Source organism: Lampris incognitus, chromosome 1, assembly GCF_029633865.1.
Source record: "Lampris incognitus isolate fLamInc1 chromosome 1, fLamInc1.hap2, whole genome shotgun sequence".
Taxonomy (NCBI): Eukaryota; Metazoa; Chordata; class Actinopteri; order Lampriformes; family Lampridae; genus Lampris; species Lampris incognitus.
Window position 1 is genome coordinate 119,335,053 of NC_079211.1, and position 144,179 is coordinate 119,479,231.

Below are 144,179 nucleotides of genomic sequence, written 5' to 3' on the forward strand. Positions count from 1 at the left end.
TACATATGATTAATCTTCTTTTAATTTTTGGTGAATATTATATCCATACCAGCAAATCTCTGCCCGTAAACCCAACTTCTTTATCTTCAAAGCCATTTTTAACCGATATTTAGATACTCTCAAATTTAGCAAACACCGTAAAGCCATCAAAACTAAAAAAAATTGTGAAACTATTTTGTCTCCCTGAAAATACAGTACTGAGCCCCCCAGTTTATACCATTTCATTTTACACAACCTTTGCTTTTTTTTGTTGTTGTTGATTTTTTTCCTTTTCGAGTATGCTTTGTTTTCTTTGTATCCTGCTGTTCATTTGTATATACATACATTGTACTATTTGAATTGTACTGATTTTTGATTAATAAAAAGTGGAAAAAAAATGTCTCCCTGCATTTCTGGCATTTCCTGGTCTGACTGACAGGAAGTGATGTGCTGACTAACAGGAAGTGAAAGCATTAGAAAGCAGTAATTAACATTACAAAATAACAACATGTCTTGTAGACATCACACCATTATTGATCTACCCACCTATATCACAGGCAGCAATGTTCACTAAAATACCTGGTGTCATGGTTTAGAGTGTGTAAGTTGATGCTTTTCATTGTGGTTTTCAACGGGACACCTTCCTTCATGTATTAGCTAAGTTACGCACAGAACATGCATGAAAAACTGTTCATAGCACAGAAAGAGAGAAATGACTTCACCTTCTCTAGTGTTTCTCAGTTCTCAGACAGCTCTCCTTGTCAGTTTTCCAACCTATATGGCGATTTGGACGATTTAGGATTTATTTTCATTAAGCTTCAGAGAGCTTTGTGACATACCACATTTGACATACTGCATTTGGCGAGGCTGCAAGGTATTCAGCAGCCAACATGAGGGATAGAAAGCCGTGGCAGGACAGAGGGCGCCCGGACTTGACGATATTGACAACTTGACAGTATTAATTAAGCATACAATGATATCAAATCCTGTTTATTCTCTAATAAATGAGTTTGATGATTAGTAAAAGTCATCACATCAATAAGAAATATAAAAAAGTTTTGTGTGTGTGGGTGGTGTGTGTGTGTGTGTGTGTGTGTGTGTGTGTGTGTGTGTGTGTGTGTGTGTGTGTGTGTGTGTGTATGTGTGTGTGAATTAGTGGATGGTGTAGTATTGATTGCCCCAATTTAGACAAAGTGGCACCATCTACTATTAACAGCAAATAATATCAGGGATAAAAAGATGAGATGGTGCAGTGTAATGGTAAAGCAAGGCTTAAAGCTACTTGACATTATATCACTGCTATAAGATTAACTTTTGATTGTAAAAGCTCTCAAAACACTTTCAATCAACTCGAGTTTCTAGGATATTGGCTTTCAGAACTACTTGCATTATTGGACACAAAGCGGCTAAACCTGAATTTTGTGTGTGTGTGTGTGTGTGTGTGTGTGTGTGTGTGTGTGTGTGTGTGTGTGTGTATGTACATGTTTAGCTATCCTTGTGCGGACATTTGGTCCGCACAGGATAGCAAAACCTGACAGGACATACCTTGTGCGGACCTCTGAAAGGTCCGCACAAGGAAAAGGGTCTATTTTAGGGTTAGGAGTTGGTTTTAGGGTTACGGTTAGAATTAGGGTTAGGTTAAGATTAGGGTAAGGGTTAGGGTTAGGCATGTAGTTTGCGTGGGTAATGTTAGGGTTAAGGGCTACGAAATGAATGTAATCAATGAGGGGTCTGCACAAGGATAGTGAGACAAGACAGTGTGTGTGTGTGTGTGTGTGTGTGTGTGTGTGTGTGTGTGTGTGTGTGTTTGACAGAATAATTGCACCCTGATAAATAAATGTAATTCAATTTAAATCTTCACAGCCCCCCTCCCCAACACACATGCAAACATTTATAACCACAATCTGAATGAGAATCTGTTTTAATTGGCCAATAAATCCACCCATACAAGGAATTTAAGAATAACTAAACCCTCCACCATTTTAGAGAGTTTGCTGACATATACAGGTTAAAAACTATGTATGTAAGGTTACAAACAAGACAGGCTGGTTTTGGTACTCTTCGGTGTAAGCATAGCAGGATAAACACAGCCGCAGATAATAACATTAATAATGGATCTGTTTGATTTAGGAGTACAAAGATCAGCCTGGCATGTTTGTAACCTTTACATGGTTCTTAACCTGTAGATGTCAGTTTCTACTACTTTTGGCGGCTCCCGTTAAGGGTTGCCACAGCGGCTCATTGGTTTCCATTTCTTCCTGTCCTCTGCATCTTCCTATCACACCAGCCACCTGCATATCCTCCCTCACCACATCCATAAAGGTTAATGCTAGATCCAATGGGGTGTAAGTACGGAAGTAGACATGATTGGTTGTTGCGTCAGCAAATAGCACGGAACCTCGAAGCGCACTGACTGTCAGACCGACAGACAGAGCAATAGTTGGGGCGAATTAACTTAACGTTAGTTAGTTAGTTAGCTAGTTTAGTTTAGGAACAGCGGGAAACAGTAGATTGACGTTAGACGCAACTCGGGCTTTCTGCCCTTGCACACGTTCACTCGTCCAGAACCCCCCCCCAAAGGGGGTCCTGAGCCTGTAGCCTCGCTCCTTAGGCGCAGCTCAGGCCTTCGGCCCTCGCACCTTTACTAACCAACTCTATGTCAACATGGATTGTAAATAACGCACAGCTAAATAACTATAAAGCTAGCGATAAACAATGCTAGCTAGCAACATAATCCATGATGCCATATGTAGTCGAAGGACCCCGAGTCAATGTTTCAGTGCGCATCATTTGTTTCAAATCAGTGCACTTCGAGGTTCCGCGCTGTCTATTGGATGACGCAACAGCCAATCACGGCCACTTCCGTGTCTACACTGGTTGGATCTAGCATCAACCATCCATAAACCTCCTCTTTGGCCTTCCTCTTTTCCTCTTCCCTGCCAGATCCATATTCAGCATCCTTCTCCCAATATACCCAGCATCTCTCCTCCACACTTGTCCAAGCCATCTCAATCTTTTTTCATTTTTTTCTTTTTTGGACCCCCCCCCCCTTTTCTCCCCCTCAGAATTGTACTTGGCCAATTACCCCACTTTCCAAGCCGTCCCAGTCACTGCTCCACTCCCTCTGCCGATCCGGGGAGGGCTGCAGATTACCATGCCTCCTCCAATATATGTAGAGTCACCAGCCGCTTCTTTTCACCTGACAGTGAGGAGTTTCGCCAGGGGGACTTAGTGCGTGGGAGGATCACGTTATTCCCCCTGGTGCCCCCGCCCCGAACAGGCACCCGACCAACCAGAGGAGGCGCCAGTGAAGTGACCAGGACACATTCCCATATCCAGCTCCCCACCCGCTGACACAGCCAAATGTGTCTGTAGGTACGCCCAACCAAGCCGGAGGTAACATGGGGATTCGAACCGGCGATCCCCGTGTTGGTAGGCAACAGAATAGACTGCTACGCTACCCAGATGCCAAAGCCATCTTAATATTGCCTCTCTTGCTTTGTCTCCAAACCATCCAACCTGAGCTGTCCCGCAAATATGATCGGATCCTGTCCTTCTTCATCACTCCCAATGAAAATCTTAGCATCTTCAACTCTGCCACCTCCAGCTCTGCCTCCTGTCTTTTCATCAGTGCCACTGTCTCCAAACCAGCTGGTCTCACAACCATTTTGTAAACCTTCCCTTTAACTCTTGCTGGTACCCTTCGGTCGCAAATCACTCCTGACACTCTTCTCCACCCACGCCACCCTGCCTGCACTCTCTTCTTCACCTCTCCATTACTTTGGACAGTTGGCCCCAAGTACTTAAACTCATACGCCTGTGTCACCTCTACTCCTTGCATCCTCACCATTCCACTGTCCTCCCACTCATTCATGCATATGTATTCCATCTTGCTCCTAATGACTTTCATTCCTCTTCTCTTCAGAGCATACCTCCACCTCTCCAGGCTCTCTTCAGCCTGCACCCTACTCTCGCTACAGATCATAATGTCATCCACAAACATCATAGTCCACGGAGACTCTTGCCTGATCTCGTCCGCCAACCTGTCCATCACCATTGCAAACAAGAAAGGGCTCAGAGCTGATCATTGATGTAATCCCACCTCCACCTTGAACCCATCTGTCATTCCAACCGCACACCTCACCAATGTCACACTTCCCTCATACATATCCTGCACCACTCCTACATATGCAACTCTCAACTTCCTCATACAATACCACACCTCCTCTCTCAGCACCCTGTCATATGCCTTCTCTAAATCCACAACTCATTAAACTCATTAAAACGACCTGGGTTTGAGTTGCTCTTTAATTTGTTGGATTGCTCAAATCCAAGACAAGACAACACAGCATCATAAAAAGACAGTGTGCTGTATCTAAGTAGGCAAGAGAAATAAAGAAGGTAGACGAGAGCGTCTCTTCAATGAAGTACACATCGTATATAAAGTGTGTGCAAAAAAATGAAGATTATATTAAAAAGACAGAAGAGATGTTATCTCCCAAGTGTACAAATGTTCTCACACTTGAGAATATTTTACTGGTAAGAAATTTATCAACAGAAATACAGATTAGAGGTTGTCCGAGTGGCATGGCGGCCCATTCCATTGTTTACCAACACAGGGATCCCGGTTCGAATCCCTGTGTTACCTCCAGCTTGGTCGGGCGTCCCTACAGACACAATTGGCTGTGTCTGCGGGTAGGAAGCCAGATGTGGGTATGTGTCCTGGTCGCCGCACTAGCACATCCTCTAGTCTGTCGGAACACCTATCGGGGCGGGGGGGGGGGACTGGGGGGAATAGCGTGATCCTCTCACGTAGTACTACTTGTCCCTGGTGAAACTCCTCGCTGTTAGGTGAAAAGAAGTGGCTGGTGACTCCACATGTATCGGAGGAGGCATGTGGTAGTCTGCAGCCCTCCCCGGATGGGTAGAGGGAGTGGAGCAGCAACCGGGGCGGCACAGAAAAGTGGGGCAATTGGCCAGATACATTTGGGGAGAAAATAAAGGGGAGGTAATAAAGATAATAATAAAAAAGAAATACAGCTAAGAATATTTTCCGGAGTAAATATTAAGAATAAATTTATAATTTGTACCACCAAATTGTGACTATGAGTAGTTACCCAAGTAATACTGGAAACAGATTCGTGCTATCAGCAGTAGAGTGCTGATTTCTGTTAATGAGCTTGGTGGTGTTGCAGGGCAGAAAGACAAGAGTTATGGGGTTTAGCAGAGGGATCTTCAGAGCTGCGTTAATTGGCGTAGAGGCAACAGAGCAGAGGAATGAGGACGTACCCGTGAGAAGCACCCGACACTGCGCTCTGAGTTTTGCTAGCTCAGCCTCATATGTTTTCCCATCTGTCAGGAAGAAAGTGATGCGTCAGCTAGAAAAGCTTGGTCTATGGCAGTCTGGTATGATGATGTTGAATGTAAAGCTGAATTTCATCAACTGTATTCCTGTCTATCCGCAGGCTGTCCACATGTCAAAGAAAGTAATGCAGGCCCAAGTTGACCACACCCTCCACAGATCTGCTGGCTCTGCAGGCAAACTGCAGTGGACACAGCTTTGGATCTTGGCCTCACCACTTACAACATAAAGGAAATATACTCAGCAATATGGTTAATCAACCATGACAAAGCTGTGTGTTCATTTTTATTCAAGAACACTTAGCTGACTTGCTAAAGCACATGATGGCAGCACCTTGCAACAGGTGCTGCCCCAAGGCCTGGGAGGCATTACCCAGCTGGCTGACAATAGTTACCATATGGTTTTAATTATAAGAAACCATCTATACACTGCTTCTGCAAACCACTTCAACTGCTTTTTTTTCAGTTTCAGTACATGCACTTAAGTATTATAATAATTCAAACATCAACAACACCAATATAAACCTCAATGAACATTTGAGGTGTTTTGCTGAAGCAGTAGTTTATGCCTGTTTAAAATAAATTGGAGGAGTGGCACCCCTGACAACGTAAGAAGAAATAAGTCAAATTATTTAGTGCGTTATTAATGGTTTTAGTCATTGAAACCATTGCATAGCATTTATGTTCTTTACATACATTTTTTACATACATACTTAACTTATAAACCAACCTAAAACATCTTGTAAAAGATATTTCCCTGTACAAAGATTACAAACTACGGATGCTTATCTTTATAAAGGACAGAAGGTCGTCATCAAAGCCCAATCAAACATTTTAGTAAAATCAAACATTTTAGTAAAAGGTACTTAGGTTTATTTCTTTACACTGTAGTAATCTAATGACATTCACTGAGAGTTATGTCCTACAAAGACACCCATGCTGCTCTCTAGTTCTCAGTGTGGCTGCCATTTGACATCAATGTCTGTCTCCAGTTTCCTTTCTAATTTGTGGTCATACTGTAAAAACAGAGTATAAACTCGGGGTGCCTGGGTAGTGTAGCAGTCTATTCTGTTGCCTACCAACACGGGGATTGCCAGTTCGAATCCATGTGTTACCTCCGGTTTGGTCGGGCATCTCTACAGACACATGTGGCTGTGTCTGCAGGTGGGAAGCCAGATGTGGGTATGTGTCCTGGTCGCTGCACTAGCGACTCCTCTGGTCGGCCGGGGCATCTGTTCAGGGGGGAGGGGGAACTGGGGGGGGGGCAGCGTGATTCTCCCACGTGCTACGTCCCCCTGGCAAAACTCCTCACTGTCAGGTGAAAAGAAGCGGCTGGTGACTCCACATGTATCGGAGGAGGCATGTAGAAGTCTGCAGTCCTCCCAGGATCAGCAGAGGGGCTGGAGCAGTGACCGGGACAGCTCAGAAGAGTGGGGTATTGGCCAAGTACATCCATCCATCCATTATCCAAGCTGCTCATCCCACCTAGGGTCGCGGGGATGCTGGAGCTCATCTCAGCAGCCACCAGGCAGCAGGCGGGGAGACACCCCGGACAGGCTCCCAGTCCATCACAGGGCTGGCCAAGTATGACTGGGTCATAACTGTGTATCAATCAATCAATCAATCAATCAAGTTGCATTTTATATAGCGCTTTTCTATCTACAACAGCCACTCAAAGGTGCTTTACAATTAATTAATTCACACACACACACACACACACACACACACACACACACACACACACACACACATACACACACACACACACACACACACACATCACACACACACACGAGTCCCTTGCACTTTTTCGTAGAACTTGTATCTAGCAAATATATTTTTCTTTGGCATAACGTATGCTTCATATAATAAGATGTATAATAAGAACTTAGCAGTGTATAATATATAAAATGTACCTCAGTGCACAAATAAGAATTGAAAAAACACGCAATTAATCGAGAAATATGGCTTGAAATGGTGTTTTAAAAAAGACAACTATTTTTGTGCCCGCATGGTTGGTTATGCCAAAATCAAATGCCACAAGTGTCCACACAGGCTGGCTGAATAGATGAGTTGTACTCTAACTTACAGTGATGCATCGTCAATCTGACCTATTTTCAAAACACAACAGAGTCATGTCAGTGTTGCATAACAATCAGTTCACGCCTGATTTGAAAGCTGAAGTCAATACTCCTGGCTCAACATGAATGGGATATTGAGGGACAAACATGAACCCTTTTAAAAGGCGAGACAGGCACACTGCTGCACACATTCACAAGCACACACACAAACACATTATACAATCTGACATTAATTTCAGCAGAACATGGGGAAATGTTGCACTGGCTACAATTATGACTACAACTCCATGTACTTCTAAGCTACTGGCTAAACCGAATGACAGTCTAAGATGGGCAAGGATGAAGGTCAAACCAAGTAAAAGTTAGGGGAGAGTAGCGCAGGAGAGTTTTCACACCAATGAGGAGATAATTCCCTCTGTAGATGGTACGGCTCTTCTTTAAGTTACAGGAAGTAAGGCTGCAAGTTGAGAAAGGTCATTGTGCAAGGCATTAGAAGCACTGAGGGGTCATTAGCACCTGGCAAATTGGAATTGTAGCGCTTGCAATTTGGATTGTTTACATGCATAATGTGGCTGTTGACAGAATAAGAGATTGCTGTCACCGAGGTGGAGAAATGAGAGAAGATGGCTAGGAAATGGTTAGGAGTGCTACTGTTTCTAAGTAGTGTAGCTTTTATATGGTAAGTGAATTTTGGAGCTACTGTTGACTAGTTTTGACAGAGGAATTCAAGTATGACTGAAGATGACTCTGACTGGCTTTAGAGATTTGCAAGTTGAGGCTGCAGCACCACAGGGGGAAATAATGAGGGCATGGAGCCCAAGGGAGGCAGTCCAATGGGCCAAGGGGGAACTTGAACAGTGAAATTAAAGGGCAAGTTCAAAGGGGAAGAGCGATTTGGATCCCATGAAGCATGGAAATCTTGGAGTAAGGCTACAGGAATGGAGAGAAAGTACATGGTTGCTGCTCAGATTTGGCAGCAGGAGGAAGCTGATCAGCATGCAAGGGCAGCTTCACAGGCAAAACAAGGTCATTGGATGAGTTGGAATAATGAGAGGCGGCAGGTAGTCTGGCAAATATAGTTTAATGACTAAATCACTGGACATTATAGCATCAACACAGGCGATGCACGATTCCATATGAAACTTTGATTCCATATATGATTCCATATGAAACTTTACCGAAAGTTACTCGGTCTCTTTCTGCCAATGTAAATCGATGGACATAGCCAGGAAACACCCCTCTCTTGTCCCTAAAAGTACTTTTCTATAAATGAGTGATGTTCATCATATGTGGATTTGCATTGGTGGTTTGCATCACTAACCTACAGTTGGTGTGAGTCTTGAACTGCACCCAAAACCATCAGACAGACTTGGAACTGCATCTCTCCAGCTGACAACAAATTACCATATGACAATCAGGTTCTCACTTTGATGACCTGTCGATGTTATCTCTACCCAAGGACCAATTGCCCACAAGGCGCGTGCTGGACACACTGCCTTTGTGAATGGCCAATTCCAAACCTCAGCATCCACCTCATTGTTGCCCTTCTCTTTTCAGCCGTCAATTGGTTTCACAAGCCCGAACTCAAGTTCATGTTGATTTAGTCATCATTGCCAGAAGTCAACCAACCTTCTAAAAACCCTCTTCTTCCACGTGGCACCAAGCACTCTCAGATCCACTCCTGACATCAGTCGACAGCCCTGTCGCTTCATCCGTGGACTAGTAAAGCCATCTCTGCTAGATCTGACTGGCACTGTATTAGGTAGTCCAGGAATAAGATTATCATGTTCTTCCCTGTTGTCTCGCCTGCCTTCTGTTTCTCCATAATAACAGCTTAAACGCTGCCTATACCAACTACTAGAGATTAATTAATCTTGTGGGTCATATTGATGGGCTACTTTTAGTCTCATATTCAAATACTGTCTGCTCATGCATAAATTTATCCGCAAATTTCATTCATTTCCCAAATTCATTTGCTGTATTCATACATTCATTTTCCCTGTTTATTTTCTCCAGTTAATTTTCTTATTTGATTTCTTTCCATTTACTTTCCATTTACTTATTATAGATTTGTAATTTAGATACAGTCACAGATACAGTTCCACTTCTGGTGTGGAAAGATGGTGGCATGAATTCATGTTTGCAGCAGCCTCACCCAATACCGGTGTGGGAAAGATGGCAGCGCAAACTTACGTTTGCGGCGGCCCCACCCAGTACCATCCACGCAGTGTCTTTGTCCATGTCTGCATCTAAGTTTGTGTCTTCGTTTGATGGCTGGGAGAGCTGATGCTGAACTGGCTGGGAGAGCTTGGGTCTGCTGCGTCCTGTGGGCCCAGGAACCACGGCCCTGCCCAGAGTTGCATCTGAAGAGGAAACATCGTGGGCTATCTGACAGGACGCGGAAGTGGGGCAGGCTAATGTAACTGCTAGCTCATGCAGACCGGCAGTTCCGATAACACCGAGGGAATCTGGCCTCACCTAGCGTTGACTATGTTTTTAGTGTCGTCATGTGGAGTGCGGGGAGGTGTGTCTAAGGTATCTGGCTGGGAGAGTTAGTGCTGGATCGGGTGAGGGAGCCTGGTCTGCTGCGTCCAGTGGGCCCAGGGACCACAGCTCTGCCCGGTGCTGCGGGCACAGTTTGTAGTTTTGGGGTATGTGTTTTTGTCTTTGTGTTGCATTGCCGTGGGCTGGGAGAAATAATTTGTTTCAAATAAACGAGTGAACAAACAAAGACATAAAGTGTTCATGATTCATGTGAGACATGATTTAGAATTTAGGAGATCGAGGCTTAGAGAACTCACAAACCTCAGATTATGTGATTCATCATACAGGCCCGAGTGAGAAATCGTCACTACGGGCAACTCGGTGCCCCATATCAATTAACTCTAAATTCTAATCGATTAATTGACTTCCAAATTCAGGTGTTCACTGAGATTATGATATCAAAACACTACACAGATTTATGGAGATTTATGCCAGCTCTGTCTGAATGCAAGGAACACGTTCCAAAGTTGGTTAAATGAGGTTTTTCCATCATGGATTGTTGGATAGTTGTTTTTTTTGGGGGGGGGGGGGTTTGTAGCCCTCTAAATATCAGCACAAGGGATTTACCATGAGATCGATCCTGTGTATAATTGAACCACACATCATGCAGTGAATAGTATGTTTGATGAGTGCTATATAAATAAAGGCTATTATCATATTTACATATACTTTTAGTATCAGAGACAAAAGGTCCACCAAAGATGGTGTATGATGCCACACAATGCCCTATTTGCAACAGAGCCTCCACAGGCTTTTGGTGAGACAAAGTAGATTATTTAGTTCTCTGAGGTTGAAAATAAAACCCCTCACCAAGTAAAGATAAATGTATTTGATGGGATGCTGCATTTTCACGTCACTCTTTTGGGGATAGAAAAAGCTGGTACAATACTACCACTTAGTGGTGAAAAAAAAAGATTGGTTAGAAACATCAGAATCACTTAACGCAGCAGCTTCACAAGGTGATTCACTTTAGATATCCAAGTGACTTATGTATTTCAAAGCCTTGCTACTATAATACTGAATTACAGTCACCTGATCTGTCAAGATACAGTTAGTGTTTGTTTTCTTTTTTGACGGTAAAAGGGTAAAAATGCAGCAGAGTACACCAACAGTTATGTTGATCAATCTGATAATTATTGTCTTATAATTCAGAAAGCTTAACTGATATCTCAGGAGAAAAAAAATCATTTTTAATCCTGTGATAATCAAACACCAGTGGAACACCAATGAGCTGTTAAAAGAAGTTGAATTCAAAGCAGTTTGAAAAAGCCAAGATGAACCAACAGACAAGGTTTTAAACTTTTTTTATTCCAAATAATTTTAATTCATGAACAGTCTTTTTTTTTTGACATTGAGAATACAGTGTTACCTTTTTGTACTTAACAAAACATTCTCACAAGAACAGAAAAAGAGAGACTGCAAAAGATTTCATGAAATGTGAACAAGGTGGAGCATTCTCAGAATGTCCCTTTGAGAAGTGATGCAGGAAGCCTCGGCCTGGTCACTACACTAAGCTTTGAGGCATGCAACTACACAACCCATAGGTTATTGTTCTACGTTTGTTGGTCTGAGAAGAAGCTACAACACAACCCAACTCAAAGGCTGAGGTATACTGTACAGTGCATCCTGTCAAATTACAGTAAACCGTTGTCACACGAACCCTGCTTTAAACACTTTGCTGATTACGGCGTCGACATAAACTATGGATCAGCCGATGCTGAGGATTTCATGTGAGCAGCATCCGAGGGATCGAGATGAAGACATTACGTGGATGCTTTGAGAAGAATCTGTGCTGATTTGTGTAGGAAGGACGAAAAGTTCAATGCAGTCGAAATCTTAACACCTCAAAATTAGCATCTTTTAAAGAACCAACATAGTAGATTAAAAGTCTAATTACTGACAAACAAAAATATAACACAAAGAATAACAAAAAAAGAGAGACAAGAGTACAGCAAACAAAACTAGAAAAAAAACAGAAAATCTGGTACTCAAATCAGCCCAACAGCCTCTATGAAATGTTCATCTATACCAACTGCTGTAGGACGTTCCTGATGCAAGTCTGTTCTTCAAGCAATCAAACAGACTGACAGTAGAAAAAAAGGTAAAAACAGAGCAACCTGTGGAAAAGCATGTCCCTCATAGGGTTTCTCAAAGGGTTTCCCTCTTTTAGTACAATATTAACTTTATATTCTTCTTTCATAGAGCACTTGTGCTTTTGGTAATTGTCTTTTGTATTTTGGTGAACTTTGGTCATTTTAGCTGCAGCCATTCGTTGAATATTTTCTTCCCCAGGGTAATTCATTCAGTTGTTGAAGGTGTTACAAAAGTCCTTGCAATTGATATGTTGACAAGGTATGAGTTGGTTTGACAACTGATTCAGGCTCTGCACATTCCAAACACTATATTTCCACTGTCTCTTAACAGTTATTTGACTGATAACATTTCAGTATTCGATTTGTACACCCTTCACTGCCAAGGTCATTTAAGTATTTTTATTTTTTTTTTTAACTGGTCCTGGTAGGTCAGCTTCAAGATGACAAATTCGTTGGCAAAGACGTCCGCTCATGTTGGACCGTTGTCTGCTCGGCACAAGGTTCAGTTGGAGCAGGTGTTGATGTTTTTACCGTCAGCAGCATCCTCCACTAATGCCAGGTGATAGTCAGTGGAGAGTGTGAAGTGCGACACACAGCCAACCAAGCCGCCCATGTACTGTCTGTTTGTGTGCAGAGCTATCTCCTTCATGCCACCTTCCAAGGGAAGAGATAGAGACAATAGACATTACCACTAATTTATCAATTATTTATAGACACATATAGCGTCATCAGTTGTGAGCTCCACCTACCAACATAGAGTGGGCCGTTGATATTGAGTTGTCTCATCTTGCCAGGTGACTTGCCTGTCTTCGCTCCATAGTCGTCCGCTGTTAGCTTCCCTGACTGGCCATCCCTGGGAAGATGAGATAGCAAAGGCTTTAAAGGAAACCATCCATCCATCCATCCATTATCCAAACCGCTTATCCTGCTCTCAGGGTCACAGTGATGCTGGAGTCTATCCCAGCAGTCATTGGGCAGCAGGCGGGGAGACACCCTGGACAGGCCGCCAGTCCATCACAGGGCCCACGCCCACACACACACACACACACACACCTAGGGACAATTTAGTATGGCCAATTCACCTCACCTACATGTCTTTGGACAGTGGGAGGAAACCGGGCACCTGGAGGAAATCCATGCAGACACGGGGAGAACATGCAAACTCCACACAGAGGATGATCCAGGACAACCCCCCAAGGTTGGACAACCCCGGGGCTCGAACCCAGGACCTACTTACTGTGAGGTGACTGCACTAACCACTGTGCCACCCTAAAGTAAACCAGTCATAACCTTATGCATTGGATGCACAGATATGTTTTACAATTCCTGGAACTGTAGGTGCATTTAAAAAAAAAAATTTAAGACAGTGCCCTAAAAACTGCTGCAGAGAAACAACCAAGTTATGCCTATAACACTGTAGTGTCAGTCCAAACATCCGCCAAACTCCTATCAACATACAAGAATGGATGAATTATCATATTGCGGTGAGAGTCAAAATAATCAAAAGAGGCCACTAAGTTGTTGTACCGGCTGCCTTTTAAGTCCTAGCGTTGTTGCTTGATAGTGACCTCTCTCGCGGTTTTCGATTTTAATCACCTGTGACAGCAATCTCATGGGACATGAGGATATTTATCTAAACTCACTGATATGAGGGTCATGGTCATAGACAAACAATACCACCATTATCAAATTTAGCTCATTTGGTCATGTTGTACACCAGTGAATCTACCCAAGTACAATGAGCCACATTAAAGCTTTGTGAAATGGATTTTTTTTTACATGTTCCTTAATTTTCAACCGAGTAGTAAGTGGCAGACAGCTTATTATGTGGCAGGAGATGGACCCTACATTATGGCTGCAAATGGGAGTTGCAATATCAAATGAAAGCAAGGCACAATTATGTCACTTTTTTTTTTTTTGTGTTTTTTCCCCTCGTTTTCTCCCCAATTGTACATGGCCAATTACCCTATTTTCCGAGCCAGCCCGGTCACTGCTCCACCTCTCTACCAATCTGGGGACGGCTACAGACTACCACATGCCTCCTCCGATATACGTATGTAGCATCGCCAACCGCTTCTTTTCACCTGAGAGTAAGGAGTTTCGTCAGGGGGACGTAGCACATGGGAGGATCACGCTATTCCCCCCAGTTCCCCTTCCCCCTCGAACAGGCGCCCTGACTGACCAGAGGAGGGGCTAGTGCAGTGACTAGACACATACCCACAACCAGCTTCCCACCCGCAAATACAGCCAATTGTGTCTGTAGGGATGCCCGACCAAGCCAGAGGTAACATGGGGATTTGAACCGGCGATCCCCATGTTGGTAAGCAACAAAATAGACTGCTATGCTACCTGGATGCCCACTATGTCACATTTTACTGAAAAAAGTGAAGGTGTTATTCAATTTAGTTCAATTCAATTCAATTTATTGTCATTAAACACAATATGGGAAGCACATGTTAAAAATGAAATAAGGGCTGTGGCTTCGCCAAACAGTGCAAGACAGACATAGACAAATACAGCAAACACAGGATAAGATATACACAGATGAAGACCAAAAGCTAAAAATAAGTTAAAAAAGAGCATGAGTACAAAAATATTTAAAAATATCGACAGACATTCAGTGGGGTAGCCAGGTTCAGGTGAGCAACAGCTTGGGGAAAGAAGCTGTTTTTGAGCCTGGTAGTGCAGGCTCTGAGGCTCCTGTAGCGCCTCCCAGAGTGCAGGGGGGAGAACATTCCATGGTTGGGGTCGATGGGCTCTCTGCTGATGCTGAGACCCCTTCGAAGGCAGCGTTTGTGATAAATGTCTTTTATGGCTGGGAGCTGGGTACCAGTGATATGCTGGACTGGCGTAACGACCCGCTGCAGAGCTTTCTGGTCTACTGAGGTGCAGTTGCCATACCACACTGAGATGCAGCTGATCAGGATGCCCTCTATGGTGCAGTGGTAGAAGTTGGTGAGAATTTTGGGAGATAGACAGGCACTCCTCAACCTACTCAGGAAATGCAGGCTTGTTGGGCCTTTTTCACAAGGGCCTGGGTGTTTGATGTCCAGGAGAGTTCCTCGTTGATGTGGACTCCAAGGAATTTAAAGCTGGAGACACGTTCCACTTCCACCCTATTGATGTGTATGGGGGAATGACTGCAGCTTCTAGACATGCTGAAGTCCACAATCAGCTCCTTTATCTTCTGCACATTGAGAATCAGATTGCTGGTAGTGCACCATGATGTCAGGTGCTGAATCTTGTCCCTGTAGGCCGTCTCATCATTGTTGGAGATACGGCCAATGACTGTGGTATCATCCACAAACTTAACTATTATATTTGAAGGATGAGTTGGCAGGCAGTCATGGGTAAAGAGGGAAAAAAGGAGGGGGCTCAGAACACAGCCTTGAGGGGCACCTGTGTTGAGGATCAGGGTGGAAGAGGTGCGGTCCCCTAACTTAACAGACTGAGGTCTGTTGGTCAGGAAGTCCAGGGTTCAGTTACAGAGGGAGGGGTTGAAGCCAAGGGAGAGGAGTTTGGGGGTTAGTTTGCTGGGGTTAGTTTGGTGTTATTGTTTACCTGACAGCTTTGACTCTGTGCCACCGCCCATCACTAAAGGATCCGTTGACTGTGATGTTAGCCATGCCACTCCCCAGATTATAGCTGGAAATTTAAACACGGTAAACATATGTAATTGTTTCAAACTAAGTTCAATGTTAAGTCCATAACTTCACACAGTAAGTTTGCATTTACAAGAAAACTGACTTATTGTGATGCTTTGATGTTGCATAAAATGTTGCACTGCACATCCACAGACATTTCCTGGTGCTGATGCAAAAGACTCCAATAAAAGTTGCATCTCTATGGTGCAAGGCCTTGGTCTGTTCCTTCACACTGCACTCTGCTACAAGTGCTTAGCTTAGCTCCCTGCAACAATCTGCTGTTTGCACCCCAGTCAAAACAGCAGTTACTGCCTATCCTGACTAAAACTGATACAATAAAATCACCTCCATCTTTGCCACATGAGTAACAATGATCTCGTCTTCCCCTTCTATTTGCTCTAAAAATACTTACTTCATTTAAAAAAAACTCATTCGTTTCTCATCTCTCCTTATTTCTTTAAATTGTACTTCTTATTTGCCTGGCAAAGTCTTCAGATACTTCAAACATTACATACTTTAAATGACTATCCATGAGTAAAAACTGAGAACACACAAGATTACATGAGCCCCCCTTTATTTGTAGTCACTAAGGTATCCAAACACACACACCTGAAGATTAGTGCCCCATCCTGAAGCCCCATAGAGAGGAAGTCACTGTTTGGTCTCATTGGGCTGTCTCCTCGCCACAGCAGCAACCCATCCTTGGCAGTGCTTTTAAAACGCATAAAGAGACTGGTCCTGGCCCCAGACACCCTGAGGAAAGAAAAAGAAAAAAGAAAAAAAAAAGCCAGCCACGCTTAATGAACAGTAGTGAACAGAAATACATTAGTTACATTAGACACCATCCAATCCCTCTTATAACAACCATCATCCATCCTTCTCCGTCTTGCAACTTGGTCACACAGAGGCCAGTGTACAAAGACGAAGATGCAGGCACACACCAAAAAGCAAATAAAAACAAAAACAAAAACAAATATGTCACTGATTGAGACCTGCATATAGATACCAAGAGAAATGTTGATATGGTGATAATGTTTAACCCTCCTTCATCCCTATCAGCTCAACTCAAAACTTTATTGCAGACTCCGGGTCCATAACAGACAAAGACAAGTTAAAAAAAAAAACAAAGCCACAAAAGATAATAACCATTGGTAAAAGATAAATCCATGACAATACATCAAGTAAACACAATAAAAAACATACAAGGAACAAATCAATGTCTGACAAGAAGGCAGCTATACCAATGAACCCACTGTCAGTATTGGTAGCATGTGGCACTGAATCTTATATTAGTTAAACCCATGATGATTACATTATCAGAGTCATTTAGCCGGCAAATAAATTTATACATGAGATTTCTTAGAAGAGCCTGAAAAGTATTGACTCCTGCAGCCACAAACATTTCACTTGCACTACACTATCTAGGTCTTTTTAGTAGTATTCTCATTGCATCATTATAAGCTACTCGAAGCCTCTGTAAGCTTGCTTTTTTGTAGTTCGACCACAGGTGTGCAGTATAAAGTGGTGTACAATATGCTCTGAACAGAGACATCTTCGCACTAACTAAATACATACCAAACTTGCGTGAGAGAGTGTTTGCTTGTGCATACATCATGCGGCATTGCTTATAAATATCACATTGTCTGTCATTTGTTCAGTAATATAGTGCCCAATATATTTCACCTTATTACATACCCCAAGATTATTATCAGACAATTTAAAATCAGGAAATGTTAGAGAATTGTCCTCTGGTTTTGCAGATCATGACAACACTCTTACTGGCATTGTATTTGATATCATGCTCCACATCATACACAGAACATATATCAAGGAGCTGCTGGAGACCAGCGCTACAGGGACTAAGGATGACAAGGTCATCTGCATATATAATATGGTTCACCAAGGTATTACCAATCATGCACCCAGTGTTACAGGCTTTCAACTGCTTGGATAAATCATCAATATATAGATTGTAGAGAACAGAATTCTCCCTTCTCTGACACTAACCCCAAATGGGGCTGAAACACTATTACCCCATTTCACTTGCATAGTCTGGTGGGCATACCAATAAACCAGAATTCTCACAATGTCTTTAGATACGGCTCTTTGACTCAGCATGTTTACAGGCTTACCTTTTCAAGATATCTCTGTTGTCATAGGTCAGGTAGCTTCGGCCGATGAACTGTGGTATTTCGATGGCCTCGGTCACAGCTGGATGGAGGAAAAAAATGAACTTACGTTCTTACACCACTAGATGGCAAAATAAGCATGTATTGCCTTACTCAGGCAAACCAATAAAATGGAAAATCAACTTAGAGCTGGACCACATATAGATTAGAGGGCTACTGAAACCGATTATTAAATTTCAAGATTAGTGTCCAATTTTATTTGTATTGATGTATTGAATTCAGTGGTTTGCATGATATGTATTTGAAAAGACGTGTTCACTTGCTCTTCTCAATAGTGGAACAAAACTTACTATTCAGGCAGTAATTCCCACATTCTGCTCAGCGAAAGCATTAAAAAAGAAAAAGAAATAGGATTAGAAGGGATTAATTTGTTCAATACATTACATTACAGGGCAAAAATGCAGTTTAATTCCAGAGAGTACACAAAAACAGTATATAGGCGGTAAATCTCTTGTGCCATGATAAAAAAAAAGATTATTCCACACATCTATTCATTTAATGCATTTGTCTAATACATTTTTGGGCAAATGGCAAACATACAACATTCTCAGTTATTGTAATTCTGCTCCCATTACACATGTTGCATTTACTGCTTGCTGGCATCACAAGTCTCCCTGCCTGTCATATTTAGTGTTGTGCAGTTCTATTTTCACTCTATCGACAACAGACAGACATGCCAGAATCAAATTCTCAAGAGCTCATATAAACCCAGTACCAAAGGCCACATCACATTTCTTTTCACACAGCTCCAAATAAGCCTAGCTCTGTTTACTGCGGCATCGCCTGATATCAGTCATCCCTGAAAACTCTCCAAACATAATCCACCATGCTGTGATATCGCAGTCTTTTTTCTAACGTGTTTCTTCACACTTTCCCTGCAATGCATCTGCAACTACTCCCCTGTGCTGGTAGACATGACCTGACACAGTTCAGCCCCCCACCTCCAATACTGCCTACTCGTGGATGATTCATAGGATTTTACCAATTCATGAGAATCTCCAGCATGTTTGCTCCCTTATGAAGCAGAAATGCAAAATAAATCTTCAGATTACCAGTGGAGTGCTGAATGAACTAGTCTGGATACATACAAGGCTCCAGACTACCTGATGAGATGTTGAAATTCTTAGAGAATGGGCCCTTTTTTATGAGTTGAATGGATTTTGGACACAAAAGATGACTTTGAGGAACAAGAACAAGCTGTCACCTTTTCAGAGGGGGGTCTTTATTGCCCCTCAGCAGCAAAAAGTGTGGAAGAAAATGTCACCTGCAAACAAATCATCCAAATTCACCGCTCTAACACTGTAGCTAACGTAGTATGCATGGATGGAACAAAACACGATTTACAGTGAATGTGTACTGACCTTTCTGACAGTGTCTGCCATCATACCCAAGAGGGCAATCACATTCGTATCCATCCCACTTTGGCCTGCAGGTCCCTCCGTTGGCACAGGGACCGTCCACACATGGGTGTGCTGCATTTGCTACATTAACCCCACCAGCGGAGCCTGTTGTTATCAGGATGGTACGGTCATTGAGTGCCAGCTGGTGGAGACGGAGAGACACAGGGATTAGATGTGGAGAAGAGAGAGGGAGAAGAAGGGAGGATGTATAAAGAGATGTAAAGTTTCTGATGGGAACTTGTCATACTATACTGTATCTACACCAAGTCTACCGGTGTAAATTTAATTTTAAAGCAATTTAAAGTATCTTCCTGTCTTTCCTGTTACCTCCACTGAAGAAGTCATAATTTTTGCCCTAGTTTTTGTGAGTTTGTCTGTCTAATGTTAACATATCTCAAACACAGATAGATGGATTCTCATTAAATTCTGTCGCCAGATGGGTCTTATGAAGAGGAATAATTAATTAGATGTTGATGGTGATTTTTGGTATGCATTTAAAGATTTTTGTGAAAAATTAATAGCATAATGTTAGAAATCTATCTGAGTCGAGAGGACTGTTCACAGTTCAAGCTAATGATATTATGATACCAATTTAAATGTCTGTAACCACCTCACCAACACTTTAAGCTAGCTCATGTATTTTCTTGAATGTGAATGAGATGTAAAGTGAATGTAAATGAAAATGAATATGAGATGTAATGAAGGGAACCATTCAGCCTTGGCCCAAGCTTGCACTTTGCAAGTGCTATTGTTTTAACTCATGTTGAGCTCTTACAATATTGTCAGTCAAACAAACAAAACAATCCACATCCACCTCATGTTCTCTTCCCCACGTCTGAATCCATCCCCAAGCACGAGTATTAATAAAAAGAGAAGTTAGCCTTTTTCACTTGCCAAATGCCTCATTTTTATTTATTTATTTATTTTTGGGGATCCCCTCCCCCTTTTTCTCCCCAATTGCACCTGGCAAATCACCCTGCTCTCTGAGCCGCCCCGGTCACTCTCCGAGCCATCCCGGTCGCTGCTCCACCCCCTCTACCAATCCGGGGAGGGTTGCAGACTACCACATGTCTCCTCTGATACATGTGGAGTCGCCAGCCACTTCTTTTTACCTGACAGTGAGGAGTTTCACCAAGGGGATGTAGCGCATGGGAGGATCGCACTATTCCCCCCAGATCCCCCTCCCCCCGAACAGGTGCCCTGACTGACCAGAGGAGGCGCTAGTTAGTACAGCGACCAGAACACATATCCACATCCGGCTTTCCACCCACAGACACGGCCAATTGTCTGTAAGGCCGCTCGACCAAGCTGGAGATAACACGAGGATTCAAACCGGCGATCCCCGTGTTGGTAGGCAACAGAATAGACCACAACACTACCCGGATGCCCCAAATGCCTCAGTTTAATAATCTTGTTTTGAATCTGTCACAGTCTGTGAAGATTTCAAAATGAGATTATCAAAACAGAGCAGAAGAACAGAGTCTCTAACCTTTACTGGTCTCCGTGTTAAACATATGTTAGAATATTATCAGATGAAAACATAAACTCTTACTTTTATGACATGCATGTTTTTGAGAGTGTAATAACCCTAGTCATACCTTCTGGACTGCTCCAGTGAACGGCCGCCTCACCCCTGCAGTACTCTTGGTTTTATCATATGCTGGTACTCCACCAATATAGAGAGGTGAACTGCATTTAATCTGAGTGAACGCTCCCTTCAGGAAAAAGTATGGGAGAGGTAAACAGTCTGAGATGGAGCAAGAAGAAATCCATATCAAATCAAAGTAAAAGAAGTTCAGTGAAAAGAGCCCAAACCTGTTTATACAAACTTTTTAAGACTTTTAACGTCCTGCAACAACTTGTACAAGCATGTGACTTCACATGCAGTGCTTATTTCAACATAATGTCATCTTTTTAACTGATTCACAACACTAACTTTGCCCCTGTGTAGCAAATACTGGTGGAACATGAATGAAAAACAGCTGAATCCATCATGAAAGCAGAATTTTTTTTGTTGGTGGATTATATCTGTGCCGGTGAATGGCACCATATCACAATCATGAATTAGTTGTCAAAGAAAAACATATCTGCAGAAATAAATGCAGTTAATCAGGTTTAAAATACCTCAGAAATTCCTTCAACGGGCCTCTGGTTGTCCACCTGTAAGATGCCACTCTTCGCTGTCCGAGTCACTCTCAGCTCATGCCATGCACCCATACTGACTGACTCATCACTCCTAGAAGAAAAAAAAAACATTGCATAGATAAAGGGTATCTTTGAAGAGGTTACATCAGCAATAAAAAAAAATACAGAATAGAATATTTCGCTGCAATAAATGGGGGGGGAAAAAGAGAGGACGTTTGAACATCTGTTCACTAGTCCAAAATTAAATCAATGTCTTAATTTTTCTTAAAACACATTCAGTCTTCATTTTTCCTAAATGAGACACATTAAGATAAGGACCCAACTATTTGATACCTCATTGAAGCCCCTCCAGAACCACAGTCAAATCTGAACTCTACGTATCCATCCACCAGATTGATGGCTAGGAAGTCTCCGCTGAATGCATCCTCGCTGTACAGCAGCGTCCCGTCAGGCATGGACGGTCGGAACGTCAGCTCGAATTCGATGAAGGACAGATAACTCTGAGAGGACTGGGGCCACGGGACGATGGCGTAAGAAAACACAGTCTCATTGAAGAGGGGAAGGGAGAGGGAGAAACCTGAGGGGAGGGAGAGAGAAGGGAGTTGACAAGGAAGGGAGGGAAAAATGGGTGAAGTAAGGAGAGAAAGAAGAGGAGGAACTTGGAACAAGATAAGGAGGGAAGTGGAGAAAATGGAAGAAGCAGTTGGGGAGGAAAAGGGTTAGAGCGAGAGGAGTCCGTACGGATGAGCAGTGAAAAGGCATGGGGAGAAGGGGAAAGGGAAATCCAGAGAAGAAAGACATGAGAGACCGAATGTGCATGTTATAAAAGGGGAAGACAGGTGATACTTAAAAACGGTTCTTTTTCTGATTGTTGACCTACTCTCTTTCCTTCTACAACCTGTAGGTGCAGCAAGGTGCACTTGTGCATGCGTGTCTCATGGTGTAAGATGAAAGGACAAAGATTTTCTACATTTCACCCCTGCAGACTTACACGGGTATACATGTTAAAGTGCATGGGAGAAAAAGAGAGAGAGGGAAAAAAAAGATAACTCACTCTCTTCACAGAGAAGCCCTCTGAAGCCCAGTGGGCATAGACAGATGTAGCCGTCAGCGCGGTTGGCAAAGCAGACCCCTCCATTGGCACAGGTGACCAGGTCACACACACTGTCGCTGCACTCACCTGAAACAGAGAGGAAAGGGCACAGAAACAGTTAAGGACATCCCAATATGAAGAGATGGATCCACATATATGCACATGGTGACAACTTCATTTCAAAGCGGTGCACAGGCAAGAGTATGCTGTGAACACACCAAAAAAAAAAAAAAAACTATTTTGTGCATTGAAGTTACAGCTCACCTTAAATTCATCTTTCATTTTCAGACACACTATTTTTAGGAGCATGTGCTAGTCAAACTAAAGAGCATTTGAAGGACAGATATAGGTGCAAGCATACACAGTGACTCCACTCACCCCATTACTACTACTACTACTACTTTCGGCTGCTCCCATTAGGGGTTGCCACAGTGGATCATCCATTTCCATTTCTTCATGTCCTCTGCATCTTCCTCTGTCACACCAGCATGTCCTCCCTCACCACATCCATAAACCTCCTCATTGGCCTTCCTCTTTTCCTCTTCCCTGGCAGCTCTATATTCAGCATCCTTCTCCCAATATATCTAGCATCTCTCCTCCACACGTCCATCCACTCACCCCACTAATCTCGCATAATAGAGGAAGAGCAAAGATTGAGATGCCAACAATTTACACTTCTGGAGTAACAAACACTACCACATTACCAGGATTACAAGTCTTACTCACTAGAGAACAACTGCCACCTTATTTGTCTTTATAAACATGTGTAAACTCTATGTGGAACTTAATCTGTGGGCCTGCCTGAGGAAGGCCAACATTACATAACCATAAAGGATAAAATAGAGGGCAAGACAGCTACCAGAGAACTGAATTTTGATCACTGTAAAGTCAAATAACAGCTTCAAAATTGATTTTGTTGTCTGGCGTAGTCTCATCCAACATTTTTCTCTATGCTTAAGGGTATTCTCCTATGAACAAATAGTATTTTATACAGGCTCTTTAATTACAAGAGCTTGGGAATGCTTTGGCAGCATAATACAGCAGGTACAGAGAGAGACCACAAGTGTTCAATCAAAATGCATTATTTATCTAACAAAACAATTCTGGGATTCTGTTTAATTTCCATTCAACTACAACTTTGGGTCCTGACCATTTGTTTAAACAACTCAAGAGATTTATTAAGAAACCAAAAACTGTAGTCATACCAGTCAAAAAAAGAGATGATGACTGATTGTTGTTGATTTTTTTTTTTTGTTTGACATCAATGATGCTGATGACTGTGCCACTTTACACAAGATAACTGGAATTGTTTCTTTCAACATATATCGCTATCCACATTTGTAGCCCCACCGGGGCCCTGCTGTCAGAACAGTTGTCTGCCCATATTCAGACACAGTATAATCGATTCTGACTAAAGATGGCCTAACTGTGCTGTGTCTACTGAACTGGAGGGTGGCGATAAATCCATTAATCAATCGGTCAGATTGATAATCCACTGGCCTGGACAGTGTGCCAAAGTATACCGAAGACACCTCCACTAGAGCTGGAGTCTATTTTCTATTGCAAAGGTTGGTTTTCTTCCAAAATCCTTATTTTTCCACAAGAGGGCTCTATGTCAGACATTTTAAATAATATGGGAGAATTAATGTAGTCAAATTACCAAACCACGTTTTACCAACGAAACTGCATTTTCATTTTAAATGCCCCAAATAAACAGCAGCACTAGGCTAAACAGTAAATGAACCCAGCACCAATCCCATTCATACAAAAGTCTAATCTCTACATACTGTAATGATCATGATCAGAACCAGTTTTGTTGGCCATGTTATTATGTACATACGAGGAAACTGACTTAGTGGGTTGCTCAATCACAAAATTATATAAAATGTCATATCAGCATTCACCAAAAGACATTCAGTCATCACTCAGATGCTATGCCTTAAAATTCACAACATTAAGTGTGCATTACAATGAAAGGAACACAATGAATGTGCCATCTACTGCTTTCTCACAGGAAACGCCTAACGAAATGAAATCCTATATTCAATTTGATGAAGAGAGAAAATGATAATGATCAAAAACTACATGGGAACATTCCACAAATAAGGATTAATCTTATTCCTAGACAACAAAATTGAAGAGAGCTTTGTTAAGCTGCCACTCTTTCATTCTGTGCAAATGTTCCCTTCAAAGAAACAATCACCTAAACCAAATAAAGGTGGTATAAATAGGGAGGTCATTGATGACAAAAACACTAATGAGGTCGTGAAAAAAGAAGCACCAAAATGATAGAAACGTTTAATTTCTGAACAGCGCAAACAAGCGACTTCATTAGTCGTTCACTCTCTGAACCATTGGCAGAGACCTAAACAAGCTCCTGGCTTGCACAGCTGTTTCATATCAACTATAATGAAGTGCAACAACAGGGATGCCGCTTTATTATAGGCAACAAAACCACAATAAAAAAGTAACAACCATAAGACACAGTAAAAAAACGAACATTTTCACACAAACTCTTCACAGTGAAGAACTCACCTACATCGGCCCCGCTAAGAGCTTTGCCCAGGGGCCAAGGTCTGATGTCCATTGCCTTGTTATTGATGGTCAGACTCTGAAGGCACCCCATGAAGCCACGATTGGTTCCTGTTGCTCTGACCAGCCAGTACGCATTAGGTGATCCCCCCACATACAGTGGCGACCGAAAGGTGATCTTGGTGTACTGGCCCTGCAAAATAAATCGCCGGAAAGGAAGAAATAACCTTATTTCAATGAGCAATGACATATCCAATTTGAACAACCTCCAGGTCTTCCAAAATCTGGAGAGCTACCAGCGTGGTGACATTTGCATAGCATCTCTGCTGTTTGTGGATGACGTTGTCTTTTTGGCTTCATCAGGCTGTGATACCGAAGGGTAACGAAGTTGGGATGAAGGTGGGAAAGTTGGGGGAGTGGGGAAGTTAAATCTCGGGGTCTTACTCATAAACGAGGAAAAAATTGATTATAATGCTGACATTTAAATTGGTGCAGTGGTTAAAGCAATGCTGGCATTGTACCAGCTGTGGCAGTAAAGTGGGTGCTGAGCCATAAAGCACAACACAGTTTCTCCAGTCAGTCTTTGTTCTAACTTTCAGCAATCGCCATAGCTTCTGTGTATTGAGTGAAAGAATGATATGCAAGCAGTAGATATTAGGTCTCTCTGCAGAGTGGCAGGAACATGGGCATTATGAGGCACTTTGTTCAGTAGCTACGGTATAGGTTGCTCTTACCTGTGAACGTCCGGAAATGGGGTTGTCATTGTCCATGCGGAGCCAGCCGCTCATGCCATCTCTGAAGATGGTGACTGTATGCCACTGACCGAGGACGACACGACTCTCGCTAACTATCTGAGCTGCTCCTGTGCCACAGTTAAACCTGGGGGACAAGAGAGAAAAGGTAGCTTCATATGTTGCATTTGAATAACTGTCAGAGAACTACTGCTAAAATAGCGCAAATTTTAATGTCAAAGATTATATTCATCAAGATGGCACCGAAGACGGTAGCCTCAGTTGTACGCTGTCTGTGAATGTTCTCATTCATCCAGGTCATGGTTATCCAAAGGAATTGAATCAAGTGCAACTGGACTTTATATATATATCCGTGAAGACGTTTCGCCTCTCATCCAAGAGGCTTCATCAGTTCATGCCTTTCTGACTAGACCAACCTAGTCTGACTGGCTGGTGATGAAACTCAGATATTTATCCTCTTTGGAGTCGTTATAAGAGCTAACGATGTCCATGGCTCTTTGTGAGCCGATGTTAAGCAGCGACGGTCATTGGGGGTGTTAGTTTCGACTTCGTTAGTGCTCCATTCAGTGATCATGAGTCGTTGGAGCCGTTAGTGACCGACTGTTATTCTTGGAGGCTAAGCTTCTTGAGTCTCCTGGGTAGAGATGAACAGACAGCATTGTAAGTGGGAGATAGGTGGTGTCGCAGACCTCCTCCTCTGTTGAGGGATGGTTTTTCCAGTTTCGCATAGATGGCTTCCTACACCCCTCTTTCAAACCATCTATCTTCCCTGTCAAAAATGTGTACGTTGCTGTCCTCGAAGGAGTGTGTCTAATCCTTTAGGTGTAGATAAACTGCTGAGTCTTGTCCTGAGGAGTTTGGCCTTCTGTGTTGGGCCATCAGTTTGTGTAGTGGTCGTTTGGTTTCTCCTATGTATAGGTCAGTGCAATCCTTATTGCATTGTACAGCATACACCAGATTGCTTTTTTGGGTGTGTGGTACACGGTCTTTGGGATGAACCAGTCTTTGTCGGAGTGTGTTGCTGGGTTTGAAGTATACCGGGATGTGGTGTTTGTTAAAAATTCTCCTGAGTTTCTCGGAGACCCCAGAAACATACGGGATGACTATGTTATTCCTTCTGTTCCTTTTCTCCTCATCGCTCACCCGGTTGGTCTTTTAGGAGAAACCAAACAACCACTACACAAACGGATGGCCCAACACAGAAGGCCAAACTCCTCAGGACAAGACTCAGCAGTTTATCTACACCTAAAGGAGAAGACACACTCCTTCGAGGACAGCAACGTACACATTTTGGACAGGGAAGATAGATGGTTTGAAAGAGGGGTGTAGGAAGCCATCTATGCGAAACTGGAAAAGCCATCCCTCAACAGAGGAGGACGTCTGCGGCACCACCTATCTCCCACTTACAATGCTGTCCTTTCATCTCTACCCAGGAGACTCAAGAAGCTTAGCCTCCAAGAACAACAGTCGGTCACTGACGGCTCCAACGACTCATGACCACTGAATGGAGCACTAACGAAGTCGAAACTAACACCCCCAATGACCATCGCTGCTTAACATCGGATCACAAAGAGCCACGCATATCACTACCTCTGATAACGATGGGCGTTCCTAAACATCGGAACACAAAGAGCCAAGGACATCTATAGCTCTGATAACAGCTCCAAAGAGGATAAATATCTGAGTTTCATCACCAGCCAGTCAGACTAGCTTGGTCTAGTCAGAAAGGCACGAACTGATAAAGCCTTTTGGATGAGAGGCGAAACGTCTTCACAGATATATACCAAGTCCAGTTGCACTTGATTCAATTCCTTTGGCTCAGTTGTACGCTCTCTTGTAGTTTTTCTGTTTTCATTTATTTGTTTAGTTTCCAGCGCCCACTCACTGATCACATACAGCAGGGAAGAACTTTTAAGCCTCCAACTATCCACTGGACAAACTGAACAGACTTTTTTACCGACTTTAACTGAACACTTTAACAAAGGTCCTGCCGAGATCTTGATTTGTACAGCCCTGTGCGGACTACGACGAAGACGCCGAAGGGGAAAGCGAGCCGGAGCGCTCATTAAACTGCGACAGTGGGGATTTAGAACTGCACTCCCATCAATCCACCTGGCAAATGTCCGCTCTCTGGCCAACAAGATGGATGAACACTAAAGTATACTTCATCTGCCGCAGTTCCAACTCCTCTGGGTGGACCACGAAACGGAGCTATCGGGGAAAAAACGGGGTGGCAGCATATGCTTCTACATAAACGAACGTTGGTGTACGGATGTCACAGTTTTGAAGAAATCCTGCAGCCCTCACTTAGAGACCTTTTTCATTGACTGTAAACCATTCTATTCACTGCGGGAATTGTCATCATTTATTCTGGTTGCTGGCTATATCCCAACCCAGGCCTGTGTTAAAGAGGCGTTAAAACACTTGGGCTGATCACATTACAAACTACTGCTGCTACTACTTTCGGCTGCTCCCGTTAGGGGTCACCACAGCGGATCAACCGTTTCCATTTCTTCCTGTCTTCTGCATCTTCCTCTGTCACACCAGCCACCTGCATGTCCTCCCTCATCAAATCCATAAACCTACTCTTTGGCCTTCCTCTTTTCCTCTTCCCTGGCAGCTCCATATTCAGCATCCTTCTCCCAATATACCCAGCATCTCTCCGCCACACATGTCCAAGCCATCTCAATCTTGTCTCTCCTGCTTTGTCTCCAAACTATCCAGTTACATCAAGTTACAAACATGGAGTGCAAATATCCAGCTCCCTACTCATTATCCTTGGGGATTTTAACAGCCTCAGCCACGAACTGCCAAAATACAGACAGCATGTTAAATGTCTCACCAGAGACAAAAAACACTGGATCATTGCTACACAATATTAAAGAATGCCTATCACTCTGTCCCCCGTTCAGCCCTGGGCCTCTCTGGTCACTGTCTGATTCATCTTATCCCAACCTGTGTTGAAAACTGTGAAGAAATTGACCAGTTGAGTCAAAACTGGAGCTCCAGGCCTGCCTTGACTACACTGATTAGAGTGTTTTTGAGGCTGCACCTAGAGACCTGGATGAACTTACGGACACTGTGACATCTTACATCAGTTTTTGTGAGGATGTGTGCATGTCCACCAAAACCTTCTGTACCTTTAACAACAATAAGCCCTGGTTCTCAGCTAAACTCAGGCAGCTTCATCAGGCCAAAGAGGAAGCCTATAGGAGTGGAGATAGGATCCGGTATAACAAAGCCAGAAATACACTCACAAAGGAGATCAGAGTGTCAAAAAGGTGCTATTCTGAAAAGTTGAAAAACAGGTTTTCTGCCAACAACGCAGCATCACTCTGGAGCAGTCTGAAAGACATTACCAGCTACAGGGGACCATCCCCCCACACTGCAGGGAACCATCAAGTGGCCGATTATCCAAATGGGTTTTTACTGCAAGTTTGAAAAGCAAACTTTTACCCCCCTCCCCCTCTCCCGCCACAATACACAACCAACTGCACTCCCTGCCAGCCAGACTTCTGAGGATCTGCACGCTTCCAGACACTTCCGGGTCCCACCGCTGCCACCTATAGAGGGTTTTCACATTACGTCACCAATCCGGAAGTCGGCCATATTTGAGGCACTCAATGTAAACAACTCAAGTGGACCAAATTTTTCTTTACTTCTTGCTTTTTTACGTTACTTTTCTTGCTCAAAATGGTTAATTATTGTCATGTCTTTGGCTGCACAAATCGCTCGGACCGGGAAAAGCATCTGGAGCATTCCAGATTGCCAAAAGTCATTCTAAACCAGGGAGTGCAAAAAAAACAGTTGGAGGAAAGGAGACGTTTGTGGCTAGCAAAGCTGAACCAGGACTTCAAACTGTGCTATATTTCTCATTATTGTATTCCAGGTAAAAAGTCTGACCTGTACAAGAAGGATGACCCAGATTGGGTGTCATCTGTTGATATGACAGGAAAGCAAGATCCACAATCACCTAAAGAGAGAGTAACATCACGCTACAAGCGTCGTATGGCTAGAACCCAATAGAAACTGAAGGCTGATGCTGCCAATTCCTTGCTTCTTGTGGACAAACCAGTTGCTGATGATTCCACCACAAGTGATTATGTCAGTGATAATCTGTGCAGTATTGGGACTCAAACTGAAATGACTGGTGATGTTATTGATTATATGACCAGTGAACTGCAAAATCTGAGAACAGAAAACATTCAGGTGCATTCTGATGTGGAACATTTGTCCTCTACCTATGACGAAAGTGCATTTGTGGGTAAAGATGAAAAGGTTTCATTTTTCACTGGTCTACCTACGTTCCAGATTTTGTTAGCTCTCTTTACATACCTGAGTTCCCGCCTCCCTATGAAAAAGTCACTTCATCCATTCAAGGTGCTGATGCTGACATTGATGCAACTAAGGCTTAATGTTTCTATAACCTTCCTGTCTTATGCATTCAAAGTGTCAATATCCATTGCTTCTAGGGTATTCACTGATGTCATTGATGTCATGTTCATTCGCATGAAACCGCTTGTTATATGGCCAGAAAGAGAACAGTTGCAAAAAAACAAAAAAAAAACATGCCAATGCAATTCAGAAAACATTTTGGAGGAAAATGTGTTGTTATTCTCAACTGCTTTGAAGTGTTTATCGATCATCCATCTAATCTTATGGCCAGAGCAGAAACATGGTCTTACTACAAGCACCATAATACAGTTAAATTTTTGATTGTTATTACACCACAGGGCACAGTCTCATACATATCAAACGCATGGGGAGGAAGAGCTAGTGATAAGTTAATAACTGAAAACTGTGGCATTTTAGACACCATTCCTGGTGATTTAGTTCTTGCTGACTGTGGCTTTGATATTCAGGATACTGTAGGTTGCATGATGGCTCAAGTCAAAATCCCAGCCTTCACTTGTGGGAAGTCGCAGTTAGCTCCAGTTGATTTAGAAACCACAAGGAAAATTGCTCATGTTAGAATTCATTTTGAGCGTGTGACCGGTAGTGTGCGCCAGAAATATTGTATTTTGGGGGGGCCATAGCCAATTGATTTCTTGATGTGTAAGGATAATGACAGTTTTAGTACCGTGGACAAGATTGGCCTTGTCTGTTGTGCTCTGGTGAACCTTTGCCTATCAGTTGTTGATTTCAACTGAAGTGTCTGGGCTGGGCAGTATGTCAACATAATATTGATCATGTGATATGAGACTATCGTAATATGGCATAGGCCAAGTGTTGTCTTATCCTGGTTTTAAAGGCTGCCTTACAACAAAGATGTACTTTTCTGAACTTACCATTGTTCCATTATTTGGCTTTACCCACTTAGTCATTATATCCACATTACTGATGATTGTTTATCAAAAATCTAGGCCCAATGTGTAAATACTTTGTGCAAGCTCCAATAGCTAGGGAAGGAAATCATCAGAACAACACAAATGTATTAAGAGAATACAAACTTTATTAGTCATTGCATCTTCAAAAAATACGAGTACGGAAATAAAATAAAATATTTAAATACATCTTTCAGCTTTATCCAAACAAAGCGACTGAAGTGCTTAAGAACAAGTTTCTAGACTGGCTGCAATTAGCCTGTACATCACAGATGTACATTTAGAAATGTCACATCTCAATAAGAATGTATGAAGCTTCACAATGGTTTACTAAAAAAGAAAAAACTGAGGTGTTTAATCAATACCTTTCTTGGTCCTTTTTGGCAGAAACTGAGGTAGCCTGCGGCAGTTGGGACAATACAATTTTCCTTTTGGCGCAACTTCAACATTAACACATGAATAGTGAAACCACTGACATGACATTTTGCATTGTCACACAAAATCATCTGACCAAACTCAACCTGGTCACAGGAACACCAGGTTTTTTCTTGCTCACTGGCACTTGTGACATTAGAACCATCTGAAACAGCAGGTACAGAGACGCCAGGTTGTGGGGACACACTTGCCATGGTGTAGAACTTGCCAACTAGCTCTGGCATAATGGCAGTGTCAAAAATGTGCTTGCTTTGCTGACATATCATGCCCCAGAACTCTTCTTCAAATAAAATGTGCTCAACATGCAGATCTTTCTCTCTCCAAACAGCAAAATAGGCAGATTCCAGTTTGCACACACCAAGCTGAGTTTGCACCTGGTAGAAATACTGGTGGTTTCTATTTAGCTTCAGTTTTCCTTCACCATCCTTCTCCATGTAAAATCCTGAAACACTAGCCTTCTCCACATAAAACCCTGAAACACTATCCAACTTCTCACTTTTATCACAGAATGGACATTTAATTTCAAGTTCACTGACACCACAACAATCACAAGAAACTAGGCCATCTGGGGAAGCACCCAAGAATGGCACACTTGGATTTATAAAGAAACCTGTGTTGTGCACTATCACATTTTCATGAGATTTCTTATGTTCGTCTGTAAACATATCACGAGCAAATTTCTCATGAGTACAACCCCAGGTAGTGGCTTTTGATGTACATTTGTACGATTCGGGATAGCATACACTTTTTATAAAGCTCTGAACTGGTTTACTTGGATCAGTGTAACATGCAGTTTTCATTTTAGACACTAATTCGACCAGCACGAAATTGAAACCACAGTTTAGAAGAAGCTTGATCCCGTATAGTTTCCTCAACTGCCTTTGCTTGCTCCTCTTGATACTGAAATTTCAACATTATTACAAACAGAAAATACATCACTATAGTCCACCATGTGAACTGCTTCCTCGTTTCGCAATTCACTCAACACCAGAGGAAAGTTTTCACCAATCGGTTTGGGAACAAAACAATCTGAATAAGGCTCAAACAGGGACAAAATAGCAGACTTTGAGCCAGTTGTGCTAAGAGCATTGAATAATGATGCCAATTCGTCACTGGATGGAGGTGGTGTTTTGCTTACTTCAGGGGTAGACGTAGCGCTTTCTTTTTCAAGTGACTGTACATGACCAGCATAGTCACTCTTAGCAGCTATTTTACTTTATATGCCTTTGGTGCAGTGAAGTCGATCTTTCGACATTCCTTGTACTCCACCTTTAACATTGCAGTAGGTAACAGCCAATACGCCTTTCCCTGCATCACCGTCTTTGAGTCCCACAACTTCACTGTTGCTTCAATCAGGAACAACAAGGCAGCAACATGAGTGCACATCTCCCCCAGGCCAGCCATACAGGTACAGTGGGCTCCACGGATCCTACCCGAACGCTCAGCAATTATCCAGGGTTCCAGGGGTTTTTCTCGTATTCGTTGGGAGTGGAGTACCTAAATAAGTAAATAAGGCTATTAGACTCGAAATCCTAAAAAAATATTAGATATTTAAATTCCCAGAATATAAATAACCAGTTGATCTAGGTCACGTTAGTAAGTTAATGTTAGCATCACTTACCTTGGCTTTCACAACACACGTCATTGATGAGCTGATACTGTGCTTCTCTCACCCATCCACACTCTATCTGGTTGTAGGCTTCCAAACCTTTAAAAGCTTTAAGGTCTTCAGCTGTGTATGGGCTTGGGGAGAAAACTAGGTAGCTGACTATATCAGGATAGGAAACAAAGGGGTCATCGTTGATCCAAGAAGGATCCAGTTGATATAGATCTTCACCCCCGATTAACCTTGTCAGAATATCGTGCTCTTTCTTGCTGACTGGGTCCTTCAATGTAAGTTTGAGCAGCTTCCACTCGTTTTGCTGTCGTTTTCCTTGATTTAGACAAACTAAAATCGGCGTAAATTTGCAGTCCATTCTGTTGCTGCGGCTTGTTTACATTGAGTGCCTCCAATATGGCCGCGCATCCGGGTTTCCGCGTAAATCGTGACGTCGGCGCAAACGCTCTATGTAACCAATTTATTTCCTCGCCCGCTGCGAGATTCGATCCATAGTTGTACTGCACCACAAGGCAACATCGCTAATCGCTCGACTAAAAAGACGGCTGACCCCCTGGCAAGCGGCCAGTGAGTCTTTTTGCAGGTTACGTATGTAAAGTGCTAAGTGGCACCTCTTTCCGAAGCTTTTCTTGCGTTCCACTGTTACATCCTGATATTACGGCCGCGCCGTCATAACTGCCTGATACTTGCATTGAGATCAATGTTTAATTGACAGAGTATTTTTGATACTGTTCAGTAGGGAGTCTGCATCCAATCCGTCAGCCGGGGTAAAATGTAATTCCTCGTGCGTAACCTTTGTTCAAATAACGTACCACGACAGAGATTTGCTTTTTCTTACTCACGTCTTTACTCTCATTTACCATGAATGCAAAATACTCTGCCTCCCTCACTTCATTACTGATTTCTTTTCTCAAAATCTCATTTTGAATATCATGGTTTGTGTATTTGGCGTTTAATGGGTTGTTGGCGATCTTTTTGGCTACCGTACGGTCAAACATACCGATTACATGCAGCAGTTCAGTGAAATTCCCCCTGTTGAATGACTGCTCACCTTCATCGTGACCTGAGCGATGCCTTGGCATGCTGTGTAGCGCAAACTCTCCACCACGGCCTTCGTGTACTGCCGATTTTCCTTGACAAGAGCCGAATGTCCCTTATCAAGTGTAACGGGGGCAGTCCTATGCTGTTCTATGCTGGTCAGCCTGCTGCACGCCCGTCACTCTCATCATTAGCTCTGCGTTGTGTTCTAGTTGGGTGGGGCCCCAGGTGTTGTGGGGGGCCCTCAGTCTCTCATCATCATCATCATCATGATCAAGGAAGGAGGGGGGACACACAGGACTCTATTTGGCCCACCTTGCCATTTATTTTGGTTTCAAACCCTTCGACAACCGTCCAGTCCTCCAGCGGGAGCGGTGTTTCTTACGGACGTGGGGGTCGAAGTTCAACCACTGCCCGGACTCCACTCGTGTGCGTTAGAAGTAGAAACCGTCCACGGGACTCCGATGTAAGAAAGGATAAACAAGTATTTTATCCTACAGCTTGCAGTATCTTCTTACAGGGATACTCAAGGTTACGTTCTCCTCAACCAGCAAAACTGTCCCACGGTAAGAAACACGTGTGTCTCGGCTCGATTGCTGCTTGAGACTCCTCCCACAAAACAAAAATGGCCTCTCCCGCGTTCCGTCTTCCGTGTACCCATAAGACTTCTCTCTTAAAGCGACAGTACACGTATATGACGGTCGTTGTAAAACACATAAAAGTAAATAATGACATAAAATAAAATGTAGTAAACACAAATAACAGCACACAGACAGGATTTGGTGATATTTCATACTCAAACAAAATAAAATAAAAACATTAATTTTAACCTGGTTACATTCACCCCTCCTGAAATTCACCAACATCCTGACAGCAGGATAAAAAGAGAAAGAGGAAAGGAAAAGCCCATCACTGACTACTGGCACAAGTGAAAAGAAGGACCTAGTCCTCCAGTCAACTTAGGAGCTACCTCGGTTACGAGGTCCAGAAAATAATGAGGTTGATCAAGTCTCAGAATTCCCTTAGATCAATGTGACGCCTGATACGCCACACCATGCACTTGGCCCAAAACAACCCTGTCTGATAGACACCTAATAACTCACATTAAACTAGTTTGAATGACTCCAACCTCCATCAAAGTTCAAACCCTCACACTCCATAGAAATGGCATCTGAGCCATAGATTCTATTAACCTGTTCACTGACCTCACCACCCTCCCTGTGCGTGTCCTAACCCGACCATCGCTCTCTACTTGTGTGCGTGAGACAGTGCGAGCTGCAACATCTGTATCGAGTGAGGGTGGTGCCCCTGTGTGCGAATCAGTGTGAGATATAACACCTACATCGAGTGAGTGTGATGCCTCTATGTGTGGTGCATGTGTGTTGTGTGGTGCGTGTGTGTTGGGTGGAGACTGAGCAGCGGCCCCCACAGGACTGACTACCAGACTAGACGGAATGAACTCTCCCGCTTCTGCCCACTCAGATCTAGGTGAGTCTCCAAGTGATGAGACTGCTTGCCCCACTGCATCCCCTGAGACCGTCAGGCCATCTGCACTGTCCTCCTCATCGGACCCTGCGCAGTCAAGCAACTGACTGGTTGTACTGGACTCCTCACCCTGATCTAACTCAGGAAGGGGCAAGAAGTTGACCTCCAACAAACGGTTCCTGTGCACCACCCTGGTGTGCCCCTCTGCATCCTGAATCTTGTAGACGTGGATATTGGGGTTGACACCGACAACCGTGTACACTCCGTTCTCCCATTTGTCAGCCAACTTTCTCTTCCCTCGCTCACTCTGGTTCGCAACCAAAACACGATCCCCGACAGACAGGACAGTGCCCTTGGCATGCCTGTTGTACTGTCGCGCCTGATGCTGCTGCTCAGCCGTGGAGTGCTTCTGAGCGATCTCCATTGCACTCCTTAGACAGGAAAGCAGAGACTGAGCATAAGAGTCATAATCAACAACGTGAGGGTCATGCAAAACCTGCCTGAACATAACATCCACCGGCAGTCTTGGGACACGCCCATACATCAGGAAGAAAGGCGCGTAACTCGTGGTCTCGTGAACAGTGGCATTGTACGCGAGCGTGAGAGAATGGATCTGCTGAGGCCACTGTTGCTTCTGCTGAAGCGGAAGGGAACGGAGCATATTCCCCATCGTGCGATTAAACCGCTCTGTCCCGCCATTACCCATAGGATGGTAGGCCGTCGTGTGGGACTTCGCTACACCCGCCAACCTGAGAAGCTCTGCAATCAGGTTGCTCTCAAAGTTTGTGCCCTGGTCAGAATGTATTCTCTCCGGAAACCCGTAAACACAGAATACATGATCCCAGAGTTTCTTGGCGACCTGCTTCGCTGTCTGATTGGCGCAGGGGAACGCGTGAGCAAGCTTAGTGAAGTGGTCAGTAACCACTAGGACATCGACCGACCGCTGCTTACTGTCCTCAGCGGACCAGAAATCCATACACACAAGCTGCATCGGTGCGGAGGTTTTAATGCTCTCCAGGGGCGCGCAAGCAGCTGGCTCTGGGGTCTTCCCAAACACACATCTCCGACAGCATCTGACATATGCTCTGATATCCCTCTCCATGTCAGGCCAATAAAAACGCTGCCTTGCAAGAGAGAGAGTACGGTCCTGGCCCTGATGACCAGCGTAATCGTGGATGCCAGACAGTGCCTTGTCTTTCAGACTCAAGAGGTAAAACATACTGAGACCTCCTCTGCTTGGACACTGGGTCCTTTGTCACCCTGTACAAGACACCATCATTGACTTCCAACTTCTCCCACTGTTTCAACAGCCTGAGGACCTTCTGGTCAGCACCATGCCTCTCACGCCTCGATGGCCGCTTCCGAACAGCGACAAAGGGCAACACCTTGGAGATGCAGGGGTCCTGCTCCTGACTCAACCTGAGCTCCTCGGTGGATAACATTGGCAGTGTATCCTGACCACCCGACAGATGCTGAACGTGCTGGACCAAACTGAGTGCTGTGAATACTGATGCATCAGGCCAGTCACATTTGGCTTGACAAAAAGCCCTGACCTCAGCTGCATCACAAGCAAACCCAGATCGCGCACTACTCAGTGTTTGGGACTGGCAACTGAGTCTGAAAACATCCTGCACAGAGTCCCCCTCAACCCCGTCGGCTTCCTGAACAAGGGCCGGGTAGGGCTCCCTAAGTAGCCTCTGACTGACGGGCTTGGAAAAAGGGTCGCGACTCAATGCATCCGCCACCACGTTTTTCTTCCCTGGCAGGTGTTTGAGATCGAAGGTGTAAGATGCCAACTTAGACACCCAGCGGATCTCACACGCGTCAAGCTTCGGCTTCGTTAGGAGATAAGTCAGCGGATTATTATCTGTCCAAACGGTGAAGCTTTGACCCTTCAGCCAGTGACTGAACTTTTCACAAACACTCCACTTCAGCGCCATGAACTCCAGTCTATGAGCTGGATACTTCCGCTGTGAGGCACTGAGGGACTTGCTTGCAAAACCAACAGGTCTGGCCTTGGACTCTCCTCGGGGCACTTGAGACAGCACCGCGCCGAGTCCGTCCAAAGACGCATCGACCGACAAAATGAAAGGCACCTCAAAGTCTGGATGGGCAAGCACCACACACTCCAGTAACATCGTCTTCAACAGATCAAATGCTTCCCCACATTCCACCGTCCAGTCTGCGGAGGTAAGATTACGGAAGCTGCCATGGGGCTTCTTATCCTTAGCCGACCTCCCCCTCCTCTTTTGTCCAGCTGTAAGGGCGAACAGGGGCTTAGCCACGGAGGAGCAGTTCGGGAGGAAATGCTGGTAGTAAAATACCATACCAAGGAAAGATTTGATCCTACGAACAGAAGGCGTGCACCCATCACCTTCCATGAGATCCTGCACTGTTATGTTGGAGATGACCTCTACTTTGGAGGGATCGACAGACACACCTCCGCCATCAACCACGTGGCCCAAAAACCGCACCCGCTTCTGCAGCAGATGACACTTCTTCGGAGCCAGTTTCAAGTTGTTCTCCCTCAACCTCTGAAACACAGTGCGGAGCCTCGACAGAGCCTCAACCTCTGACGGCGCGAAGACAAGAAGATCATCAAGATAGCACAAAAGCTTCGTGAAGTTCAGATCCCCAAAGATCCCAATCATCATTCTCATGAAGGCTGCAGGGCTATTACAAAGGCCCTGTGGCATGCGATTGTATTCATGCAACCCAAGGGGAGTCGTGAAAGCAGTGTACTTCTTGTCATCTTCATGCATTGGGATGTTGAAGAAGCCAGAGGTGAGGTCCATCGTACTAAAGAGGCAGTTACCACCCAGCGCGGCAAGACAGTCCGACTGGTGTGGCAAGGGATGAGCGTCTTTCAAGGTCCGAGCATTCAGCCATCTGAAATCAGTGCAGATCCGAAGCCCGCCATCCTTCTTCCATACCATAACCAGCGGTGAAGCGTATGCGCTCGAGGACTTCCGGATAATCCCTTTCTCCTCCATATCAGTGAGAACTTGTCTCAACTTCTGATAGTGGGCTGGGGGAACCCTCCTGTAGGGCAAGCGAAAGGGGCGCTCATCCACCAGATGGATGCGATGTGTGTATCCTGTGACCTCGCCACAGTCCAGAGAGTCCCTGGAGAAGATGTCATGGTACTCGGTGAGCAGCTGAGTGAGCTGGGACTTGCATGCCTCACTAACCTGACAGGAGCTGAGGTCAATGTCACTGAGTCCGAGCTCTGACAAACTCCTAGCCGGCTGGACAGGGGGACAGGCACTATCTGTGGCGTTGGACTCATGCCTCCCTGCAACTGATTGCAGTCCCTGGAAAACATTAAAGTCCTCAATCGCCAAGCATGGAAACACATCAGCCAACTTGCAGTTCCTTTTCAGTGTGATGGCTTTGTCAGATGGATTGACAACAGTCATGGGTACCCACCTATCACCCCAGAGCGGTGTGACAAGTCGACCTACGAGGACACTGCGTGGCATGGCCTTGGAGTCTGTCGGCTCCACAACAACAGTGCTTCCAGCTGACATAGGCACCTTAGCAGGAAGTCTGCCCCAGACTAAGTGCTCGTGCCTCGGTAAGAGTGTCACGGCCTGGGTGAGCTTAACAGTACCTATCTTCTCAGGAACTGCACCACCCCTCCAGCGCTCTACATTCGTGAACATGGACAAGAACTGTTCAACGTCAGGACTAGACGGATGTTCCTGTCTGGACGCGATGTCCCAGTACTCAGTACCACTCTTGAGTACATGGGCCACATGTTTAATGACGTTTGTGCCGACTATCAGATCATCATGCTGACCGGGCACGACCAGAGTGGGTATGACAAAGGAAACACCATAAAGCTGCATGTTGAGGTCATAAAAACCATCAGGCCTAGTCTCCAGACCACCGCAGCCAATCAAGACAATGTTCTCTTCAGGCTGCTGCTTCTCAGGTAAAACACCCCCAGAGCGGAGCTTCTCTACTGCATTTTCACTGATACTGCATGACATAGAGCCAGTATCCAACATGCCATTAAGCTGCACACTCTGGTTGATAAGAACAGGAGCATAGAACAAGTCACTGAAAGCCTGAATCCTCTGTGTCGCCTGAATGACCATACGCGAACCCTGAGGTGCTTTGGCACACTTGTCTTCATACAAGTGAGCCAGGTCGGAGACATCAGTGAGGGATACATCTACATTACCCACACCATCCCTCTCTAGGTGTGGGTTTAGTAGTTTAACGGACGAGACTGACGACCAGCTCTTCCACCAGGCTGAGAACGGAGCTGGTTGGGCGGCTGAGGGTGAGGACAGTCCCTCTTCCAATGACCAGGAGACAAACAGTTTATACATCGGTTCTCCCGGCTGCAGTGGGAAAATGTGGAGTGATCCGGAGACTTACAAACCCTGCACAACCGCTGCGGTGCGTCTGGCACCCGCCCTTGCGGCGCTAGCTGGCGGTTGAGTCCGCGTCGGTGTCTGGACCGCAGCGCTAACTGGAACCTGAGTCTGCATTGTGACCAAACGGTCTAGCAAGCTCACCAAACTCCTCATATAGTCATCACCGCCAAAGACAGGTGCGGGAGACGGTGTAGGACACCTTGCACAAAATGGTGTAGATGACGCATGAGCCGGGACGGGAGATGGCACCACCGGCACGGTCGTGTTCAAGTCGGGAGCCACGTCGACTACAGGGACATGAACCTGTGAATGGAACCTACGCTCTACCGCGCCTGCTTCACGTTGTCCACCTGCAGCAACACGGTACTTCCTCTCCAGCATGTGCTCATCCACTGGCTGCTCGCTGTTACCCAGCACAGCCCCTTCGCTGATACCTGGCCTGGCCCGTTCTACGTAGCGTGTGGAGGTGAACTGAGGAGTGCCAAATGTGGTCGGGTCTCTAGGTCCTGGTGCTCTGGTGTCTGGTTCCCCGCCCTCTAAGAGCTGCCCGAAACTCCTACCTACACCTAGCCGTAAACCCCCACCCACATCTAACTGGTACCCCCTCTCCATAGCACACTGGCGATCCAAAAGATCCTGATCAGCAATGTTACCCTCACCTACGTACGAACCACCCTCTGCCATGTTCCTACCTCTAACACTCAGATAAAAATAAAAAATAAAATAAAAAAGTGAAAAGCTCAATTCATTTAAATAATTGAATCTAGAAATCACTAAGAGATTGAAACAATCACACACAATCAACAAATTCACCAATAGATTAATCACATACGCACATATCCAGTAGTTTAGATCAATAGATTATTAACAGGAGTCCTTCAATCACATCAACATTAACCTTTTTTTCCTTTTTTTTCCGTGTGTTTTTCTTCCTTCAGTATATACAAATGTCCTGTTCACAAGCCCAGTCCATGGTAACCACAGCTATGACTGTCCAGTGTCCACACAGCTCAACTCCAGTCCACTGTAACATGAGTGTACAGTCTGTAGAAATACCTGAGGACGTCTGGGGCTTGATGACGACAGCAGCCTCCCGCGGCGAGCAACTGATGTCACTCTCAGGATCCAGGAGGGTCACGGCACCAATGTAACGGGGGCAGTCCTATGCTGTTCTATGCTGGTCAGCCTGCTGCACGCCCGTCACTCTCATCATTAGCTCTGCGTTGTGTTCTAGTTGGGTGGGGCCCCAGGTGTTGTGGGGGGCCCTCAGTCTCTCATCATCATCATCATCATGATCAAGGAAGGAGGGGGGACACACAGGACTCTATTTGGCCCACCTTGCCATTTATTTTGGTTTCAAACCCTTCGACAACCGTCCAGTCCTCCAGCGGGAGCGGTGTTTCTTACGGACGTGGGGGTCGAAGTTCAACCACTGCCCGGACTCCACTCGTGTGCGTTAGAAGTAGAAACCGTCCACGGGACTCCGATGTAAGAAAGGATAAACAAGTATTTTATCCTACAGCTTGCAGTATCTTCTTACAGGGATACTCAAGGTTACGTTCTCCTCAACCAGCAAAACTGTCCCACGGTAAGAAACACGTGTGTCTCGGCTCGATTGCTGCTTGAGACTCCTCCCACAAAACAAAAATGGCCTCTCCCGCGTTCCGTCTTCCGTGTACCCATAAGACTTCTCTCTTAAAGCGACAGTACACGTATATGACGGTCGTTGTAAAACACATAAAAGTAAATAATGACATAAAATAAAATGTAGTAAACACAAATAACAGCACACAGACAGGATTTGGTGATATTTCATACTCAAACAAAATAAAATAAAAACATTAATTTTAACCTGGTTACACAAGCATGTTCGCTATTTCAGAGCCGCTTTTTGCTTCCTTTTGAATTCCGTCCATGCCGCCATTGAAAATTTCTGCCCCGCACTTTCGTTATGAGCCTTAAACTTGGCTGTAGCTTTTCGCCAGTTTTGGAGGTCGGTGATAGTAAACGATGACTCGGAATGAAATCTGTGCAGACCTGGTCATAAAAAATGCCTGCGTGCAAAACAAAAAAGCTGCATCTTTGGTGATGCTATATTCCAGCCAGACATATTGCTCGAAGCAGCTTCTACTGAAACTCCTTTGCTGAGTCCCAAACGTCTGAGATCGGTATGCTTTAAGAATTGGACGTCTTGGCTCTCCATGTGGATGTTGGCTAACATCTACGTTAGCATCCACGTTGGTCGTAGCATCGTCAAACTGATTCTCCTCCTGCTCTAGCTGATCTCCTGTCTCTAAACTTGTTTCAGTAGACACGCTGTTGCGAATTGATCATCCACAAAACTTGGCCGTTTGGAGACAATTTCGGACGATATTGGTCACCGACTTCTGCGTTGAGACTGCGCCTTCGATCATTAAACAAGCCCAACCAGCGATTAGCCAACCACACCTATTTTAAGCGCGATCACTAAAATGCGTGGGCGTGCTAGCGAACGTACCGTAAATAATGTATTGTGGCAAATTCTACTAGTGTTTCTGCCCCGAGGTTCATTCACATATTACCCACAATGCAACTGAGCGGTCGATGTTTTGGTTATGTTGTGGGACATGGAACATGTTAAAAACGGACATATCTGTTACAGATAGCGGTAATGAGGTGGAAGGTAATGGGGACGTTATGAGAGAAGCTAGATTAGATAACATGCTGCTTCCCACCATGAGGGTAAAGAGTAGACAGGTAGAGGGGGTCGCTTCGGTGGCCGGAAAAGGGTAGAACGAAGACCCATACAAACTCGTGTCTGTTCTGACTTGTTTGACTTGCGGTCATTAAAAGCTTGTTTGTTAACTCTGAAAGGGTGTCTTAGAAGTCCATTATTTAACCACGTCATAGTATTATCTGTTATCTATTAATGGGATCTGATTGGTTCTATTAATAGTTGGCTGTTAATGACCAGATAATGTTACACGGCCGAACAACTAATTCATTTAACAATTAATTTATATTGTAACGATCACGGATGAATAGGCTCGGTAGCCCTTGGCTAGGGGGTCGACCCCTATATTGTAAATAGATTCATTAATTTATTTTGTAACTTCACACATTTCATTTTTACTCAATAAAATTAATCGTTCGACTGTGTGACGACCAGATAATGTCACACAGTCGACCAATTAATTTACAATTAATTTATATTGCAAATTAATTTATTAATGTCTGCGATGGATTGGCGACCTGTTCAGGGTGTTTCCCTGCCTTCCGCCCAATGAGCACTGGGATAGGCTCCAGCACCCCGCGACCCTCGTCAGGATAAGCGGCTTGGAAATTTAATGAATTAATTAATGTATTAATGTATTTTGTAACGTCTTCACACTTTCCATTTTTCCACCGAATAAAATTAATCGTTTGACTGTGTGACAACAGTCGAACAATTAATCCATTTAATTTAAATTACAATTAATTAATATTGTAAATTCATTTATTATTTTGTAACTTCTTTACGCATTTCATTTTTATCACCGAATAAAATGAATTGTTCGACTGTGTGACGACCAGATAAAGTCACACAGTCGATCAGTTAATTTTATTCAGTGAAAAATGTGTGAACAAATTACAAATTTCTTGGGGGTGCTACGGAGGTGTGTAGCGCCGCATTATGTAATAACGCCGCATTATGTAATAATGTAATACATTTTCACATCATTATGTAATAACGCCACGTTTTTTTCAAATCAAGACATAAATTTTGGTGGTTTATTGTGTAATGCATCAAATTATTACATTTTCTTCATAAAAAAAGTGTAACATCCGCATTTTGTAATAAGTTGTTACATATTGCACCGGTTATTACAAAATGCGGATGTTACACTTTTTTATGAATAAAATTTAATAATTTGGTGCATTATGTAATAAACCACCAACATTTACGTCTTGATTTGAAAAAAACGTGGCGTTATTACATAATGATGTGAAAATGTATTATATTATTACATAATGCGGCGTTATTACATAATGCGGCGCTACAAGGTACTATGGCTGTTATATTTTGTAACTTCCTCCTTCACCTTAATTCTTTTAATTGGGTTTATCGGAATCAAATCACGGACACCTGTTTTGAACTCCAATTCTACTGACGTCGCAACTGCGGACGTGTGTTACAGAAATTGTCTTACCCTAGTTACCCATCTCTGTCACAGATTTCCTCTTAAAGGTACAGTACACCATTCAGTACATGACATCCCCCTTTTACTTGGATAAAAACTCTTACACCCAAATTTTCTCAACTGAGTAAACTTTCCAATTGCAAATACAACCAAAATAATAATCTCCGGAATCATCTTCTGCTTCAAATGTTCTACATTCAAAACATTTGACTTAAGTAAGGACATAGTCTTTCAGGTGGGTTCCTCTGCCGCAGAGGCCTTAGAGGAGGTGTTAAAGGTCTGCTGTGTTCAGCTTGCGTGGGAAGACGTCTGGAAGAGTCTTGCTGATTGCTGCCCTGGGTTCAAACCAGCATTCCCATCTTCCAGTTTTTCTGTCCCGTGTTGGTCTCCTGTTCCTCCTTAGTTCTTCACACAGATTGTGTTTCTGCTGTACTGAGTTCCAGTAGGTGATTCAATGGTTACTTTGTTTCCATTTTTACTGACTACTTTATGTGTTATCTTGCCAAAAGTTGTACTGAACTTATCCACCTTCTCGTCTCACCAGGATGTGATCTCCAACAGCCACATCTGAATATTCTGCTTTTCGCTGCTCATCAGCATACAGCTTGTATTTCCCTTTCTGTTCTGCATATTTATCACATTACATCCAAATCCATGTGTGTAGACGTGATTTCCGGTAACTTGCCTCTCATTTTCCTGTTGAGCAAGAGTTCTGCTGGGCTTTTGCCTGTTGTGTTGTGTGTAATTCCTCTGTACACTGTGACATATCACCTAAGCTCTTTCTTTTTAAATTCTGATACTTTCCTGGTGCTTTCCGTTGACAGCCTCTCCTCTGTTGCCTTCAGACTCTCCTCCTTGCTCTTTAAAATTCAATTTTTCATCTTCTCAAATTCCTCCCATTGCCTTTTAAGCTCTGATTTACAAGTTTGGTTTTCTTTCTCCAGGGAGTGCAGTTTTTCCTCAGTCTCGTGAACCATATAATTCTGAGTGAACTGCTTGTGTTTGCTGCAGCTGCTCAGTGAACTCTCTTTTCTCATCCATCCTCTTTGATGGTGTGCTGCTGTTTTAGGTCAGCTGTGAGTTGTTTGCACTCCTTTGTCTTTAAAGCCAACTGATCCTGAAGCTCACCAAGTCGATCATTGCAGCTCTCAAGAAATAAGGTAACTGCACTGACTTTCTGCTCTTTCTCACTCAGCGCCTGTTCCATCTCAGACTTGCTGATACTGGCTGTCAGCAAAATTCCCATGAAGATCAAGCGATCCATATTGAATTCACATTTTGCGTGATTCAAGGTCAGTCCACACTCCCGCAGATGTTTCATGACAGCATGTAGCCATTGGTCATGTGTCTTTTGGTCTGGTGCATGAACGATGACACCGTCTGAAATGTTTTCAACTCCCTCTATTCCAGCTAGTGCAGAGGCTATTTCATGTTGATATTGCTCGTTGGCTGAAGACACTCCAAAAATCAACCGTTTGTATCTATAGACTCCGTTGTGGATGGAAAATGTTGTGATCTGGTGTAATGATGGTGTCAACTCCAGTTGGTGGTAACCCCACTTAAGATCCAGTTTGCTGAACACCATGGACCCATTCATGCCTTGCAGGATTTCATCTACTGTAGGTATGGGGTATCGTTCCCTGAAGATAGCAGTTTGCTTGATGCATATCAAAGCAAAGTCTAATTTCAGAGTTGCCTTTTGGCATGATTACTACTGGATTAACCCATGGAGTAGGTCCATTCACTGTTTCAATGATGTCCATGTCTAACAGTTCTTTTATTTTTTTCTCTAAAGGTCCCCTCACATTAAACAGTATCTGCCTTAAGGGCTACGCTACCGGCTGATTGTCATGATTGATGTACAGACTGATTTGCTCGGTTTTTAGTTTTCCCACACCCTGGAACACATCTGGGTACTGTGCCTGTAATGACTGTTTCAGATCTACAACTGCTGCAATATTTGTGCCAATTCTCACCAGAGTCTGTGAGCATCTTTAAGGTTACTCCACCCAGGCAAACATGCAGTCTATTTTGTCATCACTCACCACAAAAGCATAATCTGATTGCTCTTCCACATTATTTACTATTTGTTTCCCTATATTCTTGGTCTTACATACTTTAAAGAAATGATCATTACCATTACATTTATGGCACTTCTGACCTCTAGCTGGGTTTTTCGGATCTTTGCCAAAGTGATCTGCATTTCCACATCTGTAACACCGTTGTTCTGACTTTTCTGTAGGTACTGCAGTCTTTTGAATTTTGTTTAGTTATGTTTTTGCCCTATGCGAGTCACGCTTTCATTCCCCGTCTTTGCAATCTCTTCCCCCGATGGCACTGACATCTGTTCCTCAATTCTCTCACAGAGCGATGCGACTGCCAACGCACGGGCAAGAGTGAGATCATGCCCTTCTTCCAGAAGTTTGCGGCGCACATAACTCGATGAACATCGTGCGACTACTGCGTCATGAATTTGACTGTTGACATCAGCATTAAATGCAGTTTCTAGCCGTTTGCCTGAGTCTAGTTGCAAATTGTTGTATTGCCTCTCCTTGTTTTTGTTTAAGTGTATGAAATGACTGCCGCGCAAATGTTACATTAACTCCCGGTACAAAATAAGCATTCAAAGCTTGCACTGCCGCATCATAATCTGCTGCATTTCCTGTATTTGGCAAGGTGGAAAAAATATCTTGTACCTCTGGCCCCGCATGATGTAAAAGCAATGCTCTCCTGCACTGCATAGTTGCAGCTGGTCTATCATCGGTGACGATAAGTCCCATCGGCAAAAAGTTCCAACGAAGTCAGCCATCTTGTCCATCTTGGGCCTAATGTAGCTGGATCTTTGAAGCACTCAAACATCGGAATACTCATTTTATCCAAGTTGAAAGTAAGCTCACTGACTTGTGCTTCCCCATTCTCGCCGCCAATGTTATATTTTGTAACTTCTTCCTTTACCCTAATTCTTTTAATTAGGTTTATCGGAATCAAATCACGGACACCTGTTTTGAACTCCAACTCTTCTGCTAACGTCTCAAGGGCGTGTCTTCCCCTAGTTACATATCTCTATGACAGAGTTCCTCTTAAATGTACAGTACGCCACTCAGTACATGACAACGGCCTTTCCTAGCGCCGCCTCTGCGTGTTAGGGATAATACTGTCTGTGCGCCTGACCAAGGCATGGTAAAAAAAAAAAAAAGGAGCTGGAATTGGTCCCTGGACGCTGCACGGGGGCTGTCCACTGCTCCTAGCTACACAGCTAGGATGGGTTAAATATAGAGGATGAATTTCCCTATGGGGATTAATAAAAGTATATATATATGTAGGAAAAAAACTTTAATGCATTTCAGTACAAGCTTGTTTTGTAGGCTGTGCACTCATCAGCTGCCAATGTAATTAAACAACAAAGAAGAACACACAGTCAATAAATATTACATTGCCCCGCGTCATACCCCTAATTTTGGTGGGCAGCAACCAATGAGAGGATAGAAAACATTTGACATATTATAACAAATGGGGTAGGTAGTTACAATGCACAGCAACCAGTGGTGGGATAGAAAACATTACAACCAATGGGGTAGGGGTTGGGGCTTGTTTTGAAAAAGCAAGGATTTAAAGGGCCCGGGCACTGCTGAAATAGCATGCATTTAAAATATAACAAGATAACGTCAAATGGGGTAATTTACAGATATCGGGTGGTGTTGGGGCACAGTTAGACGGGCATGCAGTTAAAATATAAAAATATAAGATCTAATAAATGTCACATGGGGGAGGGAATAGTAAAGACATTATTTTACTTGTAGTTACAAAGCAGATTTTTTTTTCTGTCTATAGCTGGTGGCCAATTCATTTCTACTGTTCAATGTGGACATATCAGGCTTGCAAATAATGAAATATTTCTCTGCCAAGCATATGTTACATCTTTTGCTGTTAATTGAATATGCATTGCTTTTCATCAGGATTTTCCATGAACTAGAGTAATTAATATTCTACCAATGACCAAATGTGGCGGCTTAAGGCCGTTGCATTTCTTACATGCTCATTGCTGAAGCTACTCATATGGGCGTTAAACCTAATTTTAATAGGGCCCTCTGTTAGTGCAATGTAGGTGTCCACTTTGCAGTTGTCTTCTCTTGTCACTGATGCCTGGTGGATGAGTCCCTCTGTCTGGTATTTTCCTTCAAGAGGGCACGATGCCTTCACACGGCAGTTGCAGTTGGTGGTGTTTGGCTGCGCTGAGCAGGTCTGTGCCTTGGTCATGATGCTTGTGTTGTGGAATGAAATAACCTGCTGAACATTTGGCATGCAGCTGTAGCTAATTTTGACTGTGTTCCTGTTGAATAGTTTTCGTAATTGATGGTCTGGGGTAAAGCATTCATCCAAAAGATTGAAAAATTGTTTTCCAATATTAGAGGCCATGGTGTCGCTGTATGGAGGATTATACCCGATGATGTTTCGCTTTCTGCTGCGTTTTTTTTTTTGCTGCTGGCTGTAGCTAATTGATGGTGGGTTGTACTTAAGCCTGAAATTGTATCCACATTTTTGTAAGGCTTCTTGCTTCTTGGTATGGGGGGGGGGGCTGCTTCATTAAAGATAGCTTCACTTGATGATAAACATGAGAGTCTTATTTATGCTCACTGGGATATTTTTCAAGATAGAGGGCGGATGATTGCTTTCTTTGTGGATGTATTGCAGTCTATTATTGGGCTTCATGTATGGCCTGTATGTACCATTTCTATTAAATTAAAGATGTCAAAGTCAATCTGGTTTTTGTTAGTCTTAATTGAAATTTATAGTCCATTGCTTATGAATATAAAAGCATTTTCTTTTTTAGTCTTTAGACTTCTCTTGCCATTTTGTTGCAGACTGCCAGCCCGTCGTCTCTGTATAGCCCGATGTTGACGTCTAGGACCTGTAGTTGGGACAACAAGTACAAGCCCACTAGCTCATGTCTCTGCCCCATCAAAGCTGCCCATGGTCACGTCAAATTTATTGCTACCTTGCTTTTGCTATGGGTTTCCCTTGTGATATAAAATTGACTCTTTGGCATGGGCCAAAGAGTTTTTTAAAATTTCAAATTTTATTTACACCACCCCACTACATGATATACATAAATTACCCCATTTGGTGTTTTCTTGTTATATTTTAAATGTATGCTATTTCCACAGTGCCCTGGCCCTTTAAATCCTTGCTTTTTCAAAACAAGCCCCAACCCCTACCCCATTGGTTGTAAGTTTTCCATCCCACCACTAGTTGCTGTGCATCGTAACTACCTACCCCATTTGTTGTAATATTTCAAATGTTTTCTATCCTCTCATTGGTTGCTGCCCACCAAAATTAGGGGTGTGACACAGGGCAATCTAATATTTATTGACTGTGTGTTCTTCTTTGTTGTTTAATCACGCTGGTAGCTGATGAGTGCACGATGCACGAAACAAGCTTGTACTGAAATGCATTTATATATATATATATGTGTGTGTGTGTGTGTGTGTGTGTGTGTGTGTGTGTGTGTGTGTGTGTGTGTGTGTGTGTGTGTAATCCAAATAGTCAGCTGATGATTGCTTATCCAGTTGGACAGCTGATGATTGCTTACAGCATGAAACAGGCTTGTACTGTCTTATAGAGAATTTACTTGACTAACTGGATTATTTTGCTCCTTATTTGTTGAGCACTATCCCTACCGTTGAGTGTTTCTTTTAACAAAGTTATATATATATATATATATATATATATATATATATATATATATATATATATATATATACACACACACACATAAATATACATATATATATACATATACATATATATCCATTCATTATCCAAATCGCTTATCCTGCTTTCAGGGTCGTGGGTATGCTGCAGCCTATCCCATTGGGCGGCAGGCGGGGAGACACCCTGGACAGTCTGCCAGGCCATCACAAAGGGCCCACACACACACACACACACACACACACACACACATTCATACCTAGGGACAATTTAGTATGGCCGATTCACCTGACCTACACGTCTTTGGACTGTGGGAGGAAACTGGAGCACCCTGAGGAAACCCACGCAGACACGGGGAGAACATGCAAACTCCACACAGAGGACAACCCAGGCTGACCTCCAAGGTTGGACTTCCCCAGGGCTCAAACTCAGGACCTTCTTGCTGTGAGGTGACCACGCTAACTGCTGTGCCTGTGTGCTTATTAAGCATGCACAGTGAAGAGTTATACAGTGGGCTCAGACCTTGATTTAACTGCCATGTAGAACCATAAAGCCTGCAGAAAAACCACTGAAGCCACTGGAGAATGCAGGATGAAATAATGAAAGGCACCCGACTCCATCCTTGAAGTTATTTAGAGGGATAGGAGGATGCACTCATAATGTAGTGCATTTTCAAATCAAAGTATTTCACAGACTCGGATTCCACCTTGACTCGAAAATTCATCCATAACCCGTCTTTATCTTTGCTTTTGAACCCTTCAATGTCATCTTGTTTTTTTAAGGTGTGTAATAAGATACATAATCACTGGAAAAAAGCTGTTGTCATCAGAGAGAATATTAATTGTTGAACACACAAACATTGGAGGGGAAATAATAATGTCAAAATAGTGTTGATCTGTCTCTGAACAACTGGACTGATAAAGTAATTTGAAAACATATCTCACATCTTTATATCCGTTCCATCAAGATGTGTCTTACCTGTCCTCAAGTTTCAAGGGATCAAACAACAGTTTTCTTTATGACATCTGTCAGGGTTTGTTTGTTTTTTTTAACTGGAGAATTTTGTTTTACAATATAATTCATTAACATTGCTTGTGTAGCATGTGACAACTAACATTAGTTTGCTGTCACACTGGTACCCTAAATTATTTGACTGAGACTGCCGTGTAGAAGGAGTGAAACTGCCAGTTGTTGTTGTGCCAACCTGTAGTGTACTTTTCCTCGTACTAAGGACAATGAGGTAAAGTCTCCCCGACCATGTTCATTCTCTCCACAGTACAGCAACAAGCCATCCTCTGATTCAGCCTATATGGAGAGATTATAGAGATATTATTCTTAAGAAATGTTCACCTTTTCAACCAGAAAAAAAAAGTATGTTGAAAATACTACAGTGATATACCTTGAACTCCATGGTGATTTGAAAGGTCTGGTAGGAGTTCTTCAGGGGTTCAAGGGTCATGTGTGAGTAGCCATAAAACCTGGGAAAGTTCACCGAGACCACTGGAGAACAAACAGGAAAAATAAATGACAGCTAAATGAACAATAATGATTAGAAAGAGAGAAATATCTTTCCTTATCCAGCAAGGTCATTTAGGGAGGTACTGATGTTTTTGCATGTTTTAGCCCATTTACTGCAAATGGCATATTCTTTATATTTCTCCTGAACATTTTCCAAAGCATGGCAAATTGTTTTTAAAGTTTTGGATGCATTTTCTACCTACCAGGGAGTCACTGGTTACCAGAGTCGGCTGCTCAGCAACATTGCATTCAAGTGCAATGTTGTCAAAAAAAAAAATCAAAATTGGAAGATAAACAATAATCAAACATGGACCGACCTGAAATGTGAATTTGGTAGTTTCTTGAATTAAAAGGTTACTTTTGGGCCGCTAACTCCCAAATCTCGAATGTCAGAACTTCCAACCAGCACTGTGATGCACCACTTATCACTTATCTGTGCTTTCAACTGTATTGTCCAACAACAACAGCGTAACTTTGACAAAGAATAATGTTGACAGAATGTTCACTGTGATAGATTCCCTATCTTAAGCAGGTTTTGAGTTTCTGTAAATTGATTTTCAAACCATAATGAAATGAATTGAAATCAATGACTCCCTGGAAGATAGGAAAAAAGCATTCAAAAATAATAATAATCCAATCAAATCAATTTTATTTGTATAGCCGAATATCACAAATTAAAAATTTGCCTCAGTGGGCTTAACAGCAACACAACATCCTGCCCTTAGACCCTCTCATCGGATAAGGAACAACTCCCTAAAAAAAAAACCTTTAACAGGGAGAAAAAATAGGAAGAAACCTCAGGGAGAGCAACAGAGGAGGGATCTCTCTCCCAAGACGGACAGCATGCAATAGATGTGTTTACGCAATTTACACAATAATAAAAAAGAATGACACACTTTGGATAATGGTTGGGAGTAAAGTTAAGTTTATGCCTTTTGTAGAAAACGGGTTAAAACTTGCATAAACACCAGTAGGTCCCATTAAAAAAAAATCCATGCCTCACTGACATACTGATGCATGCCTGATGGGTGTAGAAGCAGCGTGAGCTGTACACATACTGGGAGATGTCTGAAATAAACTACTGTCAATAAAACTGTTTTCCAGAACTGTGTACCTATGCCAACGGGCATTAAGCATAAAAGCTTGGCATTTTGGAAGTAATTGTTAAAAGAGAGAATCCTTTCTTGTTACTTTGTCCCACTAGGATTTTCACAAGTTCAACCATTTCAACAGCCAGGAGGAGATGTAAGACACACACACACACACACACACACACACACACACACACACACACACACACACACACACACACACACACACACACACACACACACACACACACACACACACACACAGATCAGTGATGCAAACACAATAACAAAAGGAGGAAAACAGGATAACAATCTTCAATAGAAATGGGGTCAACTGTTGCATCCAAAAAAAGTGTGCAATTTCTGATAAGAAGTGTGATATTACATCCATGCAGTAGGGAAGACAAGCATAATCTGTTTTGGAGGGTTTCTGTGAAAGGGCATACCAATTTTGATAAATTCAATATACAGTCCCCTGAGTAGTGTATTTACCAGGCAAAAACTTGTAAGAACGCTCATTTACCTGTACTAGATAATTATAGCTGGTAATAACTTAGTAGCCAAGTGCTTCCTGAAACGACTCAGATATATTTTTTTTGAGATACTTTATTGGTCTCCGTAGGGAAATTACACTCTGCATTTAACCCATCCTAGCTGTGTAGCTAGGAACAGCGGGCAGCCGCCGTGCAGCACCCGGGGACCAACTCCAGTTCGTCTTGCCATGCCTCGGTCAGGAGCACAGACAGGAGTACTAACCCTAACGTGGATCTCTTTTTTGATAGTGGGGAAACCAGAGCACCCAGAGAAAAGCCACCGCAGACACAGGGAGAACATGCAAACTCCACACAGAGGACGACCTCAGATGACCCCCAAGGCTGGATAACCCTGGGGTTCAAACCCAGGACCTTCTTGCTGTGAGGCGACAGCGCTAACCACTGCACCACCATGCCACCCAAATTACTCCACGGTTGTGCATATGCTCATGTGCATACTTGCTTTTATGTGTTCTGTGTCTCTGTGTCCATATACCTCTAAACAACTTGTACTTTTCTCACCCTCCGAACATGTGTCCCCTCTTCGTCCCAGGTTACAGTGGCAGCGCGAACCTCCGCTGTCATAGTCACTGAGGCAGAAGCTGTCAGGGGGGCACACTGTGTCATCACAGGTCAGGTCATACATACGAGGCACCTCACCCTTCCAGGCTGTCATACTGGGGGTGGGAGTGGTTGGAGGCAAAGTGGTGCTGGGAATAAGGGAGGACAGTAGACAAGAGAAGGGAGAAATTATCATGATTGTAATCACAAAAGTATAAATTGGCATCAGACATCATCAGTTTCAGCAGAGACCTTGGTTTGACACTGTTGACATTGATGTAATTTTGATATTTTACAATATGTTATCAATGGTTTGGATAATTGTGTATGACCTGCAAAGCAAAGCTATCTTGTCAATAGTAAGCTGTGTCCTCTTGCATCAGCAGGTTTGACCCGTGCAGCAACTGACAAGTCGGTTTTTATGTGAGCATCAGAGAAACAGCCTACTTTGTAAAAATCTGTCTGTGAGACATAGTGAATATCTCCTGCATAGCTGGGTGGAAAATGCTGGAGAAAAGCGTTAAATTTTGCTATTGCAAAAAGCAGCCCAAATCAACATGACATGAAAGTAGCCTTTTTCCCTTAAGGATTTTTGTTCTTTATATTTGAGGGAATCAAGTTGTAAAAAGCAACATGTTCACCCAAGAAGTACTGAAGTAGCAGTAAGGGCAGCCCATATTGGCTTCAGTTACTGAGTCACCTAAAAGATAACTCAAATTGATGTGACATTTCCCTACTTCGAGCTCCTCCGCCATCAGCTGATTCAGTCGATGACTGTGGAGAAAGGAAATGTTTGTGTATAGGGGACATGGGGGGGGGGTGTTTGGGAAGTGAGTGTAACAATCCAGCAAGCAGAGAGCAGACCTGGCAATATGGCTGCAGGTTTAGGGATTTCTTCTCAGCTGGTATGATACAAAAAATATTAAAAATACATGTAAATATCATATATATATATAAAATAAATATACATTTTATAACTTCATTTTATCCACTTTGTAACAAAAACAGCACTGAGACCCTTTTGTATACCATTAAATTTTACTTCAATCAAAAATGTATCTTATCTATCTTACCTGGTGGTAGCGGGTTGGGTAGTGGGTGTAGCAGTTGTGGCATCAGTGGTCCTGTTTTGCTCCGATGTCGTGGAGAAGATTAGATCCAAGAAGTCTGGGAAGATGGAGGAGGAGGAGGAGGGGGCAGAGGAAGCAGGGTCAAGAGTGGCATTGGGGGCGGTGATGGTGTTCATGCGGTAGACAACATTCCGACCAGATGGCGTTCCAGAGCGGGAGCGGAGCTGGGATTTCCTGTTGTCCTCACTGATGCCTGGGAAAGGCTTCAACTACATTGAAGAAAAGAGAGAAAAGGGAGCAGAGATAAAGGAAGATGGGAGACGAGGGTGTAGTCACACAATGCTTAATTGTGACCATATTTGGGTTTGTTTGTTTTTTTGTACTTGGTCTCCCAAGCATTTTTAAGGCAGCAGCAGCAAGTTCAAAAAGCATATTTTCTACGAACCCTGATAGCACGAAAGACTAAATATATCACTACTGCTTTGTATATTTGAAGACTCAATGAAATCTGGGGTAAAAATGTCCCAATGAGGGAAAGGTGGAAGGGATGAAAAACAGTGTTTCCATATGAAGAGAGGATGAAATAGATATGAAACTTTATATCTGAACCATTGTTGTGATGTGCAATCACCAACCTCTTCAATGAAGATATCATAGTCAGAGTCATCAATACTAAAGCCATCCTCATCTTTGATCCTGGAATCTGTGACATATCGGTGCCCATAATCTCCACTACCAACATCTGATGTACCTGTTGACAATGCCAATAACAATCAAGAGAAGCATATGTATATGCTCATGAAGGCTATCATTTTTGTTGACAGTTCAACAATACGTTAATATTAATATTAACATTAGGTAGGAAAATGTCCGTCAAAAAAAGTAAAAAGAATGACCACATGTATGATGACATAAAAAATGGTGTAATGAAAGCACAACAGCATATCAATGGTTGCATTTTGTCATGGCTCTGAAAATGATCAACACCACACAGAAGTGCTGAAGTCACAGATACAGCCATTTTGGAAGTCCAATTTTCCATGTTTGGTCTAGTGTTTAAATACTAGTGGTACACCCACAGATGAAATGTTTGGAAAAGACACATGATAGTTGGAGAGAGGTGTTGAACAGCAACAACACAATTATCACTTGCATCTACCTTTTAGCAAGTACCCAGGCTGCCGTACCACGTAGTGGAAAGTGTCTCCTAGATAAAGACCAGTGCCACTGGCTGTTGATTAGCATGAAGACAAAGTCAGAAGGTGAGAGCAGAAGGCAAACTGAATACTTGAAAACTAGCCACAGTGGCCAAGTACATTCAGTGTCAGGACACACCAGCAAACCTCAATATTTACCAGCCAAAGAAGCTTTTAGAAACAAGCAGAAGTGGTGGAAAACAAGCTGACTATCAGCCAAAGTGAAGTGCAGAAACGATGGACTGAACAAAAAGGGGCAAATATATGGCTTATAGATACTGTTCATTTTGAGCTTTGATGCTAAGAAATTTAAGGATGGATAATGAAGTGCTATAAGTAAGATGATTAATTAAGAAATTATTCAGGGAAAAATTAGTATAACACTCATTTAGACTTTCTCTTTTGTTTTGAGATAAGTTTGAAAAATACAACGTATTTGCCATTCCCGCTTTGCCAAACTTGTCTTATATGTAATGTTGTCATAGGTGGCTCACCCTATATGCTGAATACACAATTATATAGGGCCCCACAAATGCTTTTTTTTTTCAATAAAAAAAGTTGCTGGGAGACATGAAGCCAATCAATGGCTCTGACCCAGCACAAGGGGCCCCCTCCTCAATGGATAGATCATGTTAGTGAATGGATTTGAATGGCACAGGTGCTACAGCAAATATCCAATCAATCATTATGCTGTGAAAGTACAATATGGTGGTTAAAAAAAAAGAAGTATGACATGACTGCACCTCCAAAATGCAAGTATTCCTCCAGTGCTGCCAAACAAAAAGGGGAAGGGAAAAAAACAAAACAATGACAGAGAGCAGAAGCCGGGATTCAGGTATGTGTTATTGGAGTAATTCGTTGCAAATGAAGGAATTGTTACAGATATTCTTTAGCAATTCACAGGTAAATATTAGCCATTTCTGTTCAGAAGCAATTAAGCTGCTACTGACAGAGGGCAAACCTTAAACTAACTTGTGTGAATCCTACTGGGGATGCACAAACCAGTGCGTTCTTAGTGCCAGTCCCAAACCCAGATAAAGAGGGAGGGTTGCGTCAGGAAGGGCACCCGGTGTGAAACCTTTACCGAATCAAATATCCATCCATTATCCGAACCGCTTATCCTGCTCTCAGGGTCGCAGGGATGCCAGAGCCTATCCCAGCAGTCATTGGGCGGCAGGTGGGAAAACACCCTGGACAGGCCGCCAGACCATCACACAGGCCCACACGCACACACACACACACACACACGCACACACATTCAAATCAAATATACAAATCATAAATCAGATTTCCATACTGGATCAGTCGAGGCCCGGGTTACCAACGACAGCCACCGGTACTGTTGGCCAGCAGGGGGCCGGTGGAAACTATGCTCCTGTTGGCCGAAGCAGAAGGAGAGGGGGAGGGCATGTCCAGAGGCAGCAGGAGAGGAGGTAGGGTAGGAGTGTGGAGGTGAGAGTCTGAACTTTGAATGTTGGCTCTATGACTGGTAAAAGGAGGGAGGTGGCTGATATGATGGAGAGAAGGAAGGTAGATATACTGTGTGTGCAAGAGACCAGGTGGAAGGGGAGTAAGGCCAGGAGTATTGGAGGTGGGTTCAAACTCTTCTATTGTGTGGATGGGCAGAGAAATGAAGTAGGGGTAATTCTGAAGTAAGAGTATTTCAAGAGTGTGTTGGAGGGGAAGAGAGTGTCAGACAGTGATGAGCATGAAGCTGGAAATCGAAGATGTGATGATGAATGCTGTCAGCACATTTCCCCTGCAAGTTGGGTATGAATTCTGGAGTGAATTGGATGAAGTGGTGGAGAGTGTACCCAAGGAGGAGAGAGTGGTGATTGGTGCAGACTTCAATGGGCATGTTGGGGAAGGGAATGGAGGTAATGGAAAGACGACGGCCCCGACCGGAGATGCGCCCAAAGAGGAAACATCGAGGGCGGTCTGACAGGACGCAGAAGTGGGGCAGGCTAAGCTAACTGCTAGCCAATGCAGATCAGGAGTTCTGCAGTCATCCTGGCTGGCGTTCTTTCTCCTGGACAGTGATTTTTGTTGTTTTTTTTTTGTTTAGATATACGTGTTAGTTTGGATATATGTGTTCTTGTATTTCTTATAGTTTTTGGATATGTGTTTTTGTCTTTGTGTTGCACTGCTGTGGGCTGGGGAAAATGATGTTTCATTTCATTTCATGTGTGCAAGTGCATGAAATGGAATGAAAAATAAAGTGTTTCTGATTCTGATTCTGATGAGGAGGTGATGGGTAGGTATGGTGTCAAGGAGAGGAATGTGGAAGGACAGATGGCAGTGGATTTTGTGAAAAGGATGAAAAGGCTGTGGTGACTACATATTGCTGTGGTGAATACATATTTCAAGAAGAGGGAGGAACACAGGGTGATGTATAAGAGTGGAGGAAAGTGCACACAGGTGGACTGTATCTTATGCAGGAGATGCAATCTGAAAAAGACTGGAGACTGCAAGGTGGTGACATGGCAGAACGTAGCTAGGCAGCATCGCAGCATCAGATGGAGGTCTGTAGGATGATTTTGGAGATCAAGAAGAGGAAAAAAGTGAAGGCAGAGCCAAGGAACAAATGGTGGAAGTTGAAGAAGGATGACTGTTGTGTGGAGTTCAGGGAGAGGTTAAGATAGGCACTGGGTGGTAGTGAAGAGTTGCCGGATGGCTGGACAACTACTACAGAAATATATATATAAATAATAATGATAATAAATAATAATAGTAATAAATGTATGTGTGTATATATATATATATATATATATATATATATATATATATACACACACACATATAATCCAGTGAGTCAAGTAAATTCTTTATGAGACAGTACAAGCCTGTTTCATGCCATAAGCAATCATCAGCTTATGGCATGAAACAGGCTTATGCTTACTTGTGGGGGGGGGGGGCAAATACAATTGAAGAGAAAAGGGGGGGGTCCAAAAAAAATCCATGGCCCTGTAAACTTTCCGGTACATGCGCTAAAGACAACAATCAGCAGTGTGACATGAACACGGCCAGGCACTAGCCACACTCGTCTACAGAAAAAGATACGACAGCAGCAGCAGATAGTGTTCAAATTCAGAGGCCTAGAACAAGTTAGAGGGGAAAACACCTGCGCTGTATTCTCAATCATTATAATAGACATCAAAATTCTTGGACTAAATAACCATCATCATCCCCACTAGATTGAATGTACTACTATAGTTATTCAAAATAGAATAGGCAGTCAAGCACATGTACAAAGTTGCAACTGTGAACATGAAAATAGAAGTACTGGTATATAATCAAATGCAGGGTACTACATATCCTGCATTAATAGATGCTTTTTTTTATATGTTGAAATTAAATGTGCAGGGGACCAAATGGTTTGGACAAAGACAGAGGTGCATGGTCACCCCCCCACCTTACACCCCCAATCCTACACACATCCATCTTCACCGATCCTAATGCCTTAAAGCTTATTTTTGAGTTACATAACCAAAAAAAAAACTTCCCTCTTGCACCCTTGCCCTTGTACTTCCCAATCCCTCATGTGCCAAGAGTAGATTCAAAGTTTAGATAGATAGATAGATAGATAGATTAGATAGATAGATAGATAGATAGATAGATAGATAGATAGATAGATAGATAGATAGATAGATAGATAGATAGATAGATAGATAGATAGATAGATAGATAGATAGATAGATAGATAGATAGATAGATAGATAGATAGATAGATAGATAGATAGATAGATAGATAGATAGATAGATAGATAGATAGATAGATAGATAGATAGATAGATAGATGGTACTTTAATGTATCATTTATCAAATATCCTACAGTGAAAGCCTTGAAGGTCGGCACCATTTATTCCTCAAATGGATGCACAAGGTTCTTATTATATATTATATTAGTGCAACCAAAGAACAATACATCATGACTCCTCAGTGTTAGCATGCAAAGAGATATATCTCAAATAAAGGTCCCAGTAAGACCTCCTGTTGTGTTACAGCCGCCTCACCCCCAATCTATGTCCCCCTACACACACGTATACACACGCATGCATGCACGCACGCACGCGCGCGCACACACACACACACACACACACACACACACACACACACAATCTATCCAAACTCACTCTTTTTGACAAATTGGTAGGGGGTGCTGTGGAAAGGAAAAACAAATGTATGTCAGTCAAGCCAAAGCTCACAGTCTATTACGGTGTCTGATCCTCCACCATAGTTCATTGAGACAGTGGTGCATGTTGTGTGTGTGTGTGTGTGTGTGTGTGTGTGTGTGTGTGTGTGTGTGTGTGTGTGTGTGTGTGTGTGTGTGTGTGTGTGTGTGTGTGTGTCAGTGTGGTTAGGCAGAGAAGGGGTCTACTGTCCCATCCTTAATCCTGTCTGATGAGACAGGACAACAGAGGACATAACCCGCTTTTATCCCCTGCTGTGAGACCACGCTTCTCTCTCTCTCTCTTTCTCTCTCTCTCTCTACTGCTGGTCTCTACCTCTCTCTCATTCCCTCTCTGGCTCATTCACTCATTTTATCCAACTTTATCTCACTTTTCTCAACAACACTAACAACTTCTCTACAGCATTCTATCTCTCTCTATAAATAGCTGTCTCTCCCTGCCTCTTTTTCTCTTTTCCTCTTTAGCCAAACAAGCAAGGCTTAAGATGCTTAATTCAATCATCCCAGTTTAACTGTTTGACAGCCAGCATAGCATGTGAGGCAGCATTTGCATTTACCCTCCCACACGTCTTTTTAGACACATGCTAGGAGTGGTCAGGTCCCCGTTTGAGAGGAAAATTCACATTTTTTGTGCCTGGATGAAAATGCAAATTGTCCCTGTTCTTGCATCCCTCACACACATGCATACATGCACATGTCTTTTTCATTCTGTCCCCTCTTTTGTTGCAATACATGTATGGTCAGACTAACACAATCAACCCAAATAGACTTGTTGGTGATGGTACTTGTGTACATATAAACTGCTTGGATGTCATCACGTTTTCCCATTGTTTTCCTGAATGACCTCAGGTTTAACCATTCACTGTGTCAATGCTTAGGCCTTCAATCCATTAAGACATCACTGTTTGGCTGATTGATATTAAAATGTGAGCACAAACACACTAACATACATATACAAGCAGATGTAGATTATAGAAAAATAAGCACAGACGTAGACACAGGGATGCCAGACACACTTGCACACATACACACAACGGGTATATATCTGCTTGTATCCCTGGCTGGTACATCTGTCTGTGTGTGTGTGTGTGTGTGTGTGTGTGTGTGTGTGTGTGTGTGTGTGTGTGTGTGTGTGTGTGTGTGTGTGTGTGTGTGTGTGTGTGTGAGTGAGTGAGTGTGTGTGTGTGTGTGTGTGTGTGTGTGTGTGTGTGTGTGTGTGTGTGTGTGTGTGTGTGTATTCTCATATTCAATATCAATCAAGCCGAAATACTCACCTCCCCCCACATACCACCAGTCGCCTACTACATCAAAAATAGTAAAGCAAATGAGTCTGCCAAACCATACAGCATTTTCCCCATGTATTTAAGTCCCGAGTCAGAATAACCACTAACACAGAGACTAAATGTTGGCCCGTACACAAGAAAATGTGTGGTGGTAACAAAGATGCCAGGTTACAGAGGTTACAGACTACTCGTTATTTTTTTGCACAAAAAAAACCCTCCAAAATCTAATGATTCTATTTTTCTTTTCTTTATACAACTGAAAGTTAATGTGATTCCTTTTAAGTTTGAAAGGTTTGTGATCCAAAGCCACAGAAAACCATTGCAGAGATATTTTAAAATCCAGAAAGTAAACCGCTATAACCAACATGCCAGTATTTTGTAATGAACTAATCCCCCCCGAATTGTACCCGGCCAATTACTCCTCTCATCCGAGCCATCCTGGTCGCTGCTCCACCCCCTTTACCGATCCAGGGACAGCTGCAGACTACCACATGCCTCCTCCGATACATGTGGACTCTCCAGCCGCTTCTTTTCACCTGACAGTGAGGAGTTTCCCCAGGAGGGCAAAGCGTGTGGGAGGATCACGCTATTCCCCCCAGTCAGCACCATGTATAGACGGCGCTGACCCCAGTTGCCCCTCCCCCAAACAGGCACCCCGACTGACCAGAGGAGGCGCTAGTGCAGTGACCAGGACACACAACCACATCTGGCTTCCCACCCACAGGGACGCCCGACCAAGCCGGAGGTAACACAGGGATTCGAACAGCCAATCCCCATGTTGGTAGGCAACGGAATAGACCGTGACGCTACCCAGATGCCCGTCATGAGCTAATTTGGAAAAGAGTTTTTGAAGGCAGTTGAACCTCTGTCGAGGAGACAAACAGATTTGACACACTTAATGCAGCATTTTCTTCTGAATTCATTTTGCTGAACCTTGTCATAGTGACAACTCAGTACTGATGAAAAAATTACTACTAACGCTGCAAACTGTATTGTAGCGAAATAGGGAGGCAGTCTAGCCGGACCGTCACAACCGAGGCGTGAACTCAGATTTCCCACACCGCGGGCGACAACATTAACCAGTCGACTAAAGGGTCCGACCTCTTAGCCAAGGGCTAGCGAGCCTATTCATCCGTGATCATTACAGTATTATCAAAAATGCCTTTATCTTATTTTTTCATTCTTTTATTTGTTCCAGTTTTAGGAGTATTTGGGTTTTATTCATGAAATTAAGGATTACCCATCTTGGTTTCTCATATGAAACTATCAGCTCAGCAAGCTGAACAACAAAGTAGTTGAATGACAACAGAAATGTCATTCTGGGGAATTCAGTAAAATGGCAAATGTAACGTGATTATAAAGCCATTGGGGACTGAATTGTGATTTATGACTATGTAAATAAATTTTGACTCGACATGACGACTGCAATAGCCTGTTTGAGCCTTGAATGGACACTGGACTTATCAATAAGCCATTGCTAGCACATCTGAGCTGGCTGCAGAAACCAGGCAGCAGGATTAGCCTGACTAACTGGCTGTTGGGCTAGCACATCACAAAGTACCTCGGCTCAGAAGTGAACTGAACTTTTTTCTTACCCAGGGTGCGCACAGAGTTGTTGATGTGGCTTGGTGGGCTGACTCCATGCACGTTGACGGCTCTCACCACAAATTGGTACTCAGTTTCTGGTATTAACCCTTTGAGTACCATGGAGTTAGCCAAAATAGGCTCACGGATGTACGTCCACTCCGTGTCCATCTCTGGCCTATGAGAGAAAAAGCATTCGTGCAGACATGTATTAAATGAAGCATCGGTGTCCAGCAAATCTTCCCTTGTTAAACTTTGCAAGAATAGGTAAAAGTGGTATTTCATGATCCCGGGAAAATCTTACTTTCTCCTTGCCTGAAAAAAATGTAATCTATGAAATGTAGCCAACCATTTTGTGCATGACACTGACAACATTTAAGATAAACACCATTGCAGAGTTAAGTCAACATTCACTTTACTGTTGTTAATAGTGACTTAACGGAAGTATTTTCAGCTTTCATCCCAATCATCTTTAGGGCATCCAGGAATCAAATACACAAATCTTGGGCATCCAGGTGGCATGGCGTTCTATTCTGTTGCCTACCAACATGGAGATCACTGGTTCGAATCCCTGTGTTACCTCCGGCTTGGTCAGGTGTCCCTACAGACACAATTGGCCATGTCTGTGGGTGGGAAGCTGGATGTGGGTATATGTCCTCCTGGTCACTGCACTATCGCCTCCTCTGGTTGGTCAGGGCGCTTGTTTGGGGGGGAGGGGGAACTGGGGGAGAATAGCGTGATCCTCTCACGCACTACCTCCCCCTGGCGAAACTCCTCACTGTCAGGTGAAAAGAAGCGGCTGGCGACTCCACGTGTATCGGAGGAGACATGTGGTAGTCTGCAGCCCTCCCCGAATCGGCAGAGGGGGTGGAGCAGCGACCAGGACGGCTCAGAAGAGTGGGGTAATTGGACAAGTACAATTGGGAGAGAAAAAGGGAAAAAACAAAAAACAAAATACACAAATCTTGCCATTTCAAACTTACATATAGAATGCCATATGATACAGTCCATTACATTTGATTTTCATTCTTCTATTTTATGTGCAGATAACATTTTTGTACTGAAATGTGAAATGTGACAGTATTGACCAAGTGTGTAACTAATGTGGTGTTAAATAAAATATTTTTATCCAGACTGATACAAAAAGGTTGTTACTGTAGCTATTTTTCAAAATAATGGGTGATGTTATCCCTTTTGTGACTGTTTGAATAATTCAATTATGCCCTTTATGCAGCTAACCTATTTAAAAGTATTATCAAACACTAGGCGCATTCACAGACAAAAACAAACAAACAGAAAAACTGCCATCATGAACTTTTGAACTTCTCTTTCTTATTCTCCCTATCAAACCCAGTTTCCATCTGGAGCTGCCATCTATGTCGTGATTTTGGCGACTTAGACAGAAGCCTGGAGCCTCAACTATTTGTTGAATAGAGTCATCTTCCCTGCCACTCAGCAACATTTCTTTTGATATGTGGGAGAAGCGATTTGTCTCTGAGATGGCTTTTGTCTGAGCAAAATGCCCCTGCATGCAAACACAGACACTGACTCATGTATACTCTCACACAGTAGCTAGCTGTGTCGCTCTTCTTCCATCTTTCCCTCTGTCTCTCACTCTTTCAGACTATTCTGACCCCCCTCTCCCTCTCTGTCTTGCTCAGCCCTGATGGTGTACTGTACACAAACAACTGTGATGGGCTTCTGTCTTATGCTTCTTGATTTGTTTTCCTGCATGTTTTTTTAAATACCTTGCCATGTTCTCTAACGAAGATTTTTTTTTGAATGGGTAAAGGTGTATAGAAAAAATCTCTCTTCCATTCTCTCCATCTGCCTCCTCAGCAGATATTCAAAACATCTGTTAACTGGCTAATCGGGGAAATGTGATTAAAAATAATATCTGATGGGCATCCAGGTAGAGTAGCGGCCTATTCTGTTGCCTACCAACACAGGGATCGCCGATTTGAATCCCCGTGTTACCTCCGGCTTGGTCGGGCATCCCTACAGACACAATTGGCCTGTCTGCGGGTGGGAAACCGGATGTGGGCATGTGTCTTGGTCGCTGCACAGCGCCTCCTCTGGTCGGTCGGGGTGTCTGTTCAGGGGGGAAGGGGAACTGGGGGGAATAGTTTGATCCTCCCATGCGCTACATCCCCCTGGTGAAACTCCTCACTGTCAGGTGAAAAGAAGCGGCTGGCGACTCCACATGTATCGGAAGAGGCATGTGGTAGTCTGCAGCTCCCCCCCCGGATCGGCAGAGGGGGTGGAGCAGTGACCAGGATGGCCCGGCTGGGGAGCGGTGACATTGACCAGGTACAACTGGGGAGAAAAGGGGGAACCCCCGCCCCAAAAAAAATATATATATCAGATGACAACTTCACATTCTAGCAACCAGACATGGGAGGCTCTGTGCATGTGTGTGTGTGTGTGTGTGTGTGTGTGTGTGAGTGAGATGGGGGGGTTCTACTTTCTTATTTATTGTTTTTGTTATTATTTATTATATCCTTATATATAGTTTTAAGGGAACCCAGCCACTGAGGATGCACAAGCCAGTGCATCCTTAGTGCCGGTCCCAAGCCCGGACAAATGGGGAGGGTTGCGTCAGGAAGGGCATCCGGCGTAAAATCTTTGCCAAATCAAATATGCGGATCATAAATAAGACTTACATACCGGATCGGTCGAGGCCCGGGTTACCAACGACCGCCACCGGTACTGTTAACCAGCAGGGTGTCGGTGGAAACTATGCTACTGTTGGGCGAAGGAGAAGGAGAGGGGGAAAGCATGTCCAGAGGCAGCTAGAGAGGAGGAAGGGTAGGCATGTGGAGGTGAGAGTTGGAACTTTGAATGTTGGCACTATGACTGGTAAAGGGAGAGAGCTGGCTGACATGATGGAAAGAAGAAAGGTAGGCATACTGTGTGTGCAAGAGACCAGGTGGAAGGGGAGTAAGGCCAGGAGTATCGGAGGTGGGTCCAAACTCTTCTACCATGGTGTGAATGGGAGGAGAAATGGGGTAGGGGTAATTCTGAAGGAAGAGTATGTCAAGAGCGTGCTGGAGGTGAAGAGAGTGTCAGACAGAGTGATGAGTATGAAGCTGGAAATTGAAGGTTTATTGCTGAATGTTATCAGCGCATATGCCCCGCAAGTTGGGTGTGAGATGGATGAAAAAGAAGAACTCTGGAGTGAGTTGGACGACATGGTGGAGAGGGTACCCAAGGAGGAGAGAGTGGTGATTGGAGCGGACTTCAATGGACATGTTGGTGAAGGGAACAGAGGTGATGAGGAGGTGATGGGAAGGTATGGAGTCAAGAAGAGAAATGTGGAAGGACAGATGGTGGTCGATTTTGCGAAAAGGATGGAAATGGCTGTGGTGAATACATATTTCAAGAAGAGGGAGGAACACAGGGTGACGTACAAGAGTGGAGGAAAGTGCACACAGGTGGACTATATCTTATGTAGAAGGCGCCATCTAAAAGGGATTGGAGACTGCAAGGTGGTGACAGGGGAGAGCGTAGCTAGGCAGCATCGGATGGTGGTCTGTAGAATGACTTTGGAGACCAAGAAGAGGAAGCGAGTGAAGACACAGCCGAAGATCAAATGGTGGAAGTTGAAGAAGGAAGACTGTTGTGTGGAGTTCAGGCAGGAGTTAAGACAGGCACTGGGTGGTAGTGAAGAGTTGCCAGATGGCTGGAAAACCACTGCAGAAATAGTGAGGGAGACAGCTAGGAAGGTACTTGGTGTGTCATCAGGACAGAGGAAGGAAGACAAGGAGACTTGGTGGTGGAATGAGGAAGTACAGCAAATTATACAGAGGAAAAGGTTGGCAAAGAAGAAGTGGGATAGTCAGAGAGATGAAGAAAGTAGACAGGAGTACAAGGAGATGCAGCGTAAAGCAAAGAGAGAGGTGGCAAAGGCAAAGGAAAAGGCGTATGGTGAGTTGTATGACAGATTAGACACTAAGGAAGGAGAAAAGGACTTGTACCGATTGGCTAGACAGAGGGACCAAGCTGCAAAGGATGTGCAGCAAGTTAGGGCGATCAAGGATAGAGATGGAAATGTGCTGACAAGTGAGGAGAGTGTGCTAAGAAGGTGGAAGGAATACTTTGAGGGGCTGATGAATGAAGAAAATGAGAGAGAGAGAAGGTTGGATGATGTAGGGATAGTGAATCAGGAAGTTCAGCGGATTAGCAAGGAGGAAGTGAGGGCAGCTATGAAGAGGATGAAGAATGGAAAGGCAGTTGGTCCTGATGACATACCTGTGGAGGCATGGAGATGTTTAGGAGAGATGGCAGTGGAGTTTTTAACAAGATTGTTTAACACAATCCTGGAAAGTGAGAGGATGCCTGAGGAGTGGAGAAGAAGCATACTGGTACCGATTTTCAAGAACAAGGGCGATGTGCAGAACTGTAACAACTACAGAGGTATAAAGTTGATCAGCCACAGCATGAAGATTTGGGAAAGAGTAATAGAAGCTAGGTTAAGAGGAGAGGTGACGATCAGCGAGCAGCAGTATGGTTTCATGCCACGAAAGAGCACCACAGATGCGATGTTTGCTTTGAGAATGTTGATTGAGAAGTATAGAGAAGGCCAGAAAGAGTTGCATTGTGTCTTTGTAGATTTAGAGAAAGCTTATGACAGAGTGCCGAGAGAGGAGGTGTGGTATTGTATGAGGAAGTCAGGAGTTGCAGAGAAGTATGTAGGAGTGGTGCAGGATACGTATGAGGGAAGTGTGACAATGGTGAGGTGTGCGGTTGGAATGACAGATGGGTTCAAGGTGGAGGTGGGATTACATCAAGGATCGGCTCTTAGCCCTTTCTTGTTTGCAATGGTGATGGACAGGTTGACGGACAAGATCAGGCAGGAGTCTCCATGGACGATGAGGTTCGCGGATGACATTGTGATCTGTAGCGAGAGTAGGGTGCAGGTTGAGGAGAGCCTGGAGAGGTGGAGGTATGCACTGGAGAGAAGAGGAATGAAAGTCAGTAGGAGCAAGACGGAATACCTATGTGTGAATGAGAGAGAGGACAGTGGAATGGTCAGGATGCAAGGAGTGGAGGTGACAAAGGCATTTGAGTTTAAATACTTGGGGTCAACTGTCCAAAGTAACGGGGAGTGCAGTAGAGAGGTGAAAAAGAGAGTGCAGGCAGGTTGGAGTGGGTGGAGAAGTGTGTCAGGAGTGATTTGCGACAGAAGGGTATCAGCAAGGGAAAGTTTACAAGATGGTTGTGAGACCAGCTATGTTATATGGTTTGGAGACAGTGGCACTGACGAAAAGACAGGAGGCGGAGCTGGAGGTGGCGGAGTTGAAGATGCTAAGATTTTCACTGGGAGTAACGAAGAAGGACAGGATTAGGAGCGATTATATTAGAGGGACCGCTCAGGTTGGACGGTTTGGGGACAAAGCAAGAGAGGAAGATTGAGATGGCTTGGACATGTGTGGAGGAGAGATGCCGAGTATATTGGGAGAAGGATGCTGAATATGGAGCTGCCAGGGAAGAGGAGAAGAGGAAGGCCAAAGAGGAGGTTTATGGATGTGGTGAGGGAAGACATGCAGGTGGCTGGTGTGACAGAGGAAGACGCAGAAGACAGGAAGAAATGGAAACGGATGATCCGCTGTGGCGACCCCTAACGGGAGCAGCCGAAAGTAGTAGTAGATATAGTTTTAAGGGCTGAGAGAGCAAGGGCACATGCATATCATTGCATTTAAAGTTACATGTTACTTTTTATATGTACATGATAAAGTGAAACTTTAATTTGTGTGTGTGTGTGTGTGCGTGTGTGTGAGAGTGAGAGAGTGAGGGAGAGAGAGGAGAGACAGACAGAGAGCTTTAACACTGTTGCAATATGTGGAGACAAACAGCTATGCTTTTTTTCTAATGTCTTCAGTGAATCTGTTGTCAAAACAGAGAGGGTTATACTGAACACAACAAGAGACTCACACAATTCAGAGTAAAGGGACCTGTGTCAAAGCAAGCTCACAAAGAATGGTACCAGCATGAAGACGTTTTCAATAAGATGGAAATGACTGAATACAGAAGACCTGGGTACAGTGACTGAATATGTAACATCCAGATCCTCCTCAGTTTTAGACCTCTGGAATTTATACACACACACGCACGCACGCACGCACGCACGCGCGCGCGCACACACACACACACACACACACACAGGAAAAAAGGGAAAATTCTTGAACTCTTATCTTTGTGCTATGGCAGAACACCTCTTTATTAAATGCCAATAAAACAAAGTGAATTCATATATGGATAAGTCAAAATATCTTAATTCTGTTCCATTCATTATCCCATGGATGGGACAGAATTAAGATTTTTTTTAAATTCTGTTCCAAAAAGCAAAATCACTGATACTTTCCCATCACCATAATTTACCCATCAAGTATTGATAAGAGAAAAAGGCTTCATATGATTAAGCAAAGTGACTTTGAACATAAGTAATATTAGACATATCTCAGACGTAGCATAGCAATAGTGCTACACCAAAATTAAAAAATGATTTGTCAGCTGCCTACCTATTATTTTTAGGACAACTTCCACCCTAAACTGCCATAAAAAACACAAACACAACATGTTGCAGCAAATTACAAAAACAAGTACAATGGTGAACACACAAACTATATGTGTATTTACCATCATACTTCGTACATTGTACAAGTATGACTGGGTGTAGGTGGCTCATGGTCCATTGCAGCATGGCTCAGTACAGAAAAGGGATGCAGTGGTTGCAAGCTAAAAGTTACACCAGAAAATAATCAGCCACACATTAAACTCACAAAACTGCGGAACAAGCTATACAATTGGTGAGGCTGCTAAAATAATGCATGTTTTGTGTCAAAATTTACACACAACAGCCATGTGAAAATATATCCATAAATGGTTTGGCACCTTATTTAATTTGACATCAATGCTCTCTTGCCATAATACTCCTCCTTTCCTTTTGCTCCAAATTAAGGACCACAAAGAGAACTAGACATTGTTACGCCGTGCTATTGTTGATAGTTTTTGTGAGCTGACTCATGCATGTGATGTTGGAAATGGTCTCTTCAGAGATGATTCAAAAATTGATTTGCTCAACTTTATTATTCAAACAATTAATCATTCCATTAACCAATGTCTTACCTGATGTATGCCACGAGGAAATGAAGGACAGGTGCACTTCCCTCACTCTCTCCTTGTTTCCATGACAACGCTAGCTCTGTGTCAGATACAGGCACAACAAGAGGCTGGGTAGGGGGCGATGGGGGCATGCACATTTCTATTGAAAGAGAAATAAATTGGGGGGGAAAAAACAATAGAAAATCATCAGAACAACAACAACAGTGTATATATATATATATATATATATATATATATATATGCAAACAACTACACACATATACACATTTATTAAGGCTGAGCCTACACACACACACACACACACACACACACACACACACACACACCACACACACTACCTTGCATACACCGCACACTATTTATTATTATTACTGCTTTTTTGTTCTGTTTTGTTCTTATTTTATTACTATTGCTGCTGCAGTGTTGAGGAGCCGAAACACAAGAATTTTACTCTCTTGTACTTATATAATAAGACGTAACAAATAAAGAATCTTAAATCCTGAATCTTGAACACTATATCAGAGGTAACAAATGAACACTAATGATTTTCTACACTAGTAGTGTTTAACAATAACAATTTAAAAGATAAAAACAAAATTAGGATTATTCACATTACATTAACATACAGTAACATACACTCACCGGCCACTTTATTAGGCACACCTGTCCAACTGCTCGTTAACGCAAATTTCTAATCAGCCAATCACATGGCAGCAACTCAATGCATTTAGGCATGTAGACATGGTCAAGACGATCTGCTGCAGTTCAAACCGAGCATCAGAATGGGGAAGAAAGGTGATTTAAGTGACATTGAACGTGGCATGGTTGTTGGTGCCAGACGGGCTGGTCTGAGTATTTCAGAAACTGCTGATCTACTGGGATTTTCACGCACAACCATCTCTAGGGTTTACAGAGAATGGTCTGAAAAAGAGAAAATATCCAGTGAGCGGCAGTTCTGTGGGCGAAAATGCCTTGTTGATGCCAGAGGTCAGAGGAGAATGGCCAGACTGGTTCGAGCTGATAGAAGGGCAACAGTAACTCAAATAACCACTCATTACAACCGAGGTATGCAGAAGAGCATCTCTGAACGCACAACACGTCGAACCTTGAGGCAGATGGGCTACAGCAGCAGAAGACCACACCGGGTGCCACTCCTGTCAGCTAAGAACAGGAAACTGAGGCTACAATTCGCACAGGCTCACCAAAATTGGACAACAGAAGATTGGAAAAACGTTGCCTGGTCTGATGAGTCTCGATTTCTGCTGCGACATTCGGATGGTAGGGTCAGAATTTGCCGTCAACAACATGAAAGCATGGATCCATCCTGCCTTGTATCAACGGTTCAGGCTGGTGGTGTTGGTGTAATGGTGTGGGGGATATTTTCTTGGCACACTTTGGGCCCCTTAGTACCAATTGAGCATCACGTCAACGCCACAGCCTACCTGAGTATTGTTGCTGACCATGTCCATCCCTTTATGATCACAGTGTTCCCATCTTCTGATGGCTACTTCCAGCAGGATAACGCGCCATGTCATAAAGCTCGAATCATCTCAGACTGGTTTCTTGAACATGACAAGGAGTTCACTGTACTCAAATGGCCTCCACAGTCACCAGATCTCAATCCAATAGAGCACCTTTGGGATGTGGTGGACCGGGAGATTCGCATCATGGATGTGCAGCCGACAAATCTGCAGCAACTGCGTGATGCTATCATGTCAATATGGACCAAACTCTCTGAGGAATGTTTCCAGTACCTTGTTGAATCTATGCCACGAAGGATTAAGGCAGTTCTGAAGGCAAAAGGGGGTCCAACCCGGTACTAGCAAGGTGTACCTAATAAAGTGGCCAGTGAGTGTATATTCACACACAAAAACCCTTTAAAACAACACTGACATGTAGCTAATCATCCTGTACTAACAGTACTGAATACACAAAATATTCTGCAATAGTTATTTGTGTGTATGAGAGCGTATGCATAATGCTTAAGTATGCATGCTCATACCTGTACAACTGAATGTGTGTGTTTGTATTTGTATGTGTGTATGTTTATGTGTGCACGTGGTGTGTTTTTGCACCTGCAACTCTGTACGTGTACATCTATGAATGTGTGCTTGCAGGTATGCTTAAAGTAAAACATTAGCATGGTTATTGGTGTGAATACATGTGCTCACAACACATATACAAATTAATATATTCTTACCATGCGATGCAGTGCTGATATCTCTGGGCATACTGGGTCTACCCTCCCCTGCCCAACCATATGCCCCCACACTGACTTTGTAATTTGTGTTCACCTTAAGGTTACCAATCTCCACATCCTGAGACATGGCACATCAGAGGATAAGGGAGCAGAAGAAAGAGTACATCAGAAAAGATGAAGAAAAATAGAGGAAAGAAACAGAGCAATCGATGGCGATGTGGAGCATGGATGGGGAGAACAAAGGCAGAGAAGAAAGGAATGAGAGAAATAGAGGAACAGAAACACGAATAAGTAATTATTTGATACAGTAGCATTTTGAATTTAGCCATAGGTAAAAAGTTCTATTTATGTCAAGCATGACAGAAAGCAGTATACTTTAGGCCAAATGGTACTTACAAAGTTTGCTTGTCCATCAAATTGACCCTTTGGGAAAGTTAAAACAAAGGAATATGGTTATTCTTTAGAGCAGAGTGAAAGCTATTTAAATACATCTGGCCAAGTCAATCAAACTGTGAGATACACAATCTTAATCTTCAGTTTTACTTTGTTAGGGAGACTATGTCAACTCGAGCCTCAAAGGTGCTATGTGTAATTCTACTAAAATCTAGACCTTTATCATTCAGCAACTTGAATAAAAACAAGAAATCAAAGCAATCGAGACAAATAAATTCAAATAGAAAGCTGGCGCATACACAGCAGATTTCTTGACATTTGTCATTTTCACATGCCCTCAGCAGACATTGTTGGTTGTTTCTTCATAGCTTGCAGGGGACTGAGACTGTGAGCTTTGTCTTTTGGGGAGCAGGATGCCAAATTATGACAAAAACTACTCGGCCAATGGGGCATCCAGGTAGCGGTCTATTCAATTGCCGACCAACACGGGGATCGCGGGTTCGAATCCCCATGTTAGCCACGGCTTGGTTGGGCATCCCTACAGACACAGTTGGCCATGTCTGCGGTTAGGAAACCGGATGTGGATATGTCCTGGTCACTGCACTAGCACCTCCTCTGGTCAGTCAGGGCGCCTGTTCGGGAGGGGGAACTGGGGGGAATAGCGTGATCCTCCCACGTGCTACATCCCCCTGGTGAAACTCCTCACTGTCAGGTGAAAATAAGCAGCTGGTGACTCTACATGTATCGGGGGAGACGCGTGGTACTCTGCTAGCCTCCCCAGATCGGAAGACGGGGTGGAGCAGTGTCCGGGATAGCTCGGAAGACTGGGGTAATTGGCCGGATACAATTGGACAGAAAAAGGTGTGTGTGTGGGAGGGGGAATCCAAAAAAAAAAAAAAAAACCCTACTCGGCCAAGGTTCTGTCTTTCTGTACACAGAAATCTGGCGCAAGTAAGGCGCTAAAGATGAATATCAGCAATAACAAATTTTCTTGGACTTGGCAATATCTGACTGTGATCAGTTCTGATAAAAGTGACATTAAATGTTGTTTGTTAACATGAGGGTCTCGTTTTCTCTTTCTCTCTGGTGCGTAATGGTCCACTATAAAGGGATTCATAAGAATTTGGGTACTCTTGAAAATGAAACTTTCCACACTATCCAAAAGAAAAATTGTCGGCAAATATGTAATTGCAATGACCATAATGGAGTCATGTTTTCATTTATGCATCTACTCACAGTGGTCAGCATGTCCAAGCTGAGAGGTACCTCCAGTAATGAGGCTGTACTCACTGGACGGTTGCTTTTCATCTCTGTGTAGAAGACCTAAAAACAAAAACACACGCAAACACACACAAACACATAAGTGTATGTTCTCACAGATGCACACGCACGCACACACACACACACGCACACACACACACACATACACACGCACACACACACACAAGCATTCATAAAAAAGAATAGAGAAAAGACAGCAGAGAACTAACTAGACAAAACAGTAAAACAGTGTATGAGGCAACAGTTCATTCCACTGTTACATATGTATGTATATATGTAATATATGTACATATGTTACACATGTACCTGACACCTGAACAGTATCAGAAGACCTGGTCACATAAGATCCATTCAAGTTTACTCAATCGACTCCAAAATTCTATGCAATGCTCCACAATTGACAATAATATCATTTCACAATGTAACAATGATGTCTCTTTGTCATACAAGTATCTTTGAGGAATAAGCCTTAGCATCTATGAATATGGGTCCAGCTGTGATACCTAAAATACATACATACTCAAAATGAAAGCATAGCAATTAGTTTTATTGATAAAATGACAGGAATTGAGGGGAAATTACTAGATACCAAAAAGCTATTTCAGTACTATTTCTAGTTTAATTGGCATATGTAAGTCTCTAATATGACTGATTGTAAGATTTGAGTCTTGTTGGAAGGAACAGGAGCTTCCCTTGCCAAGCGCTCTGGTTTCTGGTTGTGCAACGTTAATACTGAATGTCATAGAAGACGCCCACTGAAATCAACACATCATTGAAATGTGTGGCGATGACAATGAAGAACGGGGGAATCAAGAGAAAGAAATACTATGAGACAACAGGATTACATATGAACTTCCAAAGCGATTAGCCAATTGAACTAGCTTGGTAATCTGTGAGTGGTGAGGTAGCTAGCTAGTCAACTAATCCTCTTAGTGCAGACATATGGTCCAGAGCAGAGCACACACTGTCAAATCTACACTTTGTTAATGGCTTTCTCAAAACAAACATTAGGGAGGAAGGGATGTAGGGAATTAAGCATGGAAGATGTAACTGCGATAAAGCATCTCAACATTTATGCCACTATAATTCAAATATAAGGTTTTCACGCATCCGTATGATAATTTATCTAGCGATGGCTAAAAAGCAGGAAGACTTTGGTCAGTCTTTACGATGTTAGCTATCCAATTCTTTTCTTTAAGACAGGAAGCCTTGGACCTGAGATATGAGGTGGTGTTTGATGAAGGCATTGTTTATAAAGCAAAACATCAATATCTGTATTGAAGTCCTCTGGAAATGCAGCAAATGAAGCTCATTCTAGCAATGGAACAAACTATTTCTGCTAGAAACTTGAGCCTACTTTCAATATGATACTCTGCAACTGCAAAGCCAAGAACACAAACACATAAAACTTTGCAAGTGTAGTTTCGCTCAGGCTGCTTTTGGTAGTATTTAACCTAATAATGCCCACATTACAAAACACGACAGATAAGCACTAAGGAAACCCCAAAAGAAAAGATATAATTCTTTCATTTAATTATTTTGTTTTTCATTTTGCAATGAAAGGTCACCATTTTTTCCAGTCAACACATTTACGCCTCTTTTTCAACACACTTTAGCCTCTGTCACCATGATTTTAGAGCAACAGATACACTTTGTGCAGCTTTATAAAATACAATGGATTAACACTTTTTTAGAGATATAAATTTCAGTGTTCAATCCACGTCGCAGCATAAATATCTACTGTGCGATAAAAAAATAACTGTAATTCATATGCAATTGTTTTAGCCAAATGCTCATGTGCCCATTTTAAGTCATGAGAGAGATTAAGCATGTACGTATCTGAGAGTCAAACAATATGTGTCAAAGGTAAACAGAGGCATCTTTCCAAAAACTCATTATTGCTTTCTACCAATAAACACAAGCTATACAACCTGTCTACCAGAAGATGTTGACTTAAAACGCACTACATACAAAAACATTACCAAGCAAAATAAACTCCATCAAGTTAGTCTGACGAAAGTTGGACCACATTGTTGAGTGCCAAAATAACCCTGAAAAACATGCATTTGACTCAGTGAAGGGGCTCCATCAAAATACCATACATTTCTAAATCCCAGACCTAGGCCGACCCTCACGGTCACCCCATTGTACATTAGCTTTCATGTTAAATTTGAAAGAAACTTCAGCCTACCTTGTATCCAGTGATGGTGCTAACATGACGTCGAGGCATCTTCCATCGCACACTGAAAGCTGTGCAGTTTATTGTTTCCAGTTGAATGTCCAAAGGGGGACTCAGACGATCTGGTTAAGGCAGAAAGAAAGACTAAATCATGTCATAATTAGTGTTTAAACTGTGTTTTTAAGGAACTTGTTTACCAGGTGAAACAACTCATACAAACCTGGTTTCAAACATTTTTTTTTAATTTTTTTGGATTTTTACCCCCTTTTTCTCCCCTATTGTACTTGGCGAATTACCCCACTCTTCCAATCGCTGCTCCCCCCCTCTTCCAATCCGGGGAGGGCTGCAGACTACCACATGCCTCCTCTGATACATGTGGAGTCGCCAGCCGCTTCTTTTCACCTGACAGTGAGGAGTTTCACCAGGGGGACGTAGCGCGTGGGAGGATCACGCTATTCCCCCAGTTCCCTCTCCCCCCCGAACAAGCACCCTGATCAATCAGAGGAGGTGCTAGCGCAGGGACCAGGACGCATACCTACATCTGGCTTCCCACCCACAGACACAGCCAATCGTGTCTGTAGGGACGCCAAACCAAGCCGGAGGCAACACGGGGATTCGAACCGGTGATCCCCATGTTGGTAGGCAGCGGAATAGACTGCTACGCTAACCGCATGCCCTTCAAACAATTTTTCAATTATGTTGTATTTGTCTGTGATCTGTGTGGTTGGTATGTTATGGAGTTTTATTTGAACTTTGAGCTTTTATGTTAATGTTATGTATGTTATTATGTTGCGAGCTGTCATGTCCAATTGCCTCTATAGGGGTAAATAAAGTTGTATTGTAATGTAGAACATATGCGATTCTGAAATCGGAAATGATGTGATTGAACGCAGTCTAAAGAATCTGTCGGTGATGTAGACAGTGTAATGTAGATAGGAGTGAGGGATTTTTAATTTGCCAGCTAGCTGCTTTGTAGAAAAAGCAAACCGTTGAGTCTGAGACTGACAAAGGCAACAGCAAAGCAGTCCCTGTCAGCAATCAACTGATGTGAATTACTCAAGCCAATCAGTGTTGATTTTCTTTTTGTGGCTGGCTAATGTCAATATTAAGGGCCACTGGTGGGATTTGTAAAACACGATGTTCACTGAAGTTGCCTGGAATATTATGAATTTCAAATTACATTTACTGCAGCAGAATGTTGCAAAATGCTGATTAGACAGCGTGCTTGCTTTTTTTGTCACCATTACACTTCAAAGCCTAGTTTCAAACGACTTGTAGGACATATTCTGAAATTGGAACGTGTCAATTCAAAATTATTAAAAGTCTACAAGGCTGAATAATTTACATGAAATTTTTGAAAAACAACTCTTAACATTCCAACATTTCTTTTTGGGTTCAGTGATACATCTGAAATGTTTTTCTAGGGAATGGGAAAGGAGTGGATATTGGCTTGTGCACAATTGTTTGGTCATTCAGGTCAGTGCTCATTAGAGAACATCATTACAGTCAGTCTATAACAATGTTTTTTTTTCTGAAGAGCAAGTTGTAATCTGAACAGAAATGGGGTCCTTAAAGTCATGTCCAAATCGTTAAGGTGGCTATTGAGCCTGTATTACAAGCTCTAAAGTCCTTCCAGAGTGGAAAATTGCTACTTGAGGTGACATAATGTATAGGTTGATGTAATCGTTTATGCTAATCAGAGACTCATTGGCCACAGATGAAATTACTTTCACAGTCTGAATTAGAAAGGCATTAAGCCCTTAATGCTTCTGCGGTACATCAAGAGATCGAGCTGGTGCAACCAATGTCCATCTGGGGTCTGACTGCTTCAGGATACACTCGGCCACAGAAAATGAAAAGAAGCCATTAGGGTCTTTTCTGTCACTCGTGTTCCACATTTATTACCTGCATTTGATGGAGGAACATGATCAGAAAGGGGTCCCTCAAAAATGAACCTCGTTACACAACAATGTAGTTTATATCTTAACAGTTAAACACAGTTGTAACAATGGCAACAAAAAGCTGCTTTTGACAAACTTGTCTCTGATTAAAAACATTGCGTTTTCATTTGAAGTTTCACCAAGTGCATTTTGATTTAATTTTACATTATTTAACCAGAGAGAATATTAAACGCTAAGTTCTTACATGCAATTACAGCATGACTAATGGTTATTGTGAAATATCTCTGAAGACATTATCATTTCAGAACATGTTGGGCAAGGTTTAGAGAAGGTTAAAATTTAGACATTTTTATCATTCTCCACTCATGCAGCATCCAAGAATTCAATCCAAAAACAACAATATCAGTCGTTATCTGGCCTTCCCCTTTCTGACTGACAAAAGAGCAAAATCAAAAAGGATCCAGCCTGACCAAACAGCAGAAAAGAAGAACTTGGTAATTTGACATCTCATGTCATAAAGCCACCGCTCCCCTGTACCCTTTCCTCTCCCTTCCCCCTCTCTTCTCAATTACTCATATCTCTGTTTCTCCTTAGGTCCTCTCCTTTGCTTTGCCCCTTCCTCTACACAACCTTCATCTCAGCTTGTCAAATTAAGCATGTAATGGATCATGTCATAATGTCAATTCATTGAACGTACATCATCTTCCCATGGATGTAGCCCTGCAGACCTACAAATTAGCTGAACTTGCAAAATTAGAAAAGAAAGACAAATTCCTTGAGAAACACTAGATGCCATCAATACACCTAAGACATCTTTTTATGTTCCAACTCAACAACATCGGAACATCTAATGCAAGATTCTCTGAAATGAAGTATCAAATGACTATGGAAACCAATCAACTTAGTACACTTTTTTTTTCTTTTTGGATTTTTTTCCCTTTTCTCCCCAATCGTATCCAGCCAATTACCCCACTTTCCAAACCGTCCTGGTTGCTGCTCCACCCCCTCTGCTGATCCGGGGAGGGCTGAAGACTACCACATGCCTCCTCCGATACATGTGGAGTCACCAGCCACTTCTTTTCACCTGACAGTGAGGAGTTTCATCAGGAGGACGTAGCGCGAGGGAGGATCACCCTATCCCCCCCCCAGTTTTCTCTCCCTCCTGAACAGAGACTGACCAGAGGAGGCGCTAGTGCAGCGACCAGGACACATACCCACATCCGGCTTCCCACCCGCAGACACGGCCAATTGTGTCTGTAGGGATGCCTGACCAAGCCGGAGGTACAATGGGGATTCGAATCGGCAATCCCTGTATCGATAGGCAACGGAATAGACCACCACACCACCACCCGGACGCTGTTAGTACAAAAATTTGATGTAAGGCTCTGTTTAAGATATTACACATAGCATCCATGGACCAAAGTAGAAAAAAATGGCAAATCAAAATAAATATCTTGAAAGAGAGGAAAAAGTTATCAATCTGAATTTAAGCTACAGATCACCAAAGTGTGACGAACATTAATATTTCCGCATGTAACGCTAATGCTACCTCTCTGCTGGTCTAGCAGGGAGGCCGTGATTGTCAGTACTGAGTGAAATGGCAGCTTTGTGACACATATCCGCAACTCAATTCGTTAGTAAATATATATTTTAAATTGGATTACATTGAAAAAAGCTTTAAGAATTTCACCAAACTGTAATTCTAATGCCTCGATTTTACTTACTTAAAGGATGAAACCATTTGTAAACAGGAATCAGAAATCCTACTCATTGTTGACATAGGTGAAAAAAAATAGTGGAACTGGAGGTAACCTGGAAGCCCAGAAATGTCAACAACACTTCAGCGGTCCCTTCATGCATGTAAATAGTCGTCTAAAGAAAAAGGCTGATTACATGCTTATTGTTGTTGCAAGAGTATTTTCAGTGTTGTGGAGGAGAAGGTCATGTTGATGTTTAATCTACCATTCATTTCTCTGTGAAGGATTTTTACATGCTGCTGAACCTTGATTTCGTCTTGGCCAGAGGATTAAGGTGCATTTATAACACGCTTGCTCTAAATTCATCAACAATCCAGTCTGGAGCTTACAGGCATTTAGAGTGCCAGTTCCTGAACAATCTGTAACTGCGCACACCACATTAATATTCAAAGATGTTGATTTGGAAGGGAGAGATGCTTAAATCATCTTGATCTGGGCACTTTAAAAAGGCCCCTAAGAAAAATGGGAACCATTTAAATATGATCTAGTGTTGAAGTACTGGAATGCCAGCCTCAAAAACTCTGGTATGTTTTTTTTTCTTTTCCAAAAACTCATGCAAGATAAATCATTTTGCAAAAGCTTTCGCTGAATACTGACAGTAGGATGCCTCTTAGTAATATTTGCAGTTGAATACAGAAATCCTGAATGCTTTATTATTGGGACTCCTACATTTGGTGGGCCAATCAAAAACCATCTTTGCCTCCTCAGTCAAAATGAAGCTTCAAACTCGAGGAGTCTTGAACATATTTTGTACTTGATTGGGACTAACAGGGTGAGGAACAGCTTTTTCCCCAGAGCTGTAGCCTCCACCCCCCCCCACATGCACGCGCACGCGCGCACGCACGCACGCACACACACACACACACACACACACACACACACACACACACACACACCTGCCTCTAGCTGCTGAGAACTAACTGGTACTAAAGTAGCTGCAATATGGACAACTATATGTACAATAATCCCATGCACTATTTTGGGTTTTAAAAGCCACTGCTATCTTTTATTGTCTCATTATCATTTTTGCTACCTCACTTATTTTTACTACCTCACTTGTTTATACTAAATGTTGTTTGTTCTTGTTTTTATCTTGTTTATTTTTAATCATTTACCTTGTCTAGTGTTGCTGGTCTGAGAGTCACCAAATGAAATGTCATTGTGTGTGCACAATGACAGTTAAGTGCCTTATCTTATCTTAAGAAATTAAAATCATGTCAAGACAGCTGTGCAACTTGAACCCACTGATTTTTAAAGCGAAGGTCAAGCAAGGGCCGCGAGGTAGCATCACTAAATAAGAAAATGGACTTGTTGAACACTTTTAACATGAAAATTGTAGTACTCATTTTGCTCTTGTAAAATTTACATTATTGACTGTCTGTGGTTGCCTCATGTCTCTTTTAATATTGAAAATGGTTATGTATTTGAAACAGCAAACATCTGTATCCATCTTTGTAGGGTTAGGGTGGAATGAAGGGACGTCAGGAACAATGATAGAAATGAGTCCCTGACAACTGTCTTTTATGTTTGTTATCGATATTTTAAGCTATGTTGTCAAATAAACTAAGATAAACTAAATGAATGGGTTCCCGATAATCCACAAGTACATCTTGTGTATTGATCACCAGGACAGGTGATCCATAACTTTATTACATTAAGTCAACCGCCTTAACTCCCTTTACAGCTGACTTTGCTAGCAGACTTTCTCCAGATTACAATTACTCTGACCTGTAGTTTAATTTCATCACATAGAACAAGAGTAATTCCCTGAATACATATGTTCACCAGCACTGTAACAACATATTACAGCCACATGAAAATGCTAAAAAGAACGGTATAGTATACAGCACTACTTATATTTTAGTGTTACAAAAGCTACTAGTGCAGCTGAAGATTTATTTTAAAATTTCATTGATCACCTTTAAGGCATTTGCTGGACTAGCACATAGCAATATATTGGAGATTTGATGCCCTGTGAACCCAACCAGCCTTAAACATTCAGGCCACTCTGTTGAGCTGTTTCACAGTCTGGGCTGAAGACAAGCTTTCTTTACGTATTACCAGGGCTGCTATGGGCTGTAGAACAACAACCTGTCCAATGGGACCGAGCACACTGACTATGTGCCCTTTAAATGACCTTTCAGAAACATTCTTGGGCTTGCTTTGATTCCTTGGTCTATGTTTTATTTCTCTTTTAATGCCAAGTGCAACTGGCCTGTAGTACTGTTTTTTATAATTTCATTTTTGCTTTACAATCCATACTTTTTATATTTATTGCTTTTATTTTTGTTTTTCTAACATATGTCCCGTTTGTAGGCAACTCTATAGAGTAGAAATATTGTAATAATAATACTACTACTTCTTATAATAATAATAACAACAACAACAATAATAATAAGTAAAATCTCTGGTAAAATATCCAGTAAAATCTCAGAAAAAAAGGAGAAGGTACTGAAAATGTTGCTTCTTTCCTACTACTGGCAGTGTTGATATTTTAGGGCTGATGTGATGCAGTTGGTCACCAAAGCCCTTTGACATTCCTTCCTCTTTTCGATCAGGACCAAAAGGACCTAAAACCATGCTGGCAGAGGTGGAAAAAAAGAGAATAGCAATGTCTCTGGCAGTCATCAAGCCAGAACTAAAGCCCTCTGTTTGTCAGTTCCAACTGTGGTGATTTGTGATTTTTCTCAGCTGACAGACAGCTGTAATGGTCCAGCTGCTTCAGCCCTTTGGGTCAGAGTCAGTGAAAGAGAGGGAGGCTGATCAAGACACGAGAGAGACAGACAGAGAGAGGAAGAGACAGACAGACAGACAGACAGACAAAGAGAGGAAGAGAGCGAGGCAGACAGAGACAGACAGGGAGAGGGAGCGAGAGAGACTGACAGACAGACAGACAAAGAGAGGAAAAGAACAAGACAGACAGACAGGGAGATAAAGAGAGACAGAGGAAGAGACAGACAGACAGAGAGACAAACAGAGACAGAGACAGACAGAAAGACAGACACAGGCAGACAGAAAGACAGACAGAGACAGAGATAGACAGAGAGACAAACAGAAACAGACAGACAGACAGACAGACAGAGACAAACAGACAGCGTGTGAGACAGACAAACAGACAGAGTGAGAGAGAGACATACAGACATACAGAGACAGACATACAGACAGACAGGCACAGGCAGACAGACAGAGACAAACAGACAGCGTGTGAGACAGACAAACAGACAGAGTGAGAGAGAGACATACAGACATACAGAGACAGACATACAGACAGACAGGCACAGGCAGACAGACAGACAGAGACAGAGACAGACAAGCACAGGCAGTCAGACAGACAGACAGACAAAGACAGACAGACAGAGAGCAACAGACAGTGAGAGAGAGACAGACAGACAGACAGACAGACAGGAAAGACATACATACAGACAGACATACAAAAAGAGTTAGAGAGAAACAGAGAGAGGGGGGATTACCCAATAAAAGCATAACTGTCCCTGTGGTGTGCAAGGAAAGGATCAACATCAAAGTACTTTCTATCAATGAGCACCAAAGGAGCAAATTGACATCTGCCACGACGGGGGTGTTTGTGTCTGAACTGTAGTCTTTCTTTTTACTTTCTTTCTTTTAGCAGAAAAAAATAGCTGAAAATAGATTTCACACAACCCCCCCCCCAAAAAAAGAAAAGAAAAGAAAAAAGTTTGAGCTGCGTACCCTGCCCCCATTTCTGTGTCTTTCCCTCTTGAAAACAACCGTCATGTGTCTAAGCTATAAACTTGGAGACAACGTTCATGTCTGAGATACTGTTCATGTCAACGTTTGAGACCAGGTCTCTTTAGACAGATACATGTGCGGAGTCCGTCATGGTGCAATCAGCGTTCGCCAACCAATTCGGCGGGGGGGTGTTAAAGCGGAATATAGCTGTGTGTACTGTCCAGTGCTGAACAAGGGGTACTAACGTGGAAAAGGGCCGAGAAAACACGCTCTTATATCTTAACGCAGTTTATTCTCGCTTTCAAAGCGACAAACTTGTCGCATCTAGGCTATGACGAGCTGTTGTGAAGTCCGAAAAATGATCACCACCATCGTGACGGCATGCGTTGGCTTCTTCTGATGAAGTGCAATTTATATTCGTTGCATGCATAGCTTGCAAAGTCCAAGTGATCAAACCCTGCGTGGTGTGGGAATAAACCGCTACTGCCGTCCGCGATGCGCACCCGTTCAAATATTCTAAATCGATCTGAGTTTTTGACGTTCTACGTCCTCGTTAGAGTATGTTTAAGCTTATGATGATGATGATGATGATGATAAACTTATCACCTGCATCTCATCACCCAGCTGGAAATCAACTTACCCGACCTGCGCACATTCGCTCTCTTCGCTCCGTAACAGTCGTTGGCCATGCACAACGTGAGGAAAATGAGGTATGCAAGATTCCTCCCTTTTCTGCGTAACTCCATGTCTTCTTTTAGTCGAGTATGTGTTAAAACGGTCCGCTGATCATTTTAGTCCGGAACTCAAAGCTGTAGCTGCATTTGTAAAACTAATTAACCTTTCCGCAGATTTCCGCAAAGGAGGCTGATTATCATGCAAAAAAAAATGGCGCAAATTTTTAAAAAGCCAGCAAAAGAGAAATAAAGGAAAACGGTCAGCCTACCGGGACAAGAAGAAGAAGGCAACTACGGTTTGACACTGATCAGATTACCGTCTACGAAAGATCAGCCGGTTGTTCACATTAACTAATGGGCGGGTGGCGGCTCATGTCCAGTGCGCAACATAACAAGCGAACGGACTGGACGGAGGTGTCCTGAACAACTTTTGCGTTTATGCGTAAAAAAAATTTTTGAAAAAAAAAATCGCTTTGGCACTCCTACAACTTGTTACGCGTGAATCTGGATTGATCGTTTACGTCCTTGTCGTTAACGTCCGTGTCCGTTTGCGAGACGGCGGAGATGAGCAGCGAAGTCGGGGACATGGGGCCATTTAGAGCTAAGAGGATAATAAGCGTCTAATCCCCACACTGGACACAGATGGAGAAGAGGCTGTGTGTTGGGGCAGAGGCCGGGTCGACTCAACACTGACACTCTAGCGCTCTCTCTCTCTCTCTGTGTGTGTGCGTTCGTCTGTCTGTGTGCGTGTGCGTGTGGGTGGGTGGGTGTTTGTGTGTGTTCTCATGAAGCTTCATTTGTCAGGAACCAATTTGAGTTTTTGGCCTTCAGAGTGAGGGCATTTCTTTCTGAGTCAACACATTTTGGCCGGTCCTCACTTCCTCAAGCAGCTATTTTAGGGTGAGAGCTTGGGTTTTAGGGTAACGATTAGGCCCGGGGGTAAGGGTTTTTGGGTACCCTAAATCCGTGGCCATTTTAATTTTTATTTTATGTCAACTTGTACGATGGGAAAAAGGTAAAATCTTTATACATAACATCGTCAGACTGCGTGAGTTGATTTGAGACGTGCCCCATTGTTTGTTTGTTTGGTTCATTGACGAGACTACAACCTAAGCCAGACTAATGACAGCAAAAAACAGACAGCAAAAGAAAGGACCTGAGAATTGGTCTTGCAGAAAAAAACGTAATTCGACTAATGACGGCAAGTTTTTGCCTCGAGAAACCTGTTTGACATGTTTACATTTTGTCCACATCTGAACACCATGCACCCATCAGTCACTCACTAGGGTGGTATTGTATCAGTACTTTTTATTGTTGTGTCCCCTGCCACACTACTTTTTTAACACTGCTGGAACTTCTTCAGAGCCTACAAATCCATGTGAAGTGACGCTCTGTCAACGGTCCTATCTCACTGGGGGTTTTTTTCATGGTGATGCTGGCCGCGTGCCTCGAGTCCTGGGCTGTTCCGGTGGCGTCTGGACACTGCTTGGCATCCTTCTCATCATATTCTTCAGAAATTTTATAATTCCATTATAATTCTGTTATCCTCTTTCAATGTTGTATTCTGTAAATTGTGTAAACACAATATCCATTGCACATTGTCCGTCTTGGGAGAGAGATCCCTCCTCTGTTGCTCTCCCTGAGGTTTCTTCCTATTTTTTCTCCGTTAAAAGTTTATTTTAGAGAGTTTTTCCTTATCCGATGCGAGGGTCTAAGGACAGGATGTTGTATTGCTGTAAAGCCCCTTGAGGCAAACTTGTAATTTGTGATAGTGGGCTAATGAAATAAAATTGACAGTACTGAAAGACTCAAAACAGCCAATCATCATTCACGGCGAACAAATTTGTCCACGACATGAAAGATTTGCCTGGAACGGAGTTAGATTAAATTTAGGGTAAGGGTTAAGGTTAGTTCTGATTGTTAAGGTTAAGGGCCAGGGAATGAGTGTAGACTATGGGGGTCCTCACAAGTAAAATCAAGCAATCGTGTGTGTGTGTGTGTGTGTGTGTGTGTGTGTGTGTGTGTGTGTGTGTGTGTGTGTGTGTATGAGTCAGGTTTTTTTCTATGCTAATAATGTCCCCATTTGGATATAAAAACCTGAAACCACCTACCTTGTGGGGACACTTTAGGGGTCCCCATGAGGCAAGGTCTATTTTGGGTTAGGACTTGGTTTAAGGGTTAAGGTTAGAATCAGGATTAGGTTAAAGTTAGGGTAAGGGTTAAGGTTAGGCATGTAGTTATGATGGTTAAGGTTAGGGTTAAATACTATGAATGAATGTAGTCAATGAGGGGTCCCCACAAGTATAGAATGACATGGTGTGTGTGTGTGTGTGTGTGTGTGTGTGTGTGTGTGTGTGTGTGTGTGTGTGTGTGTGTGTGTGTGTGTGTGTAATTTAGACTTTGACCGTGGTGTGTTTTGCAGGATAGATCAATATAATTGGTTGTAAAATTTAAGTAAACTGACCAAGGACGAGGTGACCAAAAGAAATGGTACTCAAGTCATTGGCTCATTTAAATGTGTACCTACAAATTGTATCGCAATGACTGCTAATATCACTGTTAAGAGCAGGTGAACAATGGGAAGTATGGGTCCCCAGCGCAGCCGATATCGACAATCTTTCCAATTAAATATAAAGCAATAGCAACTTGAAATGCATCTTTCAGAAATAATGTGGTATCATCAACCAGCTGACTTACAATAATAAGGCTATCTGCCACCCTGATCCCACTCAAATGACTATGTGAGATATATGTGGCAACAAACTGAGAGGCAATCACAAAAAGGTAAGGGGAGATTGGGCATCCTTATCTATTACCACGGGATAAATAAAACCGTGGGGAAGTTCCATATTTTAGTTTAATCAAGCTGTTGTTATTGTTGTATAAAGTTTTAATTGTTTGCCGAGGGAAAAAAGTTCCAAAGCCACATTTTTCCAATGGTTTTAAAATAAAATTATGCTCAACAGAGTCAAACACTTTATAGACATCCAGAAAGAAAATAAATCCGTATGTATTAATGAGATCGCAATAAATCTAATACAAGTCTAATATCATTTACTATATTATTATATTATTATTATTATTTTTCATTAATCCAGTTTGTGATTTGTCTATAATGGAATTTAGAACATCTTTGACTGTTTTAGCAAATAGCAAGGCCAGGATTTTATAGTCATTATTAAGGAGTATTATAGGTGCCAATTATCAATAGAAAATAAATCTTTTTTAGGTTTTGGTATCAGAGTAATGATACCCTGAGTTATTGATGGTGGTAGGGACTCTCTTTCTATACTTTCTTTCAATACTTCTGTCAAAAAAGGAGTTCTCTACTGTGTAATTTCTTAATAAAATTCAGCTGTAATGTCATCATTTCCTGATGATTTATTGTTTTTCAGGCAATTTATTGTTTGAAGAACTTCAGTATTAATTCGATAATCACAAAAACCTCTCTCATCTTCGGAAAGACTTACAGTGATTAAATGAATTTAAGAAGGATGCAGCAAGTTCTTCACATTAACTGGATTGATAAAGTTTTCCATAAAATGTAGCACAGTAGTCTGCAATCTCATAAGGGTCCTCGACAATTTTATTGTCAATTGTTAATTTGTCGATGGAAGAATTTTTGCTCGATTTTTCTCCAGCCTAAAGAAATAGGAAGAATTTTGTTTACTTTCTTCAATCATTTACTTTGGGATCCAATAAAAGCCCCTTCTGCTTTTAGCTTATATATATATATATATATATATATATATATATATATATATATATATATATATATATATATATATATATATATCATCTAATTTATTTCGAAGTCTAATATATTCACATTTTTCAATGTCAGTCAAATTTTCTTGCTTTGAAAATAAGGATAACTTGAATAGAGTATATTTTTCATCTGCTCTTCTGCTTGCAGCTAAGTTACTACCAAATTTTCTGCAAAAATGTCCTACTGTATATTTAAATAATTCTGAATTAGAACCATATAATTTTTCACATTTTGCCTTATTCTAATATGTATTAATAAGATTGGCAATTGCCTCCTTTACCTCTGAAAAATTAAGGAGTGCATTATTTGATTTCCATAAAGAAGCCTTTTTGGCAGAATGTGATGAAAAAAAGATTGAAATATAGGTTGCCCTGTGGTCAGTCAAAGGGGTATTAATAACATTGAAAATATATTGTAACCAACTAAACACCTAGATAATAGCCAATAGTCAATCCTGGTCTGGCAAGAACAGTCCTTGTTACATTATAATGTTGAATGTTTGGAAATTGTTCCCTCCTGATATCAATAAGGCTAAATTTGTCCATGAAAACTCTTAATCTTGAATTAGCTGAGGTCATATTTTGGGAGGCCATCTATCAATTGTGTTGTCCATCGTTACACTGAAATCCCCTCCTATAATGATTGAAGCAGTAGGATTTTTTGTAATCATTGTGAAATGTTATCCTCCATAGTTTCAATTAAAGTATTATTAATATTATCAAAACAGGAATTATAGCCATATACACTACCGTTCAAAAGTTTGGGATCACCCAAACAATTTTGTGTTTTCCATGAAAAGTCACACTTATTCACCACCATATGTTGTGAAATGAATAGAAAATAGAGTCAAGACATTGACAAGGTTAGAAATAATGATTTGTATTTGAAATAAGATTTTTTTTTACATCAAACTTTGCTTTCGTCAAAGAATCCTCCATTTGCAGCAATTACAGCATTGCAGACCTTTGGCATTCTAGCTGTTAATTTGTTGAGGTAATCTGGAGAAATTGCACCCCACGCTTCCAGAAGCAGCTCCCACAAGTTGGATTGGTTGGATGGGCACTTCTTTGAGCAGATTGAGTTTCTGGAGCATCACATTTGTGGGGTCAATTAAACGCTCAAAATGGCCAGAAAAAGAGAACTTTCATCTGAAACTCGACAGTCTATTCTTGTTCTTAGAAATGAAGGCTATTCCATGCGAGAAATTGCTAAGAAATTGAAGATTTCCTACACCGGTGTGTACTACTCCCTTCAGAGGACAGCACAAACAGGCTCTAACCAGAGTAGAAAAAGAAGTGGGAGGCCGCGTTGCACAACTGAGCAAGAAGATAAGTACATTAGAGTCTCTAGTTTGAGAAACAGACGCCTCACAGGTCCCCAACTGGCATCTACATTAAATAGTACCTGTTAGAGCCTGTTTGTGCTGTCCTCTGAAGGGAGTAGTACACACCGGTGTAGGAAATCTTCAATTTCTTAGCAATTTCTCGCATGGAATAGCCTTCATTTCTAAGAACAAGAATAGATTGTCGAGTTTCAGATGAAAGTTCTCTTTTTCTGGCCATTTTGAGCGTTTAATTGACCCCACAAATGTGATGCTCCAGAAACTCAATCTGCTCAAAGAAGTGCCCATCCAACCAATCCAACTTGTGGGAGCTGCTTCTGGAAGCGTGGGGTGCAATTTCTCCAGATTACCTCAACAAATTAACAGCTAGAATGCCAAAGGTCTGCAATGCTGTAATTGCTGCAAATGGAGGATTCTTTGACGAAAGCAAAGTTTGATGTAAAAAAAATCTTATTTCAAATACAAATCATTATTTCTAACCTTGTCAATGTCTTGACTCTATTTTCTATTCATTTCACAACATATGGTGGTGAATAAGTGTGACTTTTCATGGAAAACACGAAATTGTTTGGGTGATCCCAAACTTTTGAACGGTAGTGTATGTTGATGAAAATAAATGTAATTTGGTTTAATGTTATGACCAAAAATTAAAAGAGACCTACAGAATCGAAGTCTGCAGCTAAGACCTCCCCCTCAAATCTATTCTTAAAGATACCAACCCCAGCTGAATGTTCTATACCATGTGCTAACCAAATGTCATTACCCCAATGCTGTGATTTCCAGAAGTTATTATCTTCCTTAGATGAATGAAATTCTTGAAAACAAAAAACAAAAAACAAAATCTGTCTTGTGCTCCTTTGCAAACAAGAAAGAAGAAAGCCATTTTGTTTTTGTCATTGTAAAGATTACAACGAAATTTGTTCCCTGCAACCCATCCTATTGTGTAGGAGCAGTGGGCAGCTGCAGTGCCCAGGGAACAACTCCAGTTCTTCTTTCAATTGCCTTGGTCAGGGGCACAAGCAGGAGTATTAACCCTAACATGCATGTCTTTTTGATGGTGGGAGGAAACCAGAGAACCCGGTGGAAACCCACGCAGACACGGGGAGAACATGCAAACTCCACACAGAAAGGACCTGGGACAGCCTGGGGTCCGAACCCAGGACCATCTTGCTGTGAGGCAACAGTGCTAACCACTGGGCCACCCCACCACCCGTGAATATAAAGCTATCCTTTTCACAATGTTTCTAACCCCCTAACATTAACAGATAGCAAACACAACGATATGTTGAACAAAAACAATAAAAACACTAACAAAAAATACTTCATCTAAAACTTTGCCTATAAATATAACCTATAACATAGCTCCACCAGAGATATTTCAACAAAAAGTGCATAACTGAGGTTGCATAGTGTTTCTAAAACGTAACTTTTAACCTTTATCTAGTTATCTTCTTATCCTGTTTCCCTCTTTATTAATTATTATTATTATTATTTTAAATGATAATATTATTATTATTACTTCCACCACTATTATGTTAATAAGGGTAAGATGAAAAATTTAGACCCCAGGTATTCCTAAAATAGAACGTTAAAAAATAGATGATAAACATGAAAATAGCTAGGCAATATAAATAATATCCCAACCTCTACACTAAATTATCGTACTCCAAATACAACAAACTTTTGACCAAACATAATACTGTCAAATTAACAGAAGTTCAACTTAGAGGTAGTAGTTTTGTTCAGGCATGTGTGACAAAGTCTACACGTCATTCACAGTGAATTCTTTTACAATTAATGTAGGCAAATGGACCTTGGAACCCTACTTTTTTTCCCGTCTTTTCTTGCCTGTTCAACTGAAGGCCAAAGCTTGTTCCTGGTATCCTTGGTTCCCTGAGAAAGGTCCTCCAGTATCCTGATGTTCTTTTGCTTCAGTACAGCTGACGACTTGGCATCCCTCCAGATTTTGTCCCGGTGTGTGCATGAGACAAATTGTACAATTATACACTGAGATGATTTCATCTCATCAGAACGTGGACCCAGACTGTGCACAATATCCACAGATTTAGGAAGCTGATCTGCGATGTCCAGAGAAATCTCACTGAAGAGGCTGATGACAAGCTGTTTCACATTCTCACCTGCACACTCCTTCATGCCTGCAACTCTCAGGTTCCACCTTCTCTTATATGCATCCAATTCTTCACATTTGTCCCGAACGGTAGCATTCTCTCTCTCCAACCTCAAGACTACCTTCAATGGAATCCACTTTTTTAGCTATGGCTTCCATCTGTCTGTCCGAAGAGTTGAGAGAGTCAGCGAGGTTCTTCATCAATGCACTGTTATTATTGACACCCCTCCGCAAACTTACCTCTTGCATTTTTTCCACTCGTAGCATCACTGCTAGCATAGCAGATGGAGCTTCAGGAGTATCAGTGCTGGGTTTTACCTTCTTAACAATGCGAGGGACAGGGGTTTCAGGTAGCAGAGCGAAATCTCCTTCAGCTTCATTAAATCGGGTTTCTAATTCTGGCATAACTGCATAACATTATGAATTTCTTCATCACATTCCATGGTCAGCGCAGGTGGAAGATAGCAAATCACTCGAAGTTCACAACAGTTCTGGCAGAATCCTTGAAACACGATATAGACTGAATTGTGAACATTAAGAAGAAGGAAAAACTACCAGGACAATTTTGGAGTAGTTAATTAGCAAGTTCAAGCACCAGACACTTCAACTCAGAATTTTATCAGCGGAGCTTTGTATTGCCGACTTTACTCAGATGCCATCTTGGTCGCCCCCTCGTTGCTCTACGCATGTGCCATGTTGTTGTTGTTGGCTCGCGCAGGTGCAAAGTAAGCGTGATTAGTTAAGGTTAGGTTGAGGTTAGAAAAAAATCGGGTTTCTGGTACTGATCAGTGACAGATATGGCTAATGTAAAAGCTATTTAAATGAAATACTTCAGTGGTGTCAACTGTCCACTAGTTAGACTTGCTAAAAAAAATTAAAATAAAAAAATCAGTGAATCATTATGGATTCCTAAACAAATCACCTACCAGCTGCATTCTCTACTGATTATCATTGCCAAAGCAAAATCTAATTTTGTTGCCTTTGATAAAGGTCCTGTGAGCTATATTAACACTGTCAAAGGTTAAAAAAAAGACATATAATTGTGGACAGTGCATGGTAATCACTCCTAAAGCACGTGTCAGACTGTGCAAGTTTCCATTTCTTTCTGTTCCGTCATCTCCACATTCACATTTTTATCTACCACTTATAACAATCATGGACCCTCTGAGTCACAGGAAGTTAAAGTGATTACTCCATTCATTTTCCCTCTTTTTATAACTCAACCACAAATCAACACATTGAGCGCCAGAGCATCCCTACAGATGACTAATGTTGCGATGTTGGACACTGTGAGTTTTTAAGAAGACTTTTTTTATGTAGTGCTGGTACAAAAAGGAGTCAGTTTTCTCCATTAGATCCAGTATTTCTGGTGGCCTGTTTGTATGTATATTTTCATGTTTTATGGCTTCTTTCTGTTATTGCTTTATTTATTTTTTTGTCATTTTAAAAATCTGTGCCTTGTTTTCATTATTTTATTAATGTATATGCTACGTGTTGGGTTTTGAAAAGAACTTTGAAACAATATTTGTAACATAATATTTTCAAGCCCGATGACTCTCATGGTCTTGCACAATCAAACTTCACCCTTCCTGTGTCTTAGAAACCTCGATGCCCTGAACCCTAATTTTCTGTCCTACGTCATCTCTGAATGATTCCGTTTCCTCCCTGACCAGTTTCAAGTTGCCTCTCAGACTATTCAAAATCACGTCTGTTGGCATCCTTTTCCCTTTTGTTTTTGCTTTACTGGGACTCTTTGCCCCCTGCCCCCCACCCCTCTGAGAAAAAAAAAGAAGGTTGTGGAACTGGTTCCAGTAAGTTGCAAAATAACAAAAGAACATGCTTTTATGTTTTACATAATATCCCTTAATCTCAGGATAAGACACAAAATTGCTGACTTAATTCCCGGACTGACAAAGAAAAAAAATCCTCAGACAAATATTGGCAGTCGCTTGGAGACACTTGCTTTTTCTTTTCTTTTTTTAGCTTTCCTCTCAAGTGTGATTCAATGGGATTAAGTATCGTCTTCCTAGAGAACCTTCCACTACTACGCAAAGACTGACATTGCACTTTATCCACAATGGATGGTGGCAGGTGAAAAGAGGATCTCTTGATGGCAATCAATCACACCGGTCACCTGTTTCACACCGGTCACCTGTATCACACTGGTCACCTGTATCACACCGGTCACCTGTTTCAAGGTGTGTTGTGTCTTATCATATTGTGTTCATCAGTAGCAAAGGAAAGAATAGGGAATGTAAAGGAAAAGATGAAAACGAAAGTGACAAAAGCAAAAGGGGCAGTCAAAAAAGATGAAAAGAAAAAGGAAAAGAGGTGAGAGGACAGGTCAACTGTTTTGAGGTTTTTTTCCTTGTAGTTGTATGCATTTGTGGAGCAGCATGCTCTTGGTGATTTCAAATCTTAATGTTATGAGCCTACTGGTGTATTTCAGCAGCTGTGTGTGTGTGTGTGTGTGTGTGTGTGTGTGTGTGTGTGTGTGTGTGTGTGTGTGTGTGTGTGTGTGTGTGTGTGTGTGTGTGTGTGTGTGTGTTTATGCACACATATGTCTGATCTTATACATAATCTTCCCTGCAGTGACCAACTCTCCTCAGGCCCGGGAATCAGGGACAACCAGGCACAATAAAAAACGACATTTTAGAATGTTTTAACCCAGGTTGAACATTACGCTTCTTTTCTATGGTAAATAATATGGAAGGGAATGTAAGTTATTCACAGTGAGAACATCGTGGATTTATGTGTGAAATTATTGAGCTTAGGCAAAAAGTAGTATTGTATAAGATGCCTTTAGGGCTGTGGGTGTATAAAACTACTGCAATACCAACGTTATAAACTCCTAGATACATAGCTTAATACTGCATAGTTGTTTAATTATAACTTGTATCGGATCCCGTATCAGCTTTGACGTTTAAGAAGTACAGTTTTTATTGTTAGGCAGCCCACCTTTTTAGGGATAACACAAATATTCAGGTACTACTTTACAATAAGGGTATCCTTATAAAAGATTTATAAATGATTTATAATTAGGTTGTAAACACTTTATAAACAAATTATAACAGTTTTCATACGTCAATGCGGGCTCACTAATTGGCAAGATCAGGTTACTGCTGAATTTTTTATCTACCTATTCTGTTAAATCTCAAATGTTGCTATTTGCTCAGCTTACTTTTTCTTGTCCCTTTATCAGTCAGCATGTTAAACTGTCATCTCCATCTGATATTATGTAGGCTCACTACTTGGCAAGCAACAAGTCACTGTTGCCCTTTTTATCTAATGTGTTATAACAGCTTATCAATTATTCATAAAGTGTTCAAAACCTAATTAATAAACTAATTATTTTCCATTCATAAATCCTTTATAATGGCAGTCTTATTGTAAAGTGGTACCAATATTCATTACATGAATTTTATGGCATACATCAGTTGACTTGTCATATTAAACTGTACTAAATTATAGAGAATAGCATATTTTAGTGCAAAAATATGTAAATCAGTTTTTTCTGAAAATATTTTCCCACATTGGTAGGTGGCTGCCAAACCCAGCCACTGAGGATGCACAAGCCAGTACATCCTTAGTGCCGGTCCCAAGCCTGGACAAATGGGGAGGGTTGCGTCAGGAAGGGCATCTGGCGTAAAATCTTTGCCAAATCAAATATGCGGATAACAAATAAGACTTACATACCGGATCGGTCGAGGCCCGGGTTACCAACGACTGCCACCGGTACTGTTAACCAGCAGGGTGTTGGTGGAAACTATGCTACTGTTGGGCGAAGGAGAAGGAGAGGGGGAAAGCATGTCCAGAGGCAGCTAGAGAGGAGGAAGGGTAGGCATGTGGAGGTGAGAGTTGGAACTTTGAATGTTGGCACTATGACTGGTAAAGGGAGAGAGCTGGCTGACATGATGGAAAGAAGAAAGGTAGGCATACTGTGTGTGCAAGAGACCAGGTGGAAGGGGAGTAAGGCCAGGAGTATCGGAGGTGGGTTCAAACTCTTCTACCATGGTGTGAATGGGAGGAGAAATGGGGTAGGGGTAATTCTGAAGGAAGAGTATGTCAAGAGCATGCTGGAGGTGAAGAGAGTGTCAGACAGAGTGATGAGTATGAAGCTGGAAATTGAAGGTTTATTGCTGAATGTTATCAGCGCATATGCCCCGCAAGTTGGGTGTGAGATGGATGAAAAAGAAGAATTCTGGAATGAGTTGGACGACATGGTGGAGAGGGTACCCAAGGAGGAGAGAGTGGTGATTGGAGCGGACTTCAATGGACATGTTGGTGAAGGGAACAGAGGTGATGAGGAGGTGATGGGAAGGTATGGAGTCAAGAAGAGAAATGTGGAAGGACAGATGGTGGTCGATTTTGCGAAAAGGATGGAAATGGCTGTGGTGAATACATATTTCAAGAAGAGGGAGGAACACAGGGTGACGTACAAGAGTGGAGGAACGTGCACACAGGTGGACTATATCTTATGTAGAAGGCACCATCTAAAAGGGATTGGAGACTGCAAGGTGGTGACAGGGGAGAGCGTAGCTAGGCAGCATCGGATGGTGGTCTGTAGGATGACTTTGGAGACCAAGAAGAGGAAGCGAGTGAAGACACCGCCGAAGATCAAATGATGGAAGTTGAAGAAGGAAGACTGTTGTGTGGAGTTCAGGCAGGAGTTAAGACAGGCACTGGGTGGTAGTGAAGAGTTGCCAGATGGCTGGAAAACCACTGCAGAAATAGTGAGGGAGACAGCTAGGAAGGTACTTGGTGTGTCATCAGGACAGAGGAAGGAAGACAAGGAGACTTGGTGGTGGAATGAGGAAGTACAGCAAATTATACAGAGGAAAAGGTTGGCAAAGAAGAAGTGGGATAGTCAGAGAGATGAAGAAAGTAGACAGGAGTACAAGGAGATGCAGCGTAAAGCAAAGAGAGAGGTGGCAAAGGCAAAGGAAAAGGCGTATGGTGAGTTGTATGACAGATTAGACACTAAGGAAGGAGAAAAGGACTTGTACCGATTGGCTAGACAGAGGGACCAAGCTGCAAAGGATGTGCAGCAAGTTAGGGCGATCAAGGATAGAGATGGAAATGTGCTGACAAGTGAGGAGAGTGTGCTAAGAAGGTGGAAGGAATACTTTGAGGGGCTGATGAATGAAGAAAATGAGAGAGAGAGAAGGTTGGATGATGTAGGGATAGTGAATCAGGAAGTTCAGCGGATTAGCAAGGAGGAAGTGAGGGCAGCTATGAAGAGGATGAAGAATGGAAAGGCAGTTGGTCCTGATGACATACCTGTGGAGGCATGGAGATGTTTAGGAGAGATGGCAGTGGAGTTTTTAACTAGATTGTTTAACACAATCCTGGAAAGTGAGAGGATGCCTGAGGAGTGGAGAAGAAGCATACTGGTACCGATTTTCAAGAACAAGGGCGATGTGCAGAACTGTAACAACTACAGAGGTATAAAGTTGATCTGCCACAGCATGAAGATTTGGGAAAGAGTAATAGAAGCTAGGTTAAGAGGAGAGGTGACGATCAGCGAGCAGCAGTATGGTTTCATGCCACGAAAGAACACCACAGATGCGATGTTTGCTTTGAGAATGTTGATTGAGAAGTATAGAGAAGGCCAGAAAGAGTTGCATTGTGTCTTTGTAGATTTAGAGAAAGCTTATGACAGAGTGCCGAGAGAGGAGGTGGGGTATTGTATGAGGAAGTCAGGAGTTGCAGAGAAGTATGTAGGAGTGGTGCAGGATACGTATGAGGGAAGTGTGACAATGGTGAGGTGTGCGGTTGGAATGACAGATGGGTTCAAGGTGGAGGTGGGATTACATCAAGGATCGGCTCTTAGCCCTTTCTTGTTTGCAATGGTGATGGACAGGTTGACGGACAAGATCAGGCAGGAGTCTCCATGGACGATGATGTTCGCGGATGACATTGTGATCTGTAGCGAGAGTAGGGTGCAGGTTGAGGAGAGCCTGGAGAGGTGGAGGTATGCACTGGAGAGAAGAGGAATGAAAGTCAGTAGGAGCAAGACGGAATACCTATGCGTGAATGAGAGAGAGGACAGTGGAATGGTCAGGATGCAAGGAGTGGAGGTGACAAAGGCATTTGAGTTTAAATACTTGGGGTCAACTGTCCAAAGTAACGGGGAGTGCAGTAGGCAGGTTGGAGTGGGTGGAGAAGTGTGTCAGGAGTGATTTGCGACAGAAGGGTATCAGCAACAGTTAAAGGGAAAGTTTACAAGATGGTTGTGAGACCAGCTATGTTATATGGTTTGGAGACAGTGGCACTGACGAAAAGACAGGAGGCGGAGCTGGAGGTGGCAGAGTTGAAGATGCTAAGATTTTCACTGGGAGTAACGAAGAAGGACAGGATTAGGAACGATTATATTAGAGGGACCGCTCAGGTTGGACGGTTTGGAGACAAAGCAAGAGAGGCAAGATTGAGATGGCTTGGACATGTGTGGAGGAGAGATGCTGAGTATATTGGGAGAAGGATGCTGAATATGGAGCTGCCAGGGAAGAGGAGAAGAGGAAGGCCAAAGAGGAGGTTTATGGATGTGGTGAGGGAAGACATGCAGGTGGCTGGTGTGACAGAGGAAGACGCAGAAGACAGGAAGAAATGGAAACGGATGATCCGCTGTGGCGACCCCTAACGGGAGCAGCCGAAAGTAGTAGTAGTAGGTAGGTGGCTGCCTCATAATGATCACTGATTTAAGAATATAATTTACCCACCATTTTATTTACCACCACATTGTTAGGCCTAAAGCAAAAATGATGTGAAATTAGCTCACAAGGTATACAATGCTCGTCTTTTAAACCACATACCTAAATCATAACTAAACACAGTACAACAAGCAGCTTGATATTTGTACTCATTGAAACAATGTTATTTTTCCCTCTTGAGTCTAATAGTCAAACTTTCTTACCGAGTAAAAGCCACCTGGTTGTAGATGCAAAAGAGCCATCTATTCAATTTATCCATCCATTATGGTTATTTATGGTGTTGTGTACTGAATTGAGTAATTGTCTTTTGATAGAGTTGTTTATTGTAAGATGTTAGATGTATTTAATGATATTTAAACAGAGAAAGTATATTGTTGTAGTTGATTGATTTGAGTAAAGTGCAATGGACTGGACCAGGGAATGAAATGCTGGGCCAGGTTTGGGTTATGGGAGATTGGTCTGAGGTGAGCAGGGGTTAACACCTGTCTATAGGCCAGGAACTTTGAATGCCAGGATTGAGTGTTATTTTTTTAGTTTAATTATTGAAGGTAAATTGTAGTTTAAAGTTTAGTGAGGAATTGAGATTATATTGGGAGTTTTTCTTTGTTTTTGTTTTTTTTCCCTCTCCTGACTGGCAAAACTTGATACCATAACCAAGACAATAAATCCATCTTGCCATTTTTAATAACACTGCCTCCAGTGCGTCACTGCTCGGCCAGCTTGGCTACATTTTCCGAACCGCTTATCCTACTCTCAGGGTTGCTGGAGCCTATCCCAGCAGTCTTTGCATGGCAGACAGGGAGACACCCTGGACAGGCCGCCAGACTATCACACTGAGCTGACATATGCGCACGCACACACACACACACACACACACACACACACACACACACACACACACACACACACACACACACACACACACACACATTCATACCTAGGGACAATTTAGTACGGCCGATTCACCTGACCTACATGTCTTTGGTCTGTGGGAGGAAAACGGAGCCCCCGGAGGAAACCCATGCAGACACGGGGAGAACATGCAAACTCCACACAGGATGATCCGGGACAACCCGCAAGGTTGGACTACCCCAGGGCTCGAACCCAGCACAATCTTGCTGTGAGGCAACCATGCTAATCACTGCGCCACCATGCCACCCTATCCAAATCACTGCACCTTAAATGTTAGCATCTCTAATAGCTTGGTAACATTGGAGATATTCTGCATCATGTATCATTTTGATCTGAAATAATCACGCGTAAATTGAAGATTTAGATTTGTCTACTCTGCACTGACATAATTTGGCTGATGTTTTGAGAGCCGAATTGTTTTTTGAACAAGTTTAAAAGGCTAAAAATTGACACACACACCCGTCCTTCTACTGCACATACCTGTTATGACATGGTTTCTCTCATTTCTCTTCCTCTCCTATCCACCCATCTCCTTTCCAGTCTCCCTTCATTTTCAGTTAACATATGGAAGGCCCATTACAGGATTTTGCAGTGATCTAGAGGTTTGATATCTTATCTGATTTTTTTTTTTTTTTTTAGTATTGTATAGTCACAATTTTGGCAGTCTTTTTTTTTTGGGTTCTAAAAATTTCATAATTTCTTCCAGTTCGTTACTCCATGCTCCAAAGATGTCTGCTGCTTGCTCATCTCTGGTATTCCAGTAATAAGTTTATTAGCTCGAGTTCTGAAAGAGCAAGTATGTGTTTGGCTGACACCTGGATGTCAACCTACATCAAAGTGTGCTGACACAAAAACGTGGTTTTAGGCAGACGTCAAACTCTTCACAGTTTCTATTTGCAGAGAAGATCACATTCTGAGTTTCTCTCGATGCAGCGGCATTCTTCAGTCTATTCTATTATTTAAGAATATACTGAAGAAAGGGAATGAGCATAGACTGAATAATAACTCTAGATTATAAACTACAATTGGTAAAACTCTTTATATGCAGTGAATCAGCTTTGAATCTTGAAACTCAGTCCATCCTGTGTTAATTTATGGCTCAAGCTAGCTTGTAGCTACATGACATGGTGTGCTTATTGAAACTACATATGCATTATTCTCTTACTTTGCGATGATGGAATCATCAACCTAACGGGTGCAGCCAAAAGTAGTAGTGGTAGTAGTAGTAGTAGTTTGCGATGATGATGATACTTTACCACAAGCCTGTGCATGTAGTCCAGTAATATTAGGTAATTTTTTCGCCAAGGTCAGAAAAAAATTAGTAAAAAGCTGAAAATTGCTGGATGCAATCCTTTAACCATCCTCAACAACATACTAAAAGTCCCCTTGAATCCTCCTTGAGCTTTTCCTGTTATGACGTCATTATGTCATGAGTGTCACTTGTAGCTCTCTTCACGACAACACAGACACAGGTCAGTTCTTTGAAACGGGCGTTTATTGCCTGGACACCTCTTGTTTCTCCGATACAGCCTTAGTCATGCCATGAGAACTATATTTGTGAATGAACATAGCATAAATACATCAACAAATTATACAGTACATATCATGAAAACAGATGAAAGTACAAAATGGCGCTGAGCGCAAACACGAAACAAAGGCATTCAGTACCTAGTTGGCCGCTTGTCATGAAAAGAGGTTGGGAGTCTTTTGGAAGTTTCTTTTGACTGTCTGCTTTGGCTTCAGATGTCAATAATTGACCTTTAACATGATATATGCAGCACTTGAAAACCTTTAATTCTAAGAAATAATCTCCGTATGGTTCGTCAGCAATGGCAAGAAATGCATTTCTCTCATCGTAGATGCTAGGACCCAAGCGTTGTGTCAAGCTGCCCTTTATATGCCTGAGTGTGTGCCTTATTGTATTTTAACTGTAACACTTACATCACTGATGTCGAAAATAGTATTTGAGCTAAGAAATAGTCCACACGAGTTCATCATTTACTTCTTTGCAGTATCTTCATTGTTTGAAAAAAGAGATTGCTTTAAAATGAAACATGTTATATCATGACGTCAAATAGACATCATGACGTCATGACGCAATCATGGTGTCATTGTAACCCTTCTTTAATAAGGATAGAATTTTACCTCAAGGTCAGGTATAGTATGAGTTGACTGTGTGAATAATCTGGACGAGGCACAAGGTAAGTAGAGTTGCGTGGAATTATACTTTAGAAAGATGTAGATAGGGAATAACAGTATGTACCAATATTCATATGATGGTTCGCAAATACAAAAAATATATATAAATATACGCAAAATACAAGTATGAATTACACACTGATAAGTTGCAGCGCTGCAATACCCCTGTTGTGCACAACACCCAAATAAACAAAATAATAAACAAAAGGAGATATCTCGTTGGGGCCCTTAACTAGAAGTTTTACTTGAATAAATCCATGAAGTGAATGGCCACTGGAACAGTCTTACTTGAATAAATCCGTAGTTTCCTGGCTCACAGTTCATCGAGTTCGCCAACAGGAGGCGCTACGCAGTCAATGATGGACGATTTAGGACAGATGAATCCGCTGACCACTTCCGGTCCCAAAGTGGACTAGCGGGAAGACGCAACCTTAATGGCTAGGTTGTGGGCCGTGTCCAAACACCAGTTCCCTAATATAAGAAATAAAAATGTTCAGGCTTGCAATCACGGTAACGACTGGTGATCTGCCAGCTCGCATAGAATGTAATGCAGAAGAGTACCGCCCAGTAAGCCTGACGTAGAATCACGGTCTCTTAAAATGGCAGTACCGAATTAGGCATAAGTACCCATAAATGTAAATGAACTATTGTAATATGATAGGGGGTTACGTTCTCCCCTGCTTAAAACAGGTCGCCCTCGACCTATGATTAAAAGGACATAACCCCACTAATAAGACGCTTAAATTAAAACTCACATTATAGTTGCCCCCCTCAAATTCGGGGGGCAACCACAGGAACCTCCGCAGCCGGGACGCGAACCATCGCCAACCGCTCGACTAAAGGGTCCGACCCGTCAGCCAAGGGCCAACGTGTCTACTTAGCCATGCACGTTACAATAGCATAGAGTCGGTAGCTGGTAGTCAACAGACATAGCCTGCAGAAAGCACAGTTGTCTTCGATGGCGGATATTTACTGAAACGAGTTATATGGCCTCAACATGGCCCATACAGTGATGTATACTCTGCATATGTGACATACGTGCAGAAATACCATGGAACAGATAGTGTCGTCGTTGTATTTGATGGTTACAGTGATGCGCCATACACCAAGGGCGTGGAGCAAAATCGCCGAGCGATGAAGTCACAGTCGACAGAGATCTTGTTCACAGATGCTATGCCTATACGCCCATTTCACGCCGCGGCCATCTTGGATTTTATAAAAACCAAGTGGTGGGAACTTAGCCACGCCCCCTTCTTACTCAATCGGAAATCAATGCAGCCGGGGCCAGCAGCAAACATGGTTTGGACTACCAACCTCGAGCACCTACCGTCATTTACCACAATATGAAAACTAAGCTGGATCTTTTCTTTTCCGAGTACTTTCTGCCTCTCCTGTGCCAGTGAGGAGAGACACACACACAGGGCTGTATTCAAAGAAGCTGTTTAATCACAATAAAATAAAAAATAAGATACATTTCATTTTTATACTGTACATTCAATATTCATACATTAGATTGTCCCATCTACAATATTTTCATTCTTTTTCCTTTAACAAAACTGTTGGTTCATTTTAAACTAAAATATGTTCGGTCAACTGTCATTCTGTTGTAGCAATAAACTGGAACTCGATACTAACTCAAATCATCAATTGTTTACTAAACTAAGATAGTGATTTCTCATCTCAAGGTGTGGGCTAAAAAATGGGACTGTACTGAAATGAAGTTAAATATGTTTCAATCTATCTAAGGTTTGTGTGCACTATTTTCTTGTCAGCTGAATTTAACAAAGGTTTAAAACAGTGGTCCCTGAAAATTTGTTAGGAGAGCACACACAGTCCACAGTTGATTGACTGTTCCACTTAGTGAAAGGGGTATGACTCCATCAAAAATGTGGTACTCCTTTATGCGTCTTATTGACCGTTCGATGTGTATTCTCAAGCCAGCAATACTCTGTGTGTCGGTGAGCTCATCACAGCTAAACTGTCCACTTGGGCCTAAAAATGCAGGGATGACAAGTTTTACATATATTTCATCGAGCAGCTCTTTGATAAGGAAGCCCTTATCGGCCATGACCTCATCACCTGACTCTAAGAGGTCCAGAACACCTGACCTCTTAGTTATCTCCTTATCAGAAATACATCCTGTGTATAGATTACTTACCAGGCTAACTGACCCTGAGGGAGTGATCCCAATTAGGGATTTCAGTGTAGTGTTACTTTTATAATGGGAGTATGTCATGGTGTTCAAAACCTTCGAACTAGCTGTCTCGATGCGGATCTCTGTGCAGTCTAGCATCACTCTTGTGTTTGGGTAGAATTCCCCGAATACTGGTGGCATTAGCTCGTCTACTGCTGCTCTAGTAGGCCATATTGGGAGGGTCCCTAACATAAAGAGCAAATAGTTGGCCCACGTCGTACAGTTCCTGCTGACTGTGGCCGGCGACACATTGAATCGTAAAGATAAATCCAGAGCAAAAAAGCCCTGCCTCGCACAGCACAAGAACAGGAAAAACTGATCAATCAGCGATAAATGCTCTGCATGGAAGCCAGACACAGAAATGTGTTCTAGGTTATGGCTGTTCCCTTGCATTTGAGTCCATCGCACCATGGACTCTGCAGTAGGCTGTAAAGCTAGGAAGAGTGCTTTGAGGGTGTGGTAATCCTTAAAACCAGTGTAAAACCTGATCAGATTGGGCGCACACTGGAAGCGTTCTAGACCAAAACGCTCACTTTTCAGCTTTTTATTTTCGTCCTCCAGGAAAGCGATGCATTTCTTTACTGCGTCAAGCTGGTCTTCCACAGAAAGGGGCTTCACGTCGTAGTCATGACCAGGTAGAGTCCCCCAAACCTCACTGGACACATGAGGATATGTCATACATGTGGGAAGCAATATAAATCCACACATTTTCCTGTTATCAAGATGATGTGTTAGAACAGAGCTATCAACTATTGAAAGATTAGTGTATATATATATATATATATATATATATATATATATTATACAATGCAGTAATCTACATGTTTGAAAAATTGTATTGTACTGACAGTAACAACTCACCTATCTCCCTCATGTTCCTCTTCATCTTCTTCCGCTATTAAGTCACCAATGCGACTACAAACAGGAGCAAATATTTTTCAACGTCAAACTTCTGTCTCCCTTCTAATGTTTTAGTCACAGTGAAACTGATCACCCCAATATTATTTAACTGGCTGTACATGGTGCAACCTCTGCGGCTCAATGCATACAGTAACGTTAAATGTACATGCAACCTCTGCGTCTGTTGCAATAATAGCAGGAGGAGTAAACATTTAGCCATATGGCATCTTAATGTGGAATTTAGTTGTAAACATGAGTGCACAACTGTAAATGTTACTCACTCATCTGCTGACTCGGGTGTCACCTCCCCAGCAGGTTGACCACCACGAACAGGAACCCTAAAAATACAAGCTATTAATGGCAGGTATTATGTTTGATTTCATCAACATCCTAAAATTATTTTCATGACAACATCCAGCTAACGTTATTATAGCTCTGCATGACCTACCGTGATGTCTGCCTGCTAGTAAAGTTAGTAAACTTAGCTACCTCCTCGGCATAGGTTGATATGACCATGGGAAAATGGTCGGTAGAGTTCCGGGTTTCAGTTTTGTCAGCCCAAGAAACGTCTTGTGCAGTGTTTTCGATGAAGTAAAAAGGGGGCGTGGCTATATTCCACCGCTTGGTTTTTTTTTAATCCAAGATGGCCGCGGCGTGAAATGGGCGTATTACGATCCATCAAGAAAGATTCCTGACTAATGGAAATTATAAAGCCAGGTTTATTCAAGGTCTAACCGGACATCTAGAACACGCAGACATACAAGTAAAACATGCGGTAGCAGATACGTTGATTGTGCGAAGGGCAATTGAGCTGTCGACCAACAACAATGTCGTTGTGGTGGGAACTGATGTCAACTTGATTATTTTGCTGATACAGTTGTCGAAGCAAGACAGCCAACTCTATCTGTACAGACCAGGAGCTGGAAAATGTCCTGATAAAGTATTTTGCATCAGCTGTGTTCAGCGTCAGAAGCATCTAGCTCGTTGCTCTTCCTGCATGCCATGACCGGTTATGACACCACATCTGCCTTGTACAGACAAGGCAAGAAGGCGTTCACCCTTCTGCAGAAAAACAAGGAACTACAGCGCCATGTGGTGAAGGTATTCAATGATCCAACCTCTAGGAGAACAGTTCCTGCTGGCCTTGTATGGTGCTCCCAAGACCACAACATCTCTGAATGTTCACAGACACAAACGACTCATGAAGGCAGTAGCTAACTGCCCTCTTCAAAACAAGATACAGCTAGCAGCTTTACCACCGACATCTGCAGCAGCAAAGGAACATTCTTTCAGAGTTTATCACCAAGTGCAGCAGTGGTTAGGAGTGGAGCTGCCACCAACTGAATGGGGTCGGGAATTGACAAATGGACAGCTACATCTGGTTCTCACCCGCCAACTACCTTGCACCTGAAAAACTGTTAACTTTGATTTCCTGCAACTGCAAGAGTGGTTGTGAGCGATCGTGTGGATGCAAGAAGTCAGTTCTGTTCTGTACAGTTCTATGTGGCCATTGCCATGGAAATGGCTGCAGCAATTCCGAAAAACCAGTCATTTATGAATCAGACACTGATGAAGATCATGACTTTGGTGCAAAAGAGAGCGAGGATTAATTCAATTCCTATTCACTGGTACTCGAATATGAAGCATTTGATTTCCAGATGGCTGATGAGGATTTTGCTCTGGAGGATCATTCTGATCAATGTGACTTTTCATCAGCAACTGAAAATCCACGAAAGCGAAAATGCAAATCATAACCTGACGCGTTGGATCAGTGTGATACTGTTATCTGTTCGAACCGTAATACTGTAGCGAATTCGGGGAACAACGCAACCACAGGAACTACCGCGGCCGGGAAGCGAACCCGTATCGCCCGCACCGCAGGCGACATCGCTAACCGCTCGACTAAAGGATCAGACTCACGAGCTAGCAGCCAGCGTATCTACTAATCCATGCACGTTACAATACTTTATGAAGTCAAGCCCCCGAATTTGAGAAGTTGGGCAGAACACCTAGCCTGGATTGTATAACATCATGTCTTAAGACTATTTTCTGTTTTTCAACATCCCAGTGAAAATCCCTATTATTAGCGACTGTGAGGTAATTCAACATGATGTCATCCTATTGTGGCGTCATAAATGAGGTCATGAGGTCACGATCTCATGCTCTTGGGTTTATTTACGTTCAAGGCAATGTTTCAAAGCATCGTATGGCCGTCTAGTCAACAGGCCGCTCTGGTGGCCGAGCGGAATAAATCGCCGTTCTTGCAATCCGCTCGTCATGCGTTCTAGGGGGTTCGTATCCCAGACTCGCTGTAACCGGTCATGACCAGAGCGTCCACGGGGGAAGGCATTCATTAGGCCACCCTTACCCGAGGGATAGTGGGTGTAGATCGGTGTAGATCGGTGTAGTGTTCGGGAACTCGTCGTTCTCCAGCGACCCCTCTGGCCCACCCGGTGTAGTGTTCGGGAACTCGTCGTTCTCCAGCGACCCCTCTGGCCCACCTGGGCACCTGCAGCCAAGCAACTGAAAGCATTCTCCCTACGCCTCCTTCGCGGCTTGAAGGTGATGCAATCCATGCGAGGCTTCAGTGTGTAAAATAGCGAGTGCAGCCGACACGAGTTTGAAGGAAGCTGGTGTTACGCTTATCTCCTTCCTGTGGAATTTCTGGCCATATGCCATTGGGTTAATCGGGTGGGATAAGGGGAAAAACTAGAAATAATTTTTTTTTAAATAAAATAAAATATACTCGTGTATACTAAAATACATCTGCGATGAGGCAATTTCTCACGTAAATATAACATATGATGTCATGGTGTCATAATGGTGAAAGCTCAAGGAGGATACATGGGGAATTTTAGTATGTTATCAAGGCTACTGAGAGGAATGCATACACCAATTTTCAGCTTTTTACCAATTTTTTCCAACCTTTTGCCCATTTTGAATGGACTATTGTAAAACTTATAAAAGCTCATTTTCCTTTGTGTTGTCTGGCTTTTTTTAATTCTTGTCAGTCATGATACATTATCCCCATGGAGAAACTGTTGTTTTGCTTGAGGACCTCCTCAAGGAGCACAGGGAACAGGTAAAAACAGCAGCCATGAAGTTGCCAGGCTTTTGGCATGCTACATGAGGGCTCTTCAGAGTTGCTGACTGACATGTAGGCTTGAACCTGATGAGTAATGGTTTTATCATTCACCATGCCACCCATTTTCCCATGGGATCCTTGGAGACTGAAAAAGGTCCAGATTGACAGTAGCAGTTAAGCTTTATGACACGGGATTAAATTTGAAACAGCAATAAACACTTCTCAGTAGACCATCCCAACCTATGATATTACCGCACAAAATGCATCTCCCCTCTCAACTTGTCAAATAGGTCACCCACTTGGGCCTCATGGTCCATTCCTTGACACCATTATCCATCTATCAATTATCCAAACCGCTTATCCTGCTCTCAAGGTCGCGGGGATGCTGCAGCCTATCTCAGCAGTCATTGGGAGGGAGGCAGGGAGACACCCTGGACAGGCCGCTAGGCCATCACAGGGACCACACACACACACACACACACACACACACACACACACACACACACACACACACACACACACACACACACACACACACAATTTACCTGACCTACATGTCTTTGGACTGTGGGAGGAAACCGGAGCACCCGGAGGAAACCCACCCAGACACGGGGAGAACATGTAAACTCCACACAGAGGACGACCCGGGACGACCCCTAAGGTTGGACTACCCTGAGGCTTGAACCCAGGACCTTCTTGCTGTGAGGTGACCACACTAACCACTGCGCCACTGTGCCGCCTGACAGCATTATATTATATATATTACCCAGGTACCACAAACATCCCTCTCTTATGTGTATGTGTCAGTAAAAAGTCAGAGTGGAGGATCAGCAACTCTGATGCTGTTAACAGTTCAGTATTGTGAACATCATCTGAGATTCAAACATTTCATCACACTGGAGATCAGACCAGTCAGCCTTCAGTTAGGGAGGGGACATGAGGAAGCAGTCTGCTGTACAACTCTGCCAATGTGTAGGGTCATCGTGATTTTATCCATAAACTCTAGTCTAGTTTTTCTCCCATTTTTCTCGCAACGCAAGTTGTTCCACAAATCACATTTTGGCTAAATTTGATATTGCACGTCCCCATAATCTCAGCAAAGAAAAAGGCTTAAAGATATCATTATACAGCCACCTAGTGGACAATTAGGGACAACACCGCATTTAAAAACTCGAGAGTCAAATGCAGACAGAGCACATGCTAGATTTAGTTAACCCAGAGATCATGCCTATCGGTGAGCTGTATGTAATGTTTTTGGGTCAATTCCCAATGGACTGAGAAGACCCCATACTTTCAACCCTATAGGCGCCAGTACCACCAGGCTACATATTATGTGAATTACTTCTCATACTCCGCTGTGGACAGCAAAGGGGTCACTTCCGACCGCTTATTCAATAATCATTCCACTTCCCATGTCCTTGAATGCTCAATCTTCAGGAAAGCTATTCTTCAGGCCGCAATACCCTTTTCTACTGCTCAAAGGTGAAATCTCACAGGCCCTCGTTCAATACAACTCACATTTTTATCGTATTAACTTTTTACTTTTTTTAACTGATTCCATAACCAAGTATAATGACAAATCTGTGTTCACTTCTTGGCCCAAAGCCAATTCACATACAATGGCAGCTATTTTTAATGTAAATGAAGTTTTAATTCACTGGCTCTGACAGTTGGACATCTATTTTTAGAACATTTTTTTCTAGTTCTTCTCTTATTCCCAAAAGCTCCACATGAATAATGTTTCTCCATCCACATCCTGAACAAGTCCAAAGTGAAGGTAACCCTCAGGGTTTATTTGCTTCGCTTGCCCTTCAGTCCAAATCCTTGCCATGACTGAGGGAATTACCAAACTGACCCTGTATTATCTATTCACCCACCTTTATTTAAAAATAGCACACAGTTCTCCATAAGAATTAAGGGCATAATTTTAAACACAGATAATAGGACTGCAGGAGGGCCGGTACATCATCCCCCTTAAGCCATTATTTCCCCACACTACCGGAGGAAGCTCATGGTAATAGTCATTTTCTACAACCTACTTCTTTATAGTGTTAGTGGCCATTTTCCTATTCCCGCTGTCAATTACCTCCCTCCTATAGGCACAGTCATTCCTGCACTGCAGTTTTCATGTTAACACTAAAAAGAGGGATGAAATGACCTGAGCAATTAGCCTCCTAAACCCCAAAATGGCTGCCAGATTCAATTGCAGATCAGCCTTAGATTCACCTTTGTTCCTTGCGAGACAGGAAATAGCCATCTGTTTGGCGTTGTATGTGGGCTGTAATTACTTGAGGATGAGGTATTTCCATGCAGTTAAGTGAGTGGTTAAATGGAAAGGGATGCCTCCTTCTGGATGATTACAGGTACAATCATGAGCAAGTGGCTAAACTGTAATTCTGCCCAACATTAAAGGATGCCTGAAGAGTTTAAGTATGGCTAGTATAACCATCAACTGTCAAAATTTATCCTTCTCCCGCTCTCTCTCCATCTCTTTCTCTCCACCCCCCCCACAAACACACACAAAACACTCATGAATTGGATTTGTGTGTGTGTGTGTGTGTGTGTGTGTGTGTGTGTGTGTGTGTTTGTTTGTGTGCATGTGTCTAAGCGCACACGTGTGTGCATATACTCAAACATAAGGATATGTATGCATGTGTTTCACATCAAGCTTGCTCAAAGGGTTTGCTCCACAGTTCAAAGCTCGCATTGAAAGAGTAAAGGAAGCAGTCTTAGTCAGTGTTAATAGTGAATTAATTGTAGCAAACTGGAAGTTATCATTAAAAAAACATCTGCTCATGGATTTTGTGATGCAGTAGCTATATAATCATTTCCTTATAGTCCATCTAGACCAAAATAAGCTTCCTTCTTGCGCTCACTTACATAATTTTACACCAAGTCAGAGATTTATTTTCACTTGAGAGACTGAATTTGAGATGTGTTTTTCCCTTGGAGTTACGCCACTAAAAACCTAATATTACGTGTTGAGGACTACAGAAATCAGTGGTCTTTCCCATTTTGGGGCCCTTTACAATTAATTAGCTGAAGAAAGAGTACATTAGTAATCAAAGAACAGCTCTGCTTTGGTTCTCTCTTTAGCTGAATAGCCTTTGCTTCTGTCTGAACTTGGAGACACATGCCTTGTTAATGTGATTTATATTAACTCAGTTCTTCTGCAGTTCTGAGTTCTTCTCCATTTTAGTCTTTCAGCTTTACAGCTGGCTGGGTAAGATTATACTGTAGCATTTCTTTTACTACAGACCAACATTAAGTAAACAGCCTTAAAGCCCCTGCTTGGAAGACATTTAACACACATGAAGTGAGACACCCAAAGACCTGCTCTGGCGGGAAATTCTCTCTGATCTTTGGCCTGGATTAGTGAATTAAGCATAGATACTTTTCTTTAAGATTCAGCTGTGTGCTGTGTGCACAGAGACCAGAAACAGGTGGTCAATGAGGGCACAACAACCCATTTACTAAACACCAGAATTAAAACCATTTCAAAGACTAAAGACAAATGTGAATTAAAAGTGCTTCCAGCGGGGCGAGAGCGGCAGGCTGTGGGTATGGACCCACAGAGCTCTCTCCCCAACTCTGGTGTGTCTTTGTTTGGGGTGTGGAACCCAGACTAAGTCAGGACAGCTGGTCCACACCCGACTCTGCCACAGTGTCCTTTGCTCATTTAGATAGGAATGGGACTATTCCTTGTTTACATATATAGCCACGCAAGTGGCTCAATCCTGAATCTTTTGGGGGCAAGATAACAGAGAAAGATGCAGATGCAGAGATGGGCAACCTGATCCAGAAAGGGCCGGTGTGGGTGCAGGTCTTTGTTCCAACCAAGCAGTTACACTCTTGAGTCTACAAATCAAGGTCCTTAGCAAAGACTACCGGTTGACAAATACAATCAGGTGTGTAACTGCTTGGTTGGAACAAAGACCTGCACCCACACTGGCCCTTTCTGGATCATGTTGCCCATCCCTGAGGATGCAAATAATGAGTAATAAGGTCAGCCTGTAGTAATATGGTGATATTAGGATTATCCTGTGGTGTTTTACTCAAAGAAAAAGCCCCACGTTCACTTGTTGACACTTTTCACAGCTGCTTGTCTCTAGGTCTCCAAATGTCAACGTGCCATTCAATTTAATCTGGATGGCCTGCACTCTGGCCCATATATCTGATATGAAATTATGCTGCCATCGATTGACTGGTGACAACACAGGTTACAGAATGACATTTCAATCAGCAAAATGGCATTTCACTTAAGGCTCATTATACAATTTTCTCAGCTATAAATATCACAAAAGCTTTTATAAATTGCATTTGGAGATTTCACCGGTTACACTATTCGATTCATCGGGTTTCTACATTTTTTTACACCTTTTTAAAATGACAGCATAAACTGTACACAAACCAACAGAGCTGACTGACATGAATGGAAATACTTCTTCCAGAAGAAATCTAACAGAATAATGGATGATTTTGTGCACCTGAGATTATGTGAAACAGTAGGCCTCAAGAACCATTCGCCTGTGTTATGAAGAAATAATTTAAACACATTATATTCCTCGCCTTCTAGGTAAGATAGCAGCAAAAGCAGTGAGCTCAAATTGTGTTATTAAATCTCATTTTGTCATTTTCAAACAAAGAGCAGGAAATGAGGCTGCCAATTGCCAAAGGTTGTGTGATTTTAAGCACACCATTATAATATAGTATAGCAACTAAATGTGCTCCTTCTAATCAGCCTGTCAAAACAGGCTGATTAGAAACACCACTTTCATCCAACATCAACCACAAACGAAACCAGCGAGCTGAGGATTGTGTTGGGTCATTATTTGAAATGTATGAAAATCAAGCCCCTATCCTCTCTCTCCCTGCTATTCAGCGATATGCAATGATCCTGTTTCATTGCATATCCCACCCAAACCATCATTTAAGACCCCGCGAGTTCATTCAGGGATAGGGATTGCACTTCCTTATGCTTCACGGGTGTTTCCTCTGTTACCCCAAGTGCGAGAGGGAGTTCGTCTCTCTGTCTTTTAGCAGTGATGGCGGAGAGCAACGATAGGATGGACCATGTGACGTCACCATCACTCCCGTTAAAACCACAGCCTCCTCACCGAGATGGACAGAGGAGTCAGACACGTCACTGGACTGGACTGGCAATTGAAACGATATGTACTGAATGAAATACAAATCCAGCCGAAATTTTAAAGGAATAGCTCTTTTTTGTTTTCCACTCGTCCTTGGAACCGTTTGTTTGGATACTCCTAAAAAAAACAACAAAAAACTGGATGTCTGCTTTCAACATGTTGCTCTTCTTTCGTTTGTTCAGCGCAACTCGGCTGTTGCGCCACGCTTCACGTTTCAAACATCGGCCAACTCGTACATGAGTTACACACAGCCTGCCAGCCAGCCTGCCAGCCAGCCAGCCAGCCAGCCTGTTGGTTTTCCGTGTGAAACTTTTTTTTTTAATGAACTGCGCAAATTAAACTGTCGACACGCGCTCAAAGAAAAATACGCGTAGGCTATTCTGTTTAAGAAAGGACATACCGTCTTCCAGGAAAGATTTTCATTTGGATCCCACGTCGTGGAATTCCTGATCAGGAACCCCAAAGTGATGAATTCTCTCTAGCCTACCTTTTTGAGCGGGTGGGGCGCCAAACGCAAAAAAAAAAAAACAATCAAAAAAAATAAAAATGGAAACATCGCGTCTTTGATCTCTAAACTGGACTATAGTTTTCACATTACGTCATGTTCCTCTGTCGGACCGAAGTAGACAATGAAGTTATGGGATAGTCTGACCACTTGCTTCATCCTGCTGAGCGCCGTGCACGCCAACCCTCTGCTCCGGGTGCGCGCTTCAGAGAGTCCTCCTGACAGCCCGCCGGTCCGGACCAGCGGGTCCGTCTCCGCCGCTGCGGACACACCACACGTTAAGACGGACGACCAGGAAGCGACGTCGGCCGAGGAACAATGTAAGACCTTTTGAGTTTGTTTGTTTGTTTGTTTGTTTATTTGTTTGTTTCTTGCGTTAGGCTTTCCCCAATCGCACACCAGTAAACTGAGGACCCTGTTCTTGTCCGGATCCAACCATGTATCACGCACACCTATCAGCCTACCTCACTCCTGGCCTCTTTCCTCCTCACCTCATCAGGTGATCAGTAAAGCACAGATATGGACCCTTCTTATTTTTATTTTTAAATTACACCACCCTCCCACCCCTCAGACTGCGATTTTTACAATGACAATCATGGGGGTCAACTTTTTCTCCAGGACATAAAGAGAACCCAGATCAGCACAGGCACATGCTTCACTGAACCAAAGTCTTACGATCCTTACAGTACTTAATTATTTAACATAATGTCTGCAGTCTGTAGATGATGATGATGATAAAGCAAATCCATTACACCAGTTCATGGGGCACGTACCACAAAACAACTTTTGCAGTCATGGGTCACCAACAAAGTATTCTAGCGCAAAACTGCCAGCAAGTCTCACACACACACACACACACACACACACACACACACACACACACACACACACACACACACACACACACAACACAACAACAGCAGCAGACCATCATTTCCACTCAAACACAAATCCACACAATGTTGAACCAGAACCAGACACTATCAACATGCCAAAGAGGTCGGCAGATGTGTTACTACCATACAGCATCTAGGCCTGTGCATGACTAATAGGCCACCAAATAATCTTAATTTGTCAGCTCTTTGCTTACTGTGAAAATAGCCCAATAGAACAAATAAATCAACTTTCCACATCATCTCATTCAACATCATCATCCTTAACTATCAGTAGCACACACTTTATGAAAGTCCTAGCATATTAGTTGAGAACAGTAGGTATGATTATTGTGCATCCAATCAGTTTCTGAAAGTACAATTTGCCTAAATATCTGTTATGATGGCATACATCTTTAAGTGCAGTTTCTTTTGTAACTCACCTCTTTGCTACTAGGTCCTGGCTGCTCACTGTCCTCCTGACCTCCTCCTGCCTGCTGACTGTCATTCTGACCTCCCTCTGCTTCCTTAATACAGCTACACATAAATGTAAAACTCACCATCATCATATTATCCTGCTCAGTATTAAGCCTACATGACAAGCACAGAAACTGCAGGCTGCATTATCAAGTCCTAATTCTTACAATGTTCAACATACTCTTTTTTAGCACTAAAAAGTGCCAGATATCTCCTCTCCTCTTACTCATGTTGACTCTGTGAATGAAATCTAATCTGAGTTCAATAAAGTAGTGCTACATTTGAACCGAAACAATTAATCAGCCTTGAGCATATATGGACTGTTATATTGTTCAATTACCCAACCTGATAAAACTCCTACATGTCTGAGTGAAAGCAAAGGGGGTTCCTATTATAAAGCTAATATCAAAATGGCAAGACTAAGTAAATCACAAAAGACTATGAAAAAATGAAAAAATAAACTCTATATTGATGTCAAATTATATATCTACAACAATGAATCCTCCATTGTCTCACAGCTCATGACTGAGCACCAGTGTTGGCTAACGTTACGTAACATGACATTTTATATTGGTAATGAAATGCCAAGCCATATGCTCAGCTAGCTAGCTAATTAGACAACACGGGAAATGAAATGGCGCAAACTAATCCTCCATTGTCTCACTGCTCATGACTGAGCACCAGTGTTGGCTAACATTAGCTGATATATGACATTTTATATTGGTCACGAAATACCAAGCCATCGGCTCAGCCAGTTAGCTAATTAGCCAACACTGGAAATGAAATGGCGCACTATCAGCTAGCTAGGTAAAGCAAACATTAGCTTTAGCTAGCTAAACTGTTACTTAGGGCAACAGTTAGAAACTAGCTAACGCTAACGTTCATCCGGAGACACTTGACACAATCTAATTCAGAAATTCTGAAGGTAAGAAAGTAAAGTGTATTTAGATAGCTAGCTGTTTTCATTAACCCCACAGCGTCTCCATTAGCTTGTGCAACACACGCGAGCATAGACTTTAATGAGGACGCGAGCCACTGCAATGAGGCAGGCAGATGAGACATTCAACTAATATCAAGGTTAAGAAATGGTGTGGTCCACTTTATGGGTATCTGAAATCATATTACAAGATTCTTCCACAGTGCTGAATATTGGAAATATATTGTAACATTTACGATTACAGGTGGTAAGAAGGATATACAAATGTTTCAACCCACCACCTCGACCCGTTGTTTTTACCTCTTTTGGGGCTGCAGCGTTTCATCTGTTCGGTCTGTTTGCAATATAATCAGGTCTGTTAAATCCAAAGATGTAATTATTTCATAGTAGATGTGAATTAAGTGGACTAATATATTTAACCTTCCCCCTTCTGTTCACTAAGTAGTCATGCATGCAATTCACTGGTCACAGTGACCCAGGCCACCTTTGAATTTTTTGCAAAATGGCTGTAAAATCTATTTGAATATATCCAATATCGTTTATCTTCATCTCCATGATTAATAATATTAACAATATTTTCAATCAATAGTTGTTATGTAAAGGGGGTAATTTTGACCTTAACAGAACACAAGAATGTGTCAAATACCCCCTCAGAAACTGACACAAATTCACAAATTTTCACATCTGCATGTGTGCGTTGGGAAATGGCACGCTTGTTTTTCAATAGCTGGTGGGAAAATGTGTTGGGAAGATCTGCACTGTAAAACCATAAATCTTTTATAGGACTTGATCTCTGTGCTAATTCTCTGCAGATGATATTGAGGAGGTCCTCCCAGAGCATTTTGAGAACGTGGTGGATTTCATCAAAGTGACCATCAGCAGAATACGACGGTCCTCCTCCTCTGTCCTCTCCTCCTCATCCTCCTCCTCCAAAATCAACCTGGATTCCAAGACCCGACACAAAAGAGAGAGGAAGAAGTTGGTGAGCCAGAGGGGCAGGGGAGGAGGAGCCAAAAGAGAACAGAAAGGGAGGAAGGGTAGACGAGAAGGAGGTAGCACCAGTGGTGGACGAGGGCAGGGCTGCATGCTAAAGCAGATCCACCTCAATGTGTCGGACCTGGGTCTGGGCTACCGTTCCGATGAGGAAATGATATTCAGGTACTGCTCTGGACCCTGCAGGAAGTCTGAGACCAACTATGACAAAATCCTAAACAATCTCACCCAGAGCAGGAAGATTTTTTCTAAAGACACGCCCCCTCATGCTTGCTGTCGACCAATAGCATTTGACGATGACCTCTCCTTTCTGGACAACAACCTCATCTACCACACTGTGAGGAAACACTCCGCCAGGAAATGTGGTTGTGTGTAATAAGCGGGAGCTGGTGATGAGCTCTGTATGACTCTTGTATTTGCTGTCACTTAAAAATGACGTTGAGCTTTTCTTGATGACAATCCTATCTCATGTAATAAGAAAATACTCTTGATATGCATAGGCGGGTTATGAGACAATAGGCCCCTGGGCCTGGGCCCGGTAGGCCCATTTGGTAATCCTCCCATGTTAATATGTTGTGCAGCTTTGTGTGATGTCCTGTATCTATCAGCAGCCGCGTAAACAAGGAGAGGACGTTGGCATCGCTGCGGTCGTTCACTTACTATGTCTAATTCCCAATGATGTCAACGTCCCACCACTTACCTCTTCTGAATTGGAGACCAAATCTGACATTTTCTTGTTTGTTTTTTTTCTCTTCTGGGACCTTTGAGATTTAAATCCAACAAGTGACTTTGAACATCTCCTTCGCAACACAAACACTAAACTTTATTCACACTAGATATAAACAATCACTGACTCAGCAGTCATTCCATCTACTGCTTAAAAATATATATTATATTGAATACTACATACATATACACTTCCAGAATGTATTTATTAAAACTTGACTATTAAGTTATTACTATTTTTATTTATTTTGGGTTTTTTTGATTAGTAAATGCTATTTATTGCTATAATGTGATATCTTTAATAGTGCCAAAGGTTCAGGTCAAAAAAAGTGGGTTTACTTGATATTTTCCACAATAAAGCACAATAAAGACGTTAACTGGTTTACATTTTACAAATCTAAACTGACTTTAGATCAACTTTTGCTGACACCGGCATTTGTTCCCAAAAATCATGTTGAAATTACTTTTCATTTATTCTAGTTCAGCTTGTCTGCATCATATATTTCCTGCAATTGTTACAGTCATTTTATGACAGAATAAATCCTAAAGTGAGGTTTTCATCATCAATAATGACTAAAGACTACACACTTTTCTTCCAAAATGTCCTCTTACAAAAGTTTCCCTGCTTTAAAACATCACTGAATTTTTTTAATGCAACATTCATTTTTAAAGTGTTTCACAGAATCGCATCAAATGAATTCATACGTAAGATAGAGCGTATTTTGTATGTATAAAAAAAAATCTTTCCTCTTGGCCTAAGGTTCATATAAGCATGTGTCAGATCATAAAAGACAGGAAAAGGGAGGAGGGCAATTAAGGAGTGATAACATCAAATAAAGGAACAAGAGCACATTAGACGAGAGAAGGGACAGAGGGGAAATATCCATATCTCTTAATTGACAGATGTTCAGATGGAAAAACTGAGATTTTAAAGGGGGTTAAAGTGGAGGGGAATGATACAGAGTCTCACATACATCTGATTATATCATGTTTCATGGCAAAACCCCACGCCACTGTGCACCATAGGACCAGTGCCATGCAGAAAAAAAAGAAAGATTTTTTTGAGCTGTGAGACAAAAAGCTTAATGATATGTAGCAGGAAAGGAGTAAGAGGAAAGAGTAGAGGACATTGGTCAAACATGCAAGATGTCCAGCGACAAGAAGACATCTATGGAGTTGGAGAACATGAGGAGAGAAAATAAAACTTGCTCTGCTGTTGTGTATGTGGTCGACATCTGATCCATCCTCTTTTCTCTCACATTACGTGCCACATCTCCTCCCTGTCTTCTGGACCATGACTCAGTACAATATGGTGTATCTACTGCAGGCCCAGTCTGGGCTAGTCTTTCTCATTTTTTGTGCAACTCACTTGCTCCACCAACACCATGCCATGACTGATCATGAGACTCACATGGTTATAATAACCAAAGATGATAAGCCAATTGTGCCCATTAATACAGTTTTAGCATTGCGGTTCCATTGGTTCTATAGTTATACCTCATGGGTATTAAATGGGAATTTACTTAGCAATAAGAATATGATCAATTTTTGGGCCAACAGTATGCACTTCATATACAATGCATTTTTATTTTTTTATTTTTTTTAAATTTCACCAATAGTCTGGTAGACCTAAGCTGGCCCTATTGTGGAAAAACGGCATATGACAAGGTACTCCCTAATTCCAGCGACAACAGCGGAAGCTATTAGAGCCAACTGACAACGAGCAGACGGCGTCATTAGTGAGATGAGTCTTCTCCTCTTTTGTTCTCGGTGTCAATTGAGCTTGTAATGAAGGATGATTTTCCACGAGGAGACACTGAGCTGGGCAGAGGACTGTAACACAACACAGGTGTTTGTGGGGAAATGGGTGGTGCCCCAGCAGGTGCTAAATACTGCGATCACTGGCTCCACTGGAGATGGTTTTGCATTTTGGATAAATTCATCCACTGCAGAGCCTAACACAGCAAAAAAATGAGTGTACTTTTTTTTTAATACTGAATGGATTTCTTATTGTGAGAAGAATGTGTTGATGGAGAGATCTGGCCTTGTTGATCAGTGTGTAATAAAGCTCCTGTTGTCTCTGAACATCTCCAGTTCAGCTGGTGACTCACTTCTACTTACCAAGTGCACTTCATGATTGACTCACTTCTACTTACCAAGTGCGCTTCATGATTGCTTGTCGTGTGTTTTTCCACCAAGTGAGGAGATTCATATGAGTGAACTTGCTCTTACAAGCTGACTTCTCTGACATTCATGGTAATGCTTATCTTTGTTGCATTCCAGATTCTGGTTTCAAGGGTTTACGTTGCAAGTGCTTGTTCCTCACAGTTTAAATTCTCATTATTCAACTCAAATGTTGTGGCCTGAGACCATCTCCCTCTATTGTGTCAGCCAGTGGAAGAATAGATGGGAATGAAAACCACAAAATGTAATGAGTGTCACATCAAATATGTTGTGGGCTATAACGCGAAATCTGACAAACCGCAAGAAATTCTTAGTTTCACTGGTCTTGACAAGTATCCAGATATGAGTCAGTCTATATGAAGGATCAACTGTAAATAGAACCGCAGAAAAAAAACACAACTGGCATAGACACTAGAGATGAAGAGAGAAGCAATACGTAACTAGCGGCTCAAGTGGAAATCCAACAACACTTGACAGAAGTATTTGTTATTGTTATTGCCTAACCTGGTTTTTCTCAAATTAAACATCGGGGGGGACACTTGAGAATGTTGGACAATAGCAGGCTGGGCTCATAGGCTGAAATTTTCAACTAGCCTTACAAAAATTCACCATCCCAGCTAAAACATGCATGTTTTTACAGTAGATAAAAATGGATGGTCAATAACTCTGCTATAACATATCTGTGAGTAATACCTCTGAGATTAAGAAATACTCGAGTACAACTTCCATCCCTGGTAAGAGTCAAAGTCCAAGAGGTCAAGATGGCTGTAGGTCTACTTATATTTCTCGGAGTCCACGCATGACGCAAGTTGCCTGTTTTCATGAGTCTGCATCATAGATTAAGGTACCAAAACCAAAATAAATTCTCTATCATTATAATGCTTATGGTCTCACATTGTTTAAGAACCTCCTGTCTAATCTAGAGGACAAAGAAATAAGAAAGATAAAATTCCATCGACAGAGATTACTTACTTCCATAAAATCCAATAAAAGCCACAAACATTTTTTTCATTCAATGACCTAGATATTAGAAATGTAGCTTTGCCCTGGAATCAAGACTTAAGAACATGCCGTAGCATTCTTGTCAGGGCTCACCAGAACCAGGCCTGTGACCCATCCTGTGTCATTTGACTGGCTACGACACAAAGCAGAGGCACAGGGGATTACCACAGGGCTGTAACCACACTGTATGCAGACAAATCCACATCTTCAACTGGCCTACAGCCAAACCTCGAGTCTAGACCACTAGACACAGGCTCCTTCACTCACCACTACACATGCGCACACACATGCACACATGCACACACGCGTACGCGCGTGCACACACACACACATACACACACACACACACACACACACACACACACACACACACACACACACACACACACACACACACACACACACACACACACACACACACACACCACCTCTAGTAGTTAACAGATGGAGTATACAGTGATTCAGCCAATGTCTGACACCATGAGGTCAAAACCATGTCGGAGAACATGAAGTTTCACACTTTCTCATAACACCTAATCCTAAGGATGAAATAAACTTTTTTTCTCTCCTAAAAGGCAACTTGTTGAGTAAATGTTTATACTTCCCCCATTAAAATGCATGCCTTTTTGAAAGACAAAGGAGACATTCACTGGTTTAGCTTGGTCTCAGGAACATATTCTCCATAAAGAAGATATGGTCAGTAGAAGAAAAAGAAAGAAGGCCACTTTATTTTGCCATTGTACAGTTACAATGAAATGTGTTCTCTGCATTTAACCCATCCTATTGTATAGGAGCAGTGGGCAGTGGCAGCACCTGGGGACCAACTCCTTCTTTCCATTGCTTTGCTCAGGGGCACAGGCAGGAGTATCAATCCTAACATGTATTTCTTTTTGATGTTGGGAGGAAACAGGAGCACCCGGAGGAAACCCACGCAGACATGGGGAGAACATGCAAACTCCACACAGAAAGGACCTGGGATGGCCTGGGGTTCAAACCCAGGACCTTCTTGCTGTGAGGCAACAGTGCTAACCCCTGGGCCACCATGCCGCCCAGCAGTTAATAACTGTGAAAGAGGTGTGAAAAGAGAACAGAAACCCAAGATATGATAGTTTGCACGTGGCACTACACTGTATATATCTCAATATTATCTACCCTAAAATGTCTGCTGTGTCTCTGTTTAACAAGATAAGAACCAGAGAGACAAAACCAAATTTCTCGCCAATTTTTCAGCATCCATCTTTGCCATCTAGCTGCGACTTTAGACGTTCTGGCGTTAAACATCACAATTAATCAGATCTCACCCACATCATTTGATAGTGTTTCTCAGGGGTGAGGGAGCAAAGGGTGAAAATGTAACACTAGCATCTATCTATTCATGCCTCTGAGGTGTTAGCTCACTGTCCAGATGGTTAAATATTCAAAGGGAAACCTGATATTGTGTGTTCTAACATGCTACCTGCTTCTGCTTCACACCTGCTGGTGCAACATTGTCTGTCTGTGTGTGTGTGTGTGTGTGTGTGTGTGTGTGTGTGTGTGTGTGTGTGTGTGTGTGTGTGTGTGTGTGTGTGTGTGTGTGTGTGTGTGTGTGTGTGTGTGTGTATGTCTAGTCAAGTTAGAGGGCAAAACCCTATTCCAGTTAGTATATTTAAGGCATTTCCACTGTATCTTCAATGTGTGAGGTTTTCTCATTTTACTGGAACAGTAAACACTCTAAAACTCTCAGAGAAACTCACAAATTCAGGAAACGCATGTTTTTTCTAACGCTAACCGCCGACCTCCATGTCACAGCAACTTCAACGGATCAGTGGAAGCATTTCGGATTAAAGTGATCTCAGTTTTGATATTGTCTTCAGCTGTTCGTAATCCTGGTGTTATTTTTGACCAGTCCCCCACCTTTGACACTCGTGTCGGTTCTACGGTCATGAATGTGTCCCGCACTCATCCTGACTAATGCTGAAACCCTAGTCCACACCTTCACGAGCTCCCATCTCCATGACAACGCCCTTTTTTACTGATGTCCCTTACCAAAACCGTCTCCAGATTACAACACATCCAAACACACACACACACACACACACACACACACACACACACGCACACACACACACGCACACACGCACACGTGCACACACATGCATGCACACACACACACACACACACACACACACACCGAATGCTCAGCTCACATCACTCCCATCATTTCTTCTCTCTGCTGGTTACTGGTTTCATCCCGTGTTCACTACAACATTTTTCTCCTATCCTGCAAAGTTTTCCATGGTCTCATCCCACATGATTCATCTGACCTCCATGCACACACTACTTCCCACAAACTGAGGCCCTCCAATGCTGGTTCACGCGCCATCCCTGGATTCATACCGTCTTCTATGGGTGGCGGGGCATTCAGTGTCATGGCTCCCCAAATTCACTCCTACTTTTAAATCTCCTTTAAATACTCATCTCTACAGTGTTATTGCTCTCTTTCTAGCTCACCTTCTTAAGATTGATTTATTTCTTGCTATGGTTCTGTCATGTTCTGATTGTTGCTGCTTGTGTTATGCTATGATGATACTTGCTATTGTTAAGTGACCTCGAGCTCTTCAATGGCCCAATAGGAATAAAAACTACCATTATTATTATTATTATTACCAATGGAGAACTCAATTCCTCTAACTCTGCCTTAATGTTATTTCAGGTGCTCGATTTTGCAAGCAGGAATAGAGGATTAGAACTACAGTTTACATGTGCAATACCCGTATAACTCAGTAAGGACAGAATGTTTAATGCTTTGCCTGTTAGTAATATAAGATAGCCATCTTTCTTTATCCAGCGAAAGAGTTGCTCAGCTTTGCCTAAATTGGTCTTGCAGAGTCTACATGCGTAAACCTTAGTCTGAATGACTGCCTTTGAAGAGCAAGCAAAACAAAGCGGATCTGACAGAGAAAGTGACAGGCAGGCAGGTTGTCTGAATCCATTTTCCATCTATTTATGCCTTTTGGGTGGGTTGGTGGCTCGCTCACACACAGACAGTAGCTCCACTGTAGTGGAAGCTGTCCACTCCATTCTGACACACTACATCAAACACGGAGTTGCCGAACTGGTGTGTGTGTGTGTGTGTGTGTGTGTGTGTGTGTGTGTGTGTGTGTGTGTGTGTGTGTGTGTGTGTGTGTGTGTGTGTGTGTGTGTGTGTGTGTGTGTGTGTGTGTTTCTGTCTCCCATCTTCGATAGGGATGTGATCCTGAGTGACTCTGCATCACTCTCCTCATGCACTTCAAAAACATGGAAAAGACCCCCCCCCCACACACACACACACAGGCTGTGCAAGCACAGTATATTCTAACATTTATATCTGACAGTCCCTCACTTGTGTCAAAATGAAAGAAATAAAAAGTTAAATGGAAACCTGTAAATGCATGGCTTTACATCCATCCATCCTACGCCGGATGTACCACAGATTCAAGATGTTTTTTTAAGCCAAGTCAAGGTTAAAAACAGTGGAATCAATTTTTACCTGACCCACTAACAGTTACGTTGAATCAGTGAGAAGTGTGTGGGGAACATTTCCAAGCAGCAGAAAATGGACTGTTATACAAAAGCCCAGTGGGGCTGCCAAAAAAAAGGAAAAGGAAGTGAAAGAAGTGGCCATAATAAAAAATGTCCCGCTAATAAGTAAGTTTTTTCGAAAAAGTTAAAAGTGAAGAAGAGGGCATTCCGATGGAGGATGTTGAGCTAGCAAGTAGTAAAGATAGCCTGGAAGTGTCTACCATCGGTTGCAGCAATGCACAACCTCAGCTAGCTAGCAACAGAAATTTTAGCCTGGAAGCCTTTAGCTCCAGCAGCGACACACTGCTTCTGCTAGGGGTACAACAAGATAGGGAAAACAATGAAAAACGGGAGAAGAAACGGACAAAGACGGGGATCACCAAACAGTGGAAAGTAACGTTACTTCAAGCTCATTTGCAGTGGCAGGTCCCATCATTTGTGAAAACCCTGCATTATGGGGATCGATTACAGAGAAGGTCCGGGAGGAAATTCTGAGGTAAGGGGTTTCGGCCTTTCAGAATCGGGCCGCCAAGTATCCAGTATCCTGGGGGGGGGTACGAGGCTGGCAAGACCTGTTCTCTCACTAACGATGCTCTGACCAGACACCTTCATAATGGTGAAATTGTACCACGGAAATTGATTATATATTCACTGTCCACCGGAGCAATTTATTGTTTTGCTTGTAAAGTTTTATCGACACATTACAGTGCATTTGTTGCTGGGTTTACTGACTGGAAACACCCTGAGAGAATAATGGAACACGAGATGAGTAGCGAGCACAGAAAATGCATGCTTCCACTTATACGTCGCACTCAACATCTGGGCACTGTGGATGCTTCCCTTGGCAGACAGATCAAATAGTCCATGGGCCAGAGCCCAAAATTTCCTATTTCGGTACACTCAAGGTGGCAAAACTTACTTATAATTTTTGAAAGGGTCCATGTCTGTAGATGATATGTTGGTATGATAACCATTCCTGAGTGGCAGCTGTATCACAGTTATCAGCTCATGAAGTTAACCACCCCCTAAAGTAAATTGCATTTTAGACGCTGGTGCATATCCTGGTTTAGCCTCATGGTCAGGACATTTTTCAATGTTCTATAATATTGTCTTTGGTATCATTTTAAAGGGGACCTTCTTAGCTTTCATTCAAGCCCTGTTGTGGATATTTCTCACAAATATAGAGGTCACTTGAGCTCTTCAACCTGTCAATAACACACATCTTTCTGCAATGTTCGCCTAAACTATATACTTTCTTTTAGCCCTGTGGCATCTAGGAATATCAGGGACACAAAACACAAAAACTGGAATACTCACAGGACTGTAAAGATTCAGGAAATGTATAATATACCCATACTATTTCATTGTGTGAGGTGATTGTGAACCTTAAATTAGAAGGGCATTATTACTAAGAAACTAACTAGACCAAAGCCAGTTAGTCCATGGGTCAGACCAGATATCGATATCACCCAAGGTGACACAACTTCACTGGTGCCATTTTATTTGGTACACTAACAGAAGTAAAATAATACATGATAACCTTTCCAAATGAGCAGCTATTTCATTTTTCTTTCAGGAAACCTGTTTCTGTGCCTCTCACGATTGTGTATTTGCCCAGATTTTTACAAATATAGCATTTCAACACCCCTGGTACTGATTAGCCTAGCTTAAACTCTGGGACAGTTCTTAGTTGGCCAACAACCAAGGATAACCAGTACTGTGTACTTCCATTCATTGTGCTAAGCTAGGCTAACGTGCAGCCAGATAGCTTTCTACTAAACACATATAGAGGAAACTGGTATCTATCTTCTTGTCTCACTCTGGAGAAGATTGTAAGCTAATTTCCCATAATGTTAGCATGTTCTTTTAATGTATATGTTAATATGATTAGTTAAAGTGGCTACGAGGAACTTTCATCTTGTGTTGATTTTAGCGGCCTCATGTGGACAAAATACAGCTGTTGCATAGCAACTAGGTAATGTATCTATTTGTGGCTATGTAAGATAAATAATGGTAATATGACGCTAGTGAAGCAAAGTAAACTTTGTTTTAGTAGTGTTCATACACCTAAGTTACATGTATTTGTTTGTATGTGGCAGGTGAAAACTGACTGAATATGGCCACTGGTGAACAAGCAAGTTTTTACCCAATACCAAAGCGCCCACGGGTGGATTGCATTATCCACTGTTCTGATGATACAGATAAGCTGGTTTCACTACAAAGTGTCGACTCATGGAGAACTCTGCTCAGGGCAGCTCAGATACGAAATCATGCACCAGTTTTGAAACTGGCAAAAGACATTCCTGAGGGACAGATTCCAGCAATCTACTACCACAGAAAGTGTCGCAGTATCTTCACTATGAAGCAAATACTTGATGGCCTCCTTGCAAAAGAAAAGAAAAGTTGTGTCTCTGCTGAAGAGAAACAATCTAAGAGAGTAGCTCGACATGCTCCAAGTACATCTAGGACTTATGATGCAGAGTGCATATTTTGTCAGAAAAACAGCAAATATTCCAAGAGACAGAATACGAGAGAAGTACTGGTGCAGTGTCGAGAACTGCGAGCTGATGCAAAGATCAGGAGTGCAGCCACAAAGAAAAGGGACAGCAGAATCCTTGCCATTGTGAGTAGAGACCTTGTAGCAGCTGAAGGGCACTACCACAGGTCATGCTATAGACTTTACACCAAAGAAGAGGTTTCCAAAGGAGAGGTTGCCAGCAATGGAGATGATGATGCTGCAGCCCAGTATGAAGCTGCTGTGAATAAGGCATACAATGAGCTGTTCCTCTTCATCAGGATGGAGCTTTTTGGCAATCCTCAAGTGATGACAATGACTGATCTCTCTTCTAGACTGGTAGCTTCAATGAACTCCCAAGGCATTGCCCAAGTCAAGGAATCAACCAAGAAGCACATAAGGCGAAACCTGGAGAGTGAGTTTGCTGGAGCCTTGCAGATATTCCCTGATGAGAAAGGAAAATTCCTCCTCTATCCCGATAACTTGTCCATTAGGGAACTTGCCAAAGAAAATCAGTCTCTCAAAAGGGAGCTGCAGACCCTGAAAAGTGTCAGTGCACAAGATGTTATAGCCAAAGCAGCCATCAAATTGAGAGCAGACATTAAAAGTCAAGATGTTCCTCAAACCTGGCCGCCTGAAGTCAAACCAGAAGCAGAATTTCCTACCATTCCAGAGTCGCTCATTATCTTCCTGTACTCTCTACTCACAGGCTCAAATGATCCTGATCATGCATCCCAGAGAGTGCAGTGCCTTCTGCAGTCATTTGGCCATGACATAGTATATGCAGTGACATGTGGAAATACCAAGCCTTCCAAGCACATTGTTCTGCCATTCATTGTCAAATCGTTGACAGGAAATGTAGAGTTGATAAACATCCTCAACCGACTTGGTCACAGTGTGTCCTATTCACAGATGGAAGAGATCAACACTGCCCTGTGTCTCCAGAAACTCTCATCATCAGGGAGTGGCATTGCCCTCCCAGCTACCATCCATCCTGGCATATTCACAACTTTAGCCTGGGGCAATATCAACCGTCTTGAAGAAACTGTCAGTGGTGAGGGAACATCTCACAGAGTCAATGGGATTGCTGTGCAAGCAAAGCCAGTCAACCCACTTCCTGTCCAACCCATGCCCACTGTTCCCAAAACAAAGAAGAGAAGCATTGATGGACCCCCACCAATGTTACCAACTTACAATGCTGGACAACGGGTAGGGCCACCACAAAGCAAAAAGTCAGATGCCGATACTGCAGCCAATACTAAGCTTGCCAGAGAGAAAAATCTTCTTTGGGTCCTAGCACGCATGTCACAACAAGAAGAACAGTCAGTCAGCAGCTGGACAGGCTTCAACATCCTGACTCGAGGAGAGATGACGGTCATCCCCGACAATATAGGCTATCTGCCTACCATCAATGCTCCAGCGACACAAATGTCTACTGTCAACGAGGTGCTTAACCAGTCACTGAGCATCATGCAGTGCTTAGGCCTGAGGAAGATTGTCTGTGTCTTTGACCAAGCCCTGTATGCGAAGGCTGTCGAGATCACATGGAAACACCATGACAAGTTCCATGATATCATCGTTAGGCTTGGGGTATTCCATACCATCTGCACACTGCTGGCAATAATAGGAAAGCGTTTCCAAGATGCTGGACTCAAAGACCTCTGCATTGAGTCTGGCATGATTGCAGAAGGCTCAATTGCTGGTGTTATGGATGGCCGCAAGTACAACAGGGCAGTGCGACTACACAAGCTCCTGTATGAGGCTCTCATGCGACTGACCTTGAATGGTTTCCTGTCCTGGTTGGAAGAAACTCACAGGAATGACATGGTTCACCTGAATGAGACACTGAAGACCATTGACAGCCTTGGGAAAGAAGTCTCACAACATGCTTTGAAGGAGGTCCTCGAGAACAGCTCTTGTACACGCATCATGGATCTATTTGAAGTCTACCGTGAGTTCCTTAGAGGTGGAAACGGCAGCCTCTCGAACTTCTGGATGTCCTATTTGGACATGGTTGAAATGTTGTTGGGGCTCATCCGAGCATCCAGAGAGGGAGACTGGATGCTACACTTGGCTAGCATTCGAGCAATGATCCCATGGTGCTTTGCTTATGACAGGATGAATTATGCACGCTACCTCCCCTACTACTACGCCCAGATGTCTGAGCTGCCCATCACACACCCAAATGTGTACACAGAATTCATGGAAGGAGGCTTCTCAGTCCAACTGGGCTCCACCAATCCCTTTGGCCGAATCCCTGTTGACCAAGCTATAGAAGAAACGGTGAACAAAGACACCCAAACAGCTGGAGGGACAAAGGGATTCAGCTTGAAGCCAGGAGCTGTGACCAAATATTATCTCACAGCTGAGTATAGAAGCATGTACCTCAGACAGCTGAGAGACCTGACAGGTCAAGGCAAGTGCAAATGGTCTCATCCAGATCTACAGAGTCCAAGGATCAAGAGAGATGAAGCAGATGTCCAGTCTCTCATGGACCTTATGGAGAATAACTGGCTCAATCCTATGTCCCCTGATGAGATTGATTTGGTTAGCCTCTCCACTGGCAACATGGCTCCACCTGATGTGACCATAGATCTCTTGAGAGCTCTTGAGAAAGGAGAAGAGGCCTACCAAGCATTCCAGCAAACAAGGTTAGATGCAGACCCACCACCTGTGAAATTCCACGACAAGATGACCAAGCAAAGTCTGAAAACATTCTCCAATGTCAGCACAAAACAAGCTCATGGAAAGAAAGCACAGGATGTGGTTCTGAAGGCAGATAGAAACCTTTTCAGTCACATGATCCTGGTGGCTGAAAGCAGGAAGGTGAATCTGAAGGATGTCCTTGCCTACCCATTGGGCCCACTACCATGGGCACTGGCAAATGCTGATGGGTCCTTACGAAAAACAAACAAGGCTGCACTTGCCAGAGAGCTTGAAAAGAATGTATCTCCTGCAGAAGACATCCCAATCCCATCTACTTCCATCATTGATGGGATGAGCCTGGTCCAAGAAATGAATGGCAACAACAAAACCTTTGCACAGGTGGCAGAGTCAGCCTTGACCCAGGTCCTCCATGAGGGAGCACAGAGTGGGAGGATTGATGTTGTTTTTGATGTCTATCACCAGACTTCGATCAAAGATGCTGAACGACTGAACCGGGGTGGAGACATCACTCTCCAGTACAAGAATCTTGCAGGGGGACACCACGTCCAGCAGTGGAGAACATTTCTGTGCAGTTCCTCCAACAAGACCAGTCTCATCAAGTTTCTGGTGGAAGAGTGGAAACTCCCACGATACAGAGCTATGCTGCATGGCAAGGTGTTGTACATGACCTGTGAGGAAACCTGCTACAAGTTGACAGATGATGGGTGTGAGGAAGCAGCAGAACTGCACTCCACACATGAAGAAGCTGACACCCGTCTGCTCCTGCATGCATTGCATGCAGCAAATGCGGGCTCAAAGTCAGTTATCATCACAGCTGAGGACACTGATGTCATGGTGCTTTGTCTTGGCTTCCAGAAGGACATCACCTGTCCCATCTACCAGAAGTGTGGGACTCAGAACCACACACGGTTTGTCGACATCACCAAACTGGCAAGTTCACTTGGAGACAGCATCTGTGACAGCCTAATTGGCTTACATGCCTTCACAGGCTGCGACGCTGTCAGTGCATTCGCTGGTCGAGGGAAGCTGAATGCCCTGAAGATAGTGAGAAAGCACACTTCCTGCCAAGAGACTTTTAGTCAACTGGGACAGACATGGAATGTGAGTGATGAGCTGTTCCAGAAAATTGAGCAGTTCACCTGTCGGATGTATGTTGCTAATAGCAGCACTGCTGAGGTGAACAAACTGCGTTACCAGCTCTTCTGCACCAAAAGGGGAGAGGTTGAGTCCAGCCAGCTGCCACCATGTAGAGACTGTCTCTTTATGCATGTTCAACGAGCCAACTATCAGGCAGCAATATGGAAGTGCTGCCTGCAGGCTAACCCTGTGGTGCCAAGCCCTACTGAGTATGGATGGACAGACGATGAAGGCAAGCTGGCCATTTACTGGATGCGCTCCCCACCTGCACCAGATGTGGTCTTGGAAATGCTAACATGCAAGTGTGTGCATTCATGCAAAATGCCAAGCTGCATGTGCCTGTCAAATGGACTTCCATGCACAGACATGTGCAGGTTACAGACCTGCAGTAACCAAAAACAGCAGGATGGTCCAGAACTGGACTTTGAACTTGGGGAGTCAGATGATGAGAGAAACGAGCAGTTTGATGAATGACAGTGTGATGATTCTGATGGTATTACTGTGGTAGTAGTCTATTGATGCACAGGATCTTGATTCTGGACTTGGTTACCCAGAGCTTGATAACAATAATGTAACCATATTCACATATTCCCATTACCCTACCCATTACCATTACATATACCCACTAATGATATGGGATTACATGTATCATTGACTAAGTATATGTAAATGTCAATGTTGTTTAAAATATTAAAATAGTTCATTACCTCACTATGGTATTCCTTTTTATCATGTATTTTGATTGTGTATTTAAACAAATGTATAGAGACCAGTTTGTGACCTAACTGGCTTTGGTCTAGTTCTCATTTAAGGCTCACAATCACCTCACACAATGAAATAGTATGGGTATATTATACATTTCCTGAATCTTTACAGTCCTGTGAGTATTCCAGTTTTTGTGTTTTCTGTCCCTGATATTCCTAGATGCCACAGGGCTAAAAGAAAGTATATAGTTTAGGCGAAAATTGCAGAAAGATGTGTGTTATTGACGGGTTGAAGAGCTCAAGTGACCTCTATATTTGTGAGAAATATCCACAACAGGGCTTGAATGAAAGCTAAGAAGGTCCCCTTTAAAATGATACCAAAGACAATATTATAGAACGTTGAAAAATGTCCTGACCATGAGGCTAAACCAGGATATGCACCAGCGTCTAAAATGCAATTTAGTTTAGCGGGTGGTTAACTTCCTGAGCTGATAACTGTGATACAGCTGCCACTCAGGAATGGTTATCATACCAAAATATCATCTACAGACATGGATCCTTTCAAAAATTATAAGTAAGTTTTGCCACCTTGAGTGTACCGAAATATCGTCTGGCCCATGGACTAAAAGCAGAAGGGCAGTACTGGAAAGAGGTATTAAGGCGTGTAGTTGCTGTCATTAAGTTCTGGAGTGAAAGCGGGCTTCCATTCCGGGGAGACGATGAACTTTTGGAATCACCACACAATGGTAATACCTGGGAATTCTAGAGCTGGTCACACAGTTTGATCCATTTTTAAAGGAACATGTTCAGAAGTTTGGTCAGAAGGGCTGTCATAAGACTTCATACTTGTCATCAACTATTTGTGAAGAATTTATTGGCCTAATGGGTGACAAAACAAAGCAAGCGATTGCTACAGAACTACAGTGAGCAAAATATTTCCCTGTGATAGTAGACTGTACACCTGATATGTCTGTCTCACATGGACAAAATGACTTTTGTGTTCCGATTTGTGAGTGAGGAAAGGAAAGTTGTTGGGCGATTTATAGGATTTGAACCTATTCACAATCACACTGGGTCAAGTCTGGCTGACTGTGGTGAAGATGATCAGCAATTTGGTGCTGGATCTCTCCAATTGCTGTGGCCAGGCATGTGACAATGCATCAAATATGTCTGGGAAATATAACGGGTTGCAAGCTCATCTCAAGAAAAACAACCCACTCATTCATTACATTCCATACACGGCACATTCCTTGAATTTGGTTGGTGTGAACTGTGTTGAAAATAGTTGTCAGGAACCAAGCCAGTTTTTTGACTTAATACATCCACTATATGCTTTTTTCTCCACTTCCACCCACCGATGGAATAAAGTGTTCACTCCCAACATCACACAGATGCTACAATCCCTCTCCAGTACAAGTTGGAGTTGTAGACGGAAAATTATGGTGAAATAGGAGGGGCCTTACAGATATTGGTGTCTGACAATGAGTGACAGGACACACAGCGCGAGGCTGCTGTGCTATGTACCAAGATTGGGAAGCTGGAGGCTATAGTGATGACCATATTTTGGGACACTATGCTGCACCAATTCAAGCTTACAAGCAACAGCTTGCAGAAGAGGGACATGGACTTAATGACCGCTGTGCGCCTTTTGCAATTGCTGCGCACTTACGTTGCATCACTACGAGGGTAATTTGCCGACTTCGAGACATCTGCCCGAGCTGTCATGGATGTGACACAGATCTACCAGTACGAGACTCCTCACGAGAGTAAAAGAAGAGCCTTCGATGATGAGGCAGTCAACAACAAAGTTGTTCTCACTGGGAATAAAAAGTTCCAAGTTCAGACATTCAATGTGATTGTTGACAGTTCACTCTCAGGACTGAACAAACGGCTGGATACATACAGACACATAAATTGTCGTTTTGGTATCCTATTTGACATGGACTGTGATGACACTGATCTCCACAAACAGGCTGATGCTCTCTCCTCTTCATATCCAACTGACTTGGACAAGGCCTTAGCTGATGAGCTGAGCCAGTTTAGGTCTTTTGTCAGCACCATGCAAGATAAGACTCCTGCAAACCTATTGCAAGTTGTGCTGAGGAATGGACTCCAGACAACCTTCCCCAACATTTTTGTTGCGCGCACACTGCCTGTATCCAACTGCAAGGGAGAGAGGACATTTTCACAACTGAAACGAATTAAACATGAACTCGGAACCATGGGTCAGAAAAGGTTTTCAGTGCTCTCTTTGATGGCCATCAAGTCTGAGCTTGTGAGGGAGCTGGTTTTTGAGGACTTGATCACAGAGTTTGCAAAGAAAAAGTCAAGAAAGTAGAACTTCTAAAGGTAAGAACCATTTGATTATGTGGTCTGTGCATTGAGCAGTATTATCAGTGTTGCTATATATTTTGTGGATGAGTTTATTTAATATTTTGTTTGCATAACATGCATTTCATCACTGTGGTGTGATGCTGCTATATTGTGTTGGAGTCGGCTTGTCAAGTTTATTATATGTTGGTTTTTCCAGTTCTGTGTGAAGTTGCCTAGCTCACTTAGTGAGCCTTATTTTGAAACCTGCATTCAGCTGTGCTGTGTGATTACCTTAGGATGGCATTGTTGTAAGCCTGCTCCTAGTCAGTCACATTATTATGTATCAGTAATAACTTGTGTGCTGTCTGTTTGGGTGGTTTTCCATGAACACAAATATTGCCATAGTCTAGAGTCATACACTGCCTTGGGATGATTCAAGCCATTGTTTCCTTGTCTTGTGATTTGTAAGTGAAATGTACTTGGTCTATTGAACTGTATTGGCACACCTGCTTAGTTGGACTGGTTATTCAGCCTTTGACCAATAGGTGTGTGGTTATGATCTGGTGAATTTGACAAGCCAGCTTGACTGGAAGCTCAAAATAATCAAGGTGGGGTTTAATGGCTGGGGTGTGAGGTAAGCATGGTGTGTGCATGGGTGTGTGTTTGGGGGGGGTATGAGCTTCAGTGCCCAGGGGCCCCTTGGGGGTACTAATCCAGCCTTGCATCCATCCATCCATTATCCAAGCCGCTTATCCAAATTCGGGTCGCGGGATGCTGGAGCCTTTCCCAGCAGTCATTGAGTGGCAGGCGGGGAGACACATTCACACCTAGGGACAATTTAGTACGGTCGATTCACCTGACCTACATGTCTTTGGACTGTGGGAGGAAACCAGAACACCCGGAGGAAATCTATGCATACACGGGGACATGGCTTTACAGTTCTGCAGAAAACAAATTTTGGGTTACACTTCTTGAAATTGATCATCAAAGTTTTCCCCGAGTGTAAGTGTGTGTGTGTGTGTGTGTGTGTGTGTGTGTGTGTGTGTGTGTGTGTGTGTGTGTGTGTGTGTGTGTGTGTGTGTGTGTGTGTGTGTGCATGTGAACTCATATATACATCTAAATGCACAAATTTACAACTGTTTTTTAGCTGTTTTTTTTTTGTTTTGTTTTTTTTCCTTGAACAAAAAGGAGCACTGAGCCGGACTGACAGTTTAAACAAAAACCACCCAGGTCCAGTGTTAGCTAGGGTTCATTTATTTATCTACTTGGATTACTATTAACTGTTTCAAAACATTTACATTTACATTAAGCGGACACTTTCTAACAAAGCAACTTACAAGAGAGTCGGCCATTGGCAGTTAACTTCCAGTGTTACCAAGTGGTAAAAGCTAAATATTGATAATATCATACACAAGACTGCATATCATGTCGAGTATAAATAGTGTACCATTTGGTGTAACAGTAGTAAAACACTTCAGTCCTTAGGTTAAATCGTACTATCTCAAAAACCAGAGATTTAAAAATGTTAAAAAAAACTTTCTAGACTGACAATAGCTTGTGCTTCTGATAGGTTTAAGATTGGGTCCATTTGGTCAACTGCATCTTCTCTTATAAAGAATGCAGCTTCAGTTTAAGCGAAAATGCAAAAAAAATCGTTTGAATGTAAAACTGTAAGTAAATATTACACAAACAAGAGACACAAAGGTTGTCAAGGTGGCATCATGAAGCACACTCTAGCTGCCCATCCTGGTGTTAGGAAGGCATAAAAGTCCCAAAGTATATCAAGATAAAGCTGTCAATACATCAGCAGACATTCCTCTCACCGTTTACATGTACGGCCCCCGACCACCTCGGTAACACCAAGGTACAGAGTGGAACCACTCTAATCTCCTCTGTAAACACACCGGCGTGTGTGTGTAAAGACCTCGAGAGGCAACCCAGACCCCTGACTCACCCCCCATCCTCCAGCAGACGGAAACAGCAGACCTCCGTTTCTCCCTCCCAACCCCGTCTCTTGATAGACGGTCATCTTGTCATCTCTGTAAATATCTGCCTACCCGCCCCTTCTTTTCTTTTTGTCCCTCTACATTTTGATGTCTCTCTTCCCTTATTCATCAGTGTCTTCATCCTTCTGTTTTCTTGTTCCTTCTTCACCTCCTGTGAGTAAATGCAGAGTCTGGCTCACTGCCACTTTGCGTCTTTTACTTCTGTCGGTGTGTGTGTGTGTGTGTGTGTGTGCGCGCGCGTGTGTGTGTGTGTTACCCATTTGTTAAGGGAAGGAACTCTGCACTTCCTATATAAACAAGTCAGTGGTATGTAAAGGATCTACATCAAAGTCTTTCACAACCCATATTTGCAGATATGTATTGACGCCCCATAAAAACATATCCAAAGTATATATATATATATATATATGTGTGTGTGTGTGTGTGTGTGTGTGTGTGTGTGTGTGTGTGTGTAGGGAGGAATAATAACATAGCTTGATATCTGGATATTTCACTTGACAATGTGCTTGTTATCCTGGCACATCTTGGCTGCCAGTGAACACTTCAACAATTCACACTTGGTGTACTTTGCTACTACATGTATGAGGTCCCACTTCAAACACGAATGTTAAGAAAGGGACTGTAACCCTGTGACTCAAAATCTGTCAAAATCCACCCTCCCCACCGTAAGGGGAGGAAACTACATGTGTCGTGCTGTCAGCACTTATGTGCCAGCAGAATAACACATGGTGCAACTTTTGAGCAAGTGTGCAAACACACACACACACATGCAAACACACGCAAGCACACACAAACACTTTATTTTCATTGTCTTTACGGTCATTTTACAGTTTGCATCTACTTCCCATCTTTCAGCTTTTTGTTCGGTGTCCTTTAGCTTTTATTATCTGTTTCTCTTGAGTCTTTCCTTGTCATCCTGGGTTTTGTTTTTCACTTGTGCCATTAGAAAACGGGGTCAAATTTTTGATCTCACCAGCAAAAGTCTGTAATATTTTAGGATTTTTATCAATTCTTTGGGTTTGGGTTTTCAAAACAAAACATTTTCATTGTGTTTTCTCACTGTTCATTCCTGTGTTTCTGTTGTGCAACTGGACTCGACAAAGCTAAAGTAAATACCATGACATGTCGAGCTCAAACCTTATGATATTAAGATCCTGTTTTCATAACCCTGAGCTGAAAAGGAGAGGTGGTATTGTGACCCAGCAACTGAAGGGATTTGGCTGTTTCTCTGTCCATCTTACCAGTCTTATCTCTCTGTCTCTCTTCTCTCTCCCTCCTCTCTCTCTCTCTCTCTCTCTTTCTCTCTCTCCTTTTGAATTGATCCAGGGTTGTATAATGGAAGATGAACTTTTTTGTTTTGGATGTGTAGGAGTTCAAGATTCAAGATTCAAGAGTTTTATTTGTTACGTACACACAAGTACAAGTCTCAAGTGCAGTGAAATGAAATGGAGTTACTGTTAATACTGTAAAATAGATGTCAGTGTTAAAATTTGTTCCATTTAAAATCAAGAGTTTTAAAATTCAAATTCTGTCTCGCTCTCCCTGCTCTCTCTCTCCTCTCTCTCTTGCTCTCTCAGTTCAATTCAATTCAATTATCTTAGCTTTATTGGCGTAACAATTGTTTTGGCAACACAGATCTCTCTCTCTCTCTCTCTCTCTCTCTCTCTCTCTCTCTCTCTCTCTCTCTCTCTCTCTCTCTCTCTCTCTCTCTCTCTCTCTCTCTCCAGTTGTTTGTCTGTCTGTCAATTTATAGTAAATCTATAAACAAATCTGTTAATGTGAGGGAAATACGATACCTCACAGGTTGGTTTGAGCATCTGGCTGACGATGTGGCAGACAGACAGACAGACACACACACACACACACACACACACACACACACATAGCAAACATACTAATACACACATAGCAAACATACTAATACACACACACACACACACACACACACACACACACACACACACACACACATAACACACACACATAGGCGAACATAGTTACATTTGCTCCTCATCATCTCAACACAAGCCACTTCCATACACTGAGCTCACGCCAAGTGGAAAGAACAACACAACAGTGTGCCAAATCTATACATACCACTGTACCATGTGTGTATACATAAATCTACCGCTCATCAGGATGCTAAAACAATATGGGCTTTCCAACGACCATCGGAGCAAGCGTTCCTCAGTGATGGCTGTGTGCTGATCAGGCTGGCCTGAGTGAGATAGCACCGACACCACACATGTGTTCTGTGTTTGTTCATATGGGAAAGCTCATAGCACAACAACAAAAACTTGGCAATCATTCATGTCAGGTTTGAAAGGGGAAAAAAAGGATCTGTGGATTTAAACTGCATTGTTTTATACAATCTTCTGCTTCTAACTGATTATCTTTTCACTCTATTTTCACGCCATTCCTGGTTTAGATTGTGCACTATGGAAAGAGTAGAGATGCTGGGTAGGGGGCCACAGGCAGGGTTCGTATCCAAAACCTCCTCAATATATGGTATTTACTGCAGCTCAATAGGTCATCAATACCCACAAACATGGATGTCACTGAGTTTCAAAAAAGAATAAATAAAAACCGTTAAAAAACAGGAAAAAACACACACCTCAGTAGTCATTTAAGATATGAATGCATTGAAAAATCACATTCCCACTACACAGGCATTAGTGGTCATTTACTGTGGACCAAAACTAAATAGAGACATTAGCGTGTAACATCCTTAAAATACCTACAGCAGTCTCTGATCCTCTGACCGACATCTGTTTCCCCCCCTGAGGTGAATGGACCCTGAAATGGATCCTACTAAGCCAGAAAATGACTCACAGAACGAAAGCAGAAAGCAAACAGTTCAAACCCCTGACTCACAACCCTTTTATAACCCCTCTACGACCCCTGTGTGACCTTCAATAATCTCTAACGACCTTCCTATGACCCCTCGTAGTGCCGTAATAACCCCCTACCCAGACCTGAGTGGGCAAAAATGGATGGGAACTAGCTGGAATTTGATATGCCATGCTCATTTGCCCCGCAATTCGCTTGTACTATTACCCCCTACCCCTCGACACGACCACATGTAAGAATGTGTGCATGCAGGCGGTTCAACACGGCCGCACACCAACCCACAGCACACACACACACACACAGACCAATAACACACGCACCGATACACAGGCCCACTGATGCTTTAGGCTGAGGAGAGCAGCAGCTACACTTCAACTTGGACCAGCAAGAAAGCATCAGGATGTTGGCTAAAGTCGAACACCCTGTTTGTTTGTCTTTCAATTTATATAATTTATACCATGTGGTGGCTGTTTTTTCCCCACTAACTTTACCATGAAGTATTTTTGTTTTCAGCATGGATGACCAAAGCAGACAGGAATCCCCTATTCCTGGCATGGTTAGCATCATGCTCCACCCATTTAGTTCATTTAGTTAAACTGGCCAACTTTCACCTTTTAGAAATACCAGATATCTCTTTTCTATTCTGGGCGGTGTGAAAACAAAGACGGAAACAACATGTTGCTACACACTGTGTTGATCTCTACTGTAGTTTACATATAAACACAAATCTCATACCTCATACTTTCAGCTCTACATACAACCCCCCCCACCCACCCGAGTCTGCTCCCAGTCACACACACACACGTTTTACCAAATCACACTCATTTAATTTCAAAGAATCTCGTGTCACTACATATTTTCAGTTGTGTACCCTCGTGCATATGCTTATCAAGCATGCAGTGTGATGCATGCTGTCATTCAGGAGACACAAACCTGGCATCATCTATTTAGAGACTGTCTTTGTGAGCCCTTAGACTCAAATGAGCTGCATTTTATGATGTATCTGGAAGTTCTGAGCTAAAGAAAAATCCCGCTATCTAACCCCCAGGAAATCATTGTCAGCACTGCCATACTATTGATATATTGTTGTTCCTTAACTGCAGCGCACTATCTGGGTATGGCATTACTGATGCAAGGGATGGGACAAGCTCTTCCTTTTTTGTTTTCCAACTTAAATCCACGGTGAATATCTCACACTGCAGATCAAACTATATTTAGACCAAAGAATAACATTTGTGAAACTGAATGTCTTTGACCTTTAGATTAATTATGAGTGGGTTGTTCTGGAGGAGAGAGAGAGACGAGATGGAAACGTCTGCTCGACATAAACCACTCTCTCATTTACGTCCTTTATTTCACAGGGGAGATGGACCAGTGGGGACACTGATTACGGCTTTTCACACTGACTTCGACAACAGAGAGAACTTTCATCGTGTGCCGCAGTTACGTGGGAAGCTGTCATCATGTCAACACAGCAACGCAGGAAGCTGTCATCAAAGGAACAACAAGAAGGAAGCACTGACCTCACACATGCACAGGGAGCTGTGGTCAGCCACATGTGAAAGGAGTTCATAAGCTTATGATGGCAGCTAAAAACATTAAGCTCCAAGGGCACATTAGCTTAAACATCAGTTTAGCATTGGTACGGAGGCCTTGGGCTGAAGCCAAGACTACTTCGGTCGGATCACATGCAAATCAATACCAAAGTGAGGTCCAGCACGACTTAAAGTGAAAACAAACGTGGCTTTATTTAAGTTGCGAAGATAAAACTAAATATAACTGCAAAAAATTTAAAAAATAAAACATTTGCTGACGCATCTTTGAGAAAAATTTTAGGAATTGGTGCACTGTATTGTTCCTCAAGGGAAAGTTAAATCAAACCAGAAAAAATAAGCAAAGGGGAGGGTGCCCCGTAAAAGATTTTTACGATTCTGAGACAACTTGTTTTTATGTTGGGCAAACATACAACGTCTGAGACAAAAAACATGGTAAAATGGCATCATAGCCACGACTAATTTTCAAGTCCAACACCCAAGACTTACAAAATGTGGTCTTTGCATTAGCCTTGGTCCTCAGAATGAGTAATATGCTACAGTGCCACTTAGCATCAGCATGCAAAGAGCATATTCTGCATTTAGTTAAGCCAAAAAACATATGTGAAACAAACTAAACATACAAAACTGATTCACTCAGGTATTCTTTTTAAGTTTGTATTGTTGTTAATAATAACCATTTGTCAAAAACTGTTGTCCCATGCAACAAGTTAGACAATAAAAAAATTTAGAGCCTGAATCTAATTACGCCAGTTACGTCATTATTCCATGTTTGCCACACGCTAATAGTGGAGAGTGATTTGTCCGCTAAATCTGGAGATGATTAGTTTTCTGGAACAGAAATAAAAATGCCACAGCTAGCCATTATGTTGGTCTGAGTAAGACAGATTTCAGCTGCACCACAGTGTTTTGACAAGGGCCTGGAAAGGAGAAAAGAGAGTATGGCTGAAAGTGAGAGTACGAAGCTCTTCTCTCTCCCTGCCCCCGGTTCCCACATCTGTAAAACAGATTATTCAAGAAGTGGACGAGTGAGATTAACCCCCTAATAAGACTCCACATTAACACCTCACTCCTCTGCTGTGTCTGCCTGTCTCTGATTTGACGGATCAGCTGCTGAAAGCCATATGGATGACATGGCCACATGGTACATGGCAAATCAATGACACACAGCTTCCCCAAAGCATGCAGGAAGGAAGGGAGATAACATTTGGCTTCTGCTCCATCTTTCCCTCTCTCTCTCTCTCTCTCTCTCTCTCTCTCTCTCTCTCTCTCTCTCTCTCTCTCTCTCTCTCTCTCTCTCTCTCTCTCTCTCTCTCTCTCTCTCTCTCTCTGTCTATATAGCGTGTGCATGCACGCAAATGCACACTACCACATACTCTCCTCCTTACCGCTCCCTTTCTGTAAGAGGCCCCATGACATTATATACACACACAAACATTATCCCAACAAGACTTGAGTTTCTGACCATGGCTGGGTCATATTGACTTCCCCTGTGTGAGGGCAGGAACATACAGTGTATTAAGAATTCATGGTGCATGTCTTAAACTCCAACGATCCATGATAAAATAGATCCACAAAGGCTGAGAGCTCAAACAGCTAGCCAACAGCTGGAGAGATACACACATGCAAGCAAAAATCCACACAAGTGATTGTGCATGTGAGAAAACACACACACACCCACACATATATATACATACACACAGAAGAAATCATTAAAACCTACACATAAGAAAACACAAAAACACAAACAGACACACACAAGAAAATAAACACACAAACATGCTCAAACGCGAAAACATAAAGGTAAGTGTGCACAAATGCAAGTCAGGCATGTTTATGCACAAATAAATATAAAGGCATACAAACAGGAACATAAAGCAATAACATTAACTGTAAAGTTTCTAAAACAAGAGATTTGTAGGTCACACACAAACCAAGCAGAAGAAATGGTGACATGACTACACAAGAAAATGTCAGAACAAAGTCAAAGCCATAAGACTGGGGGTGAGAACACCAACTAGTTAAAGTGAGTAAATAAGTTTGGTGTGTGTGTGTGTGTGTGTGGGTGTGTGTACACGTGGTTATGTGCAATGGAGAGATGGAATACATACCTTGGTCAGGGTAGGAGGTGGAGGGTGATATTGGAGTTAAAACCATAAAACCTGGTTAGGATATGAACCCTCATTGGGAATAAAGCTGTGACACACAACATGCCAACAAACAACATATTGGCGGGCCTAAGCATTAGATAAATGGCATACATCAAATGCTGACAAATGACTGAAACAGCAACTGGTCAACAGTGAATGGAGAAACATTTAAACATTGAATCCCATCTGTCGAGGCTGGCTTTGAAGACGGCATTAAAATATAACATTGATTCTTCTAGCATGAGCTCCTTGGGGAGGAGTGCACATGCATTTTGCCAACATGCACCTGCATGGGTGAGCACAAACACTCCAAGATATTATACATAAATACATTCTCTCTCTCTCTCTCTCTCTCACACACACACACACACACACACACACACACACATATGCATGCACACACTCACACAGACACACACTCGCACACACTTGTATGCGCACACACACACACGCACACATACACACACACTCGCACACACATATGCATGCACACACACACACACACACACACACACACACACACACACACACACACACACACACACACACACACACACACACACACACACACACACAAGTCCAAGACTTATATCAAAGGGTTTGCACAGTGCCTCTAGTGGTTTGAGGTCTGAACAACAAACCAGAAAATTTGTATCCTGCCCTTTTTGTTGGGTTGAGTCTCAACAGCTCTTAACACATTAATACGTACCACGGGTCTCTTTCCTCATCTCTTTCCCCCGTTTTCCCTTTTTGCTTTCTCTCTCTCACACGCTTACCCCTTCCGAGATCTGGTTTGCCTCCGCTTGTTGTGGAAGTTATCCATCACCTTCTTTTTTTTATTCCCCCTCTCCCTCTCTCCATGGAGCCACTCAGAATCACCTCATCTTTCCCCGTCACATCTGCCAAAACATTTCTCTCGTGCTTCCAACACTCTGAAGGTTTTCAAAAATCCGCCCGTAAACTTAAATCACAATATCTCGCAAATCAACAGCATAGGAATTCAAAGGAGATGTGGTGGAGCAGGTTTTTATTTAAAAGTGACAATGTGACAATGATTCACCTCGCAGGCTTTTACGGGACTGCTCATAAGCCGTGTTGCAACAGCTCACTTCCTGCTCGCCTCCTCACTTCTAAAGGTTACTCAATTAATACAGCCCAAAATGCCATGATCGTAAAAGATGTGCTTATGCGCAATAATAAATCGCCAGCTCTGCATCCAATAAAACAAAGCACTAAATCAGTTTTATTTTAAGAAAATAATCCTTCCAGATTTGAACTGAAAGTTTTACAAGACAGACCAATATTAGAAAACAAACCGGTGCAAGACTCAATGGGGAACAGCAAATCATTTTGAATTAATTTGGAAAGCAAAATTGTAGTGGTTAGAGAAGCATATGAGTAACCAGAAGGTCAAAAGTTTCAAACCCTTGACCCCCCCCCCCCCGGTAAATGCTGTAAACGTGTCCTTGAGCTTCCACTAAAACAGTGTGAAAATTTTTCAAATTTCCAAAGGATAAAGACACACTAATCATTTCAAAGTTGCATCCATGACAGTAAAGGTACCGGTAACTATTTGTGTGGTTGTGATCTGTTGTTCCCCAGAAAACAACACACTTACAAACAGTTTATTTCATCAAACTGGTTCATTTGCCATGGATGGTAAGTAAGTGATGGTGACCACACAACAACTCAGGTTAGAGCACATGAAGGGACAGAGCAACAAAACAGAAAGGTCAGGTGAGGGGCAAAGCAAAGCAAGGGAAGACATGCTTCCTCTCACCCTGAAGCTTAATCAATGCTTTTTACTACAAAGGCTATGGAAAATCAAATGTTCAATTCAATTTTATTCAATGAAACAGATGTCCTGTGAATATGTTGTTTCCGAAAATTTTCAGACAGGGAATCAAGTGATATCCACCCAAGGGCAATACACAGGGAAATTGTCTATTGATGACAGTAAAACTTCTGGTTTATTTATAGCGATCATATTACCACCGTACGAAGCAATAATATTTTTATTATCAGAATCTGCAGCCACTCTCAACAATGTTTACTAAAATATATTTTGCACATGGTGGTAGGGTTTTATGCTCATACTTAGTGAAGATGTGTTATGTATTGTTGTATATGTAGTGTTATGTATGCCCGCTGCTCTTGTATTGCCAACTTTGTAGCCTATATAACTTAATGATGTCTGTCATTCTGTTTTCCCCCATTTACCCCCCCCCCCCCGAGCGCTTGATTCCACCAAACAGTGGTGCGGGCTGCCCTCTGGTGGCTAATCTCACTACAACACAGCTGTCTGATGAGCTTTCAAAAAGACTCTGGATTGTTTTGTGATGGATTTCTTACACAAAGTATATTATTTAACTAATACGTGGACCTGATGGGATGATGAGCTATTTCAGGGGAAAGGGGAAAAACAACCTATAAACCTGGTTTGGAT

General features: G+C 42.6%; 2 protein-coding genes across 5 annotated transcripts; one reads left to right on the top strand and one right to left on the bottom strand.

Annotated features, from left to right (window-relative positions):
* Positions 1 to 11,339: 11,339 nt before the first annotated feature.
* On the bottom strand, positions 11,340 to 84,285 carry LOC130117211 (pikachurin). 4 transcript variants are annotated; one of them, XM_056285389.1, is made up of 27 exons: positions 84,176 to 84,285; positions 83,393 to 83,394; positions 76,186 to 76,295; positions 73,950 to 74,036; positions 72,717 to 72,743; positions 72,321 to 72,438; positions 70,124 to 70,259; positions 63,007 to 63,173; positions 55,903 to 55,974; positions 55,379 to 55,494; positions 54,747 to 55,012; positions 53,635 to 53,822; positions 51,370 to 51,470; positions 51,175 to 51,275; positions 25,796 to 25,940; positions 25,065 to 25,254; positions 22,491 to 22,616; positions 21,770 to 22,013; positions 21,416 to 21,527; positions 20,890 to 21,006; positions 19,253 to 19,433; positions 18,182 to 18,205; positions 17,835 to 17,913; positions 16,312 to 16,455; positions 15,620 to 15,703; positions 12,808 to 12,911; positions 11,340 to 12,712 (listed from the first exon to the last, which is right to left on the bottom strand). In XM_056285389.1, exons 1-27 carry the CDS (start codon positions 84,283 to 84,285, stop codon positions 12,561 to 12,563), a joined length of 3,303 nt encoding a protein of 1,100 aa, XP_056141364.1. In that variant the 3' UTR covers positions 11,340 to 12,560. The 4 variants fall into 4 exon arrangements, with proteins under 4 accessions (XP_056141364.1, XP_056141374.1, XP_056141382.1 ...); XM_056285399.1 differs by lacking the exons at positions 55,903 to 55,974; positions 83,393 to 83,394 and having other exon boundaries at positions 84,180 to 84,285; XM_056285407.1 differs by lacking the exons at positions 18,182 to 18,205; positions 54,747 to 55,012; positions 55,379 to 55,494; ... (7 more) ...; positions 83,393 to 83,394; positions 84,176 to 84,285 and having other exon boundaries at positions 53,609 to 53,768.
* Positions 84,286 to 113,113: 28,828 nt separating this feature from the next.
* Positions 113,114 to 116,822, top strand: LOC130124567 (glial cell line-derived neurotrophic factor-like). Its single transcript, XM_056293977.1, has 2 exons — positions 113,114 to 113,427; positions 116,206 to 116,822. The coding sequence occupies exons 1-2, from the start codon at positions 113,232 to 113,234 to the stop codon at positions 116,760 to 116,762; spliced, it is 753 nt and encodes a 250-aa protein (XP_056149952.1). The 5' UTR covers positions 113,114 to 113,231; the 3' UTR covers positions 116,763 to 116,822.
* The last annotated feature ends 27,357 nt before the right edge of the window (positions 116,823 to 144,179 follow it).

Coding starts and splice junctions, on each gene's coding strand:
- LOC130117211 (XM_056285389.1), bottom strand. CDS start 84,285: ATGGAGTTACGCAGAAAAGGGAGGAATCTTGCATACCTCATTTTCCTC. Junction 55,975..63,006: donor CAACTCTGTGCGCACCCTGG/GTAAGAAAAAAG, acceptor GCTAATCAACAG/CCAGTGGCACTGGTCTTTAT. Junction 15,704..16,311: donor GATGGGGCACTAATCTTCAG/GTGTGTGTGTTT, acceptor TTAAATTTCCAG/CTATAATCTGGGGAGTGGCA.
- LOC130124567 (XM_056293977.1), top strand. CDS start 113,232: ATGAAGTTATGGGATAGTCTGACCACTTGCTTCATCCTGCTGAGCGCC. Junction 113,428..116,205: donor GACGTCGGCCGAGGAACAAT/GTAAGACCTTTT, acceptor AATTCTCTGCAG/ATGATATTGAGGAGGTCCTC.